This window comes from Macrosteles quadrilineatus, unplaced genomic scaffold (genome assembly GCF_028750875.1).
Source record: "Macrosteles quadrilineatus isolate MER2022 unplaced genomic scaffold, UCM_ALF_1.0 Scaffold_17__1_contigs__length_3442018, whole genome shotgun sequence".
NCBI classification, from domain to species: Eukaryota; Metazoa; Arthropoda; class Insecta; order Hemiptera; family Cicadellidae; genus Macrosteles; species Macrosteles quadrilineatus.
In genome coordinates, this window is record NW_026542610.1 from 1,150,690 (window position 1) to 1,269,296 (window position 118,607).

General features: G+C 35.2%; 3 protein-coding genes across 3 annotated transcripts; 1 reads left to right on the top strand and 2 right to left on the bottom strand.

Annotated features, from left to right (window-relative positions):
- The first annotated feature begins 2,852 nt into the window (after positions 1–2,852).
- On the top strand, positions 2,853–29,476 carry LOC129005210 (mucin-4-like). The gene is made up of 8 exons (XM_054434043.1): positions 2,853–2,889; positions 5,962–6,010; positions 6,598–6,746; positions 7,332–7,447; positions 11,566–11,719; positions 12,870–14,384; positions 15,175–15,334; positions 29,150–29,476. Exons 1-8 carry the CDS (start codon positions 2,856–2,858, stop codon positions 29,415–29,417), a joined length of 2,445 nt encoding a protein of 814 aa, XP_054290018.1. The 5' UTR covers positions 2,853–2,855; the 3' UTR covers positions 29,418–29,476.
- Positions 29,477–33,219: 3,743 nt separating this feature from the next.
- LOC129005228 (dynein axonemal heavy chain 8-like) lies at positions 33,220–85,091 on the bottom strand. Its single transcript, XM_054434064.1, has 45 exons — positions 85,060–85,091; positions 83,992–84,152; positions 83,435–83,614; positions 82,746–82,909; positions 75,131–75,385; positions 74,494–74,734; positions 73,188–74,075; positions 72,471–72,676; positions 71,777–71,997; positions 70,853–70,981; positions 69,991–70,147; positions 69,400–69,538; positions 68,961–69,181; positions 68,534–68,717; positions 68,169–68,309; positions 67,369–67,464; positions 66,272–67,055; positions 65,722–65,840; positions 65,148–65,363; positions 57,942–58,062; positions 56,995–57,265; positions 56,333–56,533; positions 55,235–55,480; positions 54,556–54,709; positions 53,526–53,690; positions 51,154–51,380; positions 50,486–50,708; positions 49,594–49,770; positions 49,258–49,425; positions 48,304–48,519; positions 47,693–47,830; positions 47,416–47,496; positions 46,440–46,676; positions 45,685–45,819; positions 43,587–44,990; positions 42,627–42,813; positions 41,898–42,019; positions 40,244–40,383; positions 39,363–39,602; positions 38,436–38,606; positions 36,827–36,968; positions 36,088–36,277; positions 34,895–35,016; positions 34,208–34,369; positions 33,220–33,371 (listed from the first exon to the last, which is right to left on the bottom strand). Exons 1-45 carry the CDS (start codon positions 85,067–85,069, stop codon positions 33,246–33,248), a joined length of 10,278 nt encoding a protein of 3,425 aa, XP_054290039.1. The 5' UTR covers positions 85,070–85,091; the 3' UTR covers positions 33,220–33,245.
- Positions 85,092–87,867: 2,776 nt separating this feature from the next.
- On the bottom strand, positions 87,868–93,802 carry LOC129005211 (dynein axonemal heavy chain 5-like). Its single transcript, XM_054434044.1, has 4 exons — positions 93,657–93,802; positions 92,559–92,725; positions 91,527–91,680; positions 87,868–88,114 (listed from the first exon to the last, which is right to left on the bottom strand). Exons 1-4 carry the CDS (start codon positions 93,800–93,802, stop codon positions 87,868–87,870), a joined length of 714 nt encoding a protein of 237 aa, XP_054290019.1.
- Positions 93,803–118,607: the final 24,805 nt, after the last annotated feature.

The following is a 118,607-nucleotide window of genomic DNA, read 5'->3' on the forward strand; positions in this document are numbered from 1 at the left end:
CTTTATTTAGCCTTTGCAATTGACTACCATACTACAGTAATAGGAAATCGCGACATAATTGCTAGGTCTCAACCAGGGTTCTTTCAATTTAGAAATTTTGAGAAAATTACAGATTCAAAATGCATGGTTGATTTTGTAGTTTTTTCTAATCTTGTTCTGACCATTGCCGCTATATTATAATTTATACTTTCCTTCCTAAGAGTTTTAACATTAACACTGTTAGTGATTTATTGGAAAATCGTAGGCAACGTTGATTGCTCCAGCAATAAAACTTCCTTTATCATCACTTTGTGCTTCACCTAGCCTGCGCCGAGGCTTGTTCAGACTTAAAAAGCCTTACATGCAAGTTAGGTTAGGTGTTCTGAAAGCGTTGTAATTAGGTTACCTCTGTACGAGTCTCTTTCAGCAATTTAATTTCAGACCACTGCTCTAGTGACTAACCGTGTTCAGTCGTCATTTTTGCAGTGTGTTTTGTTATATCTAGATGAACCGAAGATTTTAATTGTGTAAACTAAAAAAAACATTTAAATTCTAGACTACAGTATAACATAATGTTTTAAAATTTCTGAAACAGTTCAATACTGAATTTAATTACCATTGCTGAACTTGAATACAAAACCAATAGTAAGAACTAGAAGTTTAAACACACACGGAGAAGAGATGAGAGGTTTGTTAAGGGAAATAAAATCAACAAGATTCATTACTAGTTCCACATTATTTGCTTTATGCATGAACTATTCTCTTCTTAAAGTATGTTCAGAAACTACATGGAATTTCCAAATGTATTTATTCTTTACGAGGGTTCACGTTTTGCGCATTTTAATTGTGTTCAAAGTTGGTCTCTGAAGCAAAACTAGTTAATGCAACGACATTATCGATTATTCAGTGGTTTACTTGGAATTATACAGAATTAGCCAATTTAAATTCCGTTTTCACAAACTTTGTTGTCTTTTGTTTTCAATCTGACTGTGATGGCTAAACATTCAACTGTTAAAACCTATCTATCTATACGCTCACTAGCTGAATTAGTTATGAATTAGTGGAGATATAGTATTCTCTATTACATCCCTTTTCAAACCGTCCTACTTAACTGATTTTTACGATTGAGATGTCATTTTAAAGCTTTATGACCTAGCGGGGAGACGTATTGTAACTAAAAGGGTGATTTCCTTTAAGGCTTTGTCCTCCTTTCGATTGATTTGTAACTAATTAAAGTTTACTTTCAAAGATTCAGCAATTTTGACCAACCTTCTTTAAGATTTTAATGTGAATTGTAATTTAACAGCTGATCGTCTCGTTGAATGTTATGAATATTAAACCGCAGTCAGAATATAAACAAGAGACAAAGCTGTTTATAAAGCTGGACTTTTAATACTTTTTGGTAATTAATTGTAACGTGATTGAGGAATGCAAACGATTCTTTATAGTGTAGACCTAACAACAACAATAGTTAGCCTATTTGTGTAACTAGTGTGCGAAGTAGCACTTTGCTGCACATAAGAGAAAATGTTTACGCATGAGCAGCAGGTGAGTGTGGAAAGTTTCTCAAATGCAGCAAAGGCATTTTGCACACGTTTTACACATGATATGTTTTCTACAGTTTGGTACTATAAAGCATAGAAATAATTATTCTTTCAAGACTCTAAACAACTCGTTTTAGATTAGGTTAAATCCAAGCATTTACCCATAGATAAAACATCCTTCTTAGGTTGAACGAAAAGGGAAACACCAGCTGATCGCAATCTTGGTATATTTGAGTGTTGCCAACTTATTTTCAAACGTAGGCCTACACGTATTACGAGCCTAATAAAAGCACACAGTTTTGTGTTGTTTATTGGAATACTGGAGTGTGGAAAAATGAGTGCGGAAAAATTAAAAAGAGTGTGGCAAAAGTAAGTAAATGCAGCAATCCCCAGCTACTATCCGTGCTATAATCAGTACAAGAAAGCCCGCTTTGACAGGTAACTGTAGGAAAATAATTTATAGTAAAATAGTTGTTTTATTCAACTTATGTCTTACAGTAAACAACAATCATTATATTTGGAAATTAATAGGGTAGCCTATTGTCTTATTCGATTTGCCTCAGAAGCCAATTTTGAACCAAATAGAAATGCACAATTTTCGCACGGGTCTCTTCCTTCACATTGAAACCTTTATTAAGATAGTGAATCTTTGAAATCAAGTTCTATAAATAAATAAAACGCAAGAGGGGCGAAGCCCTAATGATAGTTAACTTTGTAGTTACCATTCGTCCCTGTGCTAGATCATAAGTGTTTCAAAATGACACCTCAATAGTAAAAATCGGTTAAGTAGGACGGCTGGAAAAAGGAATGTAACAGGTAAAGCCCTTATTGGGTTAAGTATATAGAATTCACATAACCTTACTCTATAATAGAAATGTTTACGTAAATCTATGAAATTTTCATTCGAAAAATTGAATAATATAAGACTTTACAAAGGAACAGATACAACGACATTTTTATTTTAATATTGAAGGACCAAAATTAGTAAAAACTAACAAAACATTGTTACATTTCGTAGCTGTTAAACAAAACATATAAATATATCATTTTGGTATCATTTTGTGCTACATACACCAAACATATAAATCTGACAATGTGTCTGCTTTTAGGAACCTGAAAATGTCCAATTTATGCTCTAGAAAAGTGTATACATTTGAAGGTTATGAGAATCAAACCTTCTTCATTGCCAGAGTTAGTTGAACTGTGTAACTTTTGACGACAGAAACTGACTGAAAAATTTGATTATTTACTGAGGCTGACAGCTTAATTGGGATCTGCCATGTTGTTATACTCGTAAACAGCCATCAGTATAAATGTGGCCGAGTTTCAACCATGGTTTGGTTAGCGGTGCTCTTATTTATTGTTGGTAATGTTGTTTAACTTATTATTAAATTAGTTCGGCACTTAAATAGAGGTTGCACTGAAACTCTTTTTTAGAGATTGGATGGTATTTGTTGTTGATATTTCGTATTTAGACGTACTGTAATAAAATCACAAAATAGGCAGGTAGGGCCTACTTTGGTAGCTTTTGGCATCCCGTTATTCTACTATGTCGGCTAAGAATTGTTGTCAATTTGTTTCTACACGAAAATACTATATTTTGCTAAGTCCTTAATCACTTGTAGTACAGTTAAAATGTAACTCAATAAGCACTAACCAATTATAGTACAAGATGTGCTAATTGGTCTATCGTAATAGAAGTGAGTAAACAATCTTTTAAAGTTTATATATAGATTCGAATAATGTCCACAATGCTCATCAAAATAAACAAATTAATTTCGTATTTTTCGTAACAAATAACTGAAATAATATGGTTTGGTATGGTTACACTGTCCCTATACTAAAACCACTTTACAGCCTGAATATACGATTAAAGTGTAGAGGTTTGCATACGATTTATCTTTTTCCTACAGTTACCTAACAATGTACATGTTCTCTCACTGATTTGAGAAAGCAAAGTGGCCAATTCGCTCATCAGTAAGACAATGTTAACATTGTCTCACTCTAATTACTTTGTCTCACTCCAGATTTTCAACGTGAAGGCACGAAATAGTGAGCGCGTAACATGCAGGCAACGTCGTATGCGCGATAAATATGTTGGCAGCACTGGCTGTAAATCAGCTGGTCAGCTGTTGTACTGTTGTATTTGTCACTTCACATTAAATGTTATATTAAAAGTTCACTTCTGTGTAAAAATAGGTTATGTTTCTTCACCAATTTATTTGTTTTATGGTAACTGTAGGAAAAGTATAATGTGCAACTCGAGTTCAAAGTACAATTGCCTCACTCGAGAAACCATTCCTCACTCGCCCACGGCTCGTGAGTAAGAATTTCTCTCGAGTGAGTCAATTGCTTACTTTTCTCACTAGTTGCACAAATAACTATTTTTTTTATATAGTCATTTAAGTTAAATTTTCTTTTTCTCACAATCTCAATCTTGTATACAAGGAATAAATTAGCTACTCAAATCTCAACTCTGCATAACCAAAATTCGGACATGAGATTTGTGTAGTTTTAGAAGTAATATAATTAAGTTAGGCAATATATCTACACGTTTGAAAAATACATAATTGATTAGCAAACGTATCAGTAGTATGAGTAGACAAGAAGCTCTAGAAATAACTAAACCATAGGTACTTCATTCGGTCGTTATGGCGATGGCAAACTACATTAAGCTCCTTGTGTACATTAACGTTAACCAATTAGGACTCACAGTATGGATCCATTTAATTAAAAAATGTTGACCTCTACAATATTGTTATTAGCAAATCTAGAATATTGTTGATAAATACAGTGCAGAGCTGTACAACGAATAAATAAAAACCTTATAGGAATGTAATTTTGAATTTAAAAAATGAATACCGGTAAGTTATATTTTATTGGTTATCGTTCTCTACAAATATTGAAGAAAAAATTTGATATTGTGTATTGTAGCACGATGACTCGAACAAAAATCATCTGGTTGTGATGAAATTTGGTGCAAAACATAGTTTGCTTGTCAATGAATATATTTCGATCAAATTTAAAAAAATATATATTTACTTCTTACTAATCTGTTACGTGTATTAGGCTACTAAACATAGATTTTATGAATAAATCACCCTTGTTCCTAACTTCCCTATCTTGTTGTGTAACTTATTTACGTCTGCTATACAATGTAAACAAATTATACTAAAGCAATAAATACATAAATAATCCTTATATATAATACGTGAAGACGATTTATACGAAACCCTACTCCTCCGTTAATAATGGACGGATTTTTACAAACGAGGTTGGGGTGTTGTGTAGACGCCCCCTTTCACCAATTCCTGTAATAAAAGTCTTCGGGCTTTGCCCCACAGGCCTTCAAAATCCCAATGTATTTCTTTTGAAGAAAATATTTTGTTTACAGACGAATAATTTGTTTGGAGTCGAGTGATTGATTACATTATCTTTGAGTTGAAGTCTTCGGAAATTATGACTGTTATTCGTTTTGAAATAACACCTGGAATACTTTGCAATTGCTCGAGTTCGAGCAACAGGTGCACTAGTATTTATTTATTATTTGTATTACTAGCTGCTGCTGTATACCCGTGCTTTGCAACGGGGAGTGGACGCGAAAGTGAACAATTTTTTTTGAGCCACCTGACAAAGTGGACCTTACACTACACTAACTGTGTAGTATAGAAAGTTGCTAATTGTTGCATTTACTTACTTTTTCCGCACTCTTGTTTTTGCCGAGCACCAGTCAGTATTCCAACGAAACAACACAAAACAGCGTGCTTTTATTATGCACGTAATCCGTGTACGCTTTGAAATAGGTTGGCAACACTTAAAGATACTTCTTGATCTAGCGATCAGCTGATACAGTTGTTTCCCATTTTGATCAACGCTTGGATTTGGATTTAACCTAACCTAAAACGTGTTGTTTACTGTTTGAAAGACTAATTATTTCTATGCTTTATAGTAACTGTAGGAAAAATATAATGTGCAACACGAGGTTTTAAATTTAACATTTATGAGCTGCCCACAAAATTTCCCATTTTAAGCTGGGTTTTCCTAGGCGCGGAAGCGGAGAGCGGAGAGAGGAGCGGAGAGAGGAGCGGAGAGCGGAATTGAAATTAACATGGCAGTCCGCTCCGCTTCTAGGAAAACAGTAACATTAAATTGCCTAAGACAAGTGGAGTCCGCTCTCCGCGTTCCTCTCTCCGCTCGCCGATTCCGCGCCTAGGAAAACCCAGCTTTAAGGTTCCATACAAAATTGGGATACCAAAAACAAGTGTACCTACTTTTATGATAGAGGTGTGCAGAGATTGGTTTTTTTTGTGTACCCCATTAAAAAGTTAATAGGGGTATCCATAATAATTATGCCCAACCCTGTATGATTATGGTGCAATACAATATTTTTAGGTATGTTAAAAAATTTTTCAAATTAATGTTTTAATTATTTTTCTAGGCTCCGCTGTGGCAGGGAATACTCATGATGACATAAAAATACGTCTGTAGTAAGTTTGTAGGATAGTAAAGAAATAATATTGGTCACAAAAAAAACTATAAGGGTACAGTCATCGATTATGTGTGGTGTGATGCAATAAAAAAAATTAATGTTTGAAACATTGAAATATTCTTTATAGGCTAAAATGCATGCATTCCCAATAATTTGGGTTTCACATACATAATAAATTTAATTTGAATTCCAAATAGCAATGAAGGATAAGACCTTTTTTACCTGTTACACAACAAACTGATAAAATCAACAATGTTAATAGTTGTGAAATTTAATTGACTACCGAAAGTAAATTAAAATATGTCTAGTTGAAATAAACAGTATTAATGCCGCAGGGAGTCACAGTTAAGTCAATAACATATTTTTGTTTAATATTCATTAATGATAATATCATCAAAGTTTTGATGATTATAACCTTTATGTAATATGCTGAGATTATTTTGGTAAAATTAGTTGTAGGAGGTCAAAGACATTTTAACCCTGTATTAGCCATAATGTTAAATATTTAACTGAGAATATTAAATAGTTTTTTATTACATACCGCTTACCTGTGTTCGCCACTCAACAACAGTTTACGCTGTGTAGTTCGGTAGATGAGAGTTATGAAACATGGAGTCTGCATGAAGCTGGAGGTTTATTCTATGATGAGAAGTACAACTCAGCACTAGACATGGTTGTGATTATCCTCGGATATGACACAGACCAGGACAATATGATACTGCAAACAGTCCAAGGTATTGGCAATGTTACTTGCTTAGCAATTATTTATTTTATTTTCTTAACTAATTCCTTTTCCCTTAAAATATTTGTCGCTGTCCAGAAAGCAAAAACATGTAGAAAGATAGATTTGAACCAGTTAGCAAAGTGAGCCTTTGTGTGGTTACCGTGAAACATATCACTTCAACATAAGTCTTTATGTTATTTTCTTGTCTACCAAGAAGAAAACAGTTGCTTTATGGATTTGAATTCGCATTTATGTTTTTTCTCTGGCAGTTGGTACGTTTGACAAGATGCTTGTTTATTTCAGACAACTTTTCCAGTATAGGAGTATTACTGTAGTATCACTTTCATTTGTTTCATAATTCTTTTATGTCGTTTGAGACAGTTTTGCTACTAAAGTGTCTTAATATTGTTCACTTTTCTCAGGTTTACAATTTTAACTTATCATGCAAGTAAACATTAATGATATTACCAAGAGAAATTAAAACTACAAAAACCCTGAATATGAAATATGATAACACCTTAAACGCAAACACAAGAAACATGTAGTCTAATTAATCCAAGATAGAAGTTCTGAGTTACAATTTAATATTTTTCAGCATTGTTGAGCCGAAAACTTCATGAAAAATACAACATCGTAGCGGTTGACCTTCCACAACAATTTTCATTCAATGTTAAGAACTTTTTCTACATCAGGCCAGCAATTAATGTACAGGTAAGGTAACTTTATATTGTTGAGTCACAGAGTCAGTAAAATAATGATACCTATTTATATAAATCTATTTTATTGAACATCTCAAATGGAGAGGGTTTATCAAAATATGGTTACAAAGTCCTGTGTGAAAACTAGCAGCATTCAACTTGGGTGGTTTATCTTTAAAAAGCACTGAGTGGTTAAGTGGATGTAGTTGAATCAGTTTATGAAAATTGTGTGTGATGCCTTTTGTATCTAATCACTCAATTTGTATAGGTATCTAAGTGATTAACCACTCTGCTTACCAACATAATAAAAATACCCCCGCCGCAGCAAACCTGCCGACTAAGCGAATTTCCATTTGTCTGAATTGATTTTCAGTTAAATATATTTTAATAACATTAGGTTTAACGAGTACCTAGGTTTGCTGCTACAAGGAAACTAATAAAGTGTGTTTTTGAGTAAAATGTTGATAGCTTAGTACAAAATAAATAAATTTGCCAAGTTTGATCAAAATATATTCATAAACAAGCAAACTACAACATTTGACAATATTCTCCATAAGAATAACATGGGAATTTTAAATTTACAATTTTTTTAATTTTCTCCGTTACTAATAATCGAACAAAAATACTTTTATATACTAAATTATTTGTTTTTTTAAGCTCTTTAAAAAGGTCTAAAGATAAATTAGGAAATTTTGTGTTTTGAGGGTCAAAAGTGAGAAAAACCAATTTTTACCCCATAAAACCCCCCGTAAAGCCCCGTTCCCATGGTCCGATCGTGCTGGTTCGCGAACTCATTCAAGTTTATCCTGCTTTACACCTTTAAACCAAGTTTCATCAAAATCGGACAAAAATTACTCTAGTTATCGCGTTCACGGACGTATATATATATATATACTAGCTGTACCCGCGGGCTTTGCCCCGTTTAACTTCATATGTGAGCTCGTTCGCATGGCTCAATCACGTCCTGGTTGAAGTTCGTTCGCTACGCTCACTCACCTTTAGGTTGGAGCTCGTTCGCTGTGCTCACACGTCCGGTTGAAGTTCATTCGCTACGCTCACTCACCTTTACGGTTGGAGCTCGTTCGCTGCGCTCACTTGCCTTCAGGTTAGCTCGTTCGCTACGCTAACTCGCCTCCGGGTTGAAGTTCGTTCGCTGCGCTCACTCATCTTTTGGTTGCAAATTAGCTGTTGTCATAATTTAAAAAAAATAATAGTGCTGCACTCTGTTGGTAATCCTAGTAACTTTAATGCTATTGAACATCACAGAACAGAACCAACTTGTTTAATTGAAACAGCTGTTATGATTCATTAATTCCATTTAAATATGAGTACTCATTAGGTTAACATGGGAAACTCCAGAGCCACTGGGGCGGAGCCCGAGAGTCCGATCAGGATAAAAACCACTCAGTTTTCCTATTTAATGCCTAAAGAATCAGTGTACCAAATTTCAGCCTCCTAGGTAAGTGGGAAGTGGGAGAATTAGTGATGAGTGAGTCAGTCAGTCAGTGAGGGCTTTGCCTTTTATATATATAGATAAGTCTATATATATATATATATATATATATATATACATATATAAAAATTTGAACGAATAGTGTTTTTGGCCTCTGGGGACATCAAAATGAAAAAGTAAATCGGTCCCGGGTCTAGGTCTTACCGTGCCACCTACGGTAATAGCTACTTCCCTATGGGGAAATTCGCTAATACATTTCCACAGTAGTATTCGCTATAAAACCAGTTTTATTTACAAAGATTTTCCTCAACATGTCACTGTTTTAAACAAGGTATTAAAAAGATTTCCATGTTATTGCTATGGACATAAGAATAAATGTTCTTAAGCTGTTCATAAGAACAAATGTTTGATGTAGGCCTATTCAATCTTTAAAGTAATCTTGCATTGTATATTTCTTACAAAGGATAATATTTTTATTTCCATAAAATTCAAACCATTATAAAATATTATTAGATGAATAAAATACAGTATCTGCAAATGTTGTTCCCCCTAAGGAAAATGCTGTGCATTGAATGAACAATACATTAATAAATAAATAGAATATATATTTGACTATATAAAGAATATTGTTTTAGAAGATACTCCATTGCTAACTGTGTTTTTTAGCTGGAGGCAGTTGTTTAAACATAAACATTGTTCAATTATTGACCATTGACACAGGGTACTGTTGAAAAGTGAGTTGTTCTTCCTACACACCATTTTTTAATTATGAATAACTAAAAGTACAATCCATTGTAAATCATATAATCTTGTACGTACCCTCTCAACTATACTTCAATTAGTAATTGCATTCCCCCGTTTTATTTTTTTATAATTGACATTACTTCTGTAAATTTTGTTGACTTTTAAGTTTTGGTAAGTTTTCTAAGTTTTTTTTGTATTTTGCACCAAAAGTAGGCCCACCAAGGCGCGGACCCTGTGCGGCCGTTCCTTTCGCACATGCCTAAGGCCGGCTCTGCTTTCGGAAGGTTCAAAACCGGACCGAGCTGCTCTCTTGATCTTCTGGGCTTTTAATAAGTGATCCTCGTAAAAAAAACTGCAGGTCTTAATGAGAAAAGCTACATAAGACATCTACATCTATTCTACACTTACCCTTACCTATACTCTAATATGTATGTATGCTTGCACAAAGATCTCGAAAACAGCTTCGACGATCTCCTTCAAATGTTGTAAATGATTAATTTCTTGTTTAATGAAGTTAAAACTTCCAACAAAAATCTAATTACGTAAAAAAATGAAATTGAAAGTCAAAACTTTTTAATATTGGGCTTATGGTTTGCTAAGTAACCATGTTGGTTGAACAAAATAACAAGGAAAAAGTAAACAAAAGCTTTATTGTAAGTTGTAGCATGTGTTCATAACCACAGTTATAGCTTATTACAAAATACAGTACAAAAGGGAAAATATCAGTTGTTACTACTTACTATTGAGCAAAAGATTACACTGAATATAACTCAATATAGGTGAAAATAGTTCCAAGTACTGATTATTTAACTTGGCTCTCTCCTACTAAAACTTAATCCCCAAAGTAATCAGCTGTTTTAATTTAAACAAAATGTCAAATCAATGTTTATGCAAGTATTATAAATGAGCATTATAAATTTTAATAAGTGATCCTCGTAAAAAAAACTGCAGGTCTTAATGAGAAAAGCTACATAAGACATCTACATCTATTCTACACTTACCCTTACCTATACTCTAATATGTATGTATGCTTGCACAAAGATCTCGAAAACAGCTTCGACGATCTCCTTCAAATGTTGTAAATGATTAATTTCTTGTTTAATGAAGTTAAAACTTCCAACAAAAATCTAATTACGTAAAAAAATGAAATTGAAAGTCAAAACTTTTTAATATTGGGCTTATGGTTTGCTAAGTAACCATGTTGGTTGAACAAAATAACAAGGAAAAAGTAAACAAAAGCTTTATTGTAAGTTGTAGCATGTGTTCATAACCACAGTTATAGCTTATTACAAAATACAGTACAAAAGGGAAAATATCAGTTGTTACTACTTACTATTGAGCAAAAGATTACACTGAATATAACTCAATATAGGTGAAAATAGTTCCAAGTACTGATTATTTAACTTGGCTCTCTCCTACTAAAACTTAATCCCCAAAGTAATCAGCTGTTTTAATTTAAACAAAATGTCAAATCAATGTTTATGCAAGTATTATAAATGAGCGACCTTTCATTGACTGTAAAATACATTAATGTCTTGAGGATTGCCAGGTTAAAATTTCCATCATAATAAATTATTGAAATACACTGAAACTTAAATAATAAAGGCCAAAATTAGTTGTAAATAAAACGTGAGTTTCCTTTATATTGCTTTTACAATCAAAATAAACTACACTGAGCCATGGCTCGATCCCCAGGTACTTTATTCATATTTGGGTTAAAATACACCCAACAGCAGGGGAATTTTGGGTGATAATAATGTATACTATTTAGAATCAAACAAGAAAATATAAATTAAACTGCATCACATCTTTTGAGAGGCTGACGTCCTCAATCAGTGAAAAACCAACTACTGGTCCATGTATAAATTATATCTATTTCAGCATATCCAAAGCAAAAGGAAAACTATAATTATTTTACAAATTGGAATGTTTAGTCAGTAGGAGAAGCTCTGGGAGATTTCATAAATGCTGCGTGTGACGCTGGCTTCATCACTCCAGCTAAGATAAATGTGGTTGGATTCAGCCTCGGAGCTCAGATAGCTGGATACTTGGGACGTAGGGTCAACGGACTAATCCAATCCATCACAGGTAATGGTCTTGGATTTAAAAACTTAAGATGGTGATGATGTAATAAAAATCCATATTATATAAAGCCCAAACTACCCATGAACTTTTGAAAAAACTAAAAGTCACACTCACATAAAGCATACGGTATACTTAAAATTTTCATCATGACGAGAAACATTGCGCAAAACTATTCATTATTCCATACATTGCCCGAAGGTCGTAATTGCTTTCCAAAAGGAACTTTTTATATACCTAAGGTTAAAAATACCTCATCTGTACTTATTTGTTTGTTATTCTTTCAATTTATTAGGTACCTTATTAAAATCAGGTGTGATTATTTGTTTGTATTTTGTTTTGTTTATTTCAGCTTAACTTAACCAATCAATAATTTTTTTTAATACTTATGGAGTCAAACGGGGTGAAGCCCGTGGGTAAGAGCTAGTTAAAAATAATTAAGGATTTCATAACTCACAAATAATTTATAATAGGGGTATGATAAAAGAGAGGGTCGAGGGAATAAAATTGAGAAAAAAAAAGAATTTGTATCACTCAATAGGTTGTAAGTTTACCTATAGAGAAATATGCATCCAATTCATTCATTAAAACTGTGCCCAGTTTTGGATTGAAAATTACATATTGTCGTTTATGTACAATTAAATATTCTGTTTCAATAGGGTAATTTTAGTTATTAATTTTTATTATACAGTGCTTAACTGCAGTAGTTTACATTTTTGATTGGACAAGTAGTTCCCAATTTTACAAAATATTACATGTTAAATATAGCAAATTGATGGATCCCATACAAAATAAAACATAGGTAAAGCTTGCTAATCCACCGCGTTCTGGAACTTTTGACACAAATTCTGGATAGCTGAACCTTCAAAAACAGCAGTTATTGCATGACTAGAAAAATACGTTAATTTCAGAGTGTCAAAAAGGAAAACATTGGTGAATGGGCCAGTATTCTGTTTTTTATTGTGCTTTCTCCTAATTTAGTAGCAGACCTATTATAAAATAATTAGAAAAATATGTTTTTTAAATGCCCCTTAGTGCAGTTGTCTGCCTTTCCTATCTGATCTTTACCAGTTTATACATCTTTATCACTTCAACTCTTCAGTATTCGGTAACCAGGAACTATCAGATGTTTACTGTAATGCTGTTGTTTCTACAGGTGTTGATCCATCAGGTATCGGGTTTGACTGGAGTAGTCCAGTGACAGGTCTGGCCCATGTGTCCAGTGAAGACGCTCAGTTTGTACATATCTATCACTCCAACTCTGCAGTTTTCGGTACCCAGGAACTATCAGATGTTTACTGTAATGCTGTTGTTTCTACAGGTGTTGATCCATCAGGTATCAGGTTTGACTGGAGTAGTCCAGTGACAGGTCTGGCCCATGTGTCCAGTGAAGACGCTCAGTTTGTACATCTTTATCACTCCAACTCTGCAGTTTTCGGTACCCAGGAACTATCAGATGTTTACTGTAATGCTGTTGTTTCTACAGGTGTTGATCCATCAGGTATCGGGTTTGACTGGAGTAGTCCAGTGACAGGTCTGGCCCATGTGTCCAGTGAAGACTCTCAGTTTGTACATCTTTATCACTCCAACTCTGCAGTTTTCGGTACCCAGGAACTATCAGATGTTTACTGTAATGCTGTTGTTTCTACAGGTGTTGATCCATCAGGTATCGGGTTTGACTGGAGTAGTCCAGTGACAGGTCTGGCCCATGTGTCCAGTGAAGACGCTCAGTTTGTACATGTCTATCACTCCAACTCTGCAGTTTTCGGTAACCAGGAACTATCAGATGTTTACTGTAATGCTGTTGTTTCTACAGGTGTTGATCCATCAGGTATCGGGTTTGACTGGAGTAGTCCAGTGACAGGTCTGGCCCATGTGTCCAGTGGAGACACTCAGTTTGTACATCTCTATCACTCCAACTCTGCAGTTTTCGGTACCCAGGAACTATCAGATGTTTACTGTAATGCTGTTGTTTCTACAGGTGTTGATCCATCAGGTATCGGGTTTGACTGGAGTAGTCCAGTGACAGGTCTGGCCCATGTGTCCAGTGAAGACGCTCAGTTTGTACATCTCTATCACTCCAACTCTGCAGTTTTCGGTAACCAGGAACTATCAGATGTTTACTGTAATGCTGTTGTTTCTACAGGTGTTGATCCATCAGGTATCGGGTTTGACTGGAGTAGTCCAGTGACAGGTCTGGCCCATGTGTCCAGTGAAGACGCTCAGTTTGTACATCTCTATCACTCCAACTCTGCAGTTTTCGGTACCCAGGAACTATCAGATGTTTACTGTAATGCTGTTGTTTCTACAGGTGTTGATCCATCAGGTATCGGGTTTGACTGGAGTAGTCCAGTGACAGGTCTGGCCCATGTGTCCAGTGAAGACGCTCAGTTTGTACATCTCTATCACTCCAACTCTGCAGTTTTCGGTACCCAGGAACTATCAGATGTTTACTGTAATGCTGTTGTTTCTACAGGTGTTGATCCATCAGGTATCGGGTTTGACTGGAGTAGTCCAGTGACAGGTCTGGCCCATGTGTCCAGTGAAGACGCTCAGTTTGTACATCTTTATCACTCCAACTCTGCAGTTTTCGGTACCCAGAAACGCCTTGGCACAGCAGATTACATGTTCAACACGGGAGAGACACAACCTGGGTGTAATAGTCTACTTGGTGAGTTCAATCTTATTCACAGGTTTTAAAAATTAATGGTTTATCTATGTAGTTTGATTAGTGAATTTCCTCACAGTAATATCCGGGTATCCTCATGGTAAGACCCAGATCCAGGACCAATTAAATTTTTCATTTTGATGTCCCCTGAGGGGAAAAAAAGCTATTCGTAAAAATGTGTATATCAGTGAAGACAATATAACTCGAGTAATTTTGATGAAATTTGGCAAAAACTTGAATGAGTTCGCAAACCCAAAGGGGATCATGGGAACAAGGTCTTATAGATTTATAAAATAATAAAAAATCATATTTTTACATTAAAAAACATAAAAATGCTAAATAATTTTAGTTTCAGTTAAGTTATTGATGCGTAGAGCTGAAAAAACAAACAATTTTGTATATTTAAGCATTGTTATAGGATTGAGGGTTATGGAGAAAATTAAAAAAAAAAAAAACTGTGCGCTTAGTTCCCATGTCATTCTTAAGGGGGAAAAACAGTTGTAGTTAGCTTTTTTATGGATATATTTTGACCAAATTTGGCACATTAATTCATATTATCCGGTACTATTAACATTTGATCAATAAATACTCTTTCCCTACCCCGTAGTAGCAAACTTAAGTACTCACTAAATCAGATTCTATCCAAATGGGGAATAAATCTGACAAGCTTAATGAAATATTTTAGTAAAAATCTTAACAGTCAAATGGAAATTCGCTTAGACTGAAGGTTTGCTGTGGCGGGGGTATTTTGTTGCTGTGTTCTTGAGCTAAAGTTAGTGGATTGTATTTCCAGACCCATTCTGTAGTCATATGCGAGGCTTTTACTACTACGTAGAGGCTCTCCGTATCACTCCAGGACTTCCAGCTCTGCAGTGTAACAATCACAGCCATCTAGATCATTGCAAGTGCCAAGGACACAAACTCTCCTATGTAGGCTTCCCTCCCGATATTAGGTGAGTTATATCATAGACATAAAGAATTAAATAAAGACCAACATCAGTGCTCCGATTATTATATGTTCTGGCGTCCACCGCTCGCATTGCCGTGTAGTTACACAGCTGCAGCGCAAGTTTGGTAGTACTTAGTACTGGTAGCAGAAGGAAAGGAGCTGACGACGGCAGCAAATTGAACACTGCTGAGCACGCTCTAGCGTCACATCGCAGAACCTTCCTTTGACAGTCTGTATTTATTCTATTTGTCTATGGTTATACTATCATGTGTTTATATTACAGCTGTCTAGTCTACATGTATGAATTGAGAAACAAATTAATTTAAATTTTTACCTAACCCGCCATGTTAAAATTCCCTATCCCAAGCGTGATGTATACAACTTCTTTACTTCTCGAGTGATGTAAAGTTGAAAAAAACTCACTCGGTGATGTAATGAAACCCATTTAAATAACATTGAGTGCTTAACTTAAAAAAATATACCTCTATGGAGGCATCGGCGTTCAACGCTAGAAATCAGCTGTGTGCTTGAATGTTATTGTTATGCTTTAAAGTATTTTCAGTGGTATTTTCCTAACCTAGCTTTTGTTTGTAAAAGAACGTTACTGTTAGACGATGAGTGAAATGGATAATGAAAAATATTGTACGTAAACCCGTGTATATTGTCGGGTCAGGTAAAATCTTGTACGTTACACGTTGCGCAAGAGCGTGTTTACATCTCTTAGGTGAATTATGCAACTCGCTTCCGCTCGTTGCACAACGTTCACCTGCGTGATGTAAAAACGCTCCCCTAGTAGCACAAATATGTATTATATAAATATTTTACATATTTAAAGTTGTATTTTATAGAACCTCGAATAAAATATATAAATAATATATCTTTAATAATAGTTTGATATATTCAAATATATATTTTAAATATTACCAAAAAGCAATGCAAAATATAAATTAAATATAAGTTTTGAATATATAAAATAGATTCATAATATATATTGATAAAATAAGAATAGAATCTATAATATACATATTTTATATGTATATTTTTCCTATTAAATATAAAAAAAATATGTGTTGAGAATATTTTAAATATATATATAAAATATTTTTGAAACTATATTATATATTTAAAGTATTTATAAACATATTTTGAAACACGTCATATATTTTTTATAATAAAATAATGATATATTTGTAGAATACATAGCCTATAATCTATTATAATTAGCAAATAAATAATTGGCATCTTTTTGTTTTTTATAGTGTCTATCAATTTATACATGCATTTTTTGTATAATAATTGCTATTGTGAAAGGGTTAAAATTAAGTATATAATAATACAAACTCTGAATGGTGTCACTCTATCATGCACGTAAAGAAAAAATTACGCATATAGTTAAGAGGCAGTATACCTACATGTTCGACAGCTACATGTGGGACAAACGAAAAAAAGTGTTGATGGGTTTTATTTTTTTAATTGCAATATGTGTCAATGAATGTGATCATAGAAATCTCGAATGATTGGCTAGGAAAGGGTGCTAGTGACTGGCGACCTTTTAAGAAACTAATTACGGTTGTATATGACGTTCTAAGAATAATTATTTGATTTACATGCCATAAATTACATAATATTTGTCATAGTATTTAAATTAGTTTTTGTAGTTTACTGTATTTGTAATCGTGGAGACTACTCACTATTCACTACAGCACTATTTAACTCAACTACTTGATGCCAAAACAGATTAACAGAATCGTATTATACTGTAGTACCGGTATCAAAAATATATCAAGTATTGCAACCATTGCAACTGACGGCCACCCTTTTATCATTTGAAAACTCATATTAACAGTCACAAATAGCTCAGAGGTAAGGTAAGAGGCTCATAAGGAGAAGGACCCAGGTTCGAAACCCGTCCGCGCCGAAAAAATTTTATCCAGTAAATTTTTCAAAATTTGTTTTTGTGAACTATTTAATCAATTTACTCAACTGATAATTGTGCTTTTCATACTAAATCTTTATTATTTTGTGTTTTTATGTTTTATAGGCCCCATGGGATGTTTGGAAGTAATATTAAATACATTTTTTATTTAAATATTATTCACTAAAATATATTATTGGAACATATTTTTTAAATATTTAATAGATTCAAATCATATTTTTTATACATTTAATATATTTTAAATATTATATAAAATTGACATTAATACACACTTGAGATATATAAAATAGATTTTAAATATATTTATTCATATGTATTTAATATATATTTGTGCTACTAGGGTCCTTACTACACTTGTAATGTAAATAGCTATTACTGTGTAGGTACTACAAATACACCTACACTTCATTATCAACAATACTTTGTACAAACCCTGGTGGATTAAACAAACAATGCATGCTATAAATCTGTTAACTTCCCCTTAATAATCATCCTGGTACATAATTAAATACAGTTTTCGCTGCACTACTGTGAAATCACCTTTTTTCATTATATATTTATTTATCACCTGCTAAATTCATCATTACTTTGTTTACTACACAATAAGAATAATTACTATCTTTTTGGGATTTTACCGACCTAAACAAACAAACATTTGTTATGGTTTCATCAATTGATTCAATTTGCAACAATGAAAACTGTACAATCAATGCAAATTTGAACTATAAATATAAGGCATAGGCTAAAAGATGCTATTATAGGTCAGCCGCTTTAGAAAGCGACCTGGGCACTAATGCTAACCAATGCTATACCAACCAACTGCTTTCTAAGCGGCCGACCTATAGTTTTTAAATGTTCCTAACTGTAATCAATAAATATTCCAATGTCTATTTTAAATTTTAAAATAATTTGTCTTTGTAGTGTAGCGAAAAGTAACATTCAAAACATAAATTAAATAAGTTTGTCTTTACATGTTCTCGACCATTTAAAGTGCTTGATAAATCTTGCATTTCAAACATGGTCTCAAATATGTAATGACCTGTTTTCGTTATATGTTTATCACCTGGGAAAATTCATCTTTACATAGCTTACTACACAAAAAGAATGTTTACTTTGCAAAAATAATGCTTACTAACTTTTTTTTATTTGCCGACATAAACAAACAAACATTTCTTATGGTTTAATCAACTATTTCAATTTGCAACAACCAAAACTGTACAATAAATGCAAATTTGAACTATTAATAGAAGGCATAACAAAGTTTAACACAAAAAATTCTATTAGGTAGTTTTTAAATGTTCCTAAATGTAATAATGAAAATGCCCATGTCTATTTGAAATGTTAAAATAATTAGTTTTTGTAGTATAGCAAACTGAAAAGTAAACGTTGAAAACACAAGTGAAAGTGTTTTGTGTACCAAGAACAAATTTAAAGTGCTCAATTTATAATGACTCACTTTCTACTCTTGTTATAAAATACACTAATTTGAAAACAACCAATGTACTACACATCCCACATTTTGTAAAAGTCACTCAGATGGAATGGAATTCCTCTTTATAAGCTTAGAGGATTTGATATCACTGCATGTTTCATTGTCTGTTACATGAATCGCTGTTAAGTGCTGTTAAAGTGCTCAAAATGGCATTTTTCTCTGTTGAATTGGAAATATATTTCAACATTTTTGTTTGATTTAATTTATTTTTTGTAACCTTGGTACATGAATGACTTCAATGATAGCAATATGAAACCAAATAACACTTAAATATGTTTTACAGTTTACTTATTTACAAAAAAATTGTGTTGTTTATTGTTTCTCACCAGTTAAATACCGTATCCCAGATAGCAGAGAAAGCTTTCAGTTAGTTCATAATAAACTTTCAGAGGCAACCCAAGATGGTTGCAGCAACTATGCATTGCAAACATTTTAATTTGTAACACGTTTGCTGCAAGTATAAAAGTAACCCCATCTCAGACTTTCTGAAAAGTTTCACCGTGTGTTTGAAGCAAGGTTGCAAGGAATAGTTGCGAACCACTTGCAGGGAATGATTGCAGATGACTTGCAAAGATACCGTGCTGCAAACATACAATGGATGTTTTTATCAGGCTACCAAAGAATGCTTGTTAAACACTTGCATTGAATGAATGCAGATGACTTGCAAAGATATCTTGCTGCAAACATGCACTGAATGTTTTACTCAAGCTAGCAAAGAATGCTTGTAAAACACGTGCAGGGAATGAATGCAGATTACTTGCAAAGAAATCTTGCTCCAATGATGCACTGCATGTTTTTCTCGAGTTAGCAAAGAATGCTTGTAAAACACTTGCAAGTAATCTTTGTACATGACTTGCAAAGAGTACTTGCTGCAATTATGCTCTGGGTTTATTTCTCAGATTAGAAAATAATGTTAGTCAAACATTTACAGGGAATCCTTCTGCTTCGCATTTGCTTTTCAATGACATGTACGAAGATGAATTGCAAAGATAATTTACTGTAAATATGCACTGAATGTTGAATATAAATATGAAAAGAATGTTTGTTAGATAATTACAGGAAATCTTTGTAGCTGATTTGCTAACTGCTACCAATGTGCACTAAATCTCATTGTTGAATTTAGCAAAGAATTCTTCTTGTGAATGTATCAAATATCTTCAACCTTAGCTAAATTTAATCATCATAATTTTTTTCTATAAATGTAATAGCAAAAATTTAGTTTTCAAAAGTTGTTGACTAGTATCTTATTAATTATTTTATTATTATATTAAAAGAAAAAATACATTTTACATAAGCCAAAATTTGTTTAAGACAGCAGAAAATATTAAAATAAGCATTCTTTTATCATAAAAAGTTTATTTAAGAATTCAAAAGCTATAATTTCTTCTCAAAATAGTCTTAACAACATAACATGTAGAATACAATTATAAAACAGAGAAAATTAATTAACCGAGGTTGAGCTAAGAGTGTATACTTGGAGCTGTTTACTCTTAAAATACAATACAAGTTTGTATAAATATGGGTACTAAAATCGTTGGTTATTAGTTGTAGAAACCATTTTAGTAGAGTGTTTTTACTTGGTATGCCACTATTTATAAGGGCAGTCAAAGAACTAAAAACTACACATTACATTAAAAAGATTGTGTATAGAAAAACATAAAATGTAATATTGTAAACAAAAATGTACGGGGTTTATTTAGGTTTTTTTCACAACACAAGAGAACATTTAACTGTTCTGAAGTTACAATTATTTCAAATTTGGTGTGATTTTCATAATACTGCAAATATGCATGAGTAAAATTCATCTTAAAAAGTATGTAAAAATATGTCAAAGATCGTGCATACTGACTGATGGATATATAACCATTATTACAATCAACAATGTTTGTGAAAAAACTGAATATGTTGGACAGGCAATAAATTCACAGATTTTTTTTAAATAAATATATTTTGGGGAACTTCAATAAAGAATAAATTATAAAAAATTTAACCATAAAAAATATCAATTACTAAGGTGTTTGTCCAGCCAAGGGTGCTCACAAGGGTAGTGTTTATCCTCCAGTGCTAGCTTTGATTCCCTGAAACAGCAATACAACAATTACAATAAAATACTGTAATGTTCAAAAGTTTTAACTTTTCTGGCTCAAAAATATGTTGTATTTTATCAAAACTGCCAACAAAAATCTTATTACGTGAAAAAATTAAAAAGAAAGTCATGAGAATTTAACATAGGACCTTATGAGGTGCCACGTTGGAAACATATTAACAAAAAAACCTTAACATAGGCATAAGTTATATAATTTAATGTATGTCTGCAGTCACGTTTTTGGGTACTTTCCTTTTAAAGGGAACATTCATGGTTATCGATGATTACTTTACGATTTATCGATATTTTGGGCTTCCTTTACTATCCATATTCCTTCGCTTCTGTTTGATTTATTCAAACGCATTTAAACTACGAATTGAGAACTGCTTATTTGGATTAAAAAATGAAACTATATTTCAAACTAACCCAACATACTATTGCTGTAGGCTAAGTTTAAGTTACCATTTAAAAAATCCATTTAATAAGATAAAAGGCATGTGGGAAATGGAATAGGTTACCTATCAAACGGAATTTTGAAATTTTACAGCAAGTTTTGATAAGTTAGGATAGTTTAGAACAGTTTTATTCCTACTTTTTAATGTTTGTTGATACTGAACAATATTTTTTATCGTAGTTGTCCGCTAATATTTTTCAATTTGTCAATATCTATATATATCATGGAATAAAAAAAATCAATAGCCTATATCGAAAATAAATCATCGATTATAATGTACGTTCCCTTGAACAGAAGAGGACCAATTCTTACAGATATTTCACTAAATAATTTATAAATAGAAAACTATTTTAAATACCACTTTTTTAAACGAATGAAGAAGTTAAAAATAATTTATAAGTATGTGGAGAGAATAAATACTTGTAAGATTTAAAACTAAAAATGCTGGACGCATGCAATAATATCTAATTTACAATTATCTTAAACTACAAATAAATAGCTATTGAACTTTTGTTATCTACTGCATGCACCCGCGTTTTTCGTTTTAAACGTTACTAGTACTTCTCTCCACATATTTATAAATTATTTGCTACTTTTTAGTTCGTTTGAAAACGTGGCATTTTAAAAAGTTTTTTTTTTATTCTGGCCTATAAATTATTTTCTACTTTCTAGTTTTTAATGTAAATATATTGAATTTATTTTATAAGGCCAATACATAACCAACCCCTTCAACTCTAATTCGATGTTTTTGCTATTCTCATAGTCATAAACTTTAGAATATTCCGGCAGCAGAAACTTTACCTCTCAACCTCTACTCTAAACAAACTGTCAAATGAATCTATTTACAGCTTACTTAAATTGATATATTTACATTCTTCCAAAATGTAAACATTAAAAATTCGGTGGCCCATGTGGCGTAGTCCAAGGGAAATATGAAAATAAAATCATTGAATATGATGCCAAAGATTACACATGCTACGCAAAACCATCGATAATAGAGATCGATGCGCAAAACACACCCTTATCATTGCATTGTTATCCATTTGTGAGGTATGTTTCAAGTTTCAACTCTCTAGCTCATCAGGAACAGGAAGATTGTTTAAAATTGATTGCAAAATTTGTACCGTACAAGAAAACGAGCTAGTAAACATTTTAAAATTGCTGCATAGAGAAAGATAATGGGTCAAGTTTAAAACAAAAGCAATTAGTTGAATACAAATCTCTATACTGTATTAAATGATTCCACATTTTATGCATCATATTCACGCCAAATTTTGAGGGTTGGGTTCTATCTCAAGGATCAGTTTATTTATGTTTTATTGGTCCATTCAAGGCATAAAAATGAGTAGGGCCTAGCTTAATTTATATTGCAATCTTTAAATGAATGTCTCTTTAGTAGACAGTTATAATAATCTAATTAGGCCAATAAAAATAAAGGGGAATCTGTACAATTATTTTTCGTCATACTGCAGCAAATCACCTGTTTTTAACGCATGCGTTGCTGGTCTAAAGTAGCATTTTTACTCCCTATCGGTTTTAGCCCCCAATGGAGTAAATATCAGCGGTTGTTGTCAACTCAGATGTGCATTTCTATTGTAAACTATTGCATCTGCATGTATCGAAAGTGTGTATCGATTTTTTAACCGATTGCAGTTACAGTAATTGTTGCCTTTTTGTAAATAGTTCAACATATCGATAATAATATACAACACAATCGTAATAGCAATAGGCAAGACGATTGAAACAGCTGTTGGTTTCAATTAGCAAATTAAACTGAAAACAAGCTAGAATTAGTTTTGAGAGGTTATCTTAAAATGTAAACTATTTCAGTTTTGTAACAGTTTGCTCAAACATTGGTGCAATATGACGAAAAATATATAGATTATCACGCGGGGAAAAATGTGTCTTTTTAACCCTCGCTACTCGATTGTTAAATTTGAGCTCGGGTCGAAAGCTAGAGGAGGTCACTTACCCCCATAAATTGTTGTGGCTCTGATCCTGTAGGCTGCGCTCGGGAAGCCAGGGGTTGTGGTCAGTGGTCACTCCTGACAACGTCGCCTCCGATCGACAAAGTTTGGCCTCCTTCAGAGTTGACGCAGTGGATGGACAAAGGCAGTGGACTTGAAGAGGGTTGGTTGACTGACAGGCAATAAAACAGGCATCCCTATAGCAGCTTTCTCCGTGTCGACGAGTCCGATTTCAGATCAAAAACTGGTCACTGTATTCACACTTAACACTTATCCGCTGTATGCGCGATCCAATGACGAAAGAACCGAATTTAACTGAATGCACTGTATGCACTGTAGACGCACCATGAAAATATATTTATGTAATTGAGCTTGAGTTATATTGATGAAGCTTTAATGTCAGTAATAATGCACACTAAGAAAATATTCCTTATTGAAAACACTATGCTGTTAATAACGCTGATGTTTCGGTAAAAATGAAATTAATGTTGCAAAGAATAATATAAACAACTTGAATAACAATTTTTTTAACATGAAGAACGGCCGAGTGATGCACAACAGAGACGTTTAGACGCTGGTGCACGACTGACCTCTCTAGTCCTCTAGTCTACACACACTAGACTAGACACTATTCACCCCCGCCCGTGCCAGTCTCAGGGGTGGAGTGGAGATCACGTTTTATAAAAGTTGATCAGTCTTTAAGCAAAAAAAAAAAACAAAAAAAAACACTGTCATTATACTACAGAGTGATAGTTGATCAAGCTCTGACCAAATTCTTCAATTTTGATCAATCCTGAACAACTAGTTAGTTCGTCAACTAAGTCAACATTTGATCAAGAAATTATTCTTGTTCTAATATGCTATGCTGACCAAACTTGATCAAATTTGGTCTACTTTGAACCAAAATTATCAAGTTTAGACGAATCTTGATCAAACATGTTCAAATGTCGTTAATGAGTGGAAGCATCGATTGTAGGTTTTTGGCACCGATGATTAAAAAAATGTAAGTTTCCCAGTCCTGTACAACACTGATCCCGGTTATCAAAACTCATGTACAACTTGATACACACAGAATCTCCGGTTCCCGACCTGGATGATGGCTAGATATTTAATTTAATTTACAGCTTCTTATTATGGTATTGCGATCAATCAAATCCGTTATGTAAGCCACGCGGTTATCAATCTCACTTGGTTTTGGATATGAATACAAACGTGATCGGAAATGGTTACACAGTACTGTAATGTAATAGTAAACAACATTTTAAATGTAAACATATCAGTGACAGCTAGAAGCAAGAATCTTGATCCAAACAGCTGTTCGAAATTTTATAGATGACGTATTCTTTTAACAGATGATTATCGCAAATGGGATTTTCCCTTTTTTGACCCTAAAAACATAAAATTTAGCAATTTCTTTCCGAACCATTTTGTAGAACTTAAAAAAAAAAGAAATAGTATATTGAAGTATAATTGTTGTATGCCTAATGGTTACGGAAAAAATTCAAAAAAGTGTAAATTTAAAATTCCCAAGTTATTCTTATGGAGAAAAGTAAAACTGTTGTAGTTTTCCTTATGTTGTTAAAATTAGGCAAATTTTTTATTTAATATTATACTATTGACTTTTGGTAAACACCCATTTTTGACTTCCCTGTAGCAGCAAACCAAACCTAAGCACTCGTTAAATCTAATGTTATTTAAATTGGGAATAAATATGTCTTATTTATGGAAACGTTTTAGTAAAAATGTAATGAAACAAATTGAAATTCGCTATGTCTTTGGCTTAGCTTAGGTTTGCTGAAGCGGGGGTATCTTTACTCAATACATAACATACAAAAATAGAGTCAAAATCTCTATAAACCATAGACAATAATACATAAATCCACGCAAACGTCTATAATGAAAAGTAAATGGAAATTCAAATCAAATATTTCTTTTTATCTACAAATTTGTGTAATGAATAAAAATGATTTTTATTAAGAAATATTTTAAACGTTTTTTGATTCTTTTGAAATGTTGTTCCTGCCGGATGCTTATTGGTGAATATTGTAATAATTTCACTTCTGCGTAAGTAGTTTTCTTTGAATAGTATTCTAAGATATGCTGGGGCAATTGGAGGGGTGATGTATTGCTTTTTAGTAAACATAGGTAGAAAACGGGACGAAAATCACACAAAATTGGAATTATGATTGTCCGTTATTCTATTTACAAAATCAGAGAGGCAGGCTGAAACTAGTTGATGGCTAAAGACTCCCATTCCTGTGAATACAATTAAACATTAGAATCATTATTGGTAGCGGTACACTCTAGTTTTCTTGGAGTTGCAGAATATTTTGTTTTACTTTAATGCTAGTGGGTAATTTTTTTTTTTTTTAATTCGATTTCTAACACAGAATATAAGTTTTAGGCGTCCCAACACGTGAGCACGTAACATACAGCTTGCCAAGTGAAAATCATTCATTTTCGAAATTAAAACCGGAGGTAATACCATTAGTGCCTTATTAATTGTGATTGCGCAAGCAAAACACCGAGAAAAATTTTTAGTCGCTTAAATTCAACGGGTAATTTGGATTAAATTATCGGCATTCTTGGAATTAAGAAAATTTCACCTTTGAACTGATGATTGTTGCTTCGATCAAGTTTGGTGTAATTTTATCCATCAGTCTGGTTCCGTGCACAGCTTGGGTGGATTTAAGTTTCGCTAGTATAATTGGAGTTCCTTCTTTTAATGAAAATACGTGTGGCTGCTGTGTATATTGATCTATATTATACAAAAACTCTCCTGGCAATTTAAATTAAATTTGTTGATTTAGCTCGTTAACATATTCATTTTTAGGGACCAAAATTGCACGGTCGCAAAGCCACTCTGGATCTTTGAAATTGGTTGACAAGTCTGGGAATACTGTACATTTTCCCAGATTGAATATTTGGTTGTAGTTTACATAAGTATGAAAAATAAAAAATCTTTTGTGGTTTGGTAAATTTCAGTTTTGCCATTCCCAATGTCCAAAGGCTGTTTAGTTTAGAGAATGTTTCTGCAACCGTTTCTTTCGGGCAAAATGTACGCATGCTCGTTAAAAGAGTTACTTTTAACCGTAGTACCATAAGATGCTTTTAGGCATGCGTGAACCTCGTTGGCAGGGATTCACAGTAAAAATAGGCCACTAAAGGTAGACCAACACCTTAAGTTTAGTCAACGATTGTTCAAATATGAAATAACGGCAATCGATATTTATATTAGATCTTTGATCATCTAAACAACACTAAATTGTTGATTTAAAATTGAGTAAAAAAACCAAATTGAGTGAAAAAAACTAAATTGGTTACTTAAACTGTCAGCACTTGACTTATGAAGTTTAAGTTCGGAAAATTACAAGGGCAGAAATAGATTTGACCATATCGTTGTAACATATTATATAGTGGCGCAAAAGCGAAAAATCGTTGTCACGAGCCGTTTCGAAACTAATGTGGTTTCGTTTGTACAGTATGTTACAAAATTATCTGCTGTCGATGTTTACAAATAATTCTGAGTTTAAAGTTATGAGCAAAATCATATAAAAGTGTATCTTATTTTTCTTTAATTGCATACTTTACATTACAGAGTTCTTATTATTTCAGGGATCAAATTTCTATGGTTTGTAGTAAAAATGTTTTTTCATAAATTATAAAATACAACTAACATTCAAGTCTTTACTTGATATTCACGAGAATGTCTTTTATAATGTCGATTAGACGCAATTAACCACAACCGAGCAGGGCTATCGGTACCGTATTGTAATCAACGAGCACAATATGACATTTGAATTTTTTTCGCTGATTGTAATGGTTTCAATTATCGAACACGTCTGTTTTCGCAGGAGTAGGGCCTATACAGAATAGAAAGAAAAGGTTGTTTTCAATTTGCTAAAAGTTAAAACCAGTTACATTTTACCTCAATGCATTATGCAATCATTCCTATAAAAATTAACTCACGGATATGAGCCTACAGAATTATTAAAAACCAATACAGTATTATTCTACCATTAGCTTCTAAAAATTAGCAGGTATACTGATGAAAATTTATGGGAAAACAGTTTCTAAATTTTGAACCATATCTTAATTATTTAAATAAGTAAAAAAACGTTGCAAGGGCAACGGGTCACATCGAAATGATAACACATATCAAATATATTTTGTTATAACCTTAGTTACGTTACGAATAAGGAAAGTGGGCCCTATTATTGGCGATTTTGGGGTGGGTTGCCTACTTCCCGTACTACAAGGACGGGCGCGCATTGTTCCCTCTGTGACCTCAATACACAGTCCATTCTTAGAATGACGTTAGGAGCCTTGGCAGGAAAGGGGTTTCTCCCAGATTCTGTGAATCCGAGAAATTAATCGTTCGTGCTCTGCTAACCACGAAACCCTTCCAAGTTTGAAAAAGTCTTTGTAACAATAATAGTGGATATTCAATTTACTTGTAAGGAATAATTAAGAGAGTTATTGAAAAAAGCAGCGCTAATTTTTCCTTCACTTTTCAGTGGCGAACCTAAAAAAATACGTCCCATAACTTATTATATAAATTAACTACAGTTAATTTAATTGGAGTGTATATATAATACACTACTACTATTTGTTCAATACATTTGAAAGTAAAATAGTAAAGATCCAAATACAAAACATGATTCAGAATTTGTTTATTTTATTTTTTTTACGATGTTTTCACTTCTAAAATAAAACAATCATTTAACGATGAGTATATCCAAAGTTGTTCCTATCCTGCGCCTAATAAAGTCGAATGTCAGTAATGATGGTTAGTCTCTCCACAAAAGGCAGCCGTTAAATAAAAGAAAAATCCCCGTCGGCATCCATGCGTTTGGTGGGTTTTTCGTTCGTTATTGAAAATATGCATTGGAAGTTTGGCGTAAAGACGTTTTTTGTTTCCCGTGAAAGTCTTCTGGAGTTTATTTGCCACAGGTTTGCCGAAACGATGCCTGTTGCCGCATAGCGCTACACGAACAGGTGCGGAGCCATCGTGAACTACTTGAAGCGTTTCACTTTTATCCCGCAACTGGTCGTAGCGCTAGGCAGCAACAGGCAACGTTACCGCAAACTTACAGCAAATAAGCTTCAGATGACTTTCACGGGAAGCAAAAACAAGTTTTCGCCAAACTTCCAATGCATACTTTCAATAACGAACGAAAAACACACCAAACGCATGTTTACAGAAAGCGTGCATGCTATCTGGGATCTTACACAGAGAAGTACCAAATTATTATGAGGTTGCTTGCTATCAGTTACTCTATTCAAAATACTGTTGTGTTTTTCACAGATTACCAAAAAAATACCCAATCACATGTTTACAAAATAAATATATTTAATCACTAGGGCGTAAAGTGACCCTTTTCGATCTAAAGCGAGAGTTGAAGGACACTTTTGCCTGTGTGATGATCTTTTTTTGTCATATTGCAACATTGTTTAACAAACTAAGTTAGAAAACAAAAATACTTCTTATGTAAACATAACCCCTCAAAACAACTTCTAAGTGGTTTTCAATTTTGCTAATGCAAATAAGCAGCCGCGTTAGTAAGTGATTCATTCGTTCCCTCTATTAAGATTGTGTTAGTGTACATTACACTCTCAATATTTCAAACTGCAACAATAAGCTACAAGAAATAAAATCAATCGATACATAATTTTGATACATGCGATTGCTTACAAAGTTTAAAACTAACTGAGTTTACAACAGCTGACTTTTACTTCCTAGGGACTAAAAAGGCTTTTTACTCTCTAGGAAGTAAAAGAGCTACTTTCAGATCCGCAAAGTATGTATTAAAAACAAAAACGGCTGTTTTCGCTGCAGCATGACGAAAAACAATTTAAGATCAGATAACCAAACTTGTTTCAGTGCAAAAGGTTTGTTTGTCCTCCGTACTGGGGACAAGCCTGCGTACAGTCTGGGAAAGAATGGAATCACAGGGACAAAGTGTAAGAGCAAAACTTCAAACTTTGACTTCAGAATGGTCCGACACTACAATGCTATGATGCACATGTTGAAGGAGAAGAAATCGGATGAGAAAAAACATTTGGTGAAAAAAGAAATCACTCACATATTGAAGGAGAAGAAATCTGAAGAGAAAAAACACTTAGTGAAAAAGGATATGCTGATAGACTAAAATACATTGTTTTCATGCAGAATTTTTCACAAAGTATGTCTATTAAATCTGAGACAACATCTGTTTTGTTATAATAAAAAACCATTATTTAATTGTTCTTGTAAGTTTACATTATTTAAGAAAATTTACAGTACAGTCCACGAGAGTCTGCAGTTGAGGGAGGAGCCTATTTACCACGTGACTTCGAAGGAGGATTGTGTGCTGTTGCCAAATCTAATAATACCAGCTGATTTGAAATTTCTGTTTGGTATAGTTTTATTAGGCTAGCGTAAAAAGTTAGTGAACGGGCGATGTTGCAACGTTGCGCTAGTCCAGTCTTGTTAATGGTTGCCACCAACTGCAGGATCTCGTGGCCCCTAGTACAAATTATCTATTCATAGGAAGCAGGGCCGTCGACAGGGGGGGGGGGGCAGGGGGGGCAAATGCATAGGGGCCCGGGCATGTAGAGGGGCCCGGGCCCAAAGTGACTTTTAAATTTGTTAATAAAGGGCCGGGACCTTTTAAGATGATTTCAACTTGATTGGCTCAATTCTGTCCTCAGTTGTGGTTTTTAAACTACCGAGTTGAGGTTGGTACCAATTGACATAAAGAAGTTTGCTTTATTTTTGCTATACATATAATGAACGTATGAATTGTAAGTATTAGAGGTTTTGTTTTTAGGAATTACAGCTTTCTTTTTCATTGTATAACGTTGCCACTCACCGAGCCTCAACTTTTAAATACAACATTTCGTCTATAGACGTCATATTATCATTTCAAGCTTGGTTGCTATGCCTATGTTCTATGTTATTGCCATATTCTGCCAACTCGTTAAAAGATTTAACTAGCTAAACTTTAAAATTTTGAAGCCAAATCAGTCGACTAGTGCAAAACATGGCAACTATGTACGAATGAATTTATTTGTACAGATGGCAGCACTGCTGGCTCAGCTCTCAGTCTTTCGTTTTGATGATATTGGCGTCTGCTAGACTGCTTACTGCTTGGCGGTTAGTGTTGTTTTGAAATTAATAAAAAGTGTTTTGAGATCCACCATGGCCCAACAGAGAATGAGCTCATTGGCTCTTTTAGCAATCGAGTCAGAAATGGCCTCAAAGATAAACTTTGAAGACATAATGGGCGGAGTGAATAAAAACAAGTACAACAAGTATTTACTTGAGAGTAAATACTTGCAAGTATTCATCCCTCCAAGTAAACTCTTGTGAATAAAAGCGACTCTTTCCTTGCAAGTAAATACTTCCTAAATGAGAGGGTATACTCTCTGATCTGAGGGTATACTTGCAAGTATTTACTACTTCAAAGTAAACTTTATACAGTACGAATACTTGCAGCTTATTCCTCATAAACAAATTTGCCTTTCTCTGCTATTAAGTTAAAACGGGTTTCCTTATGTGTTCTTACGTGTATATCTATTCACTTTTTATTAATTAACAGCACTGCTGAAATACGTGTGAGACTATAATAGTTGATTGTGAATACGTTCACTGCAAGCGCAGGCCTAGAACTATATTTTTATGGGGGAATGTTGCAGGGGGGTCTGGAGGTCCTTCCCCGCCACGGAAAAATGTTAACATTATGTGCTCAGACAAAAGATTTTATAGCTATTTTGAGGCATAAAAAGATAAATTATTAATCTAGTTTGATATACAAACATCTCATATTATTGTTGAAGGTCCAAGAACTTTGTTAAAACATGTAAATTGCGAAGGTTTTGCATTATTGAGACTTGTGGATTTTCATTAACAGATAGCTTGAACATAACAAAGGAATGCAGTTCCACTTCAGTTGAAAATTAATGTTTTTTAAATCTATGTTTTTGGACTCCTGAATTAAGGTTACATCTTTTCCCTATGCATTATTTTGCGGAAATCACTTGAGTCATGCATCATCATTTAAATAAATGTATTACACGACCTAGATACTGAATGTGTTACATGCATTTATCAACAAGTAAACTCAAACAAGCATGGGTTACTGATAACTTGTTGAAAAACAAGTATTTACTCTTTTGGCAATTATTCACACCAAATTTATAGGTTTCTGAGGGTATACTTCCTTGGCAAGGCTTTACTAACAAGTATAAGTAAATACTCGTGTTTATTCACTTCTGTTCAAGTAAATACTCAAATTATGAAAATTTAAGACAAGTAAGCTCTTTTACTCGTTTTTATTCACTCGGCCCAATAAGTGATTTTTCACATAAAAGGGCTAGAAGGATCATCCTGTGAAAGTAAATACGGTGATTTTTTGTCATCCGTTTTTAAATTATGAACACTCCACTGACTAATTTTGTATCATTTAGCTTCGTAATTTTTATCATACAAATTTGATTGACATTAAAACACCATTTTTTACAATTAAAAAATATCTGTTGTATGTCGCTAAATAGCCTAAAAATGTGAGTTTACAGGTCCAATTTTCCAACATTTTCCCGGGGGAGGACCCCCAGACCCCCCCCCCCCCCGGATGGGGGCCCCAGGTAGTAAGTTGCATAGGGGCCCATAAAGTCTCTCAACGGCCCTGATAGGAAGTAGGGTTTCTATAACAGCTCTCTGAACTCATTTAATTATGTTCTATTAGAGTAAAAAAAAAAATTGCTACAATTGGTTTATATAAATGATGTCTCCTTTTGAACCCAAACTCAAAGCTGATATCACCATCACTTATAACAGTAAACATCGTTTTGTAATTGTTAAAAATAAGCACCAAACATACGATAGTATATTTCCTACCTAGGGTCTCGACTTTGTCTCAAATTTAAAAACTATCTCGAGCCAGCAAAACCATTTCGGTCCATAGTACGAACGCTATTTTTCAACACACTATACCCTATTAGCCTACTACTATTCACCACAATAATAATGCACACTAACAGTTAACACAACTACAACTTAAGGTTGTGTGAAGAAATAATTTGAGGAATCAGCAAAAATAATAATAAATCCTTTCAAGGCAGTGGTGACAATAAAACAAGTCTATTGCAATGCTATGGATACTGACTGTGTATTAAATATGCATTATTTTTTTAATAAAATAAGCAAACGGCAGATTTTTGGCCCTAGGGATGTAAAAACCTACTTGGCCCCATATGACATCTGGCATGGATAGCAATACGTAGGTTCCGGCCTCCAATAAATGTTTGTAAAACCGCTAAAAACATTAAAGTGGGGTGAAATACATTTTACTGCCGTCTGCCAGAGTAAAACAACAATAATAATATTGTTTATAATGTTTTGTGAACTGACAACTACAAGTTTGATTCCTTCTTTTCATACTCCACTGACTTTAAATTAAGTCAAAGTTAGATTAAACGCTTTCAAGGGAAAGCAGTCCAAACCCATTAAAGTTTTGTGGATGAAACTGGGAATTTAACCCGTCCCTCCTGCACCAAAGTCCGAGATGCTAACCACTAGGCTAGTATTATTATTATATTAACATTAACAAAAGTGGAATCGATTAGAAACACATTCGCTTAAGCAAATCTGAACACAAAAACTATAAGCTATGTGGTGATAAAAAAACTGATCATAAGTGACTGGGGGGAAGATGGTTCCACGTTTCTATAGACTGTACACTAAACAACAATTAATTACTTTGCAACTTCTAAATTTCAATACAAAAAATTAAATAAATGAACTAATAATTTTTTTAAACAACTTTTTACTATAACATCCAATTGTTTATTATAAGTTTCAAGACTGACAATTTAATTTACGACAAAAAATCGAACGCTAAGTTCTAAGTAGATAGATTAATCTCATTTAGTCAAACATATTTCAATGTCTTGAGTTGACATTACATTTATTTGATTTACATTTTTAGACATATCATTTATTTGATGTCACACAGTAGAGCCACGCCTCTCAATATCCAATGTTCAGGCGTGAACTTGCACTGAAGCCAAAGAGGAGTGATGAACGTCAGGTCAGTACGGTTTGGTTTTTTATACACAGGACACTGCAAAGAGAAATAACATAAAACGTACTATTATTCATCAGTTTCTAGCCATGTGAATAATATCTGTGGCAAAATGTACTGTGTCTAATGTTTGCAATCAGGAAAAAAACTATTTGCTGAAAATTATGATGTTCAATTTAAGATAGCAATACTTCTGGTTGTGTAGACAAGTTTACTCTTCTGTAATGCTTGTAAAAGGTTTGTTCCCTTTGTAACTCGTATTGTCTGAATTTCAGCCCCTCAGTCACGTGGTTGTCCCAACTTTAAGCTCCTGGAGCTGCATCTAACCTCATAGTTGTAAACTGGAAACAAAGCCCACTTCTTACAAAGTTTGCTGAAAGCCACTTATATTCTCAGGCCTGTGGTTTGCATGTGATGCGCCATAGGCTTGAGAGATGATTGCGCCCCTCTCCACTTACCTTGTGGAGGAATTTTTCCAATACTTGCGCCTCCAACTAACCTAAGCCCCTGAGGCCGGGCTCACCGGCCCATTTATTAAGCGGCCCTGCTTATGCTGTTGTGCAATTAATGTTTTAACTATTCATGATGTCTCGATGTTCCCATAGTCAGGCTGAGTGAGAAATCATAATGTACTAGCTAACAGGAAAGTTAGCAAAAATGTAAAACTTTTCAAACACCAGAACTCATATTTCATGGTTATACAGGGTTTGTTGCTAGCCTAGTGGTTAGGGACTTGGACTCCGGCATACTCCAAAAATGTCATAGGTTTGAACTGCTTTCCCTCATAATCTATTGCTGATTCCATAATTTAAAATGCCATCGTGATAGTCACAAAAAAATCAATTGCTTGGTTTCATCGAACAACAATAGTTTACCTGATACAGTTTAGGGTCCTTGGGAGCAGTACTGTTGATGGCAAACAGATGCACCACAGGCATCATCACTGACAGGACCTTCGGCGAAGACTCTGTCAGTCGATTGTTCTTCTTATCCCACCCAGCTCCATCCAAGTACAGTCCGTATACATACACTCCTTCCTGTAGCATATCATGTCAATCAATGCAAATTTAGTAATCATTCCTTTAGTCCTTAACAATTTAGTGAGTGCACATAATGAAGAGCAAATAAAATAGAAATGTCTATTTCTATTTTCTAACCACTTTTATTTATCTCAATCATAATGAAAAGAGGAAAGGAAGTGGTTTATCAATGTAGTATTATTGGATCTTCAGGATTATCAAGCTAATTTGACACAGGTTTTACGTTTACCTGCTCCTAAATTTCTTTTAGCCTTTGACTACGGATAGAATAGACAATCCGTTCCGTTGTTAAAGTTGTTACCAGTTTCAGACCAAACATCAACAAAAAGTTAAGCCACTGACGTTGACGTAAATTACTGATTTGTCAAACACGCCAACTGAAAGGACAACTTGTTGTACACTATGCATCTTTTATATCATATCTACTACCTCAGTAACAAAAACTACGGTGGAAGACATAGTTTTTTTATTCCAGCACATTCTAAAACAGTTAGCTACAGCTGGTCCATAGTGTACACTCACTGGTGGAGGCTGTCTGATCTCCTCTTTGCTGTACTTTGTCACTTCGTTGTGTAAAGTGACAGAGTCCAGAGGCCAACCTTTGTGTGCCCTGGCTACCTCTTGTCTCATGGCCGTCAGGAACCCTGCAAAAAAACTACCATCACTACCTTGCCCTCAAGTCTTTCTACTCATGTAAAGTGACAGAGTCCAGAGGCCAACCTTTGTGTGCCCTGGCTACCTCTTGTCTCATGGCCGTCAGGAACCCTGCAAAAAACTACCATCACTACCTTGCCCTCAAGTCTTTCTACTCATGTCGCTATGACCTTCTTGTTAGTTACAGCAGGTACTATTTAATTTCAAAACCGAAAGTTAGGGATACACGGCCCTTTCTCAAATTTAACATACATATAAGACAGAAACAGTTTATACATTATAAATATCTTATATCAAAATGAAAATAAATGTATTCTACCGCACACGACCAGTCAGCAAATGGACATAAGTGATAACAATAGAATTTCACTCAAAGTTCATTTGCAGTATAATTTTGTTACTATCACTTTTAATACAGGTGCGAAAATCAAACACTTTTATAATAAGCTACAAAACTAAAGTAAACTTCAAAAATATTATTAAAAAGTGTTGAACTATTGTTTGATAGCATTTTAGTTATTTTTAATGAATATATTTTAGCTTGGTGATGTGTGCAATTTAAATCCCAGGAGCTTATGTATAAGGAGAAATGTAAAATCCATCTACTTTCTTATAATAGATCATACAGCAGGACCAAATAGAGTTGTGCTCTTGCCTTGTTAAGTTAAATACTTAACTAACCATAATATCTACTCCTACAAAAAATAACAAATACAACCTTCAAATTAAGTATCATATGGCTACATCCATAAAATCTTTGACTGTCGAAGTAGACATCCCAATTACTAGCTGTAACCATTTAATTTCTAAATGTAAATGAATATTGTTGATTTGTACCACCGACAGTACTGATGGTGGCCAAGCCAAACTGAAACGACATTGTAAACTAACATCTGTTAGGCTGCATCAACAATCGTAGCATGAAAACAAGAGTAAACATAGAATGTGCACTCTGTATGTGGCTCATTCACATATGTTCTATTTGGCCAAAGATTGGGAACAGCTGATCCGTACAGATGGGATATCTACTTATCTAAAAAAGCCATTGTCTAGCTTGTCACCTTGAGGGTTGAAGAAGCCAGTCATCCAGAACTGTGGAGGACGTTTGACAAACACCCAGTTGGAGAACTGGGTGTTGCGTTCCTGTAGCTCTGTGTACCAGAAGCCTAACGTTGACGAGGCCCAGGAGTCACGCTTCCAGCTGTCGGGCACTCTGGCGTCGTAAATACTGTCCAGAGCGTTGCGCAGTTGCTGTGGCAAACATCGTATGTTATGTAATTACATTTGTTTGAATTTTATTTATTTTAAAAAGATTCACACCACTGAGCTATAATGAATATCTGAAGGTAGCACTTCTTTACGAGATTTTTCTGGGATCAAATATGCTGAAGTGGAACAATATGGAATGCGGAATTAAGTAAAACCCAGATATTCTAAAAATTGATTCATTCATGTGGTTAAATGTTGGAGAGGTTAAGTTGTAGAGAGAACTTGCGAGTCCTAACTTCATCTCTCAAACAAAAACTGTTTCATTTCATGTCATGTGTAAATTTAAGAACAAACATTTTGTTTCATTTAAAGTCAAACAAAACAGTGGGCTCGACTAAATTAATTTGTACAGAGCTGTAGGCAAAACGAAATAAATCATAATACTGTCTAGACTAGGACACTACCACCAACCCTACAAACCAACGGCACGTTTGAAGTAGTCATAAACTCTAAGTGAAAGTAACATTTAGTTGATTAGGAATTCAGGGTTGAAACAATATATTCCATGTACGATTTTGATTTTTCCCTTACCTCATTCATGATTATAGTGCCTTCAATTGCCAGCAGCAGTTCTTTCAGAGTTTTTCTCACCACAGTAATAACTTTCTGCATCCAATCAATTTCTTGTCGCAAAAATATATTCAGAGAATTAAGAGGGTCCATTTTCTTTAATCTGAAACCAGTGTCATTTAATGAAATCCAAATTGTTTAACTAATATCGCAAGTGGTAAATTGAATCTTATTTAACTTGTATGGTTATACTTTCTTAGTGCAAAATACTACCATAGACTAACCAACAGAAGTAGTAGACTTCCCATTCCATTTTAAATTTTGAAGCTCGTTTTTTGTGTCTTGTTCATTTTCGGTGACACTGTATGTCTAGTGTCCACGAAATTTTGTTTATATTATTCTAGAATTAATTTAATGACTTGTGCTTTACTGTTTGGTTATATAACTAGAGGATGAGTTATTGCTTATGATTATATTGTTTTATTTGGTTAAACGGGATTTTACATGACTGAAATAACAATAAACAAATTGTAAACAAAACACGACATCCACAGTGCACTGGACAGAACTAACGATAAAATTGGCTTCAGCTGTTCCATAAGGATGGGAAATCTACCAAGGAAGTATGTTTTATCTATGATACTACATTTAAATATACACTCTTCAAATTTAAATTTTTAACTTATAGAAATGTTTTGAACTAACGTAGTAAAATCATTTTATTCAGTATATGCTATTGATTTCATTTAAACCCGAACTGCTTCAGCATTGTAAAATAAAACAATCAAACCCAATAGTCTCCTTGTACTATTGAATGAAACACAATATAACTTTCTCTGGAAAAATAATTTGTCGCAGACACAATGAAACAATTCAACAGAAGTTTCTATCTCCTCAGTTGGGAGTTTTTGTTTGGAAAGTCTTTTCAAATACATAGAGTATGAGAAAAAGATTTTTTTTTTCTAAAGTGGTTTTTTGGCTGTTATTTTTTATTGTGAAATTAACTAGTTGAGATGTGTACAATGTTTAAACACAGTTGCATGTTTTTAGCTCTATGTTTTTATGGCTTACATGGTGTAAATGGTTTTGCTGTAGTAAAAAAATGTCTTCAAAATAAATATTTTCTTAATATGGAGAAAGTCAGTATTGTTCAAGAACCGTTTGGGTATTTCTTGTATATAATGAAACATCTTTTACAAAAATGTTGAATAGGCTAATGTTTTTTTTACCTATAATTTTTTTTTTATCTTTGGTCAAATTAAACTTTATTAGATAGTAATACATAAGTTCAACATTTAAAATCATACTTTGGCTGACAATAACCTTGCAACAGCAAGGTTACCCTAACTCTCCTCACACCTATTCCAATTGCAGATATGAACAAAGACCACTGTACGATGCCACAACACAAAACTGTGTTATTTACAACAGCACATTCCTGACCTTGTGTGGATGTTTTATAACCTACTTCAAATGGCTGTTTGGAGCCACAAAGTGTAAGTAATAAGGGTCTACTGGACCACACGAAGGAAACTAAGTAATCATTAAATATCGTACAGTCTCCAATAAAACCCTCAGCAAATACATTATTTGTACAGCAATCATTGTGTGACAGTTTTTCACTCCTCACCTTTCTTTGACCTCAAACGGGTCATAGTCCTTAGGCAGCTTACTGAGCATCTCTTGTGCCAGCCTAGTCACAACACTCTCTCTAGACTCTCCCCCCTCTGCTCCACCCGACTCCTTTGGCTGTATAGACATGATGGTGTCCAACAGTGCTGTGGTGGTGTTGCTCTGGTACCTGGGGGTAGAAGTACAAATTAGAATCATTTATTTATCGAAGAGGCTAGTTGGTTTTAATAACTTATTTTTTCATCTGTCTGCCCACCTAGGGCTGAGGGGTAGACTCAATACTATAAAATGTTCACGGATCAGGACGAAGAGCTCCAATCTCCACGTCTAACTTTGGCTTTATATTCCAAAATAAGTTTGGTAATACAGTACTAGCAATCCTACACCATCAGAAACCTTGAAACGGTCCGTCCCCAACTTATAACTTACACTCTTTACTATTTTTGACTTAACCAAAGTTGAAAGTACTAAGTCAGAATATGAATATACCATCTACCTTCACAAAAGAAACCATTAAGATATAGAAGTACGTTAAATGTACCTTGACTTACTTCATGAGTGTTACAAGGAAAATTGATTCCGAAGGGAAATTGATTGATTCCGACAATTGCCAATGACACCCGATGCCAACAACCAGACCTAACAATGAGCCTCACCAATACGATGATGTTGGACCCTTACATATTAGTTCCAGGTCTCTCTCCTATTTTGTCTTCTAATTCTAGGGGTGCCTACCAAATGTAAACTTCCAAGTACAGTCTTCACCTGTGGTTCTTTTACGCTTGCATATACAGTTACAAGTGGATATTTTGTTGTAATGCAGGACATGAAGGTTTGTGGAGGATTTTAATTTTGACTTGCTACTGATGCATTCTAACACCTATTTGAATAACTACTTACAACATTTTCTACAAATATAACTCACGTTATGTCCGCATTGGGGTGAAGCCCATAAGCTTGAGGGGGATCAGTTGGACTCATGTTATCGATAGCTTCCAAATACTCATTCAGATTCCTATACACCAATATTCCGTAGCCAGTGTTGAAGCGGTAGTCTTCTGCAAACATTGCCTCTGAGAACCAAACTTTGGTGAATGTGTTGAGCAGTCTCTTGTCATAGTCGTCCGTCACTCTTCCTCCGTACTGCACCTCTCCCAACATGTATCTATAACATACAAAGTTACGGTAACTTATTAAGTAACATATTTGGTAACTTCCAATCTCAATAGCTCCAACACAAAAGACCACCCCAACTTACTGTTATAAGTTTAGGAAATAATCAGGATTTGTTTAGTTTTTGTTAGTTTTCAATTTTAAGCGCTATCAAGGATATAGTATTACATTGAAACCTGCCTATTCGGACATGAATAGTTTGTATTAGTAATTAAATTAAATTCTCATTTTGCAATACATTCTAAAACAATAACGAGGTTTTATCAATTACTTAAAACTTTAATAGCAAGTCTCTCATTAGCAATAATCAAATAAAACTTACTATCGAGGTAAAACACTCAACCTACTGAAGAAAATGATTTACCAGCTATTTAATGCTTGTCCACTGTTGTATTGAGTTTTTTCAATGTGAGTTTTAATTTTTTTCAAAAGAACCCGACTACTGTTTTAAGTGGAACATGACAGTTGCAGAAGGAAATCATTAAACTAACAGTTGTATCTCCGTTCCTTGAGTCCCCTCTCAGACCAAGCAGGAGGTACTATGGTCTGAAGCCAGAAACTTCTTGTTTCGTATCAGTATTATTGATAGAGAGATGGATATTATTTTTATCATAATCTATTATTTTTCCCCACCTGACAGTATTCCAACTTATTCCAATCTTAGGGTCGATGTCATCCAAGTGATTCTGTATGAACAATGTTGAAGCGTACCAGTCCGAGTAGTTGAACTCGTATGGTATGTTCCATCCGAGCGGTCCAAATTTGCGTCTTTCCTGTCATCCAAACATTTTTCATGACAATTAAAACAAATATCTGATAAAATTGTGAATTTATATTATGGTGACAGTATAACAAGTTGTTGATATTTTGGGTGTTACCAAAAGTTTTTGCTGCAATTGTTTTACTTTCTCCCCCTATACGGAGAAAGTAGTATGGATGTATTGGTTTTGGTTTTGGTCCTCCCTGAACTCAAAAAAGTTGTTTTCGAAATGATGTCTGTGTGTGAGGATGTGTAAAGTGCAACAGACCACACCTGACATCTGATTTTGACAACATTTTGGTACAGTAGAACCCCTCATATCCGGCCACCACGGGACCAAGCCCCTGGCCGGATAACGATTTGGCCGGATAAACCAACCTACTATGAAAATGACAATTTATACCTAATAATAATAGGTAATCAATATATGCAATCAAAAGTATCATTTAATTCTGTTCTGGGATCATTTTTAGAAAAATAAACATGTTTGTAAAAAGAAAAAAAAATATTTGTAGGTTAAAGTCATTAAGTAATGAATGTACAAATATTATGATTCCAGGTAACAAACCCTATTAAATGGAGGTAAAAATGACAATAAATTGTACTTGAAGATAATTAGGACTTAAATGGTACATGCATTTCTACTCAACATTCTTATTTTGTGAAATACAAAAATTAATGTATTGTACTGTACTAACCCCACTTTGGAAATAATCAACCAACTGATCAGAGGTTAGGCCTTCTAGCTCAACTGAGTATAGTGACTCAGCAAATAAATGTATATACAAACAGATAAGTAAAGAGAACAATTTATTTTATGACTTGAGCGGTCACAAAGACTAGTGCTTGCATCTAAACGTCCGTAAGCTGTGAGAAAAACATTTTGATAATGGCTTCTTGAAGGGGCCGGATAAACAGAGGACCGGTAAAACCAAGGCCGGATATGAGGGGTTCTACTGTATGTGGGTCCCTTACTTCAGGAATTTTTTCCGTTTTAGTTTTTAATGGTGATTTTTCATAAAAACCCATAAAATAGCAGAAAAAATGTATTTTCATAAAAACTGCCTGTTCAATGTTTTGATTGAAATGTAGGGTTTTATAGTCCATTTAACTCTAATCTAAATTTTAAAAAACAATAATATATTATAGTTACTCCCACAGCTTATTCATGATAAATGTTGTTGACACACTAATAAGAGGAAGTATGTGTCATATTGCTGATACCGTTTATTTTTACCAAGAAGTTTAATTTTTGTAAAGAAAAGTTTTATGAAAAGTTACTGTTTATTTGGGTTTTTTATTTTTCCTGAACTTAGTGTTTCAAATTCTGTATTTGCAAGTACTCAAAGTATTTCTAATCTCCTAATGTAGTGCTCAAATTCATTTACTGGTTACACGTGCTTCAGAGGGTTGCGTTGAGGCAATTCAGTTGAAACAATTTTAACAATAATAGTCCAAAACACTGCAAAGGCATTATCCTACAACTGGCTACAATGTGATTGAATTTCTGTACAATATTCAGTTTACCTGCACCACTGTGTGTAGGAAGGACAGAGCGTATATCATGGGCAGATACTGCTGAGCTCCACTGTAGTCCAAGAGATCCTGACTCATGTTGCCGTACGTCCGCAACAGGCCGGCTCTGATACCTGCAAATTAGCCATCTTGTTCTCTGCACCACTACAAAGTACTCTATGTACAGTTGTTACAAGTTCCAAAACTGATCATAACTCTATCATGTTAATGATCAATCATAGGTGCTGTATGATCAAATTCAAATATGATTTTTAAATACCTGAAGACTTTGATCTTGTTTTTCCGTTTTTCCGTTTGAAAGGTCCTCACAAACATACATACAAACACAAATACACAGAAACAAAAACGAAAACGAAAACATCAAAGAAAAATTTGGTCAAATTACAAATATTGATTGCTTAAGTGTTTCTTGTCTGAAAATGGAGAGGCATTTAATATCTCCCCCAAATATGCATAAAATCATAAAATGTACTTGTATACTTAACTGTCAACAATAATGCCTTTGATCAATGGGCATCCTGCAAATAAACCCGACTAAAGTATTTAAATCCAATTTAAAACGAAACATAAAAATCTATATTTTACAAAGCTAAATCCATTAAAGTCCAGCTTTGTTCATACTATTAAGGCTGAGCAATTCACCAGGAAGAGCTATCACAGAGCAATCATTAACTATCAGATTTGTAGTTAAAGATTAATTGGTTGTTGGAGATTGATTACCTTGAGGCGGTTCATTGGTGAATTTGATTGATATCTGCAGTAGAGATATGGGGAACCTCAAGTGAGGCTCTGTGGTTATCCACACCCGGAAATCTGGGTGGACATTGTCTGCCTCGGCCAGTAACATGAACAGCTCACTCATGTAGTCAATGCCCAGATGACAGTTCTGCAGCAATACCCAGCCACCCTGGCAAACGAGACAAGTACTACAAACATCACTCTAGTAACAAAACAACTAAATGTTATAGACTACATAAATCTTATGCTGGCAATATAGTTTTGTGTTTGATAAAATTGAATCTTCCATTGTAAACTATTGGAACATTTTTGCACTTGATTAGACATTTGATATTGGAATTGTAAGTCCAGGGTAAACAGACAAACTTTCAATGATAGTGATATATTGTAATAGATAACACCAAGTACTTTCAAGGGAAAGCGGTCCAAGCCCTTCAAATCTTTGTGGATATGCAGAATGCCTATCTGTCACACTTAAGTCCGGGAACATACCCATCAAGTGTATACAATATTCTAAAGTTTCTATAGAATATAATAAAGTAGCTGTAACAAAAAGCAGAGGAAATGTCAACTATAAATGATCTACACTCTAGTATAGGTATCTGACTAAATTTGGTTTCACGTGTTAACCAATGTTGTTGTTTAAATAAATCAACAGTATTGGTTTTACCACTGTATTGAATTGCGTAAAATTAAACTCATATCAATATAATCATCAATCTAATACGGGAGAATTCAATTTTGAGAGCATTCAAGTTAGTTGTTGGAGTGACACAAAAGCCTGATTAGGTGATCAATAGATAGCTCTGTATCAGGTTGTCAGAAACAGTAGTTTAAATTTGATTTTTGACTCATTTCCCACTAAAGAGTTGTTTATTCATTCACTTAAAAATGTAAATAATCACAAGCCTATCCTTTAAACATTAAAACATTTCAACTTACATTTTCCTTAAAGTTGGCGACCAACTTCCTCGCGTGCACCTCCTGTCCTTGTCCCATGGAGATAGATTTGCACTCAAACTCGTGACGTTTAGCAGCGCTCTCTATCAGTGGTGTGGGGTCTGAGCCCATGCTGAGTAGCCCAATCATCGGAGTCAAAGGTCTCGACTCTGACCACAGCACGTCAATGTTGAGGATCACGGGCTCTGTGTACCGAGTGTCCATACTCGAGGCGACATATTTCTTGGACTGTGCCAGAGTTCTATCCTGGCACCAGGCTCTCACCATGAGCAGTCTTCTGAACGGGTCCAAAGCTTCATACCCATCGGGCATGGGTTCCTCTTCCGGTGCAGGCTTGTCAAACCAAACCTTCCAATACTTTTCACTCTGAGGTACTTGATTCAAGATAAACTTGAAATGTGGCAGGGTTGACAGCTGGACCAAATTGAGCCAAACAGAATCCGTTATCCATTTACACGGTTTGGCCGGACAAGCGTTCAAGTCCAGTGCAGAACCTCCTTTGATAAAGTTCTGAAACTCTTCGTGCGTTATAGCTTTTCTCTGCAAGTCCACTTTCATAGTGAGCAACAGTGTGAACATGTACTTGTGACTTTCGTACAACCCTCGGCACTTGTATTTGAACACTTCATAAGTGAGGTAGTCTATTATGAAATTAATTCGCTTCTGAGCGACCAAACTTTTCTCGGACTTCGCCATCGAAATGTCAAACCTCTCTAGAAACTGGACTAGAGACGTTTGGTACATGCAGTTCACCATGGACATGTCTACAATGAGAAAGTAAAGGATGCTTCCACGAGTAGCTACAGGTCTGAATTCCTCTCGAGCTGTGTTGATTTTAGCTTCTGTTGCTGCGGCAATCTTCAGCTTCTCACGGACTGATGCAGCCGTTGTCTGAGTTACGTTCAATACTGCTATCACACTCTCATCATCCACTAGGGATCCTTGCACTGTTGTCAACTTGTACAGAAGATTAGTCTCTAATTCCTTCATCTTCCGTTTGTTAGCTGTAACGTCCTGAATCAACGAGGTCCTTTCAAACTCCAGTTCTTTCTTCTCTGTTAAAATCACCCGACCCAACAGCTGGTCCTCCAAGCCTTTCATTGTGACAGTAAAGTCAATTATGTTGGTTCTTGCAGATATCTCTGGGGAGTACGCGGGGTTTGCTAGCTTAGTAGTGATGTAGAGCCGGAAATCTTTATTAACATCCATTTCCTTGTCACCCACTTTGACTTTTAGAGCAGTTCCTACTTTGATGTAGTTTTTCTCTAGCACATTGTCAAGAGCAGGGTCTAATTCTTCAAGGACGTCCTCAATAAGCATAGGTCGTCCGAGAGACAGACAATCTTCAATATGGTTGCGGAAATATTTGTGATTTAGGGATGTCACCTAAAAAGAAGTAAATAATCAAATTTGAGCTTTTAAATATGAGAATCATTTATCTGGACCTAAAACGTCAATCCAATTTGTTTCAAGCAAGGATTAAAAAGAAAAACTACACCATGCACAAAATCTAAGAAACCAAGTCATATCATTTGTGTTAAAAGTCGAGTGGCTTAAGTGCTCGCCAACAAATTCAAAGGTTGATCAACCTAGAAATAGTTCAAGGGCTATTTCATGGTTAGTGAAGTACAGGTTATTGTTCGTTGGTAACAACCCCAACAGACAAAGTTAAATCAGACTTCAGATAATTTCCTTACAAAAAACAATATTACAAAGATAAAATAAAAAAAATGAACACAACACTCTAATTTATTAACAACACTGGTCTTTATGGGGATGGCATCATGCCATGTTGATTCGATTCTCAACTCTACAGATTCTTGCCATTGAAACAGAACTGAGAATCGATCTAGTTGATTCCAATTCTATCGATTTCAGCCATCTGTTATATTTTCTAAATAATTTACAGGCTATCGTCTACTATAGTACTGTAGTAGCTGCTCCTGCTGCTGGCTACTAAAGTACTGACCGCAATGCAGTCTTAGAGCTATGTAAAGAGTTTAAAGGTCAATAATACATCCGTAATTATTTACATAATGTTCACTATACTTCACTGAGAATTCATCAAACAAATTCTAACCTGCAAGTTGTTCTCCTTCTCCTTATTTTTGATCCACGCGATGCCTTGACTCTGGGGATCTATGAGCAGAGGGAACCTGGCTGCTTTGGTCACAATGATGCCGTTTTGTATAGACAGCTCATCACTCGGTAGCCCCTGAAGTTAGTAGACTGTTAGTCATCAATTTGTTTTTGCATTGGGTAGTTATACAGCTAGTGGAGTAGTCAACTTATTGCCTATTTGGACTAGTTGATAGTTGAACAGTTACTTGATTTATAGCTCATCAAGTTTTTGCCCATCCTAGCTGGAGGGCAAGAGCAACGCGACCGACGCGACCAACGGTCGCTGCTTTTACTGACAAAAATGTGTGTCCACACTGAGCTGCGCGACAACAGCGATAAGGTGTCGCGTCACCGATGTAGTGCTACCAAATACAAACATGTTTGTATCTCAAAGCGTTTGTAGCGTGACCGACAAGCGTGATGCCGCTCTTGCTGCTCAGCTAGGACACTCCCTTTACCTACCATGTGTTTGTATCTGTCACTCTTGTCGCCCAGCTGGGACGGGGCCTAATGTGTAAAAAAAGTTATGGGCTAGAACCCCACAATATGAAAGTGGGGCAAAAAAACTACAAACGTCTGTGGCTCTGCTGTAAAAATGAATTAAGCTAAATACAAAATCAACATCAGCAACAACGACCCACAGAACTGAGGAAATCCTGTTGAGACATGAAAGACATTGATTTTCAGTTTAAACAGCTAGACTGGTCGATGTACCTGTAGGTTCCATTCCCCAATAGTCGGAGTGTCCACCAGGTTCTCAGTCAGGTTCAGGTTGGGGGTCACAGGTATGCTGCGACTGACCAGTTGATTGTACCAGGTAGTGTTCAGCAATGTGCGGAACTCCTGGTTGAACGGACCAGTGTATGATAGGAAGCCGGTGAGTAACACGACATCTCCTACTAGACGATCAGTCTCCGCCTTGAACATCTGCGACTGCTCCGTCCACCTCACCTGCGGCATTCATGCATTACAGATTAATTTTTGGGGTCAATCTAGGATATTTCAAGATATTTTTTATGCTAATCAAATCACAGTGCTGATTAAGTAAGTCTACAAAGTCATACATTAAAGATTAATCTTTGGATTCCTTTGGGTAAATGCAAATACAACAGTATATTTTGAAGTAAAGGTGAGTGAACATAATATAGACCCAGTGCTGTTGTACAGAAACATTATTTTATTTAAATAGATCTTTGACTGAATCAGCCATTTATTTGATTAAAAAATTACATGCTTATGTCTTTATTTTTTTGTAAAATATTTAAAATAACGATTTTAGGGAAAGCCAAGTGGTTGACTGAGATTTTTCATAGAGATTTCAGCTTTAGCTATCTTACCTGAAAAAATTAAGAGCCCAGGAATGGATAGCTACACAATAAAATAAAACATCATTGATTTTCTTATAATGTAAGAGTTCTTCACAGAGTAAATTACCTTGTTTAAAATCAAGTTTCTCAGGGTTTCAAGACTAGTGTTTTTAAAGATTTGGTAACTGTATCAACCAAAATTTTACTTAATTAACTTATTTGGAAGATAACATTTTGTCAAGTATCTATTAACTTGTTGGCAATCAGAATACCTTAATAATTAATTCATTTTAAAGTACCGGTATAAAATTTAGTGTTGTTGCTGCAAGTGTGTACCTAATTCATTATAAATGATTAGATACAGTATTATTTAGCGAACTCACCTGTTCTCCTGACAAACCGTTGATCAACGCAGAAGCTGCGTCCATTTTTGACTTGACTTTATTGGCAACATCTAACACTTCCTGTCAACAAATTCAACAAACTTAGATAGGTGCACTGTTTTGCATTAAAATTTATTGAAACATTAACAAAATAATAGTTTTCCAACAGAGTAGGCTCATACAGCCAGAATCATCAATCAGCACAACAAGCACAGTTATTTCACAAATTATAAAGCACCTTTAGCAAATTAAATGTTGTGTACAAACAATAACCAACCTGTTTGGAGGCCATGGCAGTGTCAAACAGTTTTTGTGCTGCTGAAAGTTCAGTTTCTTTGGCCGCAAGCATTTTCTCAGCTTCTGCCAACTCTTTGGACGCAATGTTGAACCTGTTTTGTTGTATTGCAAGGTTTGCCTGAAAGAAAATACAGTTTGTATAGCAAAATTTTGATCCAATTACATTAATTTTTAATGTTTGCTGATGCTAAGTTAATGTTATTTGGGGGATTATTGCACATTTTATATCTGAGTTGTATAAAAGTTGTTGAAGGGTAAAATATCAAAATACATTTTAAAAATTTACACATAATGTTAACTTTGTGGGAAGGCACATCAGATGCATCAGTAAAATACTCCTGTAAGAATAAGAATAAGAAGTAATCTCGTTTGTTTTAGTTTTTAGGTACTTTCTCTAGATCTGGAAACGATGTGAAAACTTGTTTTATTGTTAATTTTGATAGAAAGTATCCACAACAATCCCTCAACACAACCACAAGGACTAACCACAGTATACATGTAGACTTAGAACAGGGCACATGCTAATGCAGTTAGTTGATAAAACTTTAAAGATTCTTTGCACTATTGATACAAGTTTCTAGTCGTAGGTACCTTGAGAGGCAGAACATCTTTGTTGACATTGTAGAAGGACTTCATGGCAGTGGTCCACTGCAGTAGACCGGCTACATTGCCACAAGCCACTTTCGCATTGTCGTACGTGTAGAGAGGATTGTCCAAGTAGGGCAACATCAAGTCAACCATTTCGCCAGTGATCTTGTCCTTCGGAAAGTTCTGAAGGTTCGACAGAAACCGAGTGTCAGCCATTACCTGGAAACAAGAGTGTTATTGCCAATTTGCTATGTTGACCCAGTTAGTTGACCCAGCTGGGTGAGTTTACAACAGAGTAAGATGCCTTGTACAGCTTTGTTACTGACTTTAGACTAGATGTTTCTTTAGCCAAAACCATTTATTAAAATCTCAATAATGGAGGGCTAGGTTCACTTTAAAATGTCAAAAAGCTACTGACTTTTCTCAGGATCAAACCAGCGACCTTTTGATTACTAGGCGAGCACTATAACCACTCAGCTACCCAGCCAGTCATGATTACTCAGTGTAGAAATGATTAGTCTATTAAACACTAAACAACACGTTTTATGTTAGGTTAAATCCAAGCGTTGAATCAAATGGGAAACACTGCAACAGCTGATCGTAGTCATAGTATCTTTAAGTGTTGCCAAAATATTTCCAAGCATACATGGATTCGTGTATAATAATAGCTCGCTGTTTTGTGTTGTTTGGTTGGAATACTGGTGTACACAAAAAAAAATAAAAACTGTGCGGCAAAAAAAAAACCATACGACAAAAGTAAGTAAAGGCAGCAATTAGAAACTTTCTGTATTATAATCAGTGCAAGGAAGCCCGCTTTCTCAGGTTACTGTAGGAAATATACTTTTAGTATCTCATAGTGGATTGAAAACTCAATTTTGCTAGCGTGCAATACCCTCTTTGTAAAAGTTTCCAATACTGCTACCCTGCTACTAAACTTGTATATACAATTTAAGTTACCTTCAACGACTCAGCCCAATTAGGGAACAGAAAGTTCTTCTCGGGATCAGGCCTAACTTGGTCGACTTTACGTTGAAACAGGATCAAAACAACGTCCATGATTAGGGTGACGAGGTATGGCGGTTTGCCAAGTTTCCTCACAGTGGCAATGTCAGTTGACTTGATGGTCTGTGCAAAAAAAAAAAAAACACATGAAAGTAAATTTTCTATATGAAAACGCTTGATCTAGAAACTAAGATATTTACACCATTCATTGTAGATTATGTACGATACATGAATAGTATCGTATGGTTTGCTTTGGTTGAGTTCTATCAGCCACTTAAATTTGTAACTCACCAGCAACGCGGCTTCAGCCTCCTCCAGAGCAGGTCTGGCAGCCTCTAGTTTCTCCTCGGCGACAGCCTTATCAGCTTCTATCTCCCTGACAATGGCCGTAGCTTTGTCCTTCACCTCTTCCACTTCTGCCTTCACTCTCTCAGCGGCTGTGGCCACTACTGTCACATCCGCCAACACCTACAAGAGAAAACTGGACATGTTTAGTTGTTCTTTGTGCCACCTTCACATCCTTGGGTGTAGGCTCTACCTGGAACCGTTTTGCACATTACTTCAGGCTAGGCATAGAGGATTGCGGCATTACCACTTCGATAAAGTCCATTGGTAGTTGTCAGGATTTGAACCCGGGACCTCAGGCCTTAAGTCCCGCACTCTACCACAGACCAGTGCATGCAGTTTGCTCGTGCATGAATATGGACAACACTGTAACTAACAGAGACTATGTCAGCCACTGGACAGCATTCTTGAAAGTTTTTTTGTATTTTTGGGTCAAAAACTAGGCATAAAAACCTTTGACTATAGAAAGAACTAGAAATTCCATTTCCAAAGCTGTAGCCAGTAAAAAATTGAACATACAGTTGAACTGAGCCATCAACAAGGTTGCTGATGTGAACTACTAATTTCTGTTGAACATCCCAACTTTTTATCCATGCCAAACTTAAAACACAACTTCTTGTACAAAAAGCATCTTTTATGTCACATAAAATAGCTCAGTAACATTTAAACAAGATAATAGAATTTTAAAAAATAGCCATAATCTTATAACTCATTCAATTGTGCTCTTTTTTAAATAATGAATTTGGTTACAGCATAGATCCATATAGATAAGTCTACTTAATTATCCAAAAGTCAATGATCAATCATACCGGTACTTCCATTTATGATTGCCCCTCACCTCTTCAGCTTTAGAAGTTGCGACTGCAATGTCCTTCTCCTTCTCAGCTAGATCCACACTCAGCTCTTCCACACTAATGGCTGCCTCCTTCAGCTTCTCAAGGCCGACATTCATCTGCTTTGCCATCACCTCAATGTCTGCCAGCCGCTGCTTGTATATGCCTTTGTACCCGTCGAGAAACGAGAGGAACGACTTGGGTGTCACAAACGACTGTCGCCGAAATCTGAACAAAATCAAAGCTTAAGAGTTGTGAACCGGCTTTTAAAAATATGGGTAAAGTAGATAGAAATCATAAGAATATTTTAATAATTTTTTTACTTTTGAAAAAAAATGAAAATGAAAAATCTTTTATGTTAAATTATGATATTTTACTTCACATTTACACAAAAAATTAAAACTTTACCTAATAGTAAATCCACAAAAACATGCTATGTCACTTAAATTTGTTTGACTGTCTGGTTGTCAAATCTGAAATGATATTGCATTAAAATATATTTTATAAATACACATGAATTCTTTTACACAACATATGTTGTACGGACTACCCATAGCTGGCTTGACAGCCCAAGATGCTATCACTAACCTATTATGTTCCATGTAAGAATCAATAACCATACTCAGATATAGATTACAGGGTATTCAACCTTACCAGACATAATCCTCCTTACTTGTTGTAATACTGGACGCAAGTGTCAGCCACAATGTCCTGAACTTCGGCCATGACGTCAATAAGTGAATCCTTAACACTGGGTGAGCTGACGATGGGGAAGTTCTTGAGGAAGTGACTCGACACTGCTATTAACGCGTCTTTGGGCCATCGCGAGAACCAGTCCATCGTACAGCCTGAGATCAATCCAGGGAACTTCATTGATCTGGAGCGGAATTTCTCACCGACCTACAAACAAGGAACAATTATGTTACCGGTAACTGCTAGTTCAATCTCATGTATTTGAGAACTCTACAGGAGCGTTAAATACTTACTATGACATTTTTGGTCAACATGGCTTTGTACAAGGGTTTTTAAGAATTTTGTAATAGATTAACAGCAGGCGTACCTTACTCAAAAAATATGGAATTCGCAAATAAACACATAACACAGAATTTGGGGAGCTACTAGCTGACTTCTTTAGTGGTAGAGTCTTTCTATGTTATTGTAGGTTGTGGAAGGAGCTATACTCTGTCTGAATTTAATGTGCGGTTGAAGGACAAATTTGTTTTCCCCTGTTTTCTCCCTGGCCCCTGCCACCACCACATATTAGCCTACAGCTGATTCATACTGTTCATAATTTTACAACATGTGTCACTTTGTTTACATTTTAGTAGTAAACAACATTGTGATTATTATGATGATATTTTGTGCAGTTTAATATTATTCAGTCTGGGTTTAATTGATTAGTGTTAATTAGAAATAGCCAAAACAGTGCAAAACTTAACTGGAGAAGGAAACAAATGCATTGCAGCACATAATATGGACTCCGAAGATTGTAATATAGAAAATATATCAAAAGATTATTGTAATGGATAATGAACCATTCGAAATGACTTAACAAAATTCCAAGTTCAAAATCAAGAAAGGCAGGACATTATGAAGTGGCTATCAGATAACGGTATTGAACACAATCCAGTCCACACAGTAACAGAACTCCTTACCACCGTGCGGCAGCACAGGCAAGATTTTCCCCCACAGTACGAACTGGATGAACTTAGACAACAATGAAAAAATGCAAAAACTTAAATATAGCTGTTTTATACAAATGGTTTAATTTTTGTGTATCTTTAAACATAACTCGTTCATTCAAATAGTATGATCAATTTGTTATGTTAGTTTATCCTCAGTAAAAAAAATTATAGCAAATAATGTATGGTATAATAAAACAAGTTTAATGAAATGACTCCGTTGTTCATCATGAGTAGGCCTACTCTGATGTTGTACACTGATTATTCAGACATAAAGAGGATAACCCAATGGTTTTCATCCTGATCTGACCTTAGGGCTCCGCTAGAGACCTTGACAAAGTTCCCATTGTCGACGGTATTAAAATAATAACTAAATAAGAAGTGAAGAATCGCTTTAGAATTGTGAAACCAGTTCACCACGATATTAACTAATTTAATAATGTATAGTTACATTACCTGAACTGAAATTGTATTTAAAACAATCCATCAAAAGCATAAAGCATAAATGTTAGCCCAAGATTATCTATATTACAACAAAACATCTAGTGAAATTAAAATTAATACGTAGATTATTTATGTTAAAATAAATCTTCTTGTTTTATTATGTGTGTAGTTCAATCATAATAAACAAATGCTTCCTAAAAACCTGTCTGCAATATAAAACAGATGATTGTTACGGGTATTTTAGTGTAGAAAAGGGTAAATGAGAGGGAGATTTACCATAATAGGGAAATCATATGTTGAATTCCAACCGCACAATTATTTTAGACAGACTTTAGTAAGTATATAACTAGCAAACTAGCATACGTAAGTACTAGATGTATAACTAGTATATATAAGTACACAACTCCTTCCACAGCCTACAAGAACAAAGACCTTACTAAGAAGCAGATTGTGGCTGAAAAAATCCATGAGTTATGTGTTTATTTGTGCATTATTCTCATTTTTGTTTGTCAGTAGGTAAGCCTGCTGTTAAACCCACTAAAAATTCCTAATGAAATACAGTGATTTTATATCCTTTCTCTTAAAAAGTAATCTGTTGCTAAGCTTGTATTTTATTAATACTTTTGGTTTTTGGTGAACACTTATACCTAACTAGTATATTCACAAAAGAATAAAACAAACTAGTAAAAGAAAGAACATTTTTGTCTTATTGCCATCTCAACACTAAAACAAACATCATAACAAAAACATAAACCATATGCTTTTAACAAGACAATATAGAATAGAATATTAGACATATGATCCAATATCACACTTCTCCCCCTTCAGATAAAGCTCCGCTTCTCTTACGTAGCTCACACACAAATAAATAAGAATACTTATGTTTTACAAATAAATATATATTTTGTGTCACGCTCACCGGTGAAAAACACAATACGATGTGGAGGTTATTTCGAGCAGATGAAATAAAGAAGTCGTAAAGATTGTCTCGTGTTGGTGGCCTTTTTGGTTGCTTCCTCTTCATTACTGGCACTAACTCATTGGTGATTTCATCCAGTTCATCTTTTGCAAATAGATTGGCCACCTGAAAAACGTTACAATATACATGTATTGACCAAGGATTATAATGTCCAATTAGTCCAATTATAAAAATAGTGTAAATAGTAGTGTACTATTAATGTATTTATTTTTGTACAACATTTTTTCCCCTATTCATTTTTTTTACTTATAAACTATTAATATAGTGAATGAAATTAAAAGTAGCCTAATCAAGTTTAGGAAGGACTATTGGTAAAGTGCAAGAATTAATAAAAATTTTTGTTAGTACCTAACATTTCCCCGCACAACATTGTACTCATGGGTTTGATGTTGCACTACAAGTTAATTAATTATTGACTTAATAATCGTTTTTTGAATGAAGTGTTGTTTTCAACTTATGAAAGAATTCCCTAGATTTAGATGTTTTAATGTAACAATTATTAAGAGAATCTGGTTTACAAAATAAACACTCTCATTTCAGGAAAAGTTCAAAATATCGAGGTATTAATTAATATACTATTATTGACTATTGGATACTGAAGCTACTACTAAAATATAGTTACCTACCATGAAGGACATCCATATCAATCTACATCTAAAATCTATAGGGTCCAAATGTCCCAAATACAAAATTGAATACTGAAAAATGAAAATGTCCTTTTTATAAGGTTTTGCTGCTTAACCTTACTGAGCTACATAACCTTACTGAGCTACATAACCTTACTGAGCTACATAACCTTACTGAGCTACATAATCTTCCTAATTTAAATTTCTGTTAAAAAAATCTAGTTCTGTAAAGATAATTAACACAATGTGGCAAAAAGATTTTAATTAAAATCAACAATGAGATTTGATTTGAAGAATTACAGATGAGTTTGAGTTTACACTTTAAAGGCTATTTTGGAACTCACTTCTCCAGCGCTCAAGACGTTATTTAGGAACTCTAGGAACGCTTCTTCCTTGACATCATTGTCTGTGAATAAGAAAGTAATTCCTTTCCCTTGAACTCCAGATACTTGATAGAGGAATTTCAAGTCATCCATAAAATTCCCGACATTATAGGATCTAAAATTATCAATCCAAGAATAATTGATTGAACAGTGAAAAACCAATAGTTCTTAAATAGAGTTAGATAAGGTTGAGTAATTCAACTACAAACAAATTTTGATCACAATATATTGCTGTGAACAAAGTCATTTCAGTAGCAGCAGTAGTATAAATATTCTTTCATTTTACTATATAGTAGTACTCTCTGACAGTGAAAGTTTTGTAGCTAATTGACAGGAATAAATTAGCCAATCCTACAGCCAACCTTTTGGAAGATAACCCCTCCTTATTCACCACGATCCTTCCTCTCTTCTCTTATAAACAATATTGCCACAGAACAATGTACAGCAGTCAACTCAAAAAAATACAGCATCAACATTTGCTTGGAAAGTCTGACAAAAAATGAATTCAAAACTTCTAAATAATAACCATTTAGAAAAAGAGCTCTTAGAACCTGAAATGGTGTTTCGTGCACTGCACCCCCCCCCCCCCCCAATCAAATTCTGACCAAACCAAACTTACTCAGGCATATTTAGTCATTACCTGGTCAGTGTTATCTGGTGTGTCTGATAGTTGGCTATGAAAGACGCCAGTCTTGTGAGACTCTGTTTGCCTGAGCCGCCCACCCCAACCAGCATGGCGTTGCCCCGAGCCGTCCTGATGATCCTGGATATCTTCATCAGGTGAATCATCGCGTCCTTGAAGAACACAAGGTCCATGGCCATTCCTCGCACACATTCGTTGTACTGCACCATGTATGTCAGCAACTTCTCTCTCAGCGACTCCCAACTGTCAATAGAATGGAGTTGTTAGTGGTTTCACAAACCTTTTAGTATATAAAAATTCAATTGTCTTAACTCCAATCATATATATTGCCTACCATCCCAATCACCTGAAAATGGTGGTGATTTTAGTTTTTAGCAATTGGTAATCCGTTATTTTAATGTGTGCCAATTGTATCCATCATAGACAAGTCTATTGTATTGTGTATTGATTGGCCTCTAGTCATCTGCCTACCGCACCTATCTTAATTTCCATTAGTCATGAAAATCCATTCATCCAGATTTTTGCGTATCCTGGTGGGGTTTGGTATTAATTGATTCGAACATTAAATATAGGGTTCATTCAATAAGTATCAGGACCGGTTCACTGTAACCTCAAAAGAGCAGTGGAGGTTACAGCCATTGGAGCAGTGGTCCAACCATTTTTACTGAGTTTTCCAAGCTTTAAGCAAAACTTCACAGCCTTGCTTGACGGTACGCTCCATGTTGGCGTGACGACACAATGAAAAAAAAACTCGGCGCCAATATCGACCTCCTGTCTAAACGAATGCCTGTAGGCGACTAAACCAAAGTGCTCCTGAATGGTGCAGGAAACCTCTATCGAACCCAACTGGTTGGACCCCTCTCCACTGCTCTTTTGAGGCTACAGTGAACCAGTCCCAATACTCATCGAATGGAGGGTGTATATTATGTTTACAATTGAATCAATGTTAAGTTAAAATTAAGTAAATACAATTATTGGAGTTATGTACTAGACAAAATATGAGCAAAATGGTTTACGAACTATGAATAATTATGATGTCAGGAACCTATTTTAATCTCACCAAAAATCATTTTAGAGAATTAGGCAAATCTTTACCTCGGTATTTCTTCATATATCTTGGGAGCTTCCAAGACAAAGTCATCAGGTTCATCACCAGTAGGCTCGGGAATGTCTCTCAGAAAATCGACAAAATATGTTTCACTATCATCAAACAGGTGAGCATCTTCCCCAAGGTAAGCAACAGTCGTGTTCAGCAGGTTGTTTGAAAACCATTTTGTGTCCGCTTCATTTGTAAACCTATGAAAAAAAAAACTATAAACATATTAAGAGTTCAAATTTGTACTAAACTATTGTTCTAAGTTTGAAGGGTGGTTATAATATTTGAATGTTGAAAGTTAAACTTTTTAAATTTCAGAATATTAGTTCTACTGAAATAATTTCCAATGAGAGTACATCTTTTAAGAACAAACATAATTAGCACCCTTCAAAATATAAACACTGGTTGAGATTTAACTACACAGTGCGTTTTAGCCAACAAATTTTTTAGACAACCAGAGATGCAGAGCTTTAGGGATTGATATCTAAATTAGAAGAAGATATTAATCCTGGGTATGTAGATTTTATTTGTGAACAAATACAGTTAATTTTGTCCAGCCGTCTTTTGGATGGAAAGAGACAGACACCTCATATAAGTAGGCCTACTAAAATATAGCGAAAATCACCTTTTCATTCACTCATCAACAGTTTATACAACTGACCTGTCCGCAATAACTCTGTAGCACTCGTGTCGCCACAACTTGAGAAGCATCGTAGCGTTGGGACACTCAGCCTCCTGTATTTTCAATATTCCCTCCCATATGCGGGAGAGATCCCTGAGGTTGAAGATGTAATGGAACTTCGCTGGAGTCGGTAACATCTTCACCTTCGTCTGTTGCCAGACCATACGGGTGAGTGGCACAAGGCGAGGCAGGAACTCTACGATTTCCTCTTGGAAACGGGTCAGACAAAAGTAGCCCTCGCCAATCACACCTGTACACAGACACTAGCTTACTTTTTTATTTTCCAACTTAATATGAACATAAACCATGTACTCCTGCCACTATACGACTGAAGAAAATTATTAGGAAATAAAATTGTAACTAGGTATCTTTTGTTCATTGAATAGTAAATAAATATAAATAATAATAATATAACAAAATATATTATAAAAATACAGATAGCACTGCTATCTGGTGTATTCACCTTCTTGTAAAATTGTACAGTACAAGATTACATATATTTCAGCATCTTGGATGATAAATTAATTGTATTACTTATATAGGTATATATGTAATATCACCAACACATACAATGTGAATCAGAAGATTTATCAAATGATGGAAATTTACAATATAGCACAAACTTGATCCATGCATAACGAAGAGTATGTCAGGAAATGTTGAATTGGTTGAGTATATTTCATGTTACCTTATCAAATTACTTAGATGCATAGTAAATACAGAAAAAAGGCCAACAACCAGTTTTTGGTTTTTTGTTATTGAATATAATCAGTATTGTTGTATAAAAAAAATAGCTAAAAACCAATTTGATAGTAGACCATAAATGTGTAACTGTAAGAATCTCATGGGACATTCATTTTGCAGGAGACAAATTCACAATAATCTTTTGAAAATGCTATAATTAAAAAGCATCTAGTTAAACTCACTGAATATCTTATCCATGGACTTGTCCGAGGGCAAAGTACAGTTGAAGATGCAAAACTGGCGCTTCAGTCGAGGAGGGATGTCGTTTCTCCCACCCCCAGGGTGAATCATGGCTGCCAACAGCTGTGGGAAACATAAATAAAATTATAATAACAACAATTAGGACAAACTAAATCCAAACCCTCCCAAAAAAATCCCCAAAAATTTCCTGTTTTTTTTTATAGTGGATGGTGTTTTTAACCCAGGGATAGTTTTCCTCACCTGAGACCTGTTCTTTACTTTGTCCCCTGTACATAATATATAGAGAATGTATTATTTTTGTCAACATTTTTGAGTTTGAGTTTTGGATGGATATATATCCGTTATGTTTGGGTCCCCCTGAACATTTGTTGCATTATTCTAAAATTTTGATTTGTTATAATGGTGGTTTTCCCATAAAAAAAGGAATTTTTACAAAAACGGCTGGAACAATTTTGATTAGTATTTAGAATTTTATAGTCCTATTGACCCTAACAAAACGGTACAACCTCCATTGCTGTAAAAATGGGAATGTTGCTGGAAGTCAACAGTCCCGGAAGATCAAATAATTTATACCTGTGCCGCTAGGTCAAAAACTACAATGTTTGCAGTGTCTGTAGATCAAAAGTCCCAGTAAGTCAAATAATACAGTCCGAGCTAAAAACGTGGTCTATGTTAAAGCAATTGACTTATTGGGAATTTGACCTAATGCAACAGCAGTTTTAATATAACGAAATACGGTAAAATACAAGTTCAGTTTCGCTGAGTCAACAGTGCCGGAAGATCAAAAGCAATAAAAATGAACGTCGATTCAGTGTAAAGTAGACCTCCTGCAACGCTTACTACACTAACAAAACTCGCTTTTAGTTACTTCGTGTTTTGTCATAATTAGAATAGAGCTAAAATTATCATATTTGGTACATAGCTTATCTATTAATGCTTCTTGCCAACTGTTTGGTCAACACTGTAAATAGGTATAGCCTTTCGTCAAAATTTGTGGCATAAAATACCCGCAAGGACGATCTGAAAATTTCTGGTTATTATATACGTTTGTAAAAGGAGATCCATTTAATTGTAGAACTATTTTATGAGTTATAATGTAGTCTACATATAAACTGTGTAAATGTATTACGCCTCGGAAGGGTTGAAATTGAAACCTGTCCAAACTATCATATATACTATTAAAACGTAAATGGGGTTTTTTCACGATTCTGAATCAACCAGACAATGGATTTTAATTAGTTTTGTGTTGAAAGAAAGACAATTTTGAGAACTAGGGAATTTCAAAGCCATAATTTAAAATTAGAGTCCCAGTTTTTTATAAATTAAGTTTTAGTTTTTAAAAAGTCTAGCAGCCGATGCTAACCTTCTCCAATAAGTCAATGCTTCTAGCTAGCTTTTAGTACAATATAATTTGCTTAACATAACAGCTGTAACATTCAGCATTTGTGACACAAATTCAGCATTTGGAAGAAAATTCAAATACATACTTATGGTTGGCTTATTTATACTATGTGTAATGCTGACCATTGATACATTTAATTCTTCGGTACGAGGATGGCAGATTAATTAAATATGCATAGTAAAATACAGTAGTAGGATGTTCAAATTATATTTAAAGTATTCTTTGTAATCATCGATTTGTTTTAGTCCAATATAATTTGTTTTAACTAACTAACAGCTGGTTGAATGTGCTATGTATACTTATAAAAGGCAAAGCCCTCACTGACACACTCACTCTCACTCACTCATCATCACTAATCCTCCCACTTCCCATTTACCTAGGAGGCTGAAATTCGATACACCGATTCTTTGGGCATTAAATAGGAAAACTAAGTAATTTTTATTATGATAGGGCATTCGAGCTTCGCCCCAGTGGCTCTGGAGTTTCCCATGTTAACCTTATGATTTTTCATATTTAAAAGGAATTAATTAATGAATCTTAACAGCTGTGTCAATTAAACAATTTATGACAACAGCTAATTTGCAACCAAAAGCTGAGTGAGCGTTTCGAACGAACTTCAACCTGGAGGCGAGTTAACCCCAAGGCAAGTGAGCTCAGCGAACGAGCTCCAGCCTAAAGGTGAGTGAGCGTAGCGAACGAACTTCAACCAGGACGTGATTGAGCCATGCGAACGAGCTCATCTTGAAAATTAATTAGTTAAACGGGGCAAAGCCAGCGGGTACAGCTAGTTATTCTACATAATTATTAGGTTTTTAGCGAATTTCGCATAAAGGGAATAAGCTATTACCGTAGTACTCATGGCAACACCTGGGCTCGGGACCGATTTAATTTTTTGTTTTGAGTCCCTAGAGGCCAAAAACACCATCCGTTCAAATTCATATATATGTAAGTGTATAAGACATTTTGGGGACATGACTTTTTCGGGTCTCAAGAATTTATACGAAAATACACTATTGCAATATTTTGAGGACTTGAATTTCCGTATGTGTATAAGACATTCTGGGCACTTGACTTTTTCGGGACTCGAGAATTTAGTACTTTTCGAGGACCTGTGCAATTTATTCCATTCCAAATGCAGCGCGTTATATCTTCACCCTTGTGTAGGCCTCCCATTCACTGACGGAATGTCTCGTGGCGTATGACGACCGGATATAAATAGTCACTTTATTACATTTACTGAAACCTCCTTAGTAGTTGTGTTCTTACAACCCTGCTTAAATTTGACTATGGAGAATACATATCTCAAAACTGAGCTGCACGCAATTCACTTTTGTTTCTAAAATCAATTCAATATCTATAACATAACTATTTTTCATTGTCAATGTTTTAAACGATGATGTAATTACAAATACATACACGTTTCGAACTATGGAACGAGTTAAAATAATAACTAATTTGTATTATGTTGTTGATTTATACTTAAATTGATGAAATTTGTACCTGATTAAGAGTAATACTGTTCGCCATACATTCCATACTGTTTCGTAATACCATACATAAATATTTTGAGTATAATAGTGGTTGGCTTTCTAACAAAAGGTAATACAAGTTTTCCATTAGTTTGTCTTTTCTTGTTATTGTGATGTATACACACTGATCTGCAGGTAAAGATTTAACTTTGAAAAAAGCTCAGTTGCTACGGTAAAACATATCAATTATATATATGAAATCATTAAAAACGGGTTTTTTCTTTACTACAGTGCTTTAAGTTACAACGGGGAATGTGTAACTATTTCATACAACAGAGTTCAAGATCAAATTTTTCGCTTTAGTGTCCTCTCCGTTGCGAAGCGCGGTTACAAGCTAATTGATAATAATTGTATTTAATACAAGCCAAAGGTGTCTTATAGATTCCGAGTAAATTATTATAAACTATCAAATGGAGCATGTAAAGTGCATTATAAATAATCAACAAACCCTAACATAATTGACTATTGATTCAGTTAGGTACTGATTCGGGAATTACAATTGCTGATGATAACTGCATGAATGCTCTGACCTGAAGCAGTGTTCTTCTTTACTTCTTACCTATAAAACACATGGGATACAGCCTTTCTTCACTGATCACGTAATGCGTGATTTTCTATAAAGTCTTGGAAAAATAAAAGGAAAAATAGATAGAATACAGGTGTACTGTATGTGGTTTACACACAAATATTCATCAAACTGTGTGATAGTTTGTTATAGCAATGAACAATTTGAGAGTATCGTATTGTTTAAGTCGATGGAAATTCTCTGTTGATCCTGTTTTACAAGCAAACCAAAAAGATACAGTAAATCACCACTCTATGCGACATATTCTAACCAGAAAATTGTAATCGTATGATTCTATAAGCATTGGTAGGATTGCAAAGTACTACACAAACATCATTTCAAGGGTAATAACAGTCACAATTTCCACTGACTTTAAAAGAGTCAACTAAACTATTATACTAATGGACACACAACTAAATGGAACAACTAATGGAAATACTGACGATGTACATATAAACATTATACACATAATACAATTGACTGGGACGGGTGGCGTCGTCCTGTAATCCAGCTACTAGGAGGTCACGAATTGTGGATATTTATAGGGATGCACTGTGGATGCGATGCTCCCTGGTGTGGATTAACGTCCGCACTAGTGAGTACTACGACTATCCGCAGTACTATCCTGATAATTAGACCAATTCGTAAATTACAAGGAAAAATGTGGTTCGGATTCCACTATAAACTGTAGGTCCCTTAGTTGCCATTAGCTGTATGGGCTATTAATTAACAGCTGTGTCTAAGGAATATGTCGGCCTTAGTCACTAACAAGACTACAAGATCGCGCCACTCATCCTACACTCATCCTTCACTCATATTTGGGTTAAAATACGCACATAGTGGCGTCCCCATCTTAACTAATTGATAATTGATAATTGAAATGGAACAACTAATGGAAATTCTCACGATGTACATTCGTTCGATATAAGCATTGAGTATACACGTCAGTACATACGTGTATACCCAATGATATAAGCAACGGTTCTTGCAATTTATTGCTTATTGTTTTTTAGAGTTGTTTTCGGACTTACTCTGTTTTCGGACTTACTCACACTCGTATAAGGTTTTCCACGTTTGTCATTGATAATGTAGCCATGTTGCTTTGAAATGGCGACCATACAAATGTATGCATTTTAAGCCAAGTATGAATGGAGATGAGTGTGGGATGAGTGGAGCGATCTTGTTGTCCTGTTTGTGACTAAGGCCGACATAATCCTTAGACACAGCTGTTAATTAATAGTGCATACAGTCAATTAATAGCAGCAGAGGTCAAGTTTGGTATCAAATTAAAGGTTTTATTCATAAAAATACATTGCCGCAAACCCAAACTCAAACGATGATGATGATAATAACGTTAATGATGTCGCTAAAACGTATCGTTTGAAATTTAACAGCTGAAAATAAGTGAAATAGAAAAGGTTTTGGTTAAATCCATCAAATTGTAATTGGACACTAGTAAATACTAGTGCACTTGTTGCTACCTCCCCCCTTCGGTTTCATGTATTCCTCTCAATCAGTTTGAATCTAGGAGGATTAAACATTAATGTTACCTAATTAATGTTAAATCCTCCTAGATTCAAACCTGAAACACCCAGATCGAAACTCGCCTGTCGTTATTTTACCATCGCCTTTTTTTAAATATATTTTTCAAAAAAGAAAGATTATATTGATTTACTTTGGATTTTAAAAATGTTAACGTTTTATTTTGTTAAAGATTTATGGTGATACGTAAATATTGTGGTGTAGTAAAGTATATTATATTGTAGTTAAGTGTTAAATTTTGAAATTTTAGGGTGAATCGAGATGAATCTGTTTTTATAACATGGGTCTCTCCTAGCTTAACATACATACCAAGTTTCATAAACATCGGTTGGAAAAGTGCAAAGATAAATATTTGTATGTAAAAAATACAAAATGGTGGATATCTGGTTAACGAAACGATTTCGGAAAAAATGTTATCCTTGATTTTCTGTTTATTTTGACTCAAGGAATTACTAGGTAAAGTATCTCCCCGCTTATTTTTAACACCCTGTTTATGATGTATTCTTATAAGTGAAAAATGTAAGCTGGTAATACAGAAAAATGTTTTATAAATAATATGAATGTACTGGTGATCTGTATATTCATCTTTTTCTTGTTCTTAGAACTGTGAATTAAAAGTCCACTCAGCAGTCGCATCGTACGATGTAGTTCTTTCCATGCGTTGCGAAATGCTAAATTTGCCGTCCTCTTCAACCCAAGTTATCTATTGAACCACTGATTGTAAAAAATTCAAAAAAATTTATTTTACGCATCACACTTTTGGCTACAACTTTGCCACAGACAAAACCTCTCTAACCCAAAAAAAAAAAAAATCTCGCATGCTAACTTTTTCATGTTAGAAATCACGATTTAAAACTATTTCACCATACATATCAATTTTTATTAATTAGATCGGTAAATAGTTTAAAGTTCCAACAAAATAGTCATCGGGTAGGACTAACCAAGAAGCTCTGTGCCAATTTTCAAAATTTTAGCACAACTTTAAGTACACCAAAACGCGAAATTATTGAAGTCATGCGTCGAGAGGACTATCGTTGTTTTTAACAGATTATACTTTTGACCTTCCGGCACTGTTGACTCAGCGAAACTGAACTTATATTTTATCTTATTTCGTTATATTAAAACTGCTGTTGCGTTAGGTCAAATTCCCAATAAGTCAATTGCTTTCACATAGACCACGTTTTTAGCTCGGACTGTACTATTTGACTTACTGGGATTTTTGATCCACAGACACTGCAAACATTCTAGTTTTTGACCTAGCGGCACAGGTATAAATTATTTGACCTTCCGGGACTGTTGACTTTCTGCAACGCGTCCGTAAAAATTACGGTTTAAAAGTTATTGTAACTTTTGGGATTTTCCCATATAAAAACCCATAAATTAACATAACAATCAGACTTTTGTAAAAAAAAGCTTGACTCATTTTGATTAAGGGTTAGTATGTTATGGTCCTTATTATACTAAACAGAATGGTACAACCCCTATTGCTGTAAAAATTACAGGTCAAAATTTATTGGACTTATGTTCATGATATCAAGGGTTGTTGGCAAGCTAATGGGAGAAAGTATGTGTACTGATGCCGTTTATTTCTAGATAGATGGACACAAAACTAAAGTTTGGTTTCAAACCCGTTATGCCATTATCACACAGCTAAAAGATATTATTAGTGATACTGTAATGAGATTTGAAACCAGAGATTTTCTGAAGAGAAGTTTGTCACTTCTACCATTAGAATACTAGGTAAAAATATTATATCAACTTGAACAACTCCGTTCAGTTTCATGTTGTGCAACATGAACTGTCAGAACGTTCTTTCCTCCTACCTGTCTGTCAATTCTTTCAATGATCATATAAATATTGTAAAACTATCTCTTGCCACGAAAAATTGTTACAAACAGAGATTTACAAATATCTACTGCTTTATTCACACTAAAGATAATGGAGACCTACAAAATAGACACTAAAACCATGATTTTAGCTTAATAAATTACTATACTGATCTATACCAACTATACTAAGTAACAACAAAAAAACTAATTGGTCTATTCTGCAAGGGAATATTCCTCCATAGAGATCTTATTTAAAACAGGTCACTCGATACCTTAAAATACATAAATAATTTCATATACAACAAATCATCGAAGCTCACCTGAATGTCTTTGATGGTAAGGAACTCGCCGGGTTTGTCTAGAGAGTAGAAGCCAACCATCTCCATCATCTGCCGGACAATCTCATTGGTCACCTGGTCCCCCCATTCGTTCACCACTGGCATGTTGATGTCGTCAATGAACACCGTCATCTTACGGTTGTTGGGAGGGCCATAAGTGGAGCCCACTCGCTTCTCTACGTAGCTCTCAACAATCCTCTGGAAAAAGGGTGAAAATTTTTTATTTTTTACATTTTTGTAAGAGAAGTTGTAAAATTCGATTTTACAAACACACTTTACTAATAGTTACTCAGGACCATGAATGAGAGGAGTTTCTCATCCAAGAGAACATGCTATGACTTCAGTATTTCACTGACTGGTTTCCTTTTTAACAAATTCGTTCACATAAAAATCTCTTGTTCTTGTTTGCTACTTTAAAAGTAGGCTTACTAAAAACTACAATAATACAATATGTTTATTTAGTAAATTTGTTTTTGAGCCCTCTGAATGTTCCTAAATGTTTTGAACGTCTATGTTTGTGTGAAACATATGTTTATTATCCTTGTAGAGAGAATACCTGAAACATGTTTGGAGTTGTAGCAGAGGAAAAGTTGAGACTTTTACTGAGTTGAACTTCCGGGTCATATCCAGCCATGTAACTCTTTATCATAACAGTTTTCGCTGTCCCTTGTTCACCTAGACACAAAATGTTTGTATAGTTTTTCTGTAAAAGTTAAACAATCAGTGATTTTTAAAGGAGTTAAACCACATGATCTTTGTCATGCAGTAATGTTGTAATAATCTATTGTAGCAATAAGCTGCAGAGATTTATTGTTATAGCATTTTAGAAACTGTAGTTAGCACGCCACTTATTTATCTTTTACTTGAAAAATTTAATGTGTAATTGTGTTTTTTATTAAACATTTATTTGCTGTATATTGACTTTGGAGGAAATATGTTAACATGCCTATACAAAAATAAAGCAAGAAGACGCAAGAAAATTATCTAACTACTAATGAACTTATGCATGAAACATACACAACTATCAACGCACATCAACTAACAAAGCTCACAAAAGCCAACTAAAAAAATTACAAACACTAGAGAAAATAATTGTGTAAAAATACCAATCAGAAGAACAGCTTTGCACTGCTTGGCGATCGTGTGTATGAGGAACGCCGTACGCACATTGTCTACATTAGGCACAAGTATACTCGAGTACTCCGGTACTGAGTCTGGCGGATAAACGTATTCCTCCACTCGCTCCGACCAATGCTGCCAATCTCCTGTCTCGGCAACAACATACTCGAATATCGTCTCTCCTTCTTTCAACTTGGGCCACTTCAGTTTGGACGGATGTTGCAAAATGAATTCTTCCATTTTCATACGTTCATCATTCTCCAAAACACTGCCGAGACTCCACATGAGCGTAAACAGGAAGAGTCTTTCCAAGTGGAGATCGGAGAAGGTTTTGTGTTCGTCTTCGCTAAGTAGCAGTCCAGTCAAAAGGTCCGTGGCTTGTCTGATGTAGAGAGCTTCGAGGATTTTCATCTTGGCGACCAGCTTGGTCTGTACGAATGTGTGAAGGTCTCCGTAGATTTTGTGGAAGAGCTGGCGTAGTACGTCGGCTTCTCTTTGTGATCGCAGTTTCAGCCAGCCGTCCAGTACAGGCTGCCAACTCAGTACGGAGGCAGACATAAACACCATACCCATGCGGCTGACTGTGGCAGGCGAGGCATTGTCCAGGTTATCAGGCTCAAAGACCAGTTTACTGTTTGGAGCCATCACTATACGATCTCCGTTGGCCAGAGTCAGTGTCTTGTTGTCGTCCAATACAGAGTTGAGGTTTTCAATCCACACAGCGTCAACTGGGCCATCCAGTACTATCCAGACGTATTCACTCTGTTTGATCTGGAAATGTAATTGCAGTTAGAGAGTCTGAAGATGGTTTCCTAAAATTAATGTATACAAGAATAATAACTGAGATTTGGGTATCGTATGGATCAGGTGAAATCAAACATTTAAGAACATTTAACAAAATTAAGCCTCTTGCTATTTTGATAAGTGGTTTGCAAACTGTAGTATTGTGTCATTTCAGAGTTCACAAAAAATCACTGTTAAATCAAACATTAAAACTTATTTGAAATATAAGTAGCACCTCTTATGGCATAGTACAATATGATTGGATGGACATTACTTTATGTGATCGCATACAAATAAGTACCTTGTGTGAACGACGCCATAAAGTAGAAAATATCCCGTCAGTCCAATCATTGGTGGCGGCATCCAACCTCCCAAACATCTGTGGAGCTGTGATTGCCTACAAATAAAAAATATCATCAAACACATCCTTTGACAAAATACAAACTTGCACAGAGTACTGTACAAACAAACAAAACATTTAACACTGTTAAAAACTCATGGGATACTCAAAGCATGATTTCAGTTCAGAACGAGGCAAGACTTTTTTCTCACTATGTAAAATCCAATACACCTCAGTTATTTTAATTACTGTAACAGCTTTTGAGAGCTAAAAATATTGTATACACAATTAATACAGTACAACCCTGCTAGTCTGGCATTGGTCCAAAAATCTAAACAAATATGGTATGCTGTTATTTTTTTGGCAGATGTCGGGCACGATCGGCAGATGTTGTTAGCAATAAACAGATGTTGGGTGTAATTGGCAGACGTGGGGTAGTAGGGTAGAATCGGATAACATAGAGTGTCCTTTCATCATGACATAGACCAATGATAGGGAGACGTCGGGAACGATTGGCATGCTTCTGAAAAGATTTCAAAGTGGAAATCCTGCCTGAAGATCGGGAAATATTTCATCCTCAGAAACAGATTTTTTAAGTTCTTGATCAACTCTAATTATCCTGTTTGAATTCAAGCTAAGTAAATATTCCTGGATGAACCACGTCAAAGAATATTTACACTACAATCAAATTTAAACCCAATTAATTATCGTTAAAGTGTGCTTTCAGCATTCGTGTTACAATAAAAACATTCAGGACCAACCTTAGGGTTCATCCTCATCTCCTTGTGAGGACGACCACACTCTGTCAAGGCTCTCATCAACACCTCAATACACTTAGTCTTGCCAGCGCCTGTCGGACCCAGGGTCATCAGACCATGTCTCACCAAGGAGGTCTCATACAACTGTAACACAACAAGTAACAGTCATAATAAAACACTACATAGCTGGGTGTAATTGAGAATACAAAAAAGTCTCATACAACTGTTGTAGCAAAAGTAACTAAGACTGGTGCTGTGCTATGACAATACTACATAGTTCGGAATAGTTGTGAAAATTTAGTTTATTGTTCATCCATAGGTCTAGATATAAATTAATTACTCATAAAACCCTCAATATCTTGTTTTACCTGAATGATTTTAAGGTTCCACGGTGGATGGTTGACGAGGTTCTTCTCATTGCATGCACTAGCTATTCCCTTCTGAAGGTCTTTGTACACGCTGGTCGTCAACTTCAGTCCAACAAACAAGTCTTCAATGAGAGACAGGAACAGCGGCTCGTCCTCATCTACCAGCTTGGATACGTTCATGTCTCTACCATGGGCAAAACAAGTTAGTTTGACCGTATATAGAATGTCAAAAAGATTTTTGCTACATAGAACTACATTCCAAAAAGCTCAATAAGTCTGAACTTACCAGTAACATTTTTTCCATTTTCGGCTTAGTTTTAAGCTGTGTTTTTAGCCATTACGAGATTTTTCAAACATAACCAAACCAAAATCTCTTTGTTGATATTTATGGAACTTGGTATGAGTTAAACCTAATTGAATCACCTACCTCAACACTCTCATGACTGTGGTGTCCTCTGTATCACTTGGGTTTGCTCTCTTCTGAGCTCCCAGAGTCCTCAGTACAGACAAGATGTTGCGAAGGCCGAAGTCGTAATGTCGCTGTTTGCTGAGTTGTTCCTCGCACAGCTTGTAAAGCACAAAGAACTTCCTGGCCAACGGAACGTTGTCTTTGAACCCGCACGACGCCAGTTTCACTCTCATTATGATCTAAGTAATGCAAGAGTATGTTAGGGATGTGTGGAAGGACAAAATGTGGATAAGTATTTTACCCACGCCAATTTTTAAAACTAGCCTTTTAAATTCCAGTTCCTAGGATTGAAAAGTGCCACTTTACCGCATTGTTATTTCACTTTACAGCACTAGTGTGGTAAAGTAATGGACCAATGAGGTCCAAACTTCCAATAATCTAATGTAATATCTCTAACCTGTCTGTCTGGCACCATCATAGCCACGCTGCGGAACATGATCTTAAGATTCTCCGGAAGTTCTTGACGACCTGCGTACCCTGGGTTCATGGTGATGAACAACCCAAACTCTGGGTTCAACGTCACAGTGTCCCCATCACTGAAACATCAACAATTACCCTGTAAAAAAGTGTATTATATGATAGCTTCTAAATATTCGACTATATTTTTTAATTGGAGAGATTTTGGTAATTCAACAAATATGAAACTCAAACCCTGTCGGATATAAGTGGTTAGATTAAAGAAGCATTGCACAAAAATTAATGTTAAATTAACGCTTAGAAAACGGAGAAATCAGATAAAACTTCATGGATGATTAAACGAAAATTTTAACTGAAAATATACACATAATTACTACAAATACAAAATCCCAATTTGAATTATCACAACAGAAAGTTTGTTCAAAATTAAACAACGTAACAACGCAATGTAAGCAAATAGTTCAATTCAAGTTTTTGTCTGTACTCACAGGTATCTAATTGCAAAATAACAGAGACATTTTTATAAATTCTAAAAACCTCTCAGCGGTACAAGACACTGCACACAACATACCTGAACAAGAACGTGGTTTTTCGTTCTTTCCGAGCAGTCAACACGATGTGTATCTGCTGAGCTGCTACTGACAACACAGGCAGCTCTATGCGGTTGAACTCATCAAAACATCCCCACGAACCTGACTGTGCCAACCCTTTGTAGATACGGCCGAGACCTGGACATAACCCATCAGTGTCACTTATGTTTCTTAGCTATTACTGTTTGTCCAAAAATAAACTGTATAGAAGAATCTTGTGTTTTAAAAGTCTTGAGAAACTCATTGCATACGTTTAGTCTATTGTGTTGCGAGATAATTGCAGACATTTTACATCACATCCAGATCACAAAATGGTGTGAATATTTTTTTTGTTTTAACAATTTTTTATATTTAATATATTTTAATGTTTTACCAAACCCTCAATGATATGAACTTACCATTAACTTACCATATAAATCAAACAAGGAATCCTTTATTCTGGGATGCATACAATATGTTTGAAGTTTCGGCTCTTTTAGAAAATAATACAAGATGAATTTACAGTTTAAATATTGCGTGTTTGTTTACCGTTGAAGGCTTTTTTTCAATATCCTCCCTTCTCGTACCAAGAAACCAGGCTCTAGCTTCAAACTGTTTTACTCATTTCAAAGCCTATGTCTAAAGGGTTTATTATACATAACTAAAGCTATTGGTAATTGCCAATTGGTGGGGTTTAAAACATGGACCTCCCTAAACAATTAAAGCTAGAACTTCAATAGAAGGTATTTAAATAAACTTCACCATAAAAATCAACCATCCCTATACATATTTAATCAAACTTATCTACTTATTTACCATCAATTTTTTTAATAGTAAAATGATTCTTATAACTATTTCTCTCACCCCTAAAGTCCATCTGGTCAGAGCAGTTGAAGACAACCACATATTTGCCAAGAGATTTGCCCATGTCTTTGGTAGTCTCGGTCTTCCCAGTACCAGCTGGACCTGCAGGGGCGCCTCCCATGGACATGCCTGTCGAAAAAAAATATCAAACACTCTGTCACGGATCATAATTTAATGATAACACAAAATAGTTGTTCATTCAGCCATTTACATTAGTACAATATCTTAATTGGGTAGCTGGGTGCCTGTCAATCAGAGGATCAGGGGCGTACCCAGGGGGTCCCAGGCTTTGAAAACATGCATTTTATTTTTGACCCCCCCCCCCCCCCAAAAGGATGTGATCCCCCACCAGTCAGATGGCCCCTGTCCAAACTCTAACCCTGGATACGCCCCTGCAGAAGGTTGTTTAATTGATCTCAAGAAAAGTCACCATCTTTTGATGGTTCCAAACTGGAACCAGATGACATTATTCATTGGATATTTAATGAATATTTCTGGATAAAGATAACAACTGGTTTTAGTCGGAAAGAAAGCTACACAAGCTAAAAAAAATTAAATACATTGAAAACTCATCCACTTTCAAAATGATTTTAGAATTTAGTTGCTTGGATTTATATTTTTCATCGAACAGTCAAACAGTAACAAACCTGATCATGCATTCTTCATACCGTTGGATTCCTGAAGGGGGTATACCACCCAGATCTCAAAGCTCAAAGCCCATTATTACAATATTTGTATATTGTTGAAGCAATAAAGAATTTGTCTATTGTCTATTGTCTATTATTAATTTTCAACTACTACCCCAAAACCTTATACAATTAATTATTATATTACATACAATTCATCTCATTAAATATTGTCTAATTTCTAAGTACTGTAAATGTAAACTTCCCAAAGTAATTAGTGCTGAAGCTATGATATTACCTATTGCTTGAGCAAGGGTTATGTAGCATCTGTCTGTTAGTGGAGTGATCACTAAACGTTCCGTACAACCCATGAACTCGTTCTGGTACGTAAACACGACATCGGTGATGTGGACGATGCATTCGTCTGTTTCCTCATTGAAATAAAATCTTTCTTGCTTCAGCCATTCAAAGTCATCTTTAGATCGAATCTTCATTCGGTACAGATCATCAAATATGTCTCTAAAAAAGTATGGAGTATGAAATGAAAGTATGAAATGTTTGAATGTTGAAATGGTGTTTAAAAATAATGCAGTTCTGTTTATGATTTATGAATGTGTTATGTTATTTTTATTGATCACAGCTAAAATCAGTGTTTGAATTTTCAGCTTTGTAAACATTTTTGAAATTAAGTACAGTTACAGTATAAACAATATAGGAGATGTAAATGTAGATGTACAAACCTAATACTTATAAATTTAAATGACTGTGTTAAAACGTCTGTATTTCAAGTTTAACAACCTTTAGCTATTAATAAACCAATCGTATATAATCTATCACACGTGTATTTTGCAGTAAAGTTTTCTCCTCCAGAATAGATTCGTCAGATCTCTAACAATTTTGCACATTAAATAAAGTACAACTTTACTGTAATCTTTAACATATAACTTGACGATAAATAGTATTAAAGTTATATGAGGGTTAAAGTTATATACCTCTGATGCACATGGATTGTGACCAAAGTTTCATATTTTACTCTTTCAAACTTGGCCAAGTCCAAAGCGGTCTGATCAATCAGCTGATTTAGAAGAAGCAGCCAGTTATCATTGGTCTTCCTCATCAGTGACTTGTCATATTTGCAATTCTGCAGAGCAAACTCTGAATCTCTTGTCCATAACATTTGAAGCCCCAACAGTCCGACCTACAAATACAAGTTAATCACACTCAAAATGTAGAAATAAAACTATCAAATTTGCCACATCTTGCTACCATTCAATTGAGCTCTGAAGCTTCCCATCTACTTGTCTTGAAACTTTGAAACAACTTGAAACTTTGTCTGCTGAACCTTATAAACAATAAATTTGAGTGCACTTTTCCAAAACTGATTGGCTGACAGTCTAGATGTTGTATAAACCACAAAAATATTCAGCTAACTTCAGCTAATATCAAGCCAAAACAGTGCATTATAGTTTCCTGTCGCCACAGTCATAAATTACTTCACTGTCTGACTTTGGTACCAGTGGTGTAGTCATATATAATAATATCTGCCCTCCCCCCCCCCCACCAGAGTCAGAACTCAAAAACTAAAAAATATTCCTACATAGTGAACACCAAATTAGAATCATAAACTTAAAATAAGTTTAAGAGTGTAGGGGTGGTTTAATTGTATTTTGAACTAAAAAATATGCATACTTGTTTTCATTTTGACTCACCTGCGCAGGATACCTTGACACCATATCCAGTACTGTAAACTCTGGCTCTTGCATGTATGCATACACATTGGCAATCACAGTCTGCAATGATAGCTTAGCTTGAGCTAGCAGATTACCCAGCCAATTCTCGACACCTCCATGGCACCAAACTTCCTTTTCCAACTGAATTTTCTCCTTTTCCCGCGAAATTATAGATATTATTTTATCGTATTCTTTCTCATCAAACTCCACTCTGTAAACGTTCTCAAAAACTCCTTCTAAATACGCTTGGATCGTGTGGGAGTCCGAAGCCTGCCCCAGGATTTCCAGCAGGGCCGGATCAGAAATAAAGAAGAACCGTGGAAATATCAACCTCTTCTGCTCTAGATAGCCAGTAAGGGACTTCTGACATGTTTCTAGCTGCTCTCTCAAATGGGGGAGAAGTTGTCCCATCATTTCGTCCCCGACACACACCTCGATCACATTTGCAATCTGTCTGGCCCGGGTCATGATGCGGACCCAAGATTTGTCGATGCTTGCGAACCTTTTCGCTTCGCCAGGCAATTCCTTGGCAATATCACCACCGACAAACACCGCTTCCAAATACACCCAGAGATTCTGCACGACAAGCCATGTTTCCAAAATTTCCGCTGTCGTACCCAGCTTCCAAACCCACAGCTGAATTTCTTTCTTGAAAGGAGCGTTGTATCTGTTTGCTGCCAGTGAGTTCATGACCATAAGACTTTCCTCAATGAGACTGTTGATTTCTTGGGTTTCTGTTCCCTTTAGTAATAGTTCACCTCGTGTTTTGAAAGTAGAGAACTGCAATATTACACTTTCCCAGTTTGCTATTACTTCTTTCAGTTTGGCTTCAATGTCTCTCTCCTTTAGGGCACTGAGACAAATGTCCTGGAAATTGGATAATTATTAGGCTTTGAGTATAAATTAGTCATTAAGCTACAAAGAAAAGATAACAACACAAAATCTGTATGATCATAGAAGGAGGAATTTTTGTAATAATCATGCTGATAGTGGCATAGTAGTCAAAATTCACATTTAGGCCTACTTGAATCATCTCCCCCTAAATACAGATGGTGCCTAAATCAATGCAGGATTAGTTCACTTAAGTACACAAAGATGAAAAAAATCGCAAAGAAATCTACATAGAGAACTGTATAGTATAGTCATCTGATATAAATACAGGGTGAGCAAACACAATGCAAACTAAGTGAGACTGTAATAGATGTATACTTTAGTTCACTTAAGTATGTATGTATAGATAATGATAACTAAAAAAAAGAGTCCAGTTACAAACAGTGACACTAACCTCAACATCATCTTTGTACTTGAGCAGTGGAGCGTCCATGACCATTTTCAACGTAAACTCATCATTCTCCACATCAAACACGACTCCCAGCAGTTTCTCAAGTCTCAGCCAATGTCTTTCCTTCATTGACTTGTTAGCCATCATCTCTAGTAGAGGGCAGCACTCGTTGAAGTCATCTATTTTCTTTTTCAGCTCTATAAACGCCGGCCAATCCTTGAGTCCTTTAGGCAGCTTGCGGCACCTAAAGTGAGCACTCATATTATATGAAGTGTTATAATAATTCTGTACGTTAATTCAGAGGTTGTTTATAAATTGAGATAAAGATGATGAACTGTAACCTCCTGGGAACAATGAACCCTCGTCGCAATTTAATTACACTGTGTTATAGCACTATCACAAAAATTATGATTATAATAATACACAACATCAGTATTTTTCTACTGATGGTTTCTGCCTAAAATAAAGCATAGAGGTATTTTAAGTTTCCAATCAGTACTTGACCAGAACAAAATGTAAATAATTATACTATTTCTGAATGTTTTACATCATAAGGTATAGTTTTCTGTAGGATTTGCATTCAATTGTATAAAATCCTCCCAACAAATACAACTAAAATCTGACCCAATAAAATCCCTACCTGTTCTGGAAGTCTGTCAACTCTGACATGATCTCCTCAATGTTGACGTCTTGCCAGGCCAGTTCAAAGTAACCGTCAATCGCCTTGTTCACAATCAGATAAAGCCCGTACAGTTTCTGTAGCAGGTTGAATTGTTTCTTCCGCTCGATGAGCACAGGGTAGTCGTGTACAGGCATGCCAAACAACTTCTCTCCACTACTCAACACCTCATAGTTCCGCCAAAGCTCGTCGAATCGGCCTTGGAACAGCAACACCCTGCAGAAATAATCAGAAATGTTGACTGAAATCTAACAAAGCTAATTAAACATACTCATTTATACATTTATCATATTTTGTTCTATTTCTTATTTAGATTAAAATTAAAAGATCAAAAGAAACTAAACTGTTTTAATCAAGACACTAATACAAGACAATATTATTAAAGAAAAAAAAATAAAATCATATGGTTAAATATTAATTAAATAACCTTAGAGGTTAAACATCTTTCCCTTTGAGTTTCTTTTCAGGGTTTAGTCAGGAAAACGTTTCGTAGGTCTTATAATTCTGCCTCTTGATGATTGTTTTATTGCAGCTTCTTGATTGGGAGTAGTTGATCGTGAAAAAGGTTTACTTTTATCTTGAGTTATTCTAGATGGTGTAGTAGTTGTTCTTTCAGCAGTATTTGATAGGGAAGAGTTGTTTTGAGTAACAGTAGTAAATGGCAGAGGATCTGACGTTGTATCTTTGATGGATAAAGGAATAGGATTGTTCGGTTTGGTTGTATTACCTTTGTAAGGCAAAAGGTGGTGTCGATTCCTTCTCAACGTAGTGTTTCCTGTCTTAACCCAGTATGACCTTGGCTCTTGTCCTAAGCTGATAATAATACCCTCTCTTTTTAGGTCTTGGATCCATACTTTTTTACCTACAGGCAGCGATGGAAGTTCTTTTGTAGCGTAGCGCCTATCGTAGTTTCTCTTGTAAGATGCTCTGTAAGTATCTTCTTTTTCCTTTAGTTGAGAGAGATCGGGTTTGATTTCAAGTTTTTTAGGTAAAACAGGCAGGTTATCTCGCAGTGATCTGTTGTATATTAGCTGAGCAGGACTGTATCCACTTGTGGATAGAGGTGTATTGCGGTAGGTTAGGAGGGCTAAATATGGGTCGTCTTTGTTTTTCTTTAGTACACTCTTCGCTATTTTGACTGCAGCTTCAGCTGCACCGTTACTTTGGTGGTAGCTTGGACTGCTCGTCACAAGTTTAAAGTTATAGCTTTGAGCAAACTTTTTGAATTCAGAGTTTTCAAGACCAGTGTAGCAAACTGTGTACCACAATCAGATCGTAGCTCAATTGGTATACCGTGACGGCAGAATACAGATTTGCATTTTTTGATTATTTCAGCAGTTGACAGGTTCTTTAATGTAGCTATTTCAAAATAACGTGAAAAACAGTCAGTGATTACTACGAACCATGTTCCTTCAAGTTTAAAGAGATCAATCGCTGCCTTTTCCCAAGGACGAGATGGAAGCTCACTGGGCAAAAGGGGTTCATGATGTTGTGTTCTATGTTCAGTACATTTGGGACAATCATTAACAAATTTCTCAATGTCAAGTGACATTCTTGGCCACCACATACTATTGTTGGCTCTAAGTCGACATTTCGTTATGCCTAGATGGCCTGTATGTATTCTTGTCAAAATTTCTTGTCTAAGAGTTGTCGGGATTATGAGACGTTCTCCTCTAAGCAATAGTCCGTCACAAAAAGAGATTTCATCCCGAACTGTGAAGTATGGCTTAAAATTATCGGGAATCTTAGTTTTATCAGGCCATTCAGTTGAGCAGTAAGATTTAATTACCCTGAGTTCTGAGCTAGCCCGCTGTGCCGATGCAATTCTATCAAGAACCATGTCAGTTACATAGGCAATGTTTCTTGTTACTGTGTGGATGGCCAGTTCAACTTCCTCATCTAAATCATAACTCTCATTAGCTGCTACAGGACTTCTTGAGAGACAATCAGCAGTGGCTAAATGTTTGCCAGGAGTGTATGTCACATTGTAGGAATATCTCATCAGACGAAGTCTTAGTCTTTGAAGACGGGGAGTCATATCATTGATCTCTTTAGTAGTCAAAATACTTACCAAAGGTTTGTGATCTGTTTCTAGCGTGATGTGCTTGCCCACAATGTAGTCTTTAAACTTGTCACAGCTCCATGTTAATGATAGAGCTTCTCGTTCAATGTTAGAGTAGTTTCGTTCGGTTTCGCTCAGAGTGCGTGAAATATAAGAAATAGGCTTCCAATTCCCATCTGATTGTTGTTGTAAAAGTACTCCACCCAGGCCTTGTGTAGAAGAGTCAGCAGAAATCATAGTCGGTTTATTTTTATCATAGAATGCAAGTTGAGGTGGAGAAGCCAATAATTCTTTCAATTCATCGAATGCTTTTTGTTGTTCACAACCCCAACACCATTCGTTTTTTCTACTTAGTAGGTCGGTAATGGGTTTTTGTAACCGCCTTTTGTTAGGTATGTATTTGCCAATGAAGTTCACCATACCAAGTAACCTTTGAACTCCTAAAATATCTGTTGGAGGAGCCATTTTTCGTATAGCTTCGACTTTGGTCTCATCGACTTTGATTCCTGATTCAGATAAATGGTGACCTAAGTAGGTTAGCGAGGTTTGAGAGAACAAGCATTTGTCTTTGTTTAGGGTGAAGCCAGCACCTTCAAGTTTGGTAAGTACTTCTCCTAAGAAATAGTCATGTTCTTGTTGAGTTTTCCCCCAAACAATTATGTCCTCCATATGCGCAAGTGCATTCATTTGACCTTTAAGGGTTCGATTCACGCATTCTTGGAACACTTCTGGTGCAGATGTTATTCCAAAGGGTAGTTTCAGAAATTTAAAACGTCCAAACGGTGTCAGGAACGTTGTCAAATCTTGGGATTCTTCGTCCAATGTGATCTGCCAGAATCCGTTATTAGCATCCAATTTAGAATAGCATTTTGCTTCTGAGATTTGGGCAAGTGTTATGTCGATGGGTTGAATAGGATAGTATCTTCGTTTGACGCATCTGTTTAATTTAGTAAGATCTACACAAATGCGAACTTTGTTAGAGTCCTTCTTTGGCACAACAACCATTGGAGAGCACCAGTCTGTGGCATGGTGTACCTCAGCGATCACCCCCATTGACACCATTCTTTCAAGCTCTTCTTTAGTAGATTCCCAAAGAGGAAGAGGAATCCGACGAGGCGTGTTGATTGCAAATGGATTGGCGTTATTTTTCAGTTCTACTTTGTATTTGACATCAATGGAACCTAAGCCTTCAAACAGTTTGGGGTGTCTGTCATACCAGTCATTACTGGATGGCTGTATTTCGTTGATTCGAGCAAGTAACTGCAAACTTGTAATTGCAGGTTTACCTAGAAGTGGCTGGGAAGTGCCCTTAGAACATATATAGTGAAAAGAACATATATAGTCTCATAACATGTTTTGTGATTATGTGATAATTTTACAGTAGCAGTTCCTAAAATTGACAGAGCTTGACCATTTGCGCCACTAAATGTTTTGGATGTGGGAGTGAGCCTGATTTTCTTATTCAGTTTAATGTCGGAAGGCAAAATCGTTACGTCTGCTCCTGTATCAATTTTGAAAAGAACATCATCACTGTCATTCATATTTAACACTACGGACCATGGATAATCACGCAAGTTTTTTCCTACAATGCCAATGAATGTTGGAGGGTCTATGTACTGAGAGCAAACATTTTCAATGGGTGTTTCAAGGTCAGTATCATCATATTCAATTTGACTGACTTTGTTTGATTTGCAAACATTTGGAAAATGACCAACTTTTTTACAAAACCCACATTTGTATTGTTTAGCTGGACAGTTGAATCTTTTGTGTAAAATTGTCGAACCACACCAAAAACATCTCTTTTCGACATGGGACAGGCTTTTATTGTCATTAATCCGCTTAAAATTTTGATCATTGTTTGATTTATTGGGAATAATGTTTGTCTTAATTAAATGTTGAGTATTTTTATTTATTAATGCTATGTCAGTCAAGTTAAGAGTTTGTTTCTGTCTTGATAGTTCTTCAGATCTACGGATAGTGTTTATAGCTGTGTTTAGTTTTAATTCGGGTTCAAGTTGAAGACGATCACTTAGTGTTTCGTCCCGCATACCAATAATCAAAACCATCAGAATCATCTCCTCTTCAATCTGACCCCAATCACAGTTTTTTGCATGATTGTGAAGGTCTGTGATAAAGTTCTCAATCGGCATGGAACCTTGTGTAAGTTTTAGAAACCTAGCCCGTTCAAAAATTAAGTTCTTTTTAGGAAGGAAATGATCGTCAAACTTCTGTATAACAGCTTTGAAATTAGATTTGTCATTGTCATTTAAACTGAATGAATTAAGTATGTCCTCTCCCTTTTCCCCCATACAGTAGATAAGCATGTCAATCCGATGCTTTCCAGAATGTAGAGCTAAATTACTAAGGGAATAATACCTCTCAAAACGAGTCTTCCATGTCTTCCAGTCATGAGGGTTGAAGGAAAAGGCTTCAGGAGGCTTAATGTTTAGGGATACGGGTTCTTCATTCGACTGCGCCATGTTCTATTTCTTATTTAGATTAAAATTAAAAGATCAAAAGAAACTAAACTGTTTTAATCAAGACACTAATACAAGACAATATTATTAAAGAAAAAAAATTAAATCATATGGTTAAATATTAATTAAATAACCATAGAGGTTAAACATATTTATATTAGCTGAAAACGATTTTAATATTACCGTTATAGCTACGTGTGTTTATATTCTTTAAACTTTGTTTATTGTTATAAGCCCAACTTTAAACTAATTTGTATGAAAAATAACAATCTATTAGTAAACTGTTGCTTATACTCCATATTACAACCAAAAAGTACCAGATTGTAAAATCTATTATTAGTCCAGGAGCTGAGGGGGGTTGAGCATGCATGAAAGTAGTACGCAATGTTATTGCTGATTATTGTAATATGGACTGTGGTGATCAAAATTACGTATGTCGCCTATTTCAAAAGTGGTCGATAAGGTGGGGGGGAGGGGGCAAACATGGCGGTTTGCGCTATGCGTTAAAACGCTGATAGTTCGAAAACGGTAAAAGATAGAACATCGGTTAAAACGTCGTTGTAATCCTAAAAATGTGGACAACAATAATGGACATTGGGTCCGAGGTCGTATCTCTATAAATAAACAAGTTATTGTATAAAATATGTAAAAATGGACTTTTCGTGTAGATTTTTTACCGAAAGTAGAATTAATTTGTGAGTGTTGCAAAGAAGTAATATCAAATATCTTTGCTGATAGTTGTAATATGGACTGTGGTGATACAAAATACGCATGTCGCCTACTTTTCAGGTGGTCGAGAACTTGGGGGGAGGGGGGCAAAAATGGCGGAACGCGCTATACATCGAAATGACTGTAGCTCGAGAACGGTACGAGATAGGACATCGGTTAAAACGTAGTTTTAATCCAAAAAATATTACCAATAGAAAAGGTCATTGGGTAAAAAGTCGTATCTTAACTAATAAAAAAGCTATAACAATAATAAGTTTAACAAAATCTACATCGTACAGCTATTTTTTTCGTAAATCGTAAAAAAGAGAGAAATATTAAAGCGACATCAGCATACTCAAAAATTACCAACATGACAGACATAAAAACAGGCCTTTGATTTTACAATATTATGAGAAGTATGTGCACAATACAAAGTTAGGGTTAAACACTCCATCTATATACAGGTTGTTTTTTTGAAAACTTGCATCTTTATTTATGTAAAAACCGCAATAGATAGAAATATGCAGTTGGCGGGAATCATCTATTGACGTAGCGGGCACAATTTTTTTGAATTCAACGTTACATTCACATTCCCCCCCTTTCCCCCCTGCCGCCAACTTATTTTTTTTTTAAATAGCAAGGTACCCCTTGTGACATATCAAATAAAAGAGCATAAAAAAAGAAAATGTTTGATGAAAAGAAATTGAAAATCGTTTCATAAATTTGTGAGATATTCCCCCCCTCCCCCCCGGAACTTAATTTTTTTTTTAAGCAAGGTACCCCTTGTGACATATCAAATGAAAGAGCATGAAAAAAGAAAATTTTTGGTGAAAAAAATTTAAAATCGGCTCATGAATTTGTGAGATAATCCCCCCCATTTCCCCTACCCGTAACTTGTTTTTTAATAGCAAGGTACCCGCCCTTGTGACATATCAAATGAAAAATAAATTTCACCAAACATTTTCTTTTTTCATGCTCTTTCATTTGATATATCACAAGGGGTACCTTGCTATTAAAAAAAAATTAAGTTCCGGGGAAGGGGGGGGGAAATATCTCGCAAATTTATGAACCGATTTTCAATTTTTTTTCATCAAACATTTTCTTTTCTCATGGTTTTTCATTTGATATGTCACAAGGGGTACCTTGCTATTTAAAAAAATTAAGTTGGTGGCAGGGGGGGAAAGGGGGGGAATGTGAATGTAACGTTGAATTCAAAACAATTGGGCCCCCTACGTCAATAGATGATTCCCGCAAACTGCATATGTCTATCTATTGCGGTTTTTACATAAATAAAGATGCAAGTTTTTTAAAAAACACCCTGTATCTAAAATCCAATGTATGTATGTTTGTTTGTCCTTTATGGACTCCGAAATTGCTCGACAGATTGTAATGAAACTTTCAGGCATTATTAAGCATTATTCAAGGATGGTTTGTGTGAAGTTTGGTGCAGATCTGTCAAAAGGGCTCCACCCCAGTGGCTCTGGAGTTTCCCATGTTAACCTTTGAGTACTCATATTTAAATTGAATAAAAAAATCTCAACAGCTGGATCAACTAAACAATTTGATTCTTTGATGTTCAATAGCATTAAAAAGTTAATAGGCTTACCAACAGGGTGCATCACTATTATTTTTTTTTATTTATGACAACAGGTAATTTGCAACCAAAAGGTGAGTTAGCGTAGCGAACGAGCTGACTAGAAGGCAAGTGAGCGCAGCGAACAAGCTCCAACCTAAAGGTGAGTGAGTGTAGCGAACGAATTTCAACCAGCACAAGATTGAGCCATGCGAACGAGCTCATCTTGAAAATGAACGAGCATTTGACATAAAACCACATTAGGACAGGACAACGTCTGTCGGGCCAGCTAGTTTGTACAATAAATCAATAATTCAACCATGAAAAATTCAACCAATGAATCATACTTTCGTAAATGGACACATTTTCAGGTCAGAATGTCTGAAAGTATTGCTTTAAATAATCTCTTATTGTGGACTATGCCAGAAGTTGTAAATCAAATAACACAGGACACCACAAATACAATTAAAACCTAACATTAAATACAATTCAGATAATAACTATTAACTAGACAACTGATACAGCATCGGTTATTTCTTGTTGAATTTATAACTTCTGACATACTCCACTGTGAGGGAATTTAACTATCTAGACATTCTGACCTGAATAATCATATAACAAATTGTTCCAACATTAACTCCAGTAGTCTAAAGCTTGGTTTGTCAATTCTTATGTTAATCCATCATGTAATTAAGGCATATAAAAAGGGTTAGGTTTTTAAAAATTGTGATTTATATTTTTACGTCATTATCTCACCTGTCGCTGGCCTCTTTCGCCTCAAGACCGTCCACCATGGGTCCGTCAGTCTCAAAGTCAATGTCAAACTTCTCTACTTCGGCAGCGAATAAAGCTACTTTGGCAATCAACTCATCTTGCAGCGGGCCTTGGCTGGCACACAACGACTCTTGCATGTCTTTGGACTGGAACAGTTAATTCTTTTAGTTTGTTGGTGAAATTCTCACTCCATAAGTCATCCAAATCTAATGGCTACGAATATTAAAGAGAAAGGTCCATTTCCTGAAATGTAGAAGATTAGGAAAGCCAATGTTCATTGAATCATCAAGTATCTATATATATAATACGTGAAGCCGTTTTTTTAGCCGTTTTTTTTTGTAATGGTTTAATCCTGACATAAGTCAGGATTGTTTAAACTGGACCTGGTATGCCTTGATGATTTGGCTTGTAATAAAAGAATACTTAACCAAGACCTAAGAAACACACATGTAAGAAACACTACGTTCTAAACTCACCCTTCATTTATTATTTTTTTTACTTACCGTATTGATATAGTTCTGACATTGCCTCTTTTAAAGTTACAACAGATGTGATTCAACTATACATGAAATGAACAAAGAATCGGTGTACCAAACAGTAAGTTATATTAACTCGGAATTACATTATTTCACTCATATTTCTATAAAAATAAAGTCACACAATAAACTCACATATTGGATCAAGTTTTCAAAGTTGAATCGCAGTCCATCTACTTTCTCGATATCTTCGGGTGGAACTTTTATGTTGAACTTAGCAAATATTGCGTAAGCTTCCTCAATTGCACTCAACTCTCTATCCAATCTGATAAAGTTTCCTCGGATGGCATCAAGGCAAGCCATTGCTAATCTCACCTGCAAAAAATCAGCCACGTGATTGAACATTCTCAAATCTGCTAAAGGCCTTGTCAAATCCTTTTTCCATTACAGGTTTTACATGGTAAGTTTTTAGAATTACACAATTATAGGGTACATCATCTATTTCAGATCCTAAGTTGCAATACATGCTCAACAAGATTATATTCCAGTAAATCATGGAAATTGTTTATTAACTAGATTAAATCTGTTAAAAAATAACAATAACAGTAACCTACCAGCGAGATTTAAGCGGAGGAAATGGTGACAAGTTTGTGTGTGGAAAATATCCCAATGTTAGCACACTTGAATACTTGATATTTATTTACTTTAAGATTGTAGTAACATTACAACAATATAAGTATTTTATTAAATACCTCATCTAGATCTTTAACTGGCTTCTTGAGCAGAATTTCTTTTTTCTCCTCCATAAAATCCCAAAGTTCGGATAACTTCTTGCGATAAGCGTTGAGAAACAGATTTGATAGTGTTAGTTTCCAATCTTTCCATTCCACTTTGAGAGCCAATTTCAACTGAGCTGTAGAATCAATTATGAACTGTATTACTTTTTGGTTTCATAATCATTATCTTATTCATAAAGAATCCATAGAAAAAGTATAACCATATTACCGGTATAAATTTATGAGGAATAACCAAAGGCCTTTGATAAAGTTGAGCACTGGTGGCAACAGCAGAAACACTTATCTTAAAGATGAATCTAAATTTTTAAAAGGATAGAGGGTCAAATCATCAATCCTCTTAGTTATATGGATGTCATAAAAAGGTAGTTGAACAAATTAATTTTTGATACATTGGGAAGACAAAAAAACAATAGTTAAAAGCATATATAATTCAAATTTTTTGTCAAATAAAGTTACATGAAAACAAATCCAACCAGCATAGAGTTCTAGAGCTTTTTTTCCTACAACGCTAGGCACAAGCCCAGTTTTTTTTTCACAATTACTTCAGGCTAGACCTAGGGGTTGCGGCATTATCACTTGGATAAAATCTATTGGTGACTTGGTGGGATTTGAACCCAGGACCTCAGGGACTGAAGTACTGCGCTCTAACCACTACACCAGCTCGCTTCCCCTTCCCCAGAGCTTAGAAGTGTATGTAGCAAGACCTCAGCGCTAAACTTGTTAGTGCAACGTCTTAACCAAATGACCTACCATGCCACTGTTGATCGAACACTATAATGCAACAACACTATAAGCACACTAGAGCTTGCAGGTTAGATTTTATGAACTAATTCCCCGAGTTTTACTAGAATTTAGGACTTAAAGTGTTAAAAAGCGATAAAATTAAAAAACTAGCCTATGTCTATAAGTTTCAAGATTGTAAATTTATCTCCAACCTTCCACTTAAGTTTTTTTTACTATGATAAACAAACTTAGTTCACATCACACCATGAAGCTATACAATTGAGAACAATTTTGCCTTACTTGTAAGCATCTCAAGAGGACCAAGAATATTCATGCTTGAAATCTCTTCAATATCTTTCAAAGATTTTTCCAGTTTTGCAAACTTGTCTTCAATCACAATTGTGTGGGGCTGGGAGTCAACAAACCCATTCATCTGATCGTTGCGCTTTTCTGACCAAAGATAAGAGTACTTCTGATAAGTCTGTAAAATAGTAAAATTTTAATAAGATTAGTTTAGTGATAGAGTAAATTTGAAAAAAGAAATTTATGTATATGAAGTTTTTTATACAAGAATAAGAACTAGGATACCTTTTCCTACTGCAAAGATATCAGAAAATTTTATTTATCTGTTATTTGCTTTAGCTGCATAACATTTGGGTAGAACGATTCAACGATTGTCAATTAATGAGATCTATGAACTGCTTTTATCTCTTTTCATATTTGAGTTTAATTATGTAATTATTTAATTATGTTCACTTTCCTTAATATTCAATAGAATCCTAAGCCTACTGCTTTTCCAGCTCCAAAAAAATATTATGGCGTATTAACGTAGTATCAAGTAAGATGCAAAAACAAACAAGTCAATAACAAAATACTGTGTTCTCTTGAAAAACAAGTAATTTAACGTAATAAAGTAATCTACTTTTCAAATTATCTTTTCCAAAGCATAACAGGTTAAATCTGTCTTTGAAAAATATGACGAGAATTTGTGGCTCTGCTTAAAGGACCCAAACTGCATGGATACCTAAATTAAAAAAAAATATTTGTAAACCTTAATTTTATGTCAATTTAGGGGTAAGCTGTAAACATATTTCGCATTGTAAACAGGATAAATTTTCTACACTTACCTTCAACAGTTTGGTGACGTCCGGTTTTATGAGCAGTATGATGCCTTGCAGTGCGATGGTCAGTCGTATCACCTCTTTATTCTCCATCACCTGTTTTAAGTAGTCTCTGCGACCTTCCATATTACTACTGTCAGACTCAATACTGGACACTAACTCTACTACAACACTCTTGGTGGCTGCAAACATAGAATGGAGAGTTAATTAATTTTGGGTAGCAATGTACGTCAAAGCAGACTGAAGAAATGTACGCTAATGAAAAATTTTCAAAATAAAATCGTAACAAATATTTTCAATTTAGTCAAACGAACGATAATGACATGGACACCAAATAACAATTTATTCATAGACTATTGCTCGTCCTTTGGTATTAAAACAGTGGCGATTCCAAGGGAGGGGGCCACAGGGGCAAACCCCCCCCCCTTGGACGCCAGAAAAATAAATTTAAACATCCATTAAAACTTAAAACATTAACAGAGTTTTTGGACACAGTTCTAGACGTTAAAACTGGCTTTAGAAAGTCACCAAACGCCTTTTAAAATAAAAAATTTTCTAGGTGAGAACGGGGTAGCGGATTTTTATGCCCCTGGAATTTTACCCCCTGGGCAAACGTGACGTCACAAACCAGGGGGTAAAATTCCAGCCGCCAACTTTTGAGTTTCGCGACATTACCTCGATGGATTAAACGCAGAATTAAACATATATTTTCACGGTTGTGAATTTAATCAGAACACATCAAATTATAAAAACCTAGAGTGTACGGCCCGGATTTTTACCCCCGGAATTTTATCCCCGTAATTTTACCCCCCGGAATTTTACCCCCGGATTTTTACCCCCGGAATATTACCCCCGGAATTTTACCCCCGGAATTTTACCCCCGGAATTTTACCCCCTGGCCAGATATATAAATTAGTGAGAATGATTAATTATCTTCATTCTGTTTTAATTTAATAGTAAACATTTTATTATTAAGTAGCCTATATTAATTTATTTGTAACATTAACTAACCGAACAGGTGTTTAATTTTAATTTTGAGATTCTAGTAATTAGGATTCGATCTTTGAAGCTAACAGTTGGTTAATATGACGTATAAACAATCAACTGAATGATAATTGTTTCGAACATTTCTTTACAAAATAAATAAATAAAGATAGGCTACTAAATAATGAAATGTTTACAATGAATTAAAAACAGAAATAAGAAAATCAAACATTCAATTTCTAAAATCGGCCAAGGGGTAAAATTCCGGGGGGTAAAAATCCGGGGGTAAAAATCCGGGGGTAAAATTCCGGGGGGTAAAAATCCGGGGGTAAAATTCCGGGGGGTAAAAATCCGGGGGTAAAAATCAGGCCCGTACATCTTCAGTTGTCTAAACGCTAGTTATATGGACAGGGGGTAAAATTCAGGTTTTTATTGCTAATCTAATTAATCACGCTCTCTCTATTTTCATTAGACTTCCAAATCCGTGGGGGTAAAATTCCGGCCGCGAACAAACTTTTGGCCACTCAGGTTACTACGTCATAGTGACATCAGCTTTGCCCAGGGGGTAAAATTCCAGGGGGATAAAATTCCGGCGACCCGTGAGAACGCCAAAGTCCCCCTCTTTTCTTGGAGGGTCAGGGTATGGGGAACCCCCTGCACCCCCACCAGTAACTCCCCCCCGCCTTGACAAGGTTCTAGAACCGCCACTGATTGTAGAGTTGTTGTCTTTGTATGACAACAGAGTCATAACAGAAGAATCACCATCTTACATTTGTTTATCCTGACCAGTGCTGTTTAGAACACAAAATTAATTTTAAGGGACTTGAAACTTCTCTCTGCAAGTACCAAGTTGTCATAAAGGTCACTCTGTCGAGGTTGACATTTGACTATGATTATTTCATTTGTCACACGGTAGTCGCCCAAAGACCTCTTCTAGGAAGCCATTTAGCCAACATAATCACACACTAAGGACATTAAAACTTCAGATTTCACAATGATAAGTCTACTTGCAATACTGACCACCATGTCTGGACTTGGTCCTCTGAGCGAGTTGTGCGGCACCCAGACCCCACTGAGGTACCGAACAGATGATCGACAACACAGACTTGGTTATCTTGGAGAAGTATCCTTGCATCTGGTCCAGGGTTGGAACAATCACTACATTGGGGATGTGCAGAACAATCTCAGCCACTAGCAACGGATAGATGTAGTCAGGGTCGTTCTTGTAGTGCTCATACCTGACCATGCCACTGGGGAAATCAACAAGATTATGAGTTCTTCAAGAGTGACAAACAAAGCAATATTCAATAGTCTCAAGTTGTACCTTCTCTTGTACCTTAAATCTTCTACTCTTGTCCTTAACACTATCTATCTTCACAAAATCGTTGCGTAACCTACTGTAAATAAACTGCAATTCAGCTTCTATGGATGGAATAGTAAATAAAATAGCACATTCTGCATGATAAATAAAAATAGATTTAGCTGTGTATGGGTATATTTATGGGTTTATTTATGGTTATTCCAATCAGTGAACATGTTATTGGATAATGACCAACATTTAGACTTATAATGATGAAACCTTGATTAAATATTGGTTATATTAAAAGAAAGTATTAATAAGTAAAAAAGATATAATAGTAACCTCATCATTAGAGAACTAAATAGTTATTTTAGGATTTTTTGAGAGGATAGCAGGCTTACCTGAATGGGAAAGAGTCCAAACTGGCACAGGAAACACAAAACAAAACTTTACACTATATACACAAAACATTAGAATATTTCACTGTCACTGACAGCATTTTCAACTAAGGAAGAGATAGTTTTCTAGATGTCCAATCCAAAATGGTGGCCAGTGAGTTGTTGAGTCAGTGTTGCCAATAGTATGAATTCAAAAAACACAGTTTCAGTTTATCTTATATGCACTATATATATATGAATTAATATGTAAGCCTGCTAGTTGGGTTGGATATTGAAGTGGAGTGGGTTAGATTAAAGGTATTATCTCAGGTTTAGGTTTGGGGGTTGTCTAGACTTAGTAAACCATTGATAAGACAATTCCCATCTTCTCAGTTGTGACTGGTTACATTGAGGGGGCAGTGATTTGACTATTTTGGTTGTAAAGCAGTCATTGAAACTAGGGTTGTTGTGGCTCTGGGCATGTTGTACAACTGGTTTGTCTTTGTATCCAGTAGATACATCTTGTCTATGGCCATTCATCCTGGTTCTGAGGCTATTGGTGGATAGGCCTACATACTGTGCCTCACATTTGTTACATTGTAGTTGGTAGATAATGTTCTTCGTTTCACAAGTGTTGAAGCCTCGGATGTTGTAGTTTTCTTTGGTTGTGGAACTGGAAAATGTTTGGCTGGGTTGATTTATTTCACATGTTTTACACCTCTTGTTATCACAGGGATATGAACCGTTAGGGCGTGCGTTGTTTGGGTTGTTGATGGCCGGGTCAGGAACTTTTGGGTGGACTAGTATTTTTCGGAGATTGGGTGGTTGTCTAAAAACAATGTTAGGTGGATCTTTCAAAAAATTGATGGTGTGGTTGGAGGCCTTGAGGATTTTAAGCCCTCTTTTAAAATGCCATTCAATGAATGTAGTCCTTGGTGGTAGTCTGTGACAAGAGCAATGTTTTTGCTATTTCGTTTTTCATTATTTGGTTGTGGATGGTCTTGCGCTAAGCGGATTTGGTTCTCCACCAGCTTTCTAGGGTAACCCCTTTTTATGAATGCGTCAGATATTTTGTTATTGAACTTGTTTAATTCATCATCGTTGCTGCAGATCCTTTTGCCCCTGATGGCTTGACTGAACGGGATGGATCTTTTGGTGTTCTTTGGGTGGTTGCTGTTAAAATGTAAATATTGTAGATGGTTGGTAGGCTTGAAGTGTACACCGGTTTGTATGAGTCCATCTTGAATATTTATTTCTAGGTCCAGGAAAACTATTGTTGATATGTTGGTTAAGTTCATTCTAGAAAAAAACAATTTTCAATTTGAAGGTAGAAACTACTTACAAACTAAAGGCACTGCCATGGGTACGAGGATGGCCCCATCCTACGCAAATCTGTTCATGGGGAAACTCGAAAAATGTTTCCTACAATCCCAAAAAGTACAACCTTTGTGTTGGTTCCGGTTTATAGACGATATTTTTATCTTGTGGACCTCAGGCTTAGACTCCTTAAAACAGTTTATTGACAGCCTTAATAGTTTCAGTTCCCTTAAATTCACCAGCAACATCTCAACATCAACAATAGTTTTCCTGGACCTAGAAATAAATATTCAAGATGGACTCATACAAACCGGTGTACACTTCAAGCCTACCAACCATCTACAATATTTACATTTTAACAGCAACCACCCAAAGAACACCAAAAGATCCATCCCGTTCAGTCAAGCCATCAGGGGCAAAAGGATCTGCAGCAACGATGATGAATTAAACAAGTTCAATAACAAAATATCTGACGCATTCATAAAAAGGGGTTACCCTAGAAAGCTGGTGGAGAACCAAATCCGCTTAGCGCAAGACCATCCACAACCAAATAATGAAAAACGAAATAGCAAAAACATTGCTCTTGTCACAGACTACCACCAAGGACTACATTCATTGAATGGCATTTTAAAAGAGGGCTTCAAAATCCTCAAGGCCTCCAACCACACCATCAATTTTTTGAAAGATCCACCTAACATTGTTTTTAGACAACCACCCAATCTCCGAAAAATACTAGTCCACCCAAAAGTTCCTGACCCGGCCATCAACAACCCAAACAACGCACGCCCTAACGGTTCATATCCCTGTGATAACAAGAGGTGTAAAACATGTGAAATAAATCAACCCAGCCAAACATTTTCCAGTTCCACAACCAAAGAAAACTACAACATCCGAGGCTTCAACACTTGTGAAACGAAGAACATTATCTACCAACTACAATGTAACAAATGTGAGGCACAGTATGTAGGCCTATCCACCAATAGCCTCAGAACCAGGATGAATGGCCATAGACAAGATGTATCTACTGGATACAAAGACAAACCAGTTGTACAACATGCCCAGAGCCACAACAACCCTAGTTTCAATGACTGCTTTACAACCAAAATAGTCAAATCACTGCCCCCTCAATGTAACCAGTCACAACTGAGAAGATGGGAATTGTCTTATCAATGGTTTACTAAGTCTAGACAACCCCCAAACCTAAACCTGAGATAATACCTTTAATCTAACCCACTCCACTTCAATATCCAACCCAACTAGCAGGCTTACATATTAATTCATATATATATAGTGCATATAAGATAAACTGAAACTGTGTTTTTTGAATTCATACTATTGGCAACACTGACTCAACAACTCACTGGCCACCATTTTGGATTGGACATCTAGAAAACTATCTCTTCCTTAGTTGAAAATGCTGTCAGTGACAGTGAAATATTTTAATGTTTTGTGTATATAGTGTAAAGTTTTGTTTTGTGTTTCCTGTGCCAGTTTGGACTCTTTCCCATTCAGGTAAGCCTGCTATCCTCTCAAAAAATCCTAAAAAATCTAGGCCCTTGTGCTCTATGCTACACCCTTGAACTAAATAGTTAGTACTTCTGATGAAATAAAAGTTTTTTTTGTATAGTGATTTAATAATTAAAAAGTAAATAAAACCACCTGTCCTACCTGGATGTACCTGCACGGTCTCTGAGAGTTTTCAAGGTGTTTCTCGTCGCTTTGGTTATTGAGTCCATATTTTTACGATTGAAATAACTGTACACATCCATGCAATCGGCTTTCAAATCCTCAATTGTATACTCAGTTGTATCTTTCTTGTACTCTGAAAAAGTACAAACATGTATATGATAAAAAACAAAGTATCTAACTTGTTGACTTAGCTTGAGTTTGTTTGTTGTTTGTTGTTGTTGTTGAGTTTGTTGAATGAGTTTGTTTGAACTTGATTCACTGAACACTGTAGTAAATAAAACAACATAAAACATATCTCTATAGTTTGAGATCAGTCAAATTATAAACTGCTAGAAATGGCTGGTGCTATTGTGAGTTATTTGGGTGTTCATTGTTTGGGCTAACCTTATACAATCTGATGTACGACAGACTCTTTGTAATAGTGTTACTATTGTGATTACTATCGGAATCTGATTCTCAGGCGAAAAGGTTATCCACTTTCCAGCTTCGGCTGTCTGCACTAATCCTTTTATGTTTTAAGTACTTTCTGCACAATAATCCCTTAGATTGTCCGACCTTCACACCTGAGGATGCTAGGTTCCAGCCCGGAACTGTTTTACCTTAGCTTTCTCTAATACAAGGCCGCAGTGTTGGTGTGTGGCAACGTCGCAACGGCATGTCTATTGCCATGGTTATAACAGTAATAACAAAAGTGTAAACATAAACATTGCCTATATGCTCCATTATAAAATAGTGCAACAGCTGTTTCAGTTTGACAGGACAGCGGTGTTGCCACTTTTGTTTCGCCGCAGCCTTGTATTAGAGGAGGCTATGATTTTACACATAGCTTCAGAGTCCTAGAGGGTCGGGACATGGATAAAATCCATTGGTGATTGGCGGGATTTGAACCAGGGACCTCATGCCCCGAAGCCCCATGCTCTAACACTAGACCCCCAATCTCCCCTATCTCTAAGATTATATCACACCAATGCTCCAATACTAGCCATTGGTATCTCATTCACAACTAGATACCTTCTCCGTCGTCTGCTGCTCCGCGAGGTTTGATGGCAAACACTGGTCTGTTTACTTTGTTCATGTCCAACCAGTTATATTTCTCCTCTTGGTCGATGTTGGGATCCTCGACAGAACTTACAAATTTATTTATCAACTCTATCACAGCCTCCTCAGCGGTCTGAGACCTGCAAATATCACAATTTACTATCAGTCCTTCTATCTTGTCTCACTTTCAACATGCTTAGGTAATATTATCAAACCGTACCAGCGGTTCAGTAGGCCTATGCCTAGGTGTCTAAGGGATGAAAATATATGTTTTCCTTTATTTCACAGTCCTCAGAAAATTACTTTACAGTTCAAAATTCATCTTGTAAAGCGGGTTAATGGGTTTTTTTTCCGTACAGGCAAACAAAATGTATGCCAAGTTCTAGCAACTGTTTATTGGATGTGACAAATCCCATACTCGCATGCAATTGTGTGTTGGCTTGGCATTCCCTCTAATAATTTTTAAAACACTATTTTATATTCCCCTTTGTTATTCCTTCAAGGTAATAAAAAAAAAAAAAAAAATCAAACACAGACAATTCTACAATGCCACCATATGATCAGAATTTGTTTATTTTCTGAGTTCTCAGTTTTGTTCATACTAACGAATAGTAGTGTCTATGTATACCCATCTATGTATTCCATACCTATAGCACATTGTGGATGTCCAAGTGATTTGTATTTCTACTCAGCCAGCTTAGCCAATCGTTAATCAGATACTTATCAGCTGAGCTGTAATGTATCCTCAACATATTACTAGTTGTGTAGGTTGTTTGTTTAGTCACAAAGAAATAAGATACGACACTCAACGGTACACCAAAGTGGTGTCTAGTACTAGTGCTGGTGTCTAGAGAAATGACGCCCCTCCACCCCCTCGGCAACATGTACTACAACATTTAAAAAAGACTCTGTGCCATGTGCGATAGGACTTTCCGCACATTGCTCACCGTTTAGGCTCTTCCCTGCTCATCAAAAATATATTTCCGCCTCAACATACCAGAGCTGAAAGTGTACAGTTGTCCCATAATTCCTATGTAGGCTACCTTTAGTACAAAAACTATTTAGTCTCACCTGGTTTGCAATTCCCTAGACACCATCACAGCATGGGCCTGGTTTTCTATGTACCACTCGTGAGCCTCCATTGCTTGCGGAGGAATCAACAGCAACATTTGCTCTCCGATAATCTCCAACGTGTCGTCCACGCGGGCTTCTTTCATGTCGTTTACCTGAGGTTGAAACATTTATTTTGATGAAGTTGCATGCAAATGTAAACATTGTTGGAATAAATTTTGACTTTTTATAAGATATTTCCAGTGAATGGAAAGTATAAACTATAAATGTCTTACAGATTATGTCCTGTCCAAAAAACATTTCTCATGTATAGCATTTTAAGAAGAATGTCATAAGTGAACATTATTTGACTGTTCTAAATCCTTGATAACTTTTAAAAACTGAGCAAATATTTTAGACTGTTACAGGTTTGAGTCCGGTAGCGATTAAGTCCCTTTATCCTGGGAATCACCCTTGTTTAAGGAAAGAAAATTTTTCCCACCGGTACTTTAGCTGTGGAGTTTAATATTAAAAGCTGCTTCAAAGTTGAATTAAATAAAGTTACATCATTTTCATCCTAAAAAATTAGTTCACAGTTCAAGTCAATCGTCAAAATAAAAACAATCTAGATAGCTTTGCCTTTGAAAAGAATCCGATCTGTTCTTTGATAGGTAATCAAAATTATCTCATACCCGTTAAGAGTTATCACAACACATTTTTTCTATTCGTCTCTTTACCAAAGAGTCAAAGAATTCCTTCATAAATTTGACACTTATGCATACATCACTCAAAAAGTGTGCTACAGTCTTAAATTCTATTTCCTTCCTTAATATTCTTACTGTGATATTTTATCTGAAGAGAAAAATTCTATAATTCACGCTAAGTAAGTTGTCCTAACAGGTTGGCTTGGTAAAAAAATTTGGAATATCCAACAGAAATCTGTAGTTTACATCATGACACTCATTCAGTTACAAAAAACATGTTATTTTTACTCCAAAACTGGTAACAACTTAAGCATGAGGATGGAATGTCTATTGGTACCAAAGAATGTCACCTCTTTACAGAACATATCCACAGAGTCTAGTGTTTCTTTGATGCCAGCCAACATCTGAGGGATGGTGAGAGATGTCCAGGATATGTTGCTCAGACAAGGCAAGAAGGCTTCGTCAAGCCGCATCATCTGCGACTGAATCAGGTTCACAAATATCGGACACACGTTTCTCCTGTAGACATTTTGTGTACCTCAACTCAACAAAGCATCACCATAGAATACTACTGACCTATGTGGTGACCAAACAGCCAGCCAGTGAAGTGACCTTAGTGATAATATATTCCAGTGGCCGTTATTGAACCCGCAAGGCGCAAAGTCTTGTTTAGAAGCCTAGGATGCCTTCACTGAGCTTCCGTGTTCAGTATAATTAAACTATATTCTGTATTAAAAATTGTCTTCAACTTTACTAACCACGATCTACATTGAGATTTTAAATTACTATTACTATTTAAAATATCTGCTTTCAATATTTCTACCGAAACCATGCAGTCAAACTATAGCAGTAGTTAATGCAGAACATTTCACACATTTTATTAAAACGGATCATTAGAGAATTTAAATTTTTTCTTACAAAACGTGATGTTTCTGTGAGTGAAGCTTATGTCAATCATTTTTATGGAAAGGCCAATAGTAAGATGTAGTTTTTTATACAAATCCAAAATAAACAATACTTTTTTAATCCTAAAAGCTATAAAATAATTAAATACACATTTTTGAATTTACAAAAAATGCATGTTAAATATTCTTCTCAAAAATAATAACATAAAGCGATCTTACAACATAAGACTCCAAAACTATTTTCAGTTTCCAAGACACTATCTCAAGTTAAAGGAAAAATGTCCTTCATTCTTTTTATTTTATCCTATAGTTTCAAACTGTAGTTCTTGAAACATATTACCTACTCAAAAAGTAGGCACAGGCAGGGAAGAAAACCTATCAACCTGTCTCATAAGAACAATTGTAGTTTAAATTAGTTGCTGTTTCTTAAAAGCAGTCACGGTCAACTATTCTATGACGTTATCAGAAATTATCTTACAATATAAACTGTTTTATTCTATAATATCCCCTCTGTCATTGTACCACACACTTTGACGCCAAACCCTGTTTTATCCTTCCTTACCGGTGCATTGAAAATGGTTAAGCAACAATCAAGAGTTTATTTACTGTATTTAATTAAAAAAGTTCCTCAAGGTGTGAACCTTGTATGACTAAATCAATTCTAATACAAGTTTTCCCAAGTGTATAACTTACCTAATTTCAATATTGCGAGCAACCAAAGCCTTAACTTCCTCCAGAGCAAAGAAAATTCTCGGTCGACAGATCAGAATCAGCAACGCCAAGTCCGGAACAGCTTTCTGCATTCTCAGGAAGTTCTCCGTCTCTAAGAACACTTCCATGATGGACAGATGGAAGTTCAGCTTGTAAGAGCCTGGTTTGTCCCCAACTTTCAACAGCGGCACACTCAGACAAGTTTGGACCTGTGCATATGTTATGGCAAAGATTACACTTCTGAATACTTTATTTGGGTAAGGCTAGTTGTTACTTTACACAGGACCATTTATCAAAAGCCCAATATGATCAAGGAAAGCTGGGCCCAGTTTCAAACCTTCAAATGGTTGATGTTCAATAATAATATATCAATGACAATCAATATTACACATTGATGGAAATAAAGAAGTTTTATATATGCAAGTAACAGTACCTTCATCATGCACTCATACCACCCTCTGTGGTGGATCTCTTCTTCGTAGGCTAAGTCCAACTGAAGCTCTTCAAGCACATTTGAACACTTCATTCCTAACTCAGTTTCAAGAGCTGAAGCTCCATCTTCCTGTAAACAAACACTTACAAAGTCTAGTCCCTTGATAATCAAACACTTACATGGTCTAGTCCCTTGATAATCAAACATTTACATGGTCTAGTCCCTTGATAATCAAACATTTACATGGTCTAGTCCCTTGATAATCAAACACTTACATGGTCTAGTCCCTTGATAATCAAACACTTACATGGTATTGTCCTTTGATAATCAAACACTTACATGGTCTAGTCCCTTGATAATCAAACATTTACATGGTCTAGTCCCTTGATAATCAAACATTTACATGGTCTAGTCCCTTGATAATCAAACCCTTACATGGTCTAGTCCCTTGATAATCAAACATTTACATGGTCTAGTCCCTTGATAATCAAACATTTACATGGCCTAGTCCCTTGATAATCAAACACTTACATGGTCTAGTCCCTTGATAATCAAACACTTACATGGTATTGTCCTTTGATAATCAAACACTTACATGGTCTAGTCCCTTGATAATCAAACGCAAACACTTACATGGTCTAGTCCCTTGATAATCAAACGCAAACACTTACATGGTCTAGTTTCTTGATTAATCAAACCCTTACGTGTTATTGTCCTTTAATTATTATCATCATTTATTATCATCAACTAAATTGAAGGATAGTCTACACACACTAGTTTCTCTTACCTCAAACATAGCCATAATTTCTTCCACCCTCTTATTGATTTGTCGAAACCAAGCAATGGACCCAGTTACTGGGGGACTGTTCCTGGGAATGGCAGGTATACTTTTGTTTTCAAAATAATAGTCATAAATGTAATTCAGCTCCTTATAGAAGAGAGACATTGCTTCATCATATGACTGCTCCATTTCCAGGGCTGGTAAATGCAATTTTTGAAATCTGTAATCATGTTTATTTAATTTAGAACAATAATCACGGTACTAGGATTGGTCTCCAACTTGCTGGGGTCGCAACCATGCAAGCTAGTTAAAATAACTTAAACCAACACCAAGCACTTTACTTCAATGACTACTGTCATTGACTTAACACTACACCTATGGAATGAAGTCAGTGCTACTATGCTATTATTTTCTCCTCACGTCTATGTAACGATAGTTTCATTATAGTGATAAGGAAGCAAGGGAAAATGGGTGCTCTGACCATTTAAGAGTTAGCTCGCTTGGTTAAGACTACAGCTTGCAGGAGAACTTACTTCAAGGACATCCCTCCTTTTTTAGTATATCCATATACATTTAGATATGCATTAAATTAAATAAAGGGTAATAATAAAATAACCAAATACCAGATGGAGCCATGACTAGAAGGTTTATTATCAACCATTAAAAACCAATTATATTTTACTGCTTTGAACCAGTCTTTATCAGGCGAACAATCTTAATCACTCAGCTATTTTCACCAAACATAAAAAAATAATTGTTACCTTTTCATCAAAAGCAAGCGGTTAAGAAGATCTGGACAAGCAGACAAACTATTCTCTTTGAAATGTCTCAGGTCCACTTCAGCTTTACTTATTGAACTTTTGAATATGTCGTAGTCTTTATCAAAATCAGGCTTGCGGTGGTTCAGAGCATCGTAGGGCTTGGTAGATATTATTTGAAAGATGGTTTTGAACTTGGCTGAATGTAGTTCGATCCCTTCCAGTTTAGAGTTTTCTAGTATGGAGTACAGAAGGGCAGTTTTTAGGACATCTCTCAGCTAAAGAAACAAACAATCAAGTTGTTAGTCAACAATTTTATACAGCAAAAATATATAAAACAATCAATTTTTCAAACATTTATTGCCCTCTTGAAAAAAATGCTATGAAAACACATATATTTACACACGTAATGTTTATAATAAAAATATTGGTAAAAAAATTATACCAATCTTTAAAAGAACTGACTGAGAAATAAGGTTTCATTCTATTAAGGCTCTCTTTTACTGAATTAAAAGACCACAATTCAATTATTAATAGGCTGTGTTTTTAACAAATCCATTTGTTTTTGTTTTTTTTAGGCTTCAGGTGTGATTATTAGACTAAACCTTGTGTCCATAAAGTTTAATTTTGAATACCTACTTTAGAACTTCTTCTAGTGATGAGTATAATATTTTCAGAATCACTTAAAAGACATGAGATTTTGCTACGCCTCGAAGAAATAGGCTTACTGGCTTGCCTGGGTTCAAGAAAACTAAACCTCACCTTGTACAGCCGAGTTTTAAAAGTTTTGAACTTCCCAAAAACAAACATTTCTGAAGCTTCCAAGTTTGTTTCATCTTCATCTTCTTCAATTCTGAATTTGGTTTCAAAATACACATCACGGTACCTCTTGTAAAGCCTCAGGCAAACCTAATGAAATAAAATACTTAATTTTAACAGTATTTTTGTAAAAGAACTTAATTATTACGTTGAATATTGTGTATAAACAAATTTGCTAACAAACTTTAGTGTTGTGAGAGGTGTCACTTAAAAATACTAGCGCACAAAAAGAAAGTTAAAATGAAGTGTCTGCTAAAGTTGACAGCATTTAAATTAAAGGATTTAAACCCTTGTTAAACCTTTATGTAATTCACAGGGGCAGTGGGTTTTGAAAGATATTATAACATAGGTAAATGCTTGAGTAAAAGCGTGAGGGAAAAAGTCTTGCTAAAATCTTCCACGATGACTCTGACGTAAGTTTCACTTGCATTACGTTGAAAGTCCATGGGACATGACAGCCTAAGATGTTTAAAGAATAAATATATACAGTAGAGTCCCGCAAACTCGGCACTCGATAACCCGGCAGTCTGGATAACTCGGCCATCACCTGGCTCAGAAAATTAGTAATTTTTTGAGTCCGAGTTAAACATGGACTCAAGCCAAATCATTTGCAGCTCGTACCAAGGATTTGTTTTCCTATATTTGATGACTAAATACTAACTTGTAATATAAATATAAATAAAAGAGGCAGTTTATAAGCTTAAAAATTGTATTGTTATTATTTTTAACCCTAGTTCCCGATAACCCTGAATTTCAAAAACTCGGCACCCTTCCAGTCCACATTACGCCGAGTTTGCGGGACTCTACTGTACTTAAATTTGCTTATTTCAAACTCCATTCAAAGTAATATGTTTACAATTACATTTCCTTCTAATCTTTTCATAACAAATGTGATTTTGTGGCTTTTTACGTACATGAGTTGGCATATATGTTTGCCTACAAACAGTATTTTTACAAGATGGTGTGTTGTGTTCGAAAAATTAGGAAAAGCTTGTTAAAAGTATCGCTGAGTTAAAAAAAAAAATCTAGGGTTATCCGGCAAATACTTACACACATCTTTCTGATAACTTCGCTTTTTTTCTGCTGCCAAACCGTCTTTGTGTTATTTTCAGTTAAATACAACAGACACGTATTCAACATTTGATTGGTAACCTGAAAAATTATTCTTATAAAAAATAAGCTGACCAGCTAGTATTGATTGTCAATTTTTATTTTTCCTATTCAATTAAATGTAGTTTAAATATTTGATCCAACAAGGTAAAAAAACATGACGGTAATATAAATTGTATTACAAACTTTAAGCACATGTTGATTTTTTTGTTTTGTTTTTGACCTTAAACTTATTAAAATGCATAATTGACGAACCCTGATAGGAACAGTGTGGGACTTACTCGCACTAAAACCCTTACAAGTTGTAGAGGACTGGATTGGAACACTTCCACAGAACTTACTTTCAGAAACATACCCGTCATCTGGGAATCCTTTGTCTCGCTTTGCTTCCCCATCATTATCATTATCAATTGAGATGGAAACACCATCTATGTGTGTATTTTAACCCAAATATGAGTGAAGTTTGAGTGAATAATGGAGTGAGATACCTTGTGCATTTTTTTCACTGACTAAGAGCAGCTGTTTCATTAGTTTGGATCATTTATTGAAAGTCCGATGATCAAGGGCACATTGAAGCTTTAACACCACAACTGTATCAGCTGTGTCAGGTCTGAACTGTAATGGCTAGCCAAGTCTCCACCCTCAAAAAATTCATACTCAGACATTTTGCTTTCCTTTATATTATAACTTGAACCACAGAGAAGCAAGATACAGAGGATAAGCTTATGGGACAACCGTGGGCCTATAGCTCTGGTATGTTGTATATGGTATGTATATGGCGGAAATGTTCTCTAGTATCGATCAAGGAAGAGCCCAAACGGCAATGGCCACATAGCGTATTTTTACAGCAGTTGTAGCACACAGGGTCTTCCTACCGCTGTAGTACGTGTTGCCTAGGGGGGAAAGGAAAGTGGAAGGGGACGACGAATAAAATTTCCTCTTGACACCAACGACTGGTGCTAGACCCCACTTTGGTGTACCATTGAATGTATTACGTTTTTTACTTCTCTGTGCCTTAACAGTTGGACAGTAATTTAACTGTTTATAGGAAAGAATTGTAGTAAAGAATATAATCAATTACTGAGGATTAGCAATGTAAAAAATCACACTTCTCCCTCACCTTGACCAACATTGTGGTGATTCGCTCAGCTGTGTTGAAGAATCTTGACATTGCGTAAGTCATGCGGATGGAGTACAACAGACTGGGTAGATACTTGGTCATCTCCTCCGGGGACATTCTATACAGAGGCTCCAAGTATTGCTGTAGAGCGTACAGGTACTTGACATTGTCCGAAGCCTCCGCCTCGCTGAACGTCACCCAGTTGTCGAAAAACTTCCATTTCTGTAGAGAAAATAAGTTGAGTTGAACTTTGTCGCTGAATAAAATATTTGACATGAATTGATTGTGAGTCCAAAATTAATAATTAATTAAAAATATGAATAGTATCAAATGTAGCAGCGGATTATAAGATTTAGGATAGACACTGTGGTTCAAGTCAAATAACGGTCAATAGACAACACAATGGAGAATTTCATTATTATGATCTCCTAATATGAGATTTTCTGGTCACAGTGACAAACTGTAGTACCTATCAACAAACATAGTATCAATAAGTAATATTTTTTCCTCATTATTAGTTTGGGATCAAAACCGACAATAGTGTACTCAATACATTAGTTTCCCTTTATTTATGGATTCAATGATGTTTGTGATTGAGATGTATTTCAAAGTACTTTTAAAGATAGTTATTCTTACCTTCCCCTAATGTCTTAGACACTTAGTCACTCATGAGTGACAGCAACCCCAGTGGCTCCACGTAATGGCCAGTGGTATTAATGAGTATTTTCTTCTAATAATAAAATTTGAAAAAGACATATACTGTCAATTGAATCTCTTTTTCTCAAATTCTAAATCTCCCTTAGCCACTGGTCTGTGCCAACAAGATTAATTTTAGTTCTGAAGACTAACCAAATTTTTGCTCGTAGCCTTCCTGGTTACGAACCACCGAGCACACATCTTACCTTGATCACTTTAGACTCAGCTTGCAGTAGAAAGGTGATGTAAGTTACACATTCCGGCGCCCTGCTGTGTTCCAAGATACTGGCAAACTTTGCCAAGAGTCTGCGCCAATGGACCAGCTCTGCTTCTGGCGCCACATCAGGTCTCTCACTGCGCAATTGCTTACTCTGTGTTAAAACCTGCCGCAGACAGCCACAGATAAATAGGTTATAGATTATTAACATCATAAACATAGTGCTCGTTTTAAAATCACAAGGGAGATCGTTTTGAACCCAGATATACAATTGGGCTATCGATTGATGATGATGATACTATCTAATAACTAACATTATTTCAATGTTAGGTAATAAATAACAAGAACGTAGTTTGAAGTGTTTCCTTTTTAGAAAAAAACTTTGAAAAACCAATGAATTACCAAACACTATACATAACCTTATTTTTTTAAATATGGAACATCGTGATGGGAAGTGTTGTTCATTTGGATTTTACCACAGGTACCTATGCATAGACTCTTTAAAACTATATTCCTCCCTAAGTACTCTCACTTAGTTTAATTGCAAAGTAATTTAAGAAAACAACCAAATTTACGACAGTTTAAAATTAAAATCAGTCATTGAAATCTATATAATTAATACGCTACATGAAACTTTGTCGGTTGAACTCCTCCGCCATTTCTTAACCGATTTTATCCATTGACATTGAAATTGGAAAGAGCGTGTCGCGTAGATTTGAAAACTGGCCTTACATTTTTGAAAAAAGTCCCTTGGGTTCTGCCCCAGTGGCATTGAAAGTTCCCATGTTATCCTTATGAAGAACATAATTGTTTACATTTTGATCAGCTGTATAATTTAATTTCTGTTATTTATTTCTCAATTCAATGAAACGCATTGAGTAAATTTGTTTACTATTTGAGTTTGTGTAAACATAACCCCCAAGACGGATCGTGTTAGTATGGTTTTATCTTAAATTTGTGTATTTATGGTTGTTTTGTGTCGCTATGACGGATCGTGTTAGCATGATTCTAACTTAAATTTATGCATTTATCGTTGTTTTGTGTACCTATAATTTGTTTATTTGTTGTTTTTTCTTTTAAATGCCTCCGATGCAACGAAAACGAAACATAGACAGTGGCGCGTATTAGGCTTAACTCATCACAGTCAGCACCTGACTCTGGACAATCTCAACTATTAGGTTACAAATGCGCCCTAAAACTACTCCAAAACGACTTTTCGTTCTCAATTGGCCGGTTGGCCCTCTATCAATGACCTGTGTTGCCTGTACAGTGAGGCATTTAGAGAAGGAGAAAACCGGCCGGAATGCTTTAGGTTTATCAATAACGAAGATAAACATGGTCTGAGTTACACACCGGTAATCTTTGAGTTTACTCTTTTAAACTCATTGTAGCCTAAATATGACTGTTATTCGTTTTGAAATAACTCCTGTAATACATTGCAATTGCTCGAATTCGAGCAACATGTACGCTAGTGGACATTAATTTCTTTGATTGAGGACAGTCCATGGTCCCAGGTAATCTTATCCACAATATAGGTAGCCTACATTAGTGAAAATTTATTTGCTTCACTCGACCAATAAAAGCCTGCTACCGATTCTCTTATACAAAATCCTCTAAAAGTTTCCAATAATGTTTAGTACTCAATATTTTATTTACTAGTAAACATTAACCCAATTTTTATTGGTCTCTTTTGATATTGGACTTACCCATTATATAAAGAAAATCAGTTAATAAAATAACCCAATAAAGCATTAAAATGAAAAGTGTTTTTATAAAAGACTAGCTGTAACCCGCGGGCTTTGCCCCGTTTAACTTCTTAATTTTCAAGATTATCTCGTTCGCATGGCTCAATCACGTCCTGGTTGAAGTTTGTTCGCTACGCTCACTCACCTTTAGGTTGGAGCTCGTTCGCTACGCTCACTCACCTTTAGGTTGGAGCTCGTTCGCTGCGCTCACTTGCCTTCAGGTTAGCTCGTTCGCTACGCTAACTCGCCTCCAGGTTGAAGTTCGTTCGCTACGCTCACTCACCTTTTGGTTGCAAATTAGCTGTTGTCATAAATGTAAAAGAAATAATAGTGCTGCACCCTGTTGGTAATCCTTGTAACTTTAATGCTATTGAACATCATAGAACAGAACCAACTTGTTTAATTGAAACAGCTGTTAAGATTCAATAATCCCATTTCTCATAAGGTTAACATGGGAAACTCCAGAGCCACTGGGGCGGAGCCCGAAAGGATTTTTGAAATAAGAATATGCCTATATGTTAATCGGGAATGTGAGCTATCATCATGCCAAATTTCAGCCCAATCTGACCAGTATTTTTCGAGTTTACTTTTCCCATACACACATACACACATACAGCAACCACCTCTTTTTTATAATAGTATAGATAGATAGATAATGGCAGCATTAAAATGTGAATGAATGATATAGCGGCCAAAGTCCTTCATGCAAGGGACCGAGATATTAGCTTACACGACTTGAATGAAAATATTTTTAATAAACAAATTTCTATATTACCCATTCAATTTTTTTCATCCAAGCTCGAACAATAGTCTCAACTCGGATAATGACATTCAAATCAGTTACTTGCTTCATCAACATTTCTGGTTCTTTGAGCCTTTCAAATAGTGTCAGATCCGATTCAAACTTCACTGCTCCGTCCAAGTCGGTTTTGGTCACTGAAGGGTGAATTTACATGAAAACAGCTTTATGAATAAGTAGTGAAATTTGAGTGTGAAACACATATGGATCTGCCCTATTATATAGTTTAACTAAATTAAGCTATAGAAATTTTCCCATCTGAAATTATTTAATGAACTCAGTTTTGTTACTATGCCACTCTCACAGCTACAGCTTGTGTTAACTGTCAGAACCATTAATCCCACTTAATTAACAATTATTCAACATGGTGACATCACAGTAAGTGAGTGAAAATTTAAAAACGTACGTTTTCATGTCCCTGGCCTTTTACTTCGTAGATACTGGATTTGTAGTTTATTATTATGTATTTTAATATTTTTTGGGACGGGGGCTACATGTTACACACATTTATTTGGTTTTAAATAGGTTCTAGGTATTTTTTTCGTATTTTTAAAGTCTCGAAATTCACGACCATGACGTGTCCCTAGGGTACATTTTCCAACTTTCACGCTGTTTTTAGACTAATTATTTATGCCGAAATATATCAAGCCATATTTTTATGTCATCAATAGTTATTAAACTTACAAAAAAGGAGCATATTATAATTTTAGTGTCATTGCAAACTGACTACCATGACAAAATAAGTCTGTCCCTCGATTTGGCGTCACGACCATTTGGGAAAAATTTTCAACTTTGGAGCACGACAGTGGCAAGCCTGGCGTCGATTGCGTCAGTTCGTTTTAGAGACTAGTTCGGGGTGTACGTCAAGTTTGTTGTGCCGGTTGTTTTGTGTTGAAAGAAGTAGTTACAAGATTAATAAAGGTAATTTTGTGTTTTTTGTAATTTTGGTGTGTCCATGACCATACATAGTCATTTGATGAAGTAGACGTGGGGTTAATTTTTGTTGATATGATATTTATATTGCTACATTAACCTAGAAGTCCACTTTGTATCCTCGAACATGAGGTGCAGGGCTACCGCCAGAACAGAGCCAAATAACACGTAATGTCCCGACCAAAGTTTCACGACCATCGCGGGTTTTTTCACGACCAATCCAGCCTTATGGATTATACTGTGTTTGGTCGTGACAATAACTTAAATATCATTGTAAATTGAACAGTTTAGTTCAATTGAAACACATATTTTTACTATAACTAACAGTATAGTTGAAGGATTGTTTACAAAGATTTAATTTTTTTCAGACAATTCACGACCGTACCGCTTGTCCCTGACCATCACGTTGATGATTTCTATCATAAAAATTTCAAAAATTAAAATATCATCATATTTCAATGTTTTATACACAAAAGAAGTACACCTCTATAAAAACATAACGATTTTTCGGGTCTCAGGTAAGTTTTTTCGAAGTTATACAAACTTAAAAAGATTTTATTGGCTTTTTTTCAACTTTTTGGGTTTTTTTATTTTTTTCTAGAAAGACCATATATACCAAAAGCTTAGTGAGCTGTTTATTGTATGATGGTCATAAAAGTAAATTAATTAATAGCAAAACATAGTTACAAAAATAATATTAACTATTTTTAATATTCAGTTTGATGTCCGTGATGGTCGTGACATAATTTCGTGTTTTTCCATCAAAGATGCTCTATTAATAAAAAATCACCAAAGATATTGCGTTACCATGGACATTTTATGAAACTTCAAATGTCAATGAAATTAAAAAAATAAAAAAAGTTTCAAAAAACGGAACAAGAAATTTTAAAAGTGCTTTTCCTGAAAACGTACGTTTTTAAATTTTCACTCAAGTATGAAGTTCTCAATGGGATGCAAGCAAGATTTGAAATTAGTTTTGAAAGCTACCACAAATTTATTGTAATTTTATATTTCCACCAAACTGTAGTTTACTAAGTCCAATCTTCTACTCTTTTAAAAATCAATAACAAATCTAGCTTACCAACTGGATGTGTTTTTCCTTACTTTTCAAAAAATTGACATATCCAGAAAAATCATTGAGGAAGTTATTCCTGTCGGCTGGTCCATTGACAGATTTGTTCATGTCGCCCCACGCAGAACTGCGGACTAACTGAGGCTGCGTGACCAAGTCATGGATGAGGAAGACAGATCCTACAATGGCTGGGTTGTCTTCATCCACTTGGAAAGCTGAGTACAGCAACTCCTAAAACACAGGTTGTATCACTAACTTTGTATACATCCCCTCTGCATGGACCAGCTGTAGCCAATTTCTCGTCCAAATCTAAAATAGTTTAATGAGGCGCTTACCGAGTGGGCAAAAAATTGGAACTTTTATCTTCTTGATGATTGATATGAGAAAACATATATATCCTATAGTTTACCTACCACTCTTAAATAATGGATATGATTAGTTGTGCTAATCCAGTTTGTAACTTACTTCAGCAGAACTTCTGTTCTCAGACAACCTGTACACAAGCACAGTTGTTCCAGCGAGATCAATGTCTGAGCAGTCAGACACAATTACTCGCTTCATCAGTTTATCTTTCGCTGATCCAGTAAAGAAGCGCCCACTTTCTGTAAAACATGTTACATCGTTACCAACATTTATATTGTACTAGCTGTACCTGCGGGCTTTGCCCCGTTTTACTTCATAAGTGAGCTCGTTCGCATCGCTCAATCACGTTCTGGATGAAGTTCGTTCGCTACGCTCTCTCACCTTTAGGTTGGAGCTCGTTCGCTGCGCTCACTTGCCTTCAGGTTGGCTCGTTCGATACGCTAACTCGCCTCCAGGTTGAAGTTTGTTCGCTACGCTCACTTGCCTTCAGGTTAGCTCGTTCGATACGCTAACTCGCCTCCAGGTTGAAGTTTGTTCGCTACGCTCACTCACCTTTTGGTTGCAAATTAGCTGTTGTCAAAAATTAAAAAAAAATAATAGTGCTGCACCCTGTTGGTAATCCTTGTAACTTTAATGCTATTGCACATCATAGAACACCAACCCACCAACTTGTTTAATTGAAACAGCTGTTAAGATTCATTAATTCCATTTAAATATGAGTACTCATAAGGTTAACATGGGAAACTCCAGAGCCACTGGGGCGAAGCCCGAGAGTCCAATCAGAATAAAAACAACTTAGTTTTCCTATTTAATGCCTAAAGAATCAATGTACCAAATTTCAGCCTCCTAGGTAAATGGGAAGTGGGAGAATTAGTGATGAGTGAGTGAGTGAGTGAGTGAGTGAGTCAGTCAGTGAGGGCTTTGCCTTTTATATATATAGATTCAAATTCCAATTATCTTTATTTATAGCAGGTACAAAAACAAAACATTACAATAAATAGGGTCAAGTATTGTTGTACATAGTGTTTAACTATGTTATTCATTAATAGTAACGTTGTCAATTTTAAAACTAATTGCCTAGAGGTGCCTACTTTCAGGGCAAATGCAGGGACATATTTCCGAATAGGCGGACTAGGCGCCCGCCTAGGGCGGCAAATTTAGGGGCGGCAAAATTTTGAGGGTAAAAAATAAAAAAACAAAGTTTTAATCTAAAAAAAATTTAGCAAATAATTTTGGGAACGGCAAAATAGCCATTTCAAATATTTTTATTAAGTATACAACTATTTCAGAACGCATCCAAGTCAAACAAACGTCAATAGTTTATTACACAGCTTGTCCGTGCTGCCCTATTGGTCTGGCGGACACGCTCGCCGCGGGAGCGGGTCGCCGTGCCGGCCGCTATGTCTAGTGACAAACGTAGAAAACACTCCCTTCTGTTTACTTCATACACCACTACGCAGTGGCAGCACTATAGCTGAGAGATTCTTGGAAAGTGTGAACTAAATACTTACCACTGTACCAAACTTAACTAATTTAAAATTGTATATTATTCTTTCAGTAAAAGTACGTAATTTTTCTTTGCGATTCATGTGTTTTTTGTAAGAAAAAAATAGTTTAAGAAAACATATTTCTTTCATTTCAAATCAAAGCCAATCTCTCAAGTGGATCTGACTAATAGTGTTCAATGAAAAGCGTTATAAGAACCATTGTATACAGACGATTTTGTGTGCCATTTTAAGCCGCAAAATGGGATTGTAAAAATACTGATTAGATAAAAAAAAATGGTGCATTCCGTGTAGGCCTATCCAAGTCAGAATGTTTTGCAAAAAAACGGCACAAAAAACGTCCGTTAAAAGGGGTCGAAATAGTATATTTCGTACCTAGGGCCGAAAATGAGGTTTCGCCGGCTCGAGATAGTTTTTAGGTTCAAGACGAAGTCAACCTAAAACGATCGAGAGCTGCAAAACCATTTCGGTCCGTGGTACGAACGCCATTTTCCACCACACTATACCTTAATAGCACTATTCACCACAATAATGATGCACACTGATAGTCAACACAACTAGAACTTTAAGGTTATGTGAAGAAATAATTTGAGGAATCAGCAAAAATTAAAATAAATAGTTGCTAGGCAGTGGTGACAATAAAACAATTCTATTGCAATGCTATGGATACTGATTGTGTATTTAATATGCATTCATGTTTAAAAAAGTAAGCGATCAGCTGATTTTGCGGCCCTAGGGATGTAAGAACCTGCTCGGTCCCCAAATGACGATGACAGCTGGCATGGCCAGCAAAACGTAACTTTCAGCCACCAATTAACGCATGTAAAACAGCTAAAAACATCATAGTGTGGTGAAAAGTTATTAAATTTGTTGATGCAGCATGCAATATTACCGATTATTTTTCCACAAAACCAGCTGACAGGGCATGTATTGGCCAAGGGGGTGATATTAGTGAGGTCAGGGAGTGCGTTGAAAAGTGGGAGCGGGAGGGGCGGCGGCAAACTTTGTTGCCTAGAGGCGGCAGATACTTAAATACGTCCCTGGGCAAATGGAACTATAAAAGAAAGTGTAAAACATGATATATGGATGGGTTGGATTTCGATCTATTTATAATTTTAGATATCTGCAAAGTCTTGTGGCTAGAGTCACACTCTTTAGCTAGACATAATAATTTGATAGCAGCTAGAGCAATCAACTTACGAGGAGGAAAAGACATAACATTCTGAGTTTTTTCTAGAGAGGTATTTTGTCTTATTAATGAGTTTTGTTTTATATAAGCCAGCCTTATATTGTTATTCAATCTTAAATTTTTAATTTGTCATTATACCTTGAGGAGGGGGGAGTCGTTCTGCACAGTTGAATAAAATTGCTTGCGGTCCTCCGAGGGAAAAGAAGTTATCCATTATTGTCAAATGATGATCAGAATCAAGGATGCCTTCCTCAACAAAGGATGGGTCCTCAGCTAGATAAAACGCGACCATTTCAATAACAGTTCTGAAAATGCCATGAATCCTTCCTCCTCTTTCCAACCGTGCTGCCTTCATTTTGTTCTGTAATCAAAACAAACACCATTAAGCATATTGTGCCAGTCACCATTAAGATAAAATATGTATGGACGATTGACCAAATCGGTTCAATCTAAGTGAAAAAGTTTAGCAGAAACAATAATCTTGACATTAAAAGCCAAATTTCTAGCTCTCGAATCCAAGTTGCTGCTTTATCTCGTTTATGGAGTTAAGCTTTCCCATAGGGTAGTGTTCATTAAGAGAATTGGCAGAATGTGTATTAACCCATAATGTATTTACATGTGGATTGTTTATTTACAAAATCAATAATATCTAGGCCTATTCAATTCAATTCAATTCAAAAAAATTTCTTTAATTGTTTCATGTACAGCAATACAATAAATAGTGTCACAGTTCCTTAATCTAACTCAGTACATTGGATTGAATTTACAGAAATTGAATTTACAATTTTTTATACAGAACTTTTTATAGGCCTATATGAGATGGTGATCGGTCACACTCACCATCTTATGGATGTATTCCTATAAGTGTAATTATTTTTAAGTGCATTATACACATATTATACACTCAGTATATGAGTGAAAATTTAAAAACGTACGTTTTCATGTCCCTGGCCTTTTACTTCGTAGATACTGGATTTGTAGTTTATTATTATGTGTTTTAATATTTTTTGGGACGGGGGCAACATGTTACACACATTTATTTGGTTTTAAATAGGTTCTAGGTATTTTTTTCGTATTTTTAAAGTCTCGAAATTCACGACCATGACGTGTCCCTAGGGTGAATTTTCCAACTTTCACACTGTTTTTAGACTAATTATTCATGCCGAAATATATAAAGCCATATTTTTATGTCATCAATGGTTATTAAACTTACAAAAAAGGAGCATATTATAATTTTATTGTCATTACAAACTGACTACCATGACAAAATAAGTCTGTCCCTCGATTTGGCGTCACGACCATTTGGGAAAAATTTTCAACTTTGGAGCACGACAGTGGCAAGCCTGGCGTCGATGGAGTCAGTTGGCTTTAGAGACTAGTTCGGGGTGTACGTCAGGATTGTAGTGCCGGTCGTTTTGAGTTGAAAGGAGGAATTACAAGATTAATAAAGGAAAGATTGTGTTTTTTGTAATTTTGGTGTGTCCATGACCGTACGTAGTCATTCGATGAGGTAGACATGGTGTTAATTTTTGTTTATAAGATATTTCAATTGCTAGATTAACCTAGAAGTCCACTTTGTATCCTCGAACATGAGGTGCAGGGCTACCGCCAGAATAGAGCCAAATTACACGTAATTTCACGACCAAAGTTTCACGACCATCGCGGGTTTTTTCACGACCAATCCAGCCTTATGGATTATAGTGTGTTTGGTCGTGACAATAACTTTAATATAATTGTAAATTGAACAGTTAAGTTCAATTGAAACACATATTTTTATTATAACTAACATGATAATTGAAGGATTGTTTAGAACGATTTAGATTATTCCAGACAATTCACGACCGTACCGCTTGTCCCTGACCATCACGTTTATGATTTCTATCATACAAATTTCAAAAATTAAAATATCGTCATATTTCAATGTTTTATACACAAAAGAAGCACACCTCTATACAAACATAACGATTTTTCGGGTCTCAGGTAAGTTTTTTCGGAGTTATACAAACTTAAAAAGATTTTATTGACTTTTTTCAATTTTTTGAGTTTTTTTATTTTTTTCTTGAAAGACCAAATATACCAAAAGCTCAGTGACCTATTTATTGTATAATGGTCATAAAAGTAAATAAGTTTATAACAAAACATAGTTATAAAAATAATATTAACTATTTTTAATATTCATTTAAACGTCCGTTATGGTCGTGACAGGATTTTGTGTTTTTCCACTAAAGATGCTCTTTTAAAAAGAAACTACCAAAGATATTGCGTTACCATGGACATTTTATGAAACTTCAAATGTTAATGAAATAAAAATAATAATAAAAGTTTTGAAAAAAGGGGAAAAGAATTTGCAAAGTGCTTTTGCTGAAAACGTACGTTTTTAAATTTTCACTCATATTTTTACACTCAGTAGATACAATAACATGTACCATACTGACTAAATATTTATTTTAAAAAAATAACTGCTCAAATAGGCTAACTCATAGTATTTGTTTCGGCCTCAAAGACAAATGACAGATCCCAAACCTATACAGTTACTTGAATTTAAACACCTGCTACAAAAATGGTTTGGAATACCAATCCACTGACGTTGATACCCCAACAACAGGGGCAGTTTTGGCATTTGATTTTGAAATTCTTATGAGATTAAAGAGATGGGTAGAATAGACACTCTGGGAGTACAGTACATATGTTTTACATAAGTTTTAAATTATACTTTATGGGAAAAACGAAAAAACTAAAATTAAATGTTAATATTAAAAAGATTTAGTTTTAAATTAAACAAACTTACATGTAAATAATTTAAATATTAAGATGATCTCTTTAAAAAATATCTTGAGATTTTCTCTTAAAATCAATTGAACACAAATAAAATAGTTATTTGTGTAACTAGTGATGAAAGTAGCACTTTGCTGCACACGAGAGCAATGTTTACGGAATGATCTCGAGTGCAGCAAAGGCCTTTTTCACTCGTGTTACACATTATATTTTTCCTACAGTCACTAAAAAGCATATAAATAATTAGTCTTTCAAACACTATACAACACGTTTTTAGGTTCAGCTGGAAACACAAATGGTGCCCTAGTGAAAGTAGTACCCGCGGTCCGTATCACTCCGCTATTTTTCCTCGGCAAGAAATGTGCTCCGCGATTTTAGAATATAGTTCCGTATGTTTTTGTAATTTGAAGTGGTTTCCGCGCCTAAAAAAATGCTTTAAAGGTATTTTCTTGTTTATTAAGATCGTAGGAATGTTTGAAAAACGTTTAAAAGAAAAGTCCAGAAAGTTCAGAAATACCGAAACTATAAACACGAAATGACAGGTTAAATCGTAGTTATAATAGTCAATCAGCTGCTCATAGTATTATTATCTTTAAGTGTTGCCAACCTATTTCCAAGCGTGCACGGATTACTTGCATAATAGAACCACGCTGTTTTGTGTTGTTTCGTTGGAATCCTGATGTGCGGCAAAGTATAAACTGTAAGACAAAGTATAAACCGTACGGCAAAGTATAAATATGCAGCAATTAGCAGCTTTCTGTACTATAAACAGTACAAGGAAGCCAACTTTGTCGGGTGACTGTAGGAAAACTATTTAGCAGCAAAGGGTACTTGATTTCTTTAAGTGTTTTGTCATTATTTAAGGTGTATTATAGTTGACCTTTGATAAAGAAGTGAATAACATAACTTAACAATAATTTATTCTTACCAGTTTTGCCTTGACCGTTTCCTTTTGTTGAGATGTTAAATCATCTTTGTGCTGACTTGATTGATTTGATAGAACCAATGTGGATGTTCTTTTTGGGGAGCGTTTGGACAAGTTGCTGTACGGCCTTTCTTCAACATTGGCATCGGGCATGGAACCTTCAGTCCTGTCTGAAGGAATAGTTTCTGTTTTCTCATATGGGACTGTTTCAGTCCTTTGCTCCTGATCTTGGTCACTCTTCTTATCTAGAGTTGAGTAAAAACAAGGAAAATAAAAAAGTAAGGAAAATGTACTCCACTCTTGGTAAATGTAAAATTCTTTTGTTGATATATAGAAATATATTTTTAAGGAAGAGATTTTATACTTTTATTAGACGTGATATTCATAAACTATTTAGATATGATTAACTGAAGAGTTGTTTGAATTTAAAAAGAATGCACCTATTAGTTCTTATGTATTACAAGAATTCATTAAAATCTACGCAGATCATCTAATCAGTGTTTCACTTTCTGTTAAATCTATAAATTAGAACAAGTTAGCCTATGTGCTTACTTAGGTAAACTAAAAAAAAAACTAATATTTACCATACGAGTACCTATGTATTATTGATTTATTTTATTATGCCTGTGGATATTTATAGGCATGCACTGTGGATGCAACACTCCCTGGTGTGGATTAACGTCCCTACTAGTGTGTACTACAACTATCCGCAGTACTATCCTGATAATTAGACCAACTTAATTACCAGGAAAAAATGTGGTTCGGATTCCACTATAAACTGTAGGTCCCTTAGTTGCCATTGGCTGTATGGGCTAATTAACAGCTCTGTTTCTAAGAAAAATGGCGGCCTTAGTCACTTACAAGACTACAATGTATAATTTTTAGATACCGGTACAATTCATCCCGCTTACTCCCGCCCAAACTATCAATCATTTATTTTAGATGGGCCTCCCAATCTAGCTCTGGTATAGGCAGATGATCTCCTCAGGAGTTCCAAACTAGACAGGATTCTAACCCTTACTATACAATGTCTTCTCCGAGACAGCAAAAGCAGCGAGCAGGAGACACAATACTTTAGACAGATTGGCCTTTGATTATGCCACTTGTAGACCCTAACGCAGTAATTCTTAAATTGTACTCCAAATCAGGTACAGTTCTACGCCAACTTGTTTGTAATGCTTGGGTACATATTTTTTAATGGAGGTTTAGTTTCATGCAGAAATATCTGTAGAGAGCTCAAAATGCATGGTCTAAATAACAAATTCCAATAAAAAGTAATAAAAAACAACAATTTTGAGGTTATTTGTGTTGACCTATACCATCTACCATTATCAATGAAATAATAATTATTGAAAGTATACTATGCATTCTTTTGACTAATCTACCTATTATTTAAATATGCACCATTACATTCTAGGAAAAAATGAGTTCAAGTTTTGTACTGAATCAATGTTGGGTCTTTACGTATTATGGTATCGTTCTAAAAAAATATCTTACCATCATTCATCATAAACAATGTTGTTGATATGTAAGTTGAATACACAATAGATATTATTTTGCATAAAACAAAAAGTTCATTTTATCAAGTGCCATTTTCAAATGAAAATTAAAAACAATTGCAATTGTATTGCATCATAATAGTATCTTCAATGACAAATGATCAGCTGTAAATTTGTACATACAAAATAAAAAATTGCAAATGCTAAAGCCTTTATGATTTACTGCTTACTTAGCCAAAATGCATTATCCGTATAAAAATGTGGTATTGTAATGTGATCAAACATGGCTTTGCTATCAAACATTTTTTCCTTTTTTTGAAATCCTGAGAGCTTAAGGCATTTATTACTAAAACCATTTGTGCACTGTAAAAAAAGTCTATAACGGATAAAAAAAATTGATACCACACTATTTCAAAATATAACTAGAAATACCATAAATATATTTGGAGGTTTCCATGTTTTATAACATTTTCAAATGGGGGAAGGGCTACTTTTAAAAATTCCAACAAATCGATAACAGATTATAATTCTGTAAATTTTCATAATTAAAACACTAGTTTAGCAAACATTTTTGGTATTGTATGATTCAAGCTTGAGTTTTGAAAGTTACACTAAAACATAAATTTGTAATTAAGGGGATTCCTTAGTTTTATTTATCAAATTAATCTTTTTTACATTTATTTTAAAACTAACTGGCCGTAATGGAAAGTTTTTCATCAAGTAAATTATGTAGCATACTACAATCAATAAAATTATGTTAAAGAAATAATTTAAAAGGAAATTTTTAAGAAGTATCAAAACAATATTAAAAAGGGCTGATTTATTATTTACATAGTTTGACATACATGTAAAAACTACCTTCATTTGTGAAATATTATTATTTTCTTCTTTTTTAAATCGGTCCTTAACAACACAGATAAAAAAAACTAATTTAAATTTACAATTTTTCAATGGTGCAGTACGTAATAAATTGTGTAATTTATCTGTTCCAATTTATCCGTGTAATTTATCAAGTCCAAGGCTTTGGACCTGTAAACCCTTTAGTACAAGATTAGGCCTCTAACGTAGGGTGAACTTTGTCCTCTTTATCTGGAGAGCATTGAATCAACCTGTTCCTGCTAGGTTATAGCCTGCAACGATAACACGAGAAACATCAGTATAGTACCGTTGTGCAGTGGAACACTAAGGACTAGATCTGTCTTTACAAGCAAATCTACAAGTATTGTGTTAAGTACAACATTTTTATTCAGGTTCATATAATGTTTTTTAAGAAAGCAGGGTATTATCCTCCCTTGATGAGGAACCCCACACTTTGCATGAAGTGTATAAAAACCGATGGTTCTGATAAAGCTACATGTGTTAATTGTAATTATTTATTCCATGTTAAATGTCTTGATCTTGAACCTTGTTTATCAGTGATCAGCCAAAGTCATAATCCACAAGATGTAGTGTCCTGTAATTGGGTTTGCAAACAATGTACTAATACCAACGAAATGACGGTTTCATTTGCATATTTCTTGAACCACCAGTTGATTCGGAGTGTAGAAAACTCAAAAAATGATATCTGCAATAAGTTAGAAGAGCTCTGTAAAGAAAGTGAAAGACGATAATGGTGGGGGAGAGTCCACATTTGGCAAATAGTGAAGATGTTATGGCATGAATCACAGATTAGGTGAAACTTAAAAGGATTTGTTGATTCATGGAAACTTTGGTTACGATTCAAATATTGGTGGATATAGAATGTTTGCCTTTTATATTGTTAATAATTTTTGTTTAGGATGGTGATGCCCAGCATGTATACACGCATTTAATTGTTCAATGATGTATTGTGATTTGTGAATATTTAGTTGAAAAGAGTAAATTAGAGTGTGGATAAATAATTGTAATCCGTCTTATTTCATTACTTAAACCCTCAATCGACCGTAAATATGGTAAGAGTTTTAATATTAGATTTAATGTATGACCTTGGGTATAAATAGTTTGTTTTGTAAAGGTGCCTTGTCTCAGATATATATTATTAGATTTATATTAATGTTTTTTGGATAACATTGATAAATTAATGATAGTCAGGTTATTCTGATATAAAATACCAGAAATTCCCAGCCATTTTTATTTTACATAAATTAACTACAACAAGCCAGTAAAGCTGGTTAAATTATAAAAATATTAATAAATTAAAAACCTAAAACTCACTTGGCAAATACTGTAATATGTACGCCTAGTTCTTTAGTAATGACCAATACCGATTCTATATCGGTTGATTCATCATATTTAGTAAGATAGTTTTTACCAAATTTTTCGATAGTTAAATCTTTTGATGAAAGTGACGACTTTTGCTTGGGGTTCATTCTATTAGCCATTTTACAGGGTTTGCAAAAGCTAAGTTTTTCTCTGAGTAAGAATATGGGTTAGATTGTCCATTAGATGAGTCTAGTGAATTGAATGAACATTGCTATCACTTTGTAATCAACCATTATTTTTTTGTAACACTATAAGACATTGACTTTGGATGCTAAAAGTAAACTTCTCATCCTATTATAAAATCTGAAGTCTATATTGATGTGCGATTTGTGTTTGTCGACATTTGTGCACATTCAATTTTATTTCTTGTTTGTCTCTTATTTTAAAAATAATTTTACTGTGTACCTACCAATTTAAGATTGAAAAGTTAACATACCTACCTATCAACTGTTCTCTTAATCGCTATCGCCTTACACTAAATATGGAGTTATCCACTATGCTGTTATAAGTATGAAACAATAATTAGGTATGAAAAAAATTCCCTTAATGGAGCAGAAGGATCAGAAGACATTACCGTGTATTTTTAGGTTTTTACATTATACATAATAATCAAAGCAAAATGGAAGGGTCAAAATCTGTTACGTGCCCACAACTCCAAAACTTGATATGAACATTAGTGTACAAAACGTAGTTTTTCAATGGTTTAGTAGAATGGAATCATTTCCAGGTATTTGTGAAGGCAATTTTGTTGTTCTGGGAGAGATCACTGTTCGCTGTAGCGTCGCCAGCAGCGGCCCGCGTTAATGAATCACTGACTTTGTCTAACAATGAGTTAACGATTAGTTTTAGTTCAGTTACTCAAAAAACAAATTTTAAGCTGTTCGAGAAGTTTGGTTGGGTTTGGTTAGGTTAGAACAGTATCATCTAACCTAACCTAACCAACCAAACTTCTTGAACACCTTAAAATTTGCAGTAGTTATTCTAATATTTTTTGTGTGTTTTCTCTAAATTTATATAACATGTGATCAAAAACCTTTTCTAAAGATTGTATTTTTTCATTATTTATTACCTATAAAAGATTTCAAAAAGTTATAGAAGTGTAATTTGAAAATAAAAATAGAGTGGTGAGCACGTAATGGATTTTTATCAATGGAAGATACTGCCATAGGTATAACAGCACGCTTACATTACTGACGAAAATGCACAAATAAACACATAACCATACAATTTTCGGAGCTACTAAATCCTTCTTTAACACGTTCGCTGCTGAAAACCTTTAAACAGGCGCTCGCCAATGGCGGCAAGGCCCGGGCGGAGCCCCGATGCGCTAACTGAATCAGCAATTGCTATTAGTAATGAAATATCTCTGCAAGACGATTCACAAAAGAGCAGTGGTGATTGTTCTGCGTTGCCCCGAAAGTGGACGTAGTTCACTGAAACACCCAAAGGTAGCAGCACTGCCTGGATCAATAACCAGAGTCTTTGTAATATGGCTTGAATAGAGAAAATCTCCGAAAACGGGACAAAACCATTGCTAGACGGGATTTTACGGGCAATTTTAGTACCAACCTACACCAGAATAAAGCTCACATTCTAAGCTACAGGCTGGTAACGATAACAACGTTGCCTGGCAATGGCTGAGCTCACATTGAAGCAAGGTTGTTGGCATTGG

What these genes read in the sequence shown, in the direction of transcription:
- LOC129005228 (XM_054434064.1), bottom strand. An exon ending in GGAACCTTAAAATCATTCAG is followed by an intron (nt 68,310 to 68,533) that starts GTAAAACAAGAT and finishes GTTGTGTTACAG; the next exon opens with TTGTATGAGACCTCCTTGGT. An exon ending in CACCAATGAACCGCCTCAAG is followed by an intron (nt 42,020 to 42,626) that starts GTAATCAATCTC and finishes GCTAATTTGCAG; the next exon opens with GTATCAGAGCCGGCCTGTTG.
- LOC129005210 (XM_054434043.1), top strand. Translation starts at nt 2,856, where the DNA reads ATGGTTTGGTTAGCGGTGCTCTTATTTATTGTTG. An exon ending in GGTGCTCTTATTTATTGTTG is followed by an intron (nt 2,890 to 5,961) that starts GTAATGTTGTTT and finishes TTATTTTTCTAG; the next exon opens with GCTCCGCTGTGGCAGGGAAT. An exon ending in GGCCAGCAATTAATGTACAG is followed by an intron (nt 7,448 to 11,565) that starts GTAAGGTAACTT and finishes TGGAATGTTTAG; the next exon opens with TCAGTAGGAGAAGCTCTGGG.
- LOC129005211 (XM_054434044.1), bottom strand. Translation starts at nt 93,802, where the DNA reads ATGAAAGAAGCCCGCGTGGACGACACGTTGGAGATTATCGGAGAGCAA. An exon ending in TCTAGGGAATTGCAAACCAG is followed by an intron (nt 92,726 to 93,656) that starts GTGAGACTAAAT and finishes TGATATTTGCAG; the next exon opens with GTCTCAGACCGCTGAGGAGG. An exon ending in GACCGTGCAGGTACATCCAG is followed by an intron (nt 88,115 to 91,526) that starts GTAGGACAGGTG and finishes TGATTTCCCCAG; the next exon opens with TGGCATGGTCAGGTATGAGC.